Source organism: Giraffa tippelskirchi, chromosome 1, assembly GCF_054371585.1.
Source record: "Giraffa tippelskirchi isolate mGirTip1 chromosome 1, T2T-mGirTip1v1.2.pri, whole genome shotgun sequence".
Lineage (NCBI taxonomy): Eukaryota > Metazoa > Chordata > Mammalia > Artiodactyla > Giraffidae > Giraffa > Giraffa tippelskirchi.
Window position 1 is genome coordinate 201,215,815 of NC_137275.1, and position 121,896 is coordinate 201,337,710.

Here is a 121,896-nt window from a genome sequence, read left to right on the forward strand (position 1 = left end):
CTGTTGAAATGTGGATTGGACAGGGGGCCACAGCCTTGACTTTCTGGGAGTTTCCCAAGCCCTGAGCTTTTGCAGGCCTTTGCAGCTGCCAAGTGACAAATCCTGCAAGGAATAGGCAAAAGGAAAGAATATGACAGGAAAAAAAGCTATTATAAATGTGTTACTTGCTAAAAGTGTTTCCAGGAAATCTTGCCCAAGCGGAGGCCTCACCCTCTTCTTCTGCATCTTCAATGGCTTTTGCGCCCTCTGCTGGTCAGATTGAATCCTAACCAGGCTCCCTCGATCCATCTTTCCTCTTCAAAAGGAAAAGCAAACCCAGAACTTTATCTCCCTTTTATGTACCAGACGCTTGCTGGATGCTGAGCAGGAGTGAGGAGATATCCTCAGGGAATGTAGTTTATGGAGAGAGATGGACAAATGTGCTTACAAGTGACAACAAGGTGAGGGGGAGGTGGATGGCTTCCTGGAGCAGGTGACATGATGTAAACCCCTTGAGGGGTGCGGAGCTTCCAGATGCAGACACGGTAAGCTCATGCTTCTGGAGGGTGTTGGTGATCCAATCGGTGGCTGACAGCACGTGTCAGTATGTTTTTAAATGTTTGGATACTTTAGCGCCAGCCACAACTGGCCTTCAGAGACATAACTGCCCTCTGTGCTTCGGGCTTGGGGTGTCTCCATTCAGTTGTGGGTTCCACTGTGTACTTCCCGACATGAAGTAGCCCTCAGAACCATCTGAAGAGCATGTCTTCTGTGTGGGGCTTTGTCACCCTCTCCCTTACATCATCTCATTTAATCTCACTCTGGGAAGAGGGCATTTTTACCCTTGATTTACAGGTAAGTCAGTAGAGGTAACCAAGCAACTTCATTTGTCCAAGTGGTGAGCTGGTATTTGAACCAGCACCCTGTCCATAGCACTGCAGTGACCTCTTTGGTTGCATGGGGGGGGGCGGGGAGGGTGGGTCCCTCCACCTTCTGACTTAACCTCTGTTTTCTCTCCAAGCCCTGATTTCTGCTGAGGTTTATACCAGTAGCTCCACCTGCCAAAGGTCACTTCCAGTCAGGTGTCCACAGACACACTGCGCTCACTGGGCCCAAATCTGGACTCATCGTCTCTCGCCTCCCCCCAGGCTGCCGCTCCTGCTCCCCATGCCCAGGCTTGGTGGGGAGCATCCACTGGAGCAGCCATCAGTGTACACATGCTTTACTGCCCACCAACCAGGAGGGCCCAAGAGGCAGGCCCCACTCCTACCAGAGCACTCACAGCAAGCAGGGCATCCCCATTCAGCCGGCAGAGTAGCCAGTGTACTGGGCCCCTTCCATGGGCAAGCCCTGTACTGGCCCCAACCCAGGCCACCCCAGCTGTCTAGGAGGGCATATGGGTAGAGAGGACAGAGGGTAACCAAAGGTGGTGGCTTTGGGAAGGACGGGCTGCTTCGGGAAACTGAGAAGAAAGTAGAGAAGGCTGTGGAGGCGACAGCTGAGTAAGTATCTGGGTGTAGCAGGGCTGGAAAGCCCACCCACGTGCTGAGCTTGGAGTGGGAGTTTGAGCCTTTCTGTGATGTCTGGGAAGTCACCCATTTTGAAGCTGAAGGGCTTGTTCCAGAAACAAGCTTGTTCCCAAATGGTTTTGCATTTGGTGTTGCCCAAAGCAGCTTGTCCTCAGTCAGGGAGTTACAACTGTAGATGCTCCTAGTGCCCAAAGACAGCATGTAGACCCTGGGGCAGGTCTGAGGACCTCTGTTGTGGCCCCATAACCGAGGAACTGCCATTTACAGGCTACATAACCACTAGGAGTGTCATCAACTGAGCTGGAAATGGCACCTCCTGGTTGTGCAACGCACAACCTCTGTCCCCCCCCCAACTATGTCCAGCAGTCCTGCCAATTACTTGTTTCCTTCTGTTTTCATTGAACCAAATGGGGTTGAAGAGACTGCTGTCATTAAATTTTATGACATTATATATGCCCCTTTCCCAAATGATAAGCTACAATTTGAGATCACAAGACATATCCTATCTTCATACTCATGTTAAAAATCTAACTTAATTTAGAAATCTACTGCCTAGCCATGTTATATTTCTGTTACAGATTAGAGCAAATTTTCTCTTGAAGTTTTGAGTAAGGGACATATTGTAGACCAAATTCTAAGACTGCCCCTTGGTGTGTGTACACACCCTATGTAAGCCTTCCCCTTGAATGTGTGATAGACTGTCACTGCCCTGATTGTGTTACCTTATATGCCAAAAAGGGCTTCCCTGGTGGCTCAGATGGTAAAGAACCTGCCTGCAATGCAGGAGACCTGGGTTCGATCCCTGGGTTGGGAAGATACCCTGGAGAAAGGAATGGCTACCCACTCCAGTATTCTTGCCTGGAGAATTCCCATAGACAGAGGAGCCTGGCAGGTTACAGTCCCTGGGTTGTAAAGAGTTGGACACAACTGAACAACTAATGCCATATGGCAAAAGGGATTTTGCTAATGTGGTTGAGGTCCCTAACTTGTTGGTGTTGAAATGATCAAAAGGAAGATTATTCTGGACTTGACTTAAGTAGATGACTCCTTTTAGACCTCCCTTGGGTCTGAGCAGTTCTGCAGGCCTTGAAGTCAGCTGCCACATTGTGAGGGGGCACACAGGGGACCTGGGACCAGGACCCCGCAGTGGCCTCAAGGAACTAAGAGCAAGGGAATAGATTCTGCTCACAGCCTGAGTGAGCTTCACAATGGATCCATCCTCAGCTGGACCTCCAGATGAGACCACATCCCTGATTGCTACTCAGTGAGGCCCCAGGCAGAAGACCCAGCTAAGCCCTGCCTGGACTCCTGACCCACAGATACCCTGAGATAACATGTGTACATTGTATTAAGCAACTGCATTTGCAATAATGTGTTATTCAGGAATAGAAACCAATTCAGTAAGTTACTTGTGCATGGGCCAAACCTGACTTCTGCCTCAGGAGAGAGACTACACGAGAAGAGGATACCCCTTTGGGGACCTTTGCAGAGACCAAGTTGTGAGTCCACTCCAAGGTACACCTGCCAAGGGACTATCATGTGCCCCTAGTCCCCACATGCATACTGACTCCCAAGGAAGCCCCTTTGGCAGGGAGCCAGCCACAGTGTGGGCAGGATCTACACGGTGCTTCATCATCTAGGGTGGAGAACAAGGGAGGTGATTCTGATCACCAATGTCCTGGTATCCTGCAAACCACCCACTCACTGTGATTAAGAGTGACTCCAAGGAAGACTCCATCCAGAGAGGGAAAGCTGCTCTAAGCCTCTCCGAGGCTGCAGAGCTGGCCAGCGTTGCATGCAGATCCAGGGAAAACCAGGAGTGAGGTGGGGGAAGATGTGTGTCCAGTTCTTCTATCTCCCATCCTCTGGGCTCTGGGAGGCAGGATGAAGTAGCACATGGAATTTGACTCCATTCTCAGACATTTGGCCGGGTGCAACTGGGGCCAGTTCGCTCAGTCCCCACCCCCCAATTCGTTCTGTGGCTATGTCTCAGTCCCCCCAACCCAGCCCCACTCTCACAGCAAATGTATTGCCCACAGGAGGCCTCCCCTCCCTCCTGGTGACAGACTTCAGTCACCAGGTCCTACCCACTGCCTGCTGCACCTGGACTTGAGCTCCTGGTAGGAGCCAGTTGTGGCCCATGAGACCAGACCTTTCTGCTGGCCAGGCCCTGGTCAACGTGGTTTTGATACACCCCTGAATCCTGCCCCAGTTCTCTGTGTCCTCTTCTCACGTCCCCTAAGTTACAGGAAATCAGGGCTGTATGTCAGAGAGTGGCAGAGCTGGCTAGTTTCTAGCAGGGGACTTACACAGACTGTGTGCTGATTATACTGTATTGCATACTGGGAAAGTTCCTCCCTTTGCAGTTATTTCTTCATCTTCCTGATTTTGTTAAGTCCCACATCTCACCTTGCTGCTGGTATGGGGGCACTGTGCTCACAGACTGGCCACTCTTCTTTCAGCAGAATAGTCCAGCCTCAGCTGTGCAGCAATGGGCAGGTAGCAGTGCTACCTGCAGGGACAGAGGGGTGTTGTAATTGGATTTATCTTTATAGTTAACTACTTTTGACTTTTCCTAAGTGATGCTGAGTGGTTGTTTTTGTTTTTAAAATCTGTGAAAGTGAAAGTGTCGGTTAGTCGTATCTGACTCTTTGCAACCCTATGGACCGTAGCCCACCAGGCTTCTCTGCCCATGGGATTTTCCAAGCAAGAATACTGGAGTGGGTTGCCATTTCCTACTCTAGGGGATCTTCTCAACCCAGGGATCGAACCGGTGTCTCCTGCATTGCAGACATATTCTTATATTCTTTACCATCTGAACCACATCTAGGTAAATTTTAAATACTTTGAATTGGTTAGAGCAATGCCATTTAAAGGGGGAAAAAAATCGGATAAACAGTAGCATGGGTGATTCATGAGGAAATGACATGATCATGGAGGTGGTATGAGCAGGGCAGCATAGATTTAGATTCGAATTTCACTCAGTAACCTGGGGCACCAGCCTTTTTTGTGCTTCAGTTTTCTTTCACTGAGAAAGGACAATAACATTGTGAGGACCCACTATGTGCATATTCACAAAGCTCTCAACTATGCAGCACCTGCTAGGTGACTTACATAGAACTGACATGGGGTTAAGGAAGCCTGCATAGTGAGCCCTTTTAGACGCAGCTGATGACCATTCCTGTAGGGACTTTCTGACCCCACTCTGAGAGGTGCTGCCCCCTCACTGACACCTTTAGCTCCAGATTTCCTCTGCCACTTGCTTCTCTTGTCCCCTAGACAGGACCCTTACCTGTCCTGGCAGGAGGAAGTGACTGTCAACTGCAGTACCCAGCAGGGGGCCTCGCCCAGTCGGTGAATGTGAATGAATGAACAAAGTATCAGGAAGGTTCTGACTGCTCCACGGCTGTGCAGCTGTCTGGATGCTGGGTGAGCTTGCCGCAGAAAGAGCCCTAAGCCTTCGAGCAGGAAGCACCAGCCTCCCACAGAGGTTCACCCACATCTATCGTGGCTGAGCAGGACCCCTTGGCATGTGCACAGCAACAAGTGGAGACAGTGGCTCCTGAGCTATGTGTCAAACAGACGAGTCTTACAGTCAGGGCTCAACTCAACATGGTTCCCCTATAGGCAACAAAGTAGACTGTAGCCAGATGGGCAGTGGCCACCTGGAGCCCTGAGGCTGGTGCTGGTCATGGTGGGGTGGTGGTGGTGGTGAGGGATGTGCGGCTGGGCTGGGGAGAAGAGTAGGTGAGGCCGGGCTGGAGAATGGTTGTTCTTGGAAGTTTACTGTGCTGGTAGCCAAGAGAGCCATCTCCAGGGCTTGGAGACAACAAGCCTGATCTGATTTCCAGGCCCTGCTACCCTCCCAGCAAGGCCCTGGAGCTCCTGATGCCAGAACTCCCTTGAGTCAGGCAGGGGCTTTGTTCCAGTTAGACATTCCAGCAAAGCAGAGTCATGCTGGACTGTCCTTCATAAGGCCTTTGTCTTTGGGGTAGACCTCCAACATCTGGTAAGGTGGAAGAGTTGGGAGGGCTTCCAACCCCAGGGACTACTCATCCCCATCCCAGTGTCCATTCCCCTCCTTAAAGGCCTTGCCCAGCCCTGGGTCTGTCTCAGGGAGTCTATTCACTCATCCCACCTGAGAAAGGATAAGGCGACAGGGCCAGAACCTCTCCAGGCTGCTGCTCACCCCCAGCCTGGCCACCCTGTTTCCTCTGGGGCCCCTTCAATCTCACAGGCCAGAATCCCTTATAAATGTTGTGCAGTCCTGTGTCACCAGTGAGGAGGCTTGCATGCTAAGTTGTTTCAGTCATGTCCAACTCTTTGCAACCCCATGGACTGTAGCCCATCAGGCTCCTCTGTCCATGGAATTCTCCAGGCAAGAATACTGGAGTGGGTTGCCATGACCTCCTCCAGGGGATCTTCCTGATCCAGGAATCGAACCCATGTCTCTTATGTCTCCCTCACTGGCAGGCATGTTCTTTAACACTAGCGCCACCTGTGAAGCCCAGTGAGAAGGCTATGTCAATACATCGCTTCACCCCTGAGAGACTCAGTTTCCCATCATAAAATAAAAATCAGACAAACTTCCTCATCACAGGATTTCTCAGTGCCTGGTCCATAGCAGGTGTTTAATGAACAGAAGCTCCCACTCCCTGCATGCAAAGCTGAGGAGGGGAGAGGCTCACTCCAAGCCACATGGCTGGTGGTGGGATTGGAAGGACATGTATGGTCGCAACAGATTGTAATGAAAGCCTCCTCTCCTGGGAGGCTGGCGAGGCCAAGGTCTGTGTCCGCTCCTTCTGTGAGTCCATCACTCATCGGTCCACAGAGTGGCTCTGTGTGGGGACTGCTCGTGAGGAGCAGAGGGGAAGAGGGAATTCTGGAGAGTTTCACATTGGTGATTAAGTGGTCCAGCTTGGAGGAGATGCTGGTCGCTTTCCTTGACAACCCGACCAGAGCTAGGATAATCCTTCCACATGCACAGCAGTGCTGAGACGAGCACTCCAGGCAGCCAAAGCTCAGAGCAGGGGTCCTGCCTCCAGGCTGTCCCCCCCTGCTCTGTGGCATCCCCAATCTGTCTCTCCCTTAGTGAGGTAGGGTCACAGCGGTGAAAGAGATCTTCAAGCACCCTCCTGCCCAACACTGTGACAATCAATTCATGTGTGTCTTGACCAGTCATGTCTCCCTGACCATTCTGGCTCCACCCTTCAGCGGTTTGGGAGACAAACATTGAAAACTCTCTGAGCTTTATCTTTCTCATCTCTCCATGGGGGACAGTAGCAATCCCATGTTCCGGGATTAGTGTGAGAGTGAAATGAGATAATACGTTCAAGGTGCTTAGCAGAAGGCTAGGAACAGAGTAAGTGCTCATAACATTGGAACAATAAGATGCTTCTAAGTGCTCAGAAAATCCTTACCAATGATTACCCTTTGAAAAAGTATCTTCTACCATACACCTAAGCCCTTTGGCATAAGGCAGTGTTGTCTGTATCTTTCTGACCAGAAAACTGAGGCTAAAGGCATTACAGTAAATGCCCAAGGAAGCTAGTAAAAGCACAGTCAAGTTTGAATCCTATGCTAGGAAGTCTACGGTTGCCCAGTCCTGGGTGCAGGAAACTAGTGGCCAGGTGGTAGGGGTGAAACTCATACGTACCGATACCCAGAATAAGAGATGGAGAGTGAAGCACTGAGAGGAACAGTGCAGAGGTCACGATAGAAGATGCTGGCACTGCATGTGTGCATTTCAGGGCAGCCTTGGAGGCCTGAGTGCAAAGACGCAGCTGGGTGCTTCTAAGTAAAGATGCTAGCATGCAATGGGAGTTTGCCATATGACTCAGGGAACTCAAACCAGGACTCATAACAACCTAGAGGGGTGGGATAGGGAGGGAGGTGGGAGGGATGTTCAAGTGCGAGGGGACATGGGTAAACCTATGACTAATTCATGTTAATGTTTGGTAGAAACCAATGCAATACTGTAAAGCAATTATCCTTCAATTAAAAATAAATAAATTTTTAAAAAGAAAGAAGAATTTCCCAGATTAATAAGGAATAAAATAAAAATAAACTTTAAATTCTTGAAAAAAAAATATGCTGGCATGGTTTTCTCCCATTTCCAACACTCCGGTCCACCTAGGCATCTTCTTGCAGAAGCTCAAGTCGGGGTCCAGAGCTGAGAGCAGGGACGGAGGCCCAGGCTGTGGGACTCCTCTTTTGCTTCCTGGAGTCCCTGGCTGCCAAGGCACAGTCAAGTGCCCCCCAGCCCCCAATTCCCTTGCACAGGCCCAGCCTTCGGTTTCAGAACTTGGTATGAAGCCAGGCACCTTCTCAGGATGGGTGAGGAGAGAGAAGATGCAGATACCCCGACAGGACTGATGACTCAGGTGAGTCCTCCCTCCTTCCCTCCAGCCTCAGCTTTGTCTGCTGGGGACTTTGGACAGTTCCCCATCCCTGGGACGGTGAGGGTGAGTGGATTCCCAGAGGGTGTGAGAGACCAGGGGTGGACCCAGGAGAGCCAAGTTGGCATGTGGAAGTTCCGAGGAAAAGAAGAGAGAGCCGTGGAAGGTGCTCCAGGGCTGCACTCTCCTTCTAGAAGGCCTGTGAGGCTCCAGGCCCTAGCTGAGCGCGGGTGTGACCGACCTGCCTGCGTGCAGCCCGCGCGCCCTCTGCTGGCTTCTCCCGGAGCAACAACTTAGCTCCCATCTGTCTCTCTCTTGCCTGCCCTTCTGGAGGCAGGAGAAAACAGGTTTTTTTTTCCCCCAAAGAAACAAGTATTTATTTATTTATGTATCATGTGTTTTTGTTTTTTAAATCTCTGCCAAAGGCCTTTAAGGTCCTTGCCAACAACATTCACCAACCCCATCTTCACCACAGTGGGGAGAACTTTATGTTTTCTAGGGAGAAGGGGATAAGTTCTGATATTTTAAAATATTTAAAAGAGGATTCTAGAACAAGGCCATCACTACCTGTATGAGTTTCCTTTGGCTGTCATAAGAAAGCATCACAAACTGGCTGACTTAAAACAGCAGAAATCTGTTTTTTGTGTGCTGGAGGTTGGAAGTCTGAAATCAAAATGTCGGCAGGGCCATACTTCCTCTGAAGGCTCCAGAGAGGATCCTTCCTCTTCTCTTCCAACTTCTTGTGGCTGCCGATGATCCCTGACTTCTGGCTGCATCACTCCAGTCTCAGCCTCTGTAGTCGAATAACCTTTTCCTCTGTACGTCTGTGTCTCCATCTCCCTCCTTAGAAGACTTCCTGTCGTTGGTTTAGGGTTACCTTCATTCATCATAACTGATTACATCTACAGAGATCCTATTTTCAAATAAAGTGACATTCACAGGTCCTGGGAGTTTGGACTACAACATATCTCTTTGGGGAGCAGAGTTCACCCCACAACACTGCCCATATAGCACCTTTGTACAAATTACATAAAGACACCCCTTCCTGGAGGTAGGCATGGCTGCAGCAGTCAAGTGCAGGCTGGGTTTGTGCCCCTCGCTTACCCTTGAGCTGGGTACCTGTGTGCAGAGAACAACCTGCGCAACTGTAAGCAACAGCCCTATTCTGGAACCTCTCATTTAAACGCTTAACATCCATCCCAAGTAAAAGGTCCAGACAGAAATTTCAACTTCAGCCTGGGTCAATGGTGCTACGAAACCCAAAGGAAGAGGCTGAGTGGCTGCATCCCAAGGGTGGGGCTGAGGCAGAGTCTGCAGCAAACAAGGCCATAAGTGATACAGTTATCTACAGAGAATTTAAGAGCAGTAACAAAGCTGTCTAATAGTTGGTCTCCTTTTTTTTATTATCACCATGTATCCACCATTTTAAACAATGTCAATCATGAAACTCTCCTCCCTTACCCACATCTTATGCTGGTTTAAGTCCTAAACAACTGCTGCTGTTATCATTGTTTTTATAACATATGGAAACTTTAGGCTAGCATGCAATTATTATTTACCTTTTCGTGAAAACTGTGGTCTGTGTGGAGGTTATTTAGATAACTGGAAGTTACGCAGTGGAGCCTGACATACATCTTGAGTTTGTGAGCTTTGGGGACCATTGGTGAGCCCCGGTAGGATCACACACCCCTGAGACCAAAGGTAAAGTCCGTGTCTGTCCTGAAAGCAGGGTGACTGAGAAGACAAAGACAGACCTCAGGCTCCAAATCTACTGTTCTGCCAGAGCACTAGCAGTTTTATTTTTTACTAGTGTTTATACCTTACAACAGGGACTTCCCTGGTGGTTCAGTGGCTAAGACTCTGAGCTCCCAACGCAGCGGGTGTCTGGGTTCAATCCCTGGTCAGGGAACTAGATCCCACACGCCGCGGCTAAGAGTTTGCTTGCCGCAGCTAAGGCCTGGCCCAGCCTAATAAATAAATAATAATAATAATTTTTAAAAAACTTACAACAATGAAACAGAGAGCCAAGTGTAAAGTGTGGCAGTTCTGTATCCTGAATGGGGTGATGATTACTAGACAGGTGGTAAAATGGCAAAGAACAACACACATGTACCAACATCAACTTCCTGCTTTTGATTTTGATTAACTATAGTTAGTTAACCTAAAGTGTCACTGGGGAGAGCAAGGTGGAGAGCACACCAGACCTTTCTCTATTACCTGTGCAACTTAGTTTGAGTCTAAAATACAGTTTACAATAAAAAGTTAAAAAGGTAACCATGGGCAAGAATAATCTCAAAAGCCAAACAGAACAATGAAATAGTGCAAAATGCAAAGTGTACTAGTTTTGTGAATGCAGATTTATTTTGCACATGAAATATTTAACTTAAATTTATTATTCTTTTAAAATTACACTATGTGTTTTTAATTTGTTATTAAACCATAGCAGATTAATGCTTTGGTTGAATGTGCTCCATGTTACTTTGTCTTCCTATTTTATACTGTAATAATTTTTTTGGAATGAAGTTAAATTAAAAATTTGCTGAGGGACTTCCCTGGCAGTCCAGTGGTTAAGAATCTGCCGGCCAATACAGGGGACATTGGTTCAATCCCTGGTTGAGGAATATCCCCAAAATTGCACAACTCAGGTATTATGGCAAGCACATCTTTGGGGGTAACTCTTGGTCATCTGGGACCGCAACATGTGGAGATCTGGGGAGAAGCTGCAATAGGTCCAGAAACACCTCCTGGCCTGGGTCTTCCTGGGTCAGGCTGGTGAATGGGGTCTCAGGAGCAGCCCTGGACCTAGCTGGCTGGTGCCTGATGTGTGGTGTTCCCTTCATGGCTCTCATATGTAAAGGGATCCATGGACATCTGCCCCTGTGTTGCTGTAAACAGCTGGCACCTCATGCATAGACATGCCTGCATCCCTGCATCCTCACCACACACATTTCTTATTTCTGCTGCCTTCTACACAACTTTAGGGCACTGGCCTCGCAGACATGATCCATTTCACATCTGGACCTCCATCTCCCTGTCTATGAGCAGAAGGATGGATTGGATCATTCTCAAGGCTCCTACCACTTCTGACATCATCTCTGTCCCGGCTCTCTTTGTTTAGGATCTATTTCTTCACGTGTTTACTCAAGCCATGAGCCACTTACCACAACAATCCTAGGGTTTTGATACAATTATCTCTTTTTATGGATGAGGGAACTGAGGTTCAGCAAGGGTGGTAACTTTCCTGGTTTACCCTATAATAAGTGGCAGAGCTGAAACTGGAATCTGAGCACACTCTCAAAGCCCTCTAATCACTAGGCCACTCCTCTGGAGGCAGGAGGGAGCCCCCTGGGCCAACTGTCCACTGGTAAAAGTGAATGCCTGGTGTGGAGTGAATACTGGAAGTGTTCAAGCAGAGACAGGTTGATTGGTCAGGAAAGGTGCAGAAGGTGAGTAGAGGATTGGGTAAGACCTGCATGCTTCAGTGGCAGCATCATATTAATATAGTGTTTCCAGTTTTCAGAGGTGTCCCAAATAGTTTGTTCTTATTGATTTGTGAATAGTTTACATTTATATAAATTTAAAATACATCTTTTAATATAAAAAAAAAGAAAATTCAAGGTTACATTTGTAACAACACCATCCTCAATCTCTTGCCTTTTAATATGCTTTCCTGAGCAGGAAGAGGAACGAATGGAGTCACAGCCCTTGGGTCCACAGAGAAGGAGGTCCACCTTGAACCTTATGTGCGCCATGTACACAACAACCGCTACTCTAAGGCGCCTTAGGTATCCCTCCAATCTAGAGATACCAGAGCCCATGATTCCACTCTGAACTTTTCAACAGCACCACAGCCTGGGGTGGCAATTTCCAGGAGCACCAGCCATGTACCCAGTAAATTCTGAGCCCTGGAAAGTGCCCAGGAGAGGGTCCCTCAGTCTTTTTTGACTGGGATGTTTCATCATCCTGGCACTGATGTTCTCTGGCAAAGATCTTAACCCGGCCCACCACACCCTCCCTTACTCAGTCCGTTCTCATATTTATTGACCAGTGTCATTTTCCTCCTAGTTCTGATCCTACACCCCATGTTTTAGCTGTAGTTCTGAATATATGTCCTATTTCTAGTAGTTACAATATCACTATTTGCTTTGAAAAGTAAACCTCAAGAGCTCTGTGGCTTAACCCACTTACAATTTCTTTTGCATGCACATGTTTGATGTGGATGTTCCTGGTCTGTGGATGGTGTTTCTTTCTCCATGCAATGACTTAGGGATCCAGGCTCCTTCCTGGGAACAAGCTATGGGTTAGTTGTGTACCTTATGATATTTGATTTTTCTGCCCAGCATTTAGCCCATGTTGATGAATGTTGCATATGCACTTGAACACAATGTGTGTGATACTGTTGTTGGCTGGGTGTCTGATAAGTGTCAATTAAGTTGAGCTACTCCATATCCTTAATGATTTTGGGAGTCAAATTTTAAGAGACAAATGTTTAAATTGCCAACCACGCATAAGGATTTGTCTATTTCTCCTTTTTGTTCTATCAGTTTTGCTTCATGTATTTTGAAGTTCTGTTGTTAGATGCACACTCTTAAAGATTAAGTCCTTTTGAAGAATCAACTCCCTTATCATTATGACTTGCTCTTCATTATCTGTGTCAATATTCCTTGTTCTGAAACATACTTTGTCTAGTATCAGTATAGCCACACTAGGTTTCATTTGGTTTGATAGACTTTGCATTGTATACCTTTTTCAATTTTTGAATATGCAGCCTCTAGGCATTTTAAAATTTGAGATATAATTGACATATTATATTAATTTCAGGTATGCAATATAATGATTTTATATTGGTATATATTGTGAAATGATTACCACAAAATTCTAGTTAATGATCACCACCACACATAGCTATAAAAAGCTTTTTCCTGAGGGTTTTTAAGATCTAGTCTCCTACAAAATTTCAAATATATTATAGAGTATTAACTATAGTCACCATTCTGTATATTACATCCCCAGGACTTATTTATTTCATAATGGAAATTTGTACCATTTGACCACCATCACCCATTTTGCCCACTCAATACTCCCCACTTTTGCCACTCACCAATCTGTTCTCTGTATTTATAAGCTGGATTTTGTTTTTTGGTTTTTTAGATTCCACATATAAGTGAGATCCTAAAGTATGTGTTTTTCTTTTTGATGTCAAATGCAAAAAGTCATCACCAAGACCAATATCCAGGAACATACTGTCTGTTTTCTTCGAAGGTTTTATGATCTCAGGTCTTATATTCAAGTATTTAATCCATTGAGTTAATTTTGTGTATAGTGTGAGATTTAGTGGTCCAGTTTCATCGTTTTGCAGGTGGTTGTACTATTTTCCCAACACCACTGAAGAGACTGCCCTTTCCCTATAGTATATTCTTGAATCTTTTGTCATAAGTTGATTGACCATATTTACAGCATAAATTTACTCCTGTAATTGCTATTCTATTCTGTGTATCTATGTGTGTTTTTATGCCAATACTATACTATTTTGATTACTATAGCTTTGTAATACAGTTTGAAATCAGGAAGCATTATGACATCAGCTTTGTCTTCTTGGTCTTTTGTAGTTCCTTATACATTTTAGGATTGATAGTTCTATTTCTCTGAAAAATGCCATTGGAATTTTGATAGGGATTGCATTGAATCTGTAGGTTACCTTGGTAACGTGGCCATTTGAAAACTGTTAATTCTTTCAATCCTTGAGCACATCATATCTTTCCATTTATCTGTGTCTTCTTCAATTTTTTTCATTAATGCCTTTTGGTTTTTAGTATACAGGTTTTTCACCTCTTTGGTTAAATTTATTCCTGTGTATTTTATTCTTTTTCATGCAAATCATGAATGGGTTTTTTCCTTCATTTCTCTTTCCGTTAGTTCATTATTAGTGCATAAAAAGCAACAGATTTCTGCATGTTGATTTTGTATCTTGCAATCTTACTGAATTTATTTATTAGTTCTAATCATTTTTGGGTGGAGCCTTTAGGGTTTACTGTATATGTTATTTGCAAATGGTGACAGTTTTATTTCTTCATTTCCAATTAGATGTCTTCAATTTTCTTGCCTAGTTTCTGTGGCTAGGAGCCTATCTATGTTTTTATATTTAAGTGAATTTCTTATATACAATGCATAATTGAGTCTTGTTTTTGTATCTATCTCTGCCTTTTGACATGAGTGTTTAAACCATTCACATTTAATGTAATTATATATATGGCTGCATTTGCATCCACCATACTGATTGTTTTATTTGCTCTTTGTTGCTTTTTTGCTTCTTTCCATACCTTCATTTAAGATGAATACTTATGATTTCATTTTGTCTCCATGTCTTATTAGATAAATCACATTTATTTATTGATTTACTCTAGGGTTTACACTGATCACAGTCTATATTCAAATAACAACATTTTTCATATATAATATGTAAACCTTACAGCAGTAAACTTGTATTTCCTTCCTCCTACTCAATATTCTGTGCTATTGTTATCAGACATTTTAATGCTACATGTTATAAACTCCAAAATACATTGTCGCTTTTTGCTTTAAACAGCACTCATTTTAAAAAGCTTTTTAAATTGGAAAATGTGTTCCAAATTTATTCACATATTTGCCATTTTTGATACTCTTCATTTCTCTTGCGAAGAAACAGTTTTTGCCTGGCATCTGTTTCTTTATTCTTGAAACAATTCCTTTAACATTTCTTGTAGTACAAATCTGCTAGCAATAAATTATCTCAGCTTTTGTTTCTTTTTTGAAAGATATTTTCACTGAGTATGGAATTCTGGGTTGACATTTTGTTTCAGTACTTAAAAATGCTGTTTTATTATCTTCTGAACTGCGCAGTTTCTGAATAAAAATTTATTGTCATTCTTACTTTGCTCTTGTAATATGCCTTTTTTTCTCTAGCCACTTTATAAGATTCTCTTTTTATCACTAGCTTTTAACAATTTGATAATGATGTACCTTAGTGTGACTTTCTTTATGTTTCTTCTATTTGGAGTTTGTTAAGCTTCATGGATATTTGGGTTTCCTGTTTTTCTCAAATTTGGAAGTGTTCAAGTATCATTTTTCTAAATATTTTTCTTCCTTTTCTCTGCTTCAAGTACTCCAATTACAAATCTGTTAGACTACTCAGTACTGCAACACAACTCAGTAAAGTTCTGTTCTTTTTTTTGTCATTCTTGTTTTTTCTCTATGTGCTTTATTTTGAATAGTTTCTATTGCTACAGGTACAAGTTCACTGATTTGTTCTTCTGCAGAATCTAGTTTGCTTTTAATTCCATCTAGTTTATTTTTCATTTCAGTATCATATTTTTAATCTCTGTAACTTCTACTTGGATCTTTTTTTACTCTTCTAGTTTTACTGATATACATCACTATATACATTTAAGATATACAGAATAATGATTTGACTTACATACATCTTGAAATGTACTTGGGGCTGTTTTATATCTTTTATTTTTTCCTCATTATGTTACATTTTTCTTTATTGCCTTGAACATAGTTATAAGATTTATAGTTGTTTTACTATCTTTATCTATTAACTCCATTATCTCTGTCATTTCTCAGTCTGTTTCTTTTTCTTTTTTTGAGTTTTATTTTTTTATGGGAATATAATTGCTTTATATCCCATGGACGGAGGAGCCTGGTAGGCTGCAGTCCATGGGGTCGCGAAGAGTCGGACACGACTGAGTGACTTCACTTTCACTTTTCCCTTTCATGCATTGGAGAAGGAAATGGCAACCCACTCCAGTGTTCTTGCCTGGAGAATCCTAGGGAAGGCGGAGCCTGATGGGCTGCCATCTATGGGGTCGCACAGAGTCGGACACGACTGAAGCGATTTAGCAGCAGCAGCAGTTGTGTTAGTTTCTGCTGTACAGTGAAGTAAATCAGCCATATGCATACATATATCCCTTCCCTTTTGGACCTCTCTTCCACATCCCCAATCCCAACCATCTACGCCATCACAGAACATCAGATTGAGCTTCCTGTGCTTTATAGTGGGTTCCCATTAGTTATTTATTTTACACATGATAGTGTACATATGTCAGTCCTAATCTCCCAATTTGTCCCACCCCCTCCACTTTCCCTGCTGTGTCCACATGTCCATTCTCTATGGCTGCATCTCTATCCTTGCCTTGGAGATAGGTTCGTCTGTACCATTTTTCTATATCCTACATTTATTTGTTAATATGGAATGTTTGTTTTTCTCTTTCTGACTTCCTTCAGTCTGTATGACAGATTCTAGGTCCCCTCACATCTCTACAAATGACTCTATTTCATTCCTTTTAGTGGCTGAGTAATATTCCACTGTATGTATGTACCACATCTTCTTTATCCATTCATCTGTCATTGGACGTTTAGGTTGTTTCCACATCCTGGCTATTGCAAATAGTGCTGCAATGAACACTGGGGTATATGTGTCCTTTTGAATTATGGTTTTCTCAAGATATATGCCCAGTAGTGGGATTGCTGGGTCATATGGTAGTTACCTGTTCAGTTATTTAAGGAACTTCCATGCTGCTTTCCATAGTGGCTGTATCAGTTCACATTCCCACCAACAGTGTCTTTATCATGTTGAGGTAGTTTACCTCTATGCCTTACTTTCTGGATAGTTTTTATCATAAATGAGTGTTGAATTTTGTCAAAAGCTTTTTCTGCATCTGTTGAGATGATCATATGGTTTTCATTCTTTAATTTGTTAATATGTTATATCACATTGATTGATTTGCATATACTAAGAAATCCTTACATTCCTGTGATAAATCCCGCTTGATCATGGTATATGATCCTTTTAATGTGTTGTTGGATTCTGTTTGCTAGTATTTTGTTGAGGATTTTTGCCTCTGTATTCATCGTGATACTGGTGTGTAATTTTCTTTTTGTGTGTGATGTATTTGTCTGGTTTTGGTATTAGGGTGATTATGGCCTCATAGAACAAATTTGGGAGTATTCCTCCCTCTTTCATTTTTGGGAAGAGTTTGAGAGGGAAAGGTGTTAGCTAAAGGCCATATACTATAAATCCAGAGCAAACATCATTTTCAGTGGTGAAAAACTGACAGTGTTTCACCTAAAATCAGGAACAAGACTAGGATGTCCACTCTGGCAACTCTTATTCAACATAGTTTTAGAAGTTCTAGCCACAACAATCAGAGAAGAAAAAGAAATAAAGGAACACAAATTGGAAAAGAAGAAATAAAACTGTCACTGTTTGCAGATGACATGATACTATATATAGAAAATGCTAGAGATGCCACCAGAAAACTACTGTAGCTAATCAATGAATTCAGCAAAGTTGCAGGATACAAAATTAATGCATAGAAATCTCTTGCATACCTATACACTAACAATGAAAGAGCAGAAAGAAAAATTAAGGGAACAATTCCATTTACCATCACAACAAAAACAATAAAATACTTAGGAATAAACTGTCTAAGGAGCCAAACACCTTGTATTCAGTCTGTTTCTGTTGAGTAATTTTTCTCCTGGCCATGGGTCATGTTTTCTTGCTTCTCTGCCTGCCTGGTAACTTGTGTTTGAATAGTCCATATTGTGAATTTTACAGTGTTCTTTCATGCTAGATACTGTTCGTTGTTGATGTCATCTAATTGCTAAGTCGTGTCCAGTTCTTTGCCGCCCCATGGACTGTAGCCTGCCAGGGTCCTCTGTCCATGATATTTCCCAGACAAGAATACTGGGGTGGGTTGCCATTTCCTTCTCCAGGGAATCTTCCTGATCCAGGGATTGAATCTGTGTTTCCTACATTGGCAGGTGGATTCTTTGCCACTGAGCCACGAGGGAAGCCCTGCTGGATACTGTCACATTATTTTAAAGGGTATTGTTCTGGTAGCAGTTACTTTCAGATCAATTTGATCATTTTGAGGTTTAATTTTAAAACTTATAGGGGTCTCAGAGTAGCTCTTATTCTGGGGAAAATTTAGCCCTACTACTAGGCTTGGTCCTTGTGCACATGCTACTCAATCCCGCAGGCATTATTAGGAGGTCTGCGGGAACACAGACTATTCCCACTCTTACCTAAACACCTAGAATTGTTCTGTCTTGCTTTGGGGGATTTCTTTCCTTGGTGCAAATATGCACAAATGCTCTAATAAAGCTTCAACAGGATCCTTCTGCAGATGTCTGGAACTCTATAATACAATCTTTTTCTAAATTCTGTCTGTAAATTTCTAACCTTTCAACTTCCCCAGAACCCAATATCTGTTTCTTGAACTCAGCAATACTTCTGCATATTGTTGGGTTTTCCTGTCCTCTCTTGCATTGCTCTTTGGAAGGTGACTCCAGGCAGCAAGTTGGGACAATTATAGGGCTCATGTCATTTGCTTCCTTTCAGTTTCTCAGTCCTATGCTACCTGATTTCCAATGTCTGAAAACTATTGTTTCAGATATTATATCTAGTTTTCTAATTTTTATGGCCAGAGGGCAATTCCCGTAGCATTTAATCTTTCATGGACAGAAGTACAAGTCATCCATTGAGTTCTCAGTTTCAGTTATCATAGTTTTCAATTCTAGAATTTCCATTTGATTGTTTTTAATAGTTTCCAGTTCTCTGGAAACAAACAAAAAAAAACCCTCTGTATTCTTACTGGATGTACTACAGACATGAAATATGAAACAATTATTTTAAAGTCCATGTTTGATAATCCTAGTATCTGGGACATCTGCAGGACCATCTTCAGTCTTATTTTGCTTCTTTCAATTTTTGGTTAATTATTGTCCTTTTAAATGCCTGCCTATAGTTGGTTGAGTGCCAGTTATCTGTGGTTTAAAAATAAAGGAGATAATTTGAGACTTTGGATTCCTTCTCATGCAGAGAGGATTTACTCTTACTTTGGCAGGCAGTACGTAAGGGACAGACCACCTTATTTGAACAAAAGACTAAGGTAACTGAAAGCTGGCTTTTGTTCTTTTGAGAGCTGATTTGCTTCCTATTTTCCCTTTCTCCTGGGGTGTAAGCCATCAAGGACCAAGCTAAGATTCTGGGTGCTAGACAGGCCTCCCCTCCTTGACCAACTTTGAATGACAGTTGTTGCCCCCCCAGGCCCATGGAACCACCAACAGTCTCACTGAGTTTCTCAGCCTTTGCAGCAGCAGTATTTATTTCCAGCAAATATCTTGGGGAGAAAATGTGCCAGATGTTGGGTTCCCCTAACTGCACTTCCTTTTCTCTACAATGCTGTCAAAAGATGTGACTTTGGATTTTGTCCAGTTTTCTAGTTGTTCTTGGTTGTGAGGGTTAGTTTGAAACAAACTGGTTCACATTATAGAAAATCAAACTCAGCCTTGATTTCTTTTTAATAATGTTTTTGAGGCTAAGAGGGCAGAAATTATGCCCAGTGATGACATTTACTCAACTAAAATCTTTCTGGGAGTCAGAGCTAATTCCCTGCACACTGAGATCATAAAGATGACTACCCAAATAGCTAGGGTGGATAGCCCCCTTAACAAAGCCAGACAGTAGCATTCTTAAACTAAAACATTTCAAGCAGAAGAGATTTACTACCATGACATGTGCAAGTAAGTTACTGAAAAAGGAAGTGTTCACCCATGGTACTATTGGTGCTTGGAGAAAAAAAAAAGTGCTTATAATATTAATATCCAGGAAAAATCATTATAATGGTAGTTTCTAGCATGACCTGTGTCCAGAAAATGAATTTTCTAAGGCTATATTATGAGTCTTTTCTGTCCATACCTGTCTATTAAACTCTAGACCCCTTTTCTCCATTGCCTCCCGTATCCTCTCCCTGGATGTCCAACAGCACTTCAGACTCAAGAGTCCAAGCTAAACTTCCTCTCTTCTCTGCCCCCAAAATCTTTGTTTTTCAGAGAAAAATTTCTGAGATGAAACTATTTTAATAGAGGCTACATCTGGAGAGTTTAACTGTGGAACTGGAGAGAAACAGAAGGCAAGGACTTTTGCTTTTTGTCTTTTACTCCTCTATAACCTTGAAAAAAATTAACTAGGAATATCATCCTTAAAGTAAAAAGAACATGTTCTCTAGCATTCACTCTCATGGCCATTAAGGCAAGAACATTAGCATCCTTCCAGATGACTGTTCCCACCCCTCCCTGTCCACTTGACACCAGGCCCTCTTTCCAACCCCACCATCACACGTGTATGCAGAATGTAGCCACTGCCAGGGCCTTCCAGCCTTCCCATCCCACTCCAGTCTACTCCACTGATTTGGATTCTCTTTTTATTTCTCTCAAATGCATAGCCGAGCATTGGAGTAGCAATGACATCTCATTGCAGTGCCCAAAATGAAGTCCTAAGTCCTTGGCATGAAATAGAAACTCCTCATGACCCAGTCTCAGCCAACTAGATAGACCTGAACCCAGGCCCTCACCTTCCAGATCTGCTCATTTCTCAATATCCCTGAGCTTCTCATCCAGACCAGGGCCTGTGATGGTGCTCACCAATCAGATTTTCATGAGCACTGACAACAGGGCTTGTGACAGTGCTCTGCATGGCCCACAATATTGTTACTTTTTTCCCTTTTTCTCTTAATTCTCATATATGAGAATTAACCCATGTGTAAGACCAACACCACTTGCCACCTCAGTGCTATTTATTACTATGGTATTATAAAAAATAACACAAGTTTGTGAATCTCATGGGCCTAGATTCAATACTGGAAGGTGACTTACTTTTCTCTTCCAAAAAGAGAATCTCATGCAGGTGTCCGGAGGATGAAAAAAGAAAGGGGCATAACGCCCCAAGCATAGCTCCTGACATAGCAGTTCTACAACAGATACCATCTGTCCCTTGTCCTCCAGGGTCCCTGTTCTTACAATGTCCTCTTAAACCAGTCCAAAGGCAGCCTTCGGGCTTCCCATGTGGCTCAAGAGTAAAGAATCCACCTGCCTATGCAGGAGATGCGGGTTCAGTCCCTGGGTCAGGAAGATCCCCTGGAGAAGGACAGGGCAACCCACTCCAGTATTCTTGTCTGGAGAATCCCATGGAAAGAGGAGCCTGGCAGGCTACAGTCCATGGGGTCATAAAGGAGTTGGACATGATTTAGTGACTAAAATAACAACTCAGCCTTCAGCAGCCAGCTAGGGGCTGCCTGCTCTGTGGTCCGGCAGCACAATTGGGCAACATTCTTCCAGTGCATGGTATGCAGAATAATTACTTACAAAAATATCCTTGTCCTAATCTCCAGAACCTGTGATTACGTTAGCTTACATGGCAAAAGAGACTTTCCAGATATAGCGGAGTTGAGGCTCTTGAGGTGAAATTTTCCTGGATTATCCAAGTGGGCTCAGTGTAATTCCAAAGGTCTTTACAATATGGAGGCAAGCGAGTCAAAGAAGCAACGTGATGACAGAGGCAGAGATTGGAGTGTTTCTTTTGTCTAGAAGCTGGAAAGGGCAAGGAAATAGATTTCCCCCCAGAGTCCCCAGAATGAACCAGTCCTGCTGACCCCTTGATGTTTAGCCCTGAGAAACTGATTTCACACTTTCGAACTTCAGAGCTATAAGACAGTAAATGTGAGTCATTTAAGTCACTGAAAAAAAGTGAAAGTGTTAGTTGCTCAGTAGTGTCTGACTCTTGGCGACCCCATGGACTGTAGCCCGACAGTCTCCTCTGTCCATGGAATTCTCCAGGCAAGAATACTAGAGTGGGTAGTCATTTTATTCTCTACAGGATCTTCCTGACCCGGGGATTGAGCCCACATCTGCAATGGCAGGTGGATTCTTCACTGCTAAGTTACCAGAGCAGTCCCATTAAGTCACTAAGTTGGTGTTATTAGGTTGGTGTAAACATAACTGCAGTTTCAGACTGTGAATTTTAAATCATTATAACTAGTCTCAAACACTCATTAAGTGGAACCATTACAATCAACACATTTTTGCCAATGAAAAATAAGTTTGTTTATTCCTGCAGCATAAAAATCTGTGCTTCAGGATTCAACAAACTTTCAGAAAGCATTTTCTGCCTCCTGCTGGTTGTGGAAGCATTTTCCCTGCAAAAAGTTGTCAAGGTATTTGAAGAAGTGGTAATTGGTTGGCAAGAGGTCAGGTGAATATGGCAAAAATGCGTAGTGCAGTTCACTCAACTTTTGAACCATTGGTTTAGTGATGTGTGGTTGAGCATTGTGGTGCAGAAGCAGTGGGTCCCTTCTGTTGACCAATGGTGGCTGCAGGCATTGTGGTTTTCAGTGTGACTCACTGATTTGCTGAGCATACTTCTCACATGTAATGGTTTCACTGGGATTCAGAAAGCTTTAGTGGATCAGATGGGCAGCAGACCACCAAACAGTGACCATGACTTTTTTTGCGGCAAATTTGGCTTTGGGAAGTGCTTTGGAGCTTCTTTTTGGTCCAGTCATTGAGCTGGTCATCACCAGTTGTTGTAGAAAGTGCACTTTTCATTGTACATCACAATCCAATCGAGAAATGGTTCTTTGTTGTTGCATTGAATAAGAGAAGACAACACTTCAAAATGACAATTTTTTTTGATTTTCAGTCAGCTCATGAGGCACCCACTTACTGAGCTTTTTCACCTTTCCAGTTTGCTTCAGATGCTGAATGCCATAAGATGGTTGACATTGAGTTCTTTGGCAACTCCTTTGTAAGAGGATCAGCTTTGATGATCCTCTCAGTTTGTTGTTGTCAACGTCCCATGGCTGGCCACTGTGTTCCTCATCTTCAAGGCTCTTGTTTCCTTTGCAAAACTTCTTGAACCACCTCTGCACTATACATTCATTAGCAGTTCCTGGGCAGATGCATTGTTGATGTTGTATTATCTCCACTCCTTTACAATCCATTTTGAACTCGAATAAGAAAATTGCTCAACTTGCTTTTTGTCTGACATCATTTCCCTAATCTAAAACAAATACAAAATAAACAGCAAGTAATGTCATTAGCAAAAATATATAAAGTGAGAAATGGGCATTAAAAATGATGTATAACATAACCACATTTATTTAAAAATGCATTCTAATATCAAATGGCAATGTTCAACGGTGCAAAGCCACAATTACTTTTGCACCAACCTATTAATTTTGTTACCAGCAATAGGAGACAGTACAGGGTAACAGCTAGAGCTGAACTGTGCACCACACCATCTTCCCAGTGGTTTGCTGAAGGGACAACAGCCCATTTTTCTTAAGTCATAGCTCCATATTTGATTTATTTGAAAAGATCAATGCAAAGCCTGCTGAATTCAGTCAACAGCTGACATCTAAAAGGTCAAAATCTGTCCCACTCCACAGTTTCATGATGATCGTATGATATCATTTTTAATCCAGAAATACCTTTGAAAGTTGCTTTCATATCTATGATTGATCATGAGTCAGGCCTGGGACCTGAGACCCTTTGATGTGTGCTGCAATGCTTGCACCTGGACACTCCTATCCTTGAGCTAGAAAATACAAAGAAATTATATGAGAGTAAAAATAATGGTGCATGTGCAGTTGGGGCAAATTCTGGTCCAAAACACACAAAAAGACAAAAATCCCAATCGCCATTTCTGAACAGCCAGGAGCAAAAACTGGGTGTTGGGAGCAAAATAGGGTGCTGGGCATGCCCCCAGCACTCAACACCACAAAGGGGTGGGTAAATCACCTAAGCCACCCCTTCAGCCTGACCCCTGGACACACCTCCACCCTCACCCCATATAAGGAATTAGCTTGCCCACCCTGCCCTGCTCCTGCCGTGGGAAGCAAGTGAGAGAACCTATTTCTTGTTTTTACTCCCTCCTGTAGTTGGCACAGGAGCCCCAGTAAAGCCTTGCCTGAATTTCTTGCCACTTCCCTAAGAGGGCATAATTTCCCTGATCCTGGGTGAGAGGAAGCTCTACCACAAGTTACCCCAGAGGGACTAGTGTCTCTTCCTTGGAGTAAAGAGTATTAAGGGACATAGAGAGGTAGAGGCTGGGATTGGTCAGAGAGATGAGGAATAGTAGGTGACTGCAGAGAAGTGAGTGGCTCTGGAGAAGTAGAGATACTGTCAGGAGTCAGGGGAGCCTGGTGATCCCCTCTGAGAGATGGGAGAGCATAGAAGGGGATCATATGAAATGTCAGGAAAGCTTCTGGTTCCTCACGTTTTGAATTACTAGAGCTATATAGAACAGGATTTTGGTAAAGAACCTTGAAAGCCTGAATATAGGAAACCTCAGTCCACTTTCCCATCCTGCAGCAATAAAGATCCAATTGCAGAATAGTATTATAATTTAGAGACATTTTTTCAGACTATTTTTCTCCATTTCCCAACTTATACAAATTTTTCCTTTCTTAGCCCTTCTATTTAAAAAAATTTCCAGTTCTTAAGGATACACTTCAGAGGTGTTTCTTCTGGCTTGGAGAGGGATCCTCCCATGTCGGGTAACTTGTGACCGAGAACAAGAGAGTTTACAAATAGAATCTGGTGTCCCAGAAACATTTACCAGAAGGCTTTAACCTGAAGGGGTTCAGGGTGTCCCCCAAATTCCTTTCAAACCTAATGGGGTTTCAAGCATCCTCTACTCTGCTATCAATTCCTGACCAGATGTCTCTGGTCTTCCTTAGTGCCTTATCCAAGGTGTCCCCCCATGTGGCTGGGGAAGGGGGGGACATTTGAATCATTGCAGACTGGTTGCCAGGATTTTCCTTCGGAGGGATCCATTGTCTATACAGCTTATGACCTACGATAAGTCTTACTACACTGGGGTGTATTGCTCGTGACTGAGCATCTACAAAGTTTCTAATTTGGGCTTCTGGGTAGTGGCCAGCCAGATAGGCTGTTTATAGCAATGTGTAGGCTGTCAAATCCTGGAGTGAAGGAGCCCAATAGATACAAAGAGGAACCCTTGGAGAAATTGAAGTTGGGTGTTATGGAAGATGGCACTTGGTTCAAGGCTGGAGGCTGAGAGACAGAGAAATTCTCATAGTAAATTTTGGGACATTGAGTAAGGTAAGAAACTAAATAGCAGAAGAACCCAAAATGCTTTGCCCTATATGTCTGGCAGCTAAGACAGAATTGGGAATCGTCTGACAATTTTGTCTGACATAGACAGCACTGAGTTTGGCAGAGCAGGGACGCAGTTTAGGAATGAAGTTCAAGAAATCCTCCCCTAAAAGGGCATGGAGATATAAAGTGAGAAAGATATCTTGTTGTGAAAGTAAAGTGTGAAAGAAAAGTATAGTGGAGGATTCCACATTGGACAGTGAGAGAACGAGAGAAGCCTAATGGGCTCGTTCATGATGGGAAATCACATTTTCATCAGGTCCCAAAGCACAGCGTCAGCTGTCACCCAAGTGTTATTTGAATCTTTGTGACCTGGGGAATACCCTTGCCACCCCCAACTTTGGGGGAAGACTTAGCGCAGTGGGAGAACAGAGTTTATGCCCTGTGGGTTTTGAAAAGAGAGCAAAGCAGAGAGCAAGAGAAAGAGGGCAAGAGCAACAGTCAGGGACCTCAAGCTGCAGTTGGGCAAGGCCTGCAGTTTACCTTGAGTTCCTGGGTTTTGGCATCAAATATGATCTTGGGGTTTCCCTGGTAGCCAGACAGTAAAGAATCCACTTGCAATGTGGGAGACCTGAGTTCGATCCCTGGGTTGGGAAGATTCCCTGGAGGAAAGCATGGCAACCCACTCCAGTATTCTTTCTTGGAGAATGGACAGAAGAACCTGGCAGGCTACAGTGCATGGGGTCTCAAAGAGTCGGACACGTCTGATCAACTAAGCACAGCACTGTGTGATCTTGGGTGGCCTCAGCTGTAATGGCTTGAAGCAGGGTTTCGGTTGCCCACCAGAGACAGGTTGGGCTGCAGCAGTGAGAGTGCAGAATTCTAACTCCTAGAAGAGCGGCCAGTGACAAGGTCCTGCCCCTTTGGCTTTGCAGAAATGAATTCCCACAAAGACAGAAAATAGTGAAACAAGTAAAGTGTTTATTAAGAGGAAAAAGAGTACATGTGGATGACACACCGGCAGGCTCAGAGAGATTTGAGCCCTCGTGGTGGTTTAAATTATTTTTATGGGACATTTCTTCTGGGTTTCCTTTGACGAATCATCTTGCTTTACCTGGTTCTGAGTCTGTATTTGGTATATCTCAGGATCCTCCCATGAGCGCATGCACATCTCTTAGCAAAGATGGATTCTAGCAAAGAGGACTATGGGTATGTTGACATCACCTGCTACGGGGTGGTGTCCCCTCCCTTTTTGACCTTCAGGGAGCTGCATAGTCAGGAAGGTGTCCTTGAGTTCGGGAATGAGAAATACATAGTCCTTTGTCTTTTGTTCTGGGCAGGGCTCGGCCTCTCCTACCTTCATCTTAGAGTGCAAATTCTAGCTGCTCAGCCTGGGGCCCATCTATTTCCTGCCTCAATATCACCTTACAGATGAGGAAACTGAGGCACAGAGAAGGGCCATGTGCTGTGCTGTGCTTAGTTGCTCAGTCGTGTCTGACTCTTTGTGACCCCCGTGGACTGCAGCACACCAGGCTTCCCTGTCCTTCACCATCTCCTGGAGCTTGTTCAAACTCATGTCCATTGAGTCGGTGATGCCATCCAACCATCTCGTCCTCTGTCGTCCCCTCCTCCTTCTGCCTTCAATCTTTCCCAGCATCAGGATTTTTCTAATGAGTTGGCTTTTTGCAACAGGTGGCCAAAGTATTGGAGCTGCAGCTTCAGCATCTGTCCTTCCAAAGAATATTCAGGACTGATTTCCTTTAGGATTGACTAGTTTGATCTCCTTGCTGTCCAAGGGACTCTCAAGAGTCTTCTCCAACACCAGTTCAAAAGCATCAATTCTTTGGCACTCAGCCTTCTTGATGATCCAACTCTCACATTCGAACATGACTACTGGGAAAACTATAGCTTTGACTATAATGGACCTTTGTTGGCAAAGTGATGTCTCCGCTTTTTAATACACTGTCTATGTTTGTCATAGCTTTTCTTCCCAGGAGAAGTGTCTTTTAATTTCACGCTTGCAGTCACCATCTGCAGTGATTTTTGAGCCCAAGAAAATAAAGTCTGTCACTGTTTCCATTGTTTCCCCATCTATTTGCCATGAAGTGATGGGACCAGATGCCACGATCTTAGTTTTTTGAACGTTGAATTTCAAGCCAGCTTTTTCACCCTCCTCTTTCACCTTCATCAAAAGGCTCTTTAGTTCCTCTTTGTTTTCTACCATAAAGGCGGTGTCATCTGCATAGCTGAGGTTATTGATATAAAGAATCAAGAAGCTGGCAACTTGCAAATGCCAATGAGTACAGACAACAGAAGCCCCACACACCCTCACCCAGAGCCAATTCTCTCTAGCCAGAATTGGAAAAGGACAACCTAGCAAGACAGAAAACTTTTAGATCATAACATAAAGACCTTAAAGAACCAAATAGAAATCTTAAAACTAGAAAATGCAAATTAAAAACTCTAATCAAATATCACAGAAAATATTGCAGCTCTATTGCCATCCCCATCCTCAAAGAGTTACTAGGAAAACTAGATGCCCACCCTCACCCGCCTGACTGTAACAAGACAGTCCCTCCCACTCACCAGCATGGTGTTAGAGAAGGCTGAATGAGGAGCTAGGGCTTTTATCCCTATCTGATGGTAATGAATCCCTCCTCCACTATGTCAGTGGAGACTAAGTAGGGAATCTGAATTTCCAACCCAGCTGGGCAGTACCAAGGTGGTATACTCCTTTTCTCACCAGTGCAGTGACAGAGGAGTCTGTTGAAACAAAGAATTTAACTATGAAACAGTCTCATAGCATAATAATTATTATGTCCAGAATATAATAGAAAATCATCAGATAAACCAAGAAGCAGGAAAATCTCAACTTGATTGAGAAAAGGCAGCAGAAGCCAACACCAATAGGACACATGTTGGAATTACACAGCAAGGGTTTTAAAACACCCATAATGAAAATGCTTTGATGAGCAAATATGAGCATGTTTGAAACAAATGAAAAAAAATTAGAAAGTCTCAGAAAAGAAATAGAAAAAATAAAGAAAGTAAAATGAATATTTTAGAACTAAAAAATACAAATGAAAAACTCAAAGAATGGGCACAATGGAAAACAGAGAGGGTAGTACGGAGTGAAGAATCAATAAAGCTGAAGGTAGAATGATGGAAATTATCCAACTGAACAAGAGAAAGAAAACAGATTTTCTAAAAGTGAGCTCCCAATTCCTGTGTGTCAAGATTGTCCTGTAATACAAATCTTACATGTGTTATTGGAGCCTCAGAAGGAGAGGAGAAAGAAGGTGGGACTGAAAAGTTTTCAAAGAAATAATGGCTGAACATTTCCCAAACTTAGCAGATGACATAAACCTATAGATGCTAGAAGCTGAACAAACTCCAAATAGTATAAACCCAATGAAATCCATGTAAAACATCACAAAGTTCTGAAAATGAAAGACCAAGAAATTTTTTTAATTTAAGAAAAAATTTTAAGCGTTTTATTTTGTATTGGGGTATTACTGATTAACAATGTTATGATAGTTTCAGGTGAACAGCAAAGGGACTCTGCCATACATACACATATATACTTTCTCCCCCAGACTCCCCTCCCATCCAGGGTGCCACATAACATTGAGCAGAGTTCCGTGTGCTATACAGTAGGTCCTTGTTGGCTATCCATGTTAAATATAGCAGTGTCTGCAAGTCCATCCCAAACTCCCTAACTATCCCTCCCCCCATCTTCCCCCTGGCAACAATAGGTTCTTTCTCAAAATCTGTGAGTCTCTTTCTATTTTGTAAATAAGTTCATTTGTATCATTTTTTTTTAGATTCCACATCTAAGGGATGTCATACAATATTTCTCCTTCTCTATTTGACTTACTTCACTCAGTATGACAATCTCTAGGTTTATCCCTATTGCTGCAAATGGCATTGTTTCATTCTTTTAAGTGACTAAGTAATATTCCATTGTATATGTGTACCACATCATCTTTATCCTTTCCTCTGCTGATGGACATTCAGGTTGCTTCCATGTCTTTGCTGTTGTAAACAGTGCTGCGATGAAGATTGGTGTGCATGTACCCTTTTGGATCATGTTTTTCTCTGGATACGTGCCCAGGAGTGGGATGGTAGGGCCATATGGTAGCTCTATTTTTAGTTTCTTAAGAAACTTCCATACTGTTCTCTATAGTGGCTATACCAATTTACATTCCCACCAACGCTGTAGGAGGGTTCCCCTCTCTCCACACTCTCGCCAGCACTTATTGTTCATGGATTTTTTGATGATAGCCCTTCTGGCTGTAGTTTTGATTTGCATTTCTCTAATAACTAGTGATGTTAAACACATTTTAATGTGCCTCTTGGCCACTGTACGTCTTCTTAGGAGAAATGTCTATTTAGGTCTTCTGCTCATTTGTTGATTGGATTGTTTGTTTTGATGCTGTTAAGCAGCATGAGCCGTTTGTAAATTCTGAAGACTAATCCCTTGTTAGTCACATCATTGGCAAATATCTTCTTCCAATTTATGGGTTGTCTTTTCACTTTGTTTATTGTTTCCTTTGCTGTGCAAAAGTTTTTGAATTTAAGTAAGTTCCATGTGTTTATTTTTGTTTTTATTTTCATTATTCTAGGAGATGGATTGAAATGTGAGAGAAGGTTCTGCCTTTGTTTTCTTCTAGGTGTTTTAAAGCATCTGGTCTCATATTTAAGAAGGACCAAGAAATGACATTTTACCTATGGAGAAAACCATTCAAATGCCCGTATTTCTCATTAGAAATCATCCAGCCAGAAGTAAGTGGCACAGCATACTTCAAATACAGAAAGAAAAGAACTATGAATGCAGAATTCTATATCCAGTGAAAATATCCCTCAGGAATAAGGGGGAAATCAAGACACTCTTAGAGGAAGAAGAACTAAAATTTGTCATCAGCAGACATACCACAAAAGATGTTCTTGAGACAAAAATGATAAAAGAAGGAATTCTGGAATGTCGGTGAGGAAGACAGAAAAACAGTAGGAGTAAAAGTATGAATAAATCCAGCAGATTTTTCTTCTCTTCTCGAATACTCTAAATCATATTGACAGGGTTGGGGTGGGTGGCAAGCAGGAAGGAAGATTTCTCTTATGGCCCTCACTTTCTTGATGACAGTCTGTCACAGTTTGGATGGCACACCCTCTGCTTTTTCCTCTGATTTTATTCCACAGGGTACAGGAGAAAGAGCCCTGCACTATATGACCTGGTTATAGTCCCAGTTCTGTCACTGACTAGCTGTGTGATCTTGAACAAATCGACTCCCTGAGCCTTGTCTATAAAATGGGTATAAATCTACTTTATCTAGTTTTTGAAAAGAATTAAATAATTTTGTATTTAAAAGTACTTTGTAAACTGAAATGTACTGCATTAATAATTCCTTTTCAGAGGATAGGCCCCTAACTTGGTCTAGGGTATAGAGAGAAGAAATAATAACTGAGCTGAATCATGAAGGAGGAGAAAAGAAGAGGGGTGATAGGACAAGAGAGGAGCATGAACAAGGAAAAGGAAGGCTAGACAGATCTGGGAAAAAACCATCCTGATGGCTCAATTGGTAAAGAATCCGCCTGCAATGCAGGAGATCCCAGTTTAACTCCTGGGTCAGGTAGATCCACTGGAGAAGGGATAGGCTACCCACTCCAGTATTCTGCCCTAGAGAATTCCATGGACTTTATAGTCCATGGGGTGGCAAAGAGTCAGACATGACTGAGTGACTTTTTGGGCTTCCCTGGTGGCTCAGACGGTAAAGTGTCTGCCTGCAATGCAGGAGACCTGGGTTCAGTCCCTAGGTCGGGAAGATCCCCTGGAGAAGGGAATGGCAACCCACTCCAGTACTCTTGCCTGGAAGCCCCATGGACAGAGGAGCCTGGTGGGCTACAGTCCATGGGGTTGCAAAGACACGGCTAAGCGACTTCCCTTTCTTTCTTCTTTTCACTTATAGTATGCACAGTCAGATTAAAGATTAAAGGCAGGCAAGGTCATAAAGCACTTTGCATATCACCCTAAGGGGTGTGGACTTTTTAACGATGTGGTAAATGAGGTGTTTAAAGAGGAAGTGGAATGATCAGATTTGTGGTATGGAAATCTGCCGGGTGGGGGCAGTATAGAAGGAGGCATAGAGGCAGTCAGACTAGCCCAAGAGATCACTCAGGAAGCAGGAGCAGTAACCCAGGCCAGGAATGTCAAGAACCCAAGTTAGGGTAGCCATACCACAGGTGGAGAAGAGCATAGTAACCCAAGTAGTTCTGAGGAGGTGGAGTCCATAGGACAGAACGCCAGTGAGCAGGGAGGTAAAGGAAGAATGGAGGATGACTCCTGGTTTCTGATTTGAACTGAAAGATCCAAAGAGGTTCCTTCACTCAATTAGAAGGAGAAGCAATTTGAGGGAAAGAGAGAATCCAGTTTTAGAATGTTAAGTTAGAGGTACCTGTGGGACAAGCAAGTAGAAGGGTCTAATAAACTGCTAGAACATAGGAGGGAGATGTGGGATGTATGTAAACAGAAGACAGTCTTAGAGTGTTATTGGGATCACAATCTCATAGCTTGTATGGGGATGTGCTATATCGAGAGGCTTTCAAACTCTCCACCGTCATTCCTCAGAATTTGTTAAAAAGAAAATCAAACAGGGAACCCCTTTAAAAACACACATCTTAAAGGCCCTTTACATAGATTAAATCTTTATCATGCATGGTTAAGCTTGGAAACACTCAGATTCATAATGGTCTTTTCTTTTTTTTTTTTTTTTTTTTTTTCATAATGGTCTTTTCTAAGAATACTGCTTGCCTGGGTTCTTTTCCAGGATGGAAGATCCTCTGTAGCATGTGTAGTGTTGCAGTCAAGAATTTCCATCCACATTCAACCTACATCTCTTTTGTCTGGTTAAGCCCATTGCTTGTGGTTCTTATTCTCACTGGAAATAATTTCTTACTGTCAGCTTACACAGTAACACTTTATAACTTTAAACCTGTGATTGAACTATTCCAAACATATGGATGAAAATTTTTCAATGCATATGTCAAGATGTTTCCAAATCTCAACTACAATTAACATTCTACGTTAATTTCCCATGTCCCTCCTCTCCCTTGCCCACTCCTTGCCTGCCATAATGGACTTCTTTGCATTTCTGGAAGGCCCAAGGCCTTATTTTTACTAACTGCTTCTTTATAATGACTGGAAGTAAATTGACATGCAATTTAACACCAAAAGCAGAAATAGATCACTTCCTTTCTCTTGAGTCATAGTTTATTCATCTGTAAAATAAGAAGGTTAAATTTGATTGGAATTAGATGACAAGAATGGAACCCCTGGATTCCCAGGGGGCTCTCAGTGATGTAAACAAGAATAAGTAAGCTAATAAAATGGAATTTTTGCCCACAAAAAGGCTACACAAGGAATAAACATTTACTAAGTACACATGTACTTAGGTTTATGTTTCCTTGGAGTTGCATAATGAAGTAGGTATTTCCATTTTCAAATGAAGCACTAGCACACAGAGAGGGAGATAACTTTCCTAAGGCAGAATTGGCATTTTACAAAACTAAATAAAACAAAAAATCAGGTTTCTTTGCTTTTAAATGGAATTATATCAACTTAATAATTTAGCCAGGATTATCTAGTTAACTGGAGAAGGAAATGGCAACCCACTCCAGTATTCCCAGTGCTGGAAATCCTATGGACAGAAGAGCCTGGCAGACTCCTGGCATTCCATGGGGTGGCAAAGAGTCGGACATGACTCAGTGACCAAACAACAACAACCAGTTACAGAGGGAAAAAAGGAAAAAGAAGTGGACTTTTGTTTTATAGATACCATTCAAAACATGACTCATAGGGAGAGGCATATAATTATGTGTATCCTTCTCAATAAGGTTAGGAATCTATGGAATAGCTGTTTCCTAAAGCAAGGAACTTCCATCTCAAAAAAATCCTAGGATTCCAAGAAAACCTGTTGATAACAGTATGTGCATTGATAACTAGCTGCCACAAGGTGGCACAATTCTCAGTAAATGCAATGAGGTTGCGTATGTGCCTGCAAAGTCGCTTCAGTATTGTCCAACTCTACGAACTCATGGACTGTATAGGCCATCAGGCTCCTCTGTCCATGGCATTCTCCAGGCAAGAATAGTGTAGTGGGTTGCCTTTTCCTACTCCAGCAATGAGGTTGGTCTAAGTCTAAAATCTCAAATTTGGCTTCTCCACTCAGAGCATCCTTTCTCTGTTAGAAATTCAGTCTGATCTTTCTATTTAATAAGGGCAAGCTTACATGAATGTGGTTATTCCTTTAATCTGGAATCCCTCCCACTGTCTCTTATCTCCCTTCTCTCACTAACTCACATTCATTTTTAGCTTACACCTAAGATATCATTTCCTTAGAGACTCTCATCTCCCTGAACAAGGTTAGTTTCCTGAGAACATGCTCCTGGAGCATCTTTGCCCTTGGTCATATTTCACTTTTTAAATTTCTAACTTCTAGGTTTGAAGCTTCATATAAGGACAAACAGCCACATCGATCCCATTTGCAGATCAAATCTAGAGGCCAGCCCAGTGTCTGAGTCATAGTAGGCATACAATAATTAGCATTGCTCAATGAATAAAGTAATGGTAGACTAAACATTAGAGAAATAGATAACCTCTAAGATTTCTTCCTCCAGATTTCAGGGGAAACATTTTTTCTCACCAAAAAGAAACAAAAGATTGACCAAGTTTCCATCATTTCTGGTCTTTAACTCCATATAGTGGTGGGAGATGATTAGCAACACTTAGGAACTACTTTATATTTCCTCAGTTAATGTCACACTATTATCCACAATTGTGTGATTTAACTATCCACTTCGGAAGCTGTCATCTAGAGTAGTAATAAATGAGTCTCCTGTGACTGAGGAGAACAACTTGGATCTAGTGTGGAGAGGGATTTCTTCCAAGCTTGCCTCTGGCAGCTGAACAACTTTCTCCCAGGAACAGGGTGTGAAATATGATATTTTCCAAGAGAAATGTGCTCTAACCAATTGGGTCTGTGCTTTGAGGCTGCTCTAGTTGGTGTGTGCAAAAAGCCTAAGCATTATCCATTAGGGAGATTTTTATATGATCTTTGCTCCTTTTTTCTTTGCATGCTAAGAAAACTTAACTCAAGTTAAATTTAATTCAACAGTGAACATTTGCTATGTGCAAGAAACTGTGCTGAGTCCTATAGAGATGTGAAAAGCAAGACTCCTGTCCTCAAGAAGTTTACAGTCCAGTATTTCTTGCTGCTGTTGTTCAGTTGCTAAGTCATGCCTGACTCTTTGTGACCACATGAACTGCATCACTTCAGGCTTCCCTGTCCTTCACTATCTCCCGGCGTTTGCTCAAATTCACGTCCATTGAATTGGTGATGCTATCTAACCATCTCACCCTTTGCTGCTCCCTTCTTTTGCCTTCAATCTTACCTAGCATCAGGGTCTTTTCCAATGAGTCAGTTCTTTGCATCAGGTGGCCAAAGTGTTAGATTTCCAGCATTTCTTATTTCAGCACTATTAGTCATAGTTCACATTAAGTTCATATTTTGGACAAATGATTCCTACTCTTTAGGAGAGCCTAATGGAATCTTGAATTGGGTAACAGGAAGGGGTGATAGTGAGGTCACTGAAAAGGATAGATTCAATATGTGCATATTAATTTGATTATTATAACTACAGAAAGAGTGTGTGCTAAGTCACTTCAGTCATGTCTGACTCTGTGCAACCCTGTGAACTGCAGCCCACCAGGCTCCTCTGTCCATGGGATTTTCCAGGCAAGAATACTGAAGTGGGTTGCCATGCCCTCTTCCACGGGACCTTCCTGACCCAGGGATCAAAACCACATCTTTTACATCTACCTGCATTAAGTGGGTTATTTTACCACTAGCACCACCTGGAAAGCCCAACTACAGAAAGTAAAGCACAACAAAACTATCCTCCTGAGGGGAAGGATCAATAAGTACCAATTATGTGGATTTAATATTAGAGAGGTGACAACAGACTCAAATATTAGCACACAGGTACCCTAATCTCCCTCTGGCATGTTCACTTCAAGGCTCCAGCAATAATCAACTAACAGTTCCCACTGACTGAATACCCACCTGGGCTTTAGGATCAGCAGCTATTATCCACATCTTTGCATGTGCTGTTGCCTCTGTTTGTGCTGCTCCAACCTAGTGTGGCTGGGAAACCCTTTCCCTTCAAAACCCAATCCGAGCTCACAGATGCCTCTGACAAAGCCTCTCTTCCTCCTCTGGAGCTTCTAATCACTTTGTTGTCTCGGCTTATTCATGTGGACACCATCCTCTCACACTGCAAGGCTGGAGCTGCGCCTCATTCCTACAGCACCTCCAACCCTATAGGTTGGGTTCTTCAAGATGCTAGAGGGTGTCCTTCCCTCTGTGTGCTGCCTGAAGTCTGCCACAGTGGAGAGGAGTCCCTGGGGAGTCAGAAAGTCTCTTTTCCCTATATGTCCACAGCTGTAGCACTAAAATTACTTTTAGGACTTTTCATGGGATTACTTTTCATGGGAAACTGTCCTAGAAAATCCCAAGAGGGCATCAGATGACTAGAAACATCATTAGATTGATTACTATTCTCAATTCACATGTTTTCTCAAGATTAAAGTGCTTTCATATGTACTATTTTCTTTCCATCTTTATAAAAACACAGTTTTAAGGATCTTAGAATCATCTGAGCTGGAAGTACCTTAAAGAACATACCAATTCTCTTTCAAACAAAAATGAAGACCAGAAAATTTTAAAAACTTGCTCTGAGTCCTAAGATTTAGCAAGAAAAGCAAGCTGCAAAACAAATTACCACAAATTTAATGGCTTAAGACAACACCCGTTTATTAACTCACAGTTCTATGGGTAGAGGCCCTGCCTGGCTCAGCATGACTGGCTCCTTGCTTAGGGTCTCATGAGGCTGTAATTAAAGCATCAGTGGGCTGAGTTCCCATTTGGAGGCTCTGGGGAAGAATCTACTCTCAAGTTCCTCCTTACTGGCAGGACTCAGTTGCAGGATTGAAGGCCCAGTTTCCTTGTTGGCCATTGGCTCTCAAATCCTTTCTACCTGGCCCCTCCATCATCAAGCCAACCACAGGGCATCAAATCCTTCTAATACTTCCAATCTCTGATTTATGCTATGGCTACCAGCTACAGAAAATCCTCTGTTTTCAAAGGTCCCATGTGATTAGGTTAGGCCCATCAAGAAGATCCTCTCTCTTTTTCTTATCAACTGTGCCAGGTAACATAACCTAATCACAGCAGAAAACCCATCAGATTCAATCCCAAGGATGATTCAGGATGTGTATGTGGAAGGTAGGCAGGAACTCTTGGAAAACAAGTTAGAATCCTGCCTACACACAGGGAATGGACATCAGAGACATGGTTTTGATACCAGCTTCACTACTCACCATCTCTTTGGTTGGACATATCATTACATTTGATTGAGCTCATGTTTCTTCATTGGTACACTGAATTAATAAATACCCCACAAAGTTTTTGTAAGTGTTAATGACATGATGGATATGAGAATGACTTTAAGGTATAAGGTGTAACCTGGCAAGGTCTAGCTCAAGTTAATATGTACAAGTATGTGGCATCACTAGACTCAAAATTGCTAAAAGTTAGAGGAAAATTTGTCTCTTCAGATCTGCCAAAAACAGGGGCTTCCTCCTCTGCAGTGTCAGCCTTGCAGTCATAATGACATGGATGTTGAGGGCACCAAGAAATGGAGAGGAGCTACAGGGTTTCAAAAGGCAATTTCTTCCTACTCAGGACTAAACTGTATTTGGATGTATCTGGACTGCTCTAGCCCTTGGCTAAAGCTGGGATTTCTTCAAGTGACTAAACAGTCCTGGACCCCCAAGCTGACATGTTCATCTGATAAAGTTGGGGCCTAGCTCAGAAGGGGAAGGCACAGCAGAGATGACTGGGCACTTGTTTCAGCAAGGAAGACAGCTTGTCTATCTCTCCCCACTCTCCAATGTTCCTTAGGGCAAAAATTGTGAGTTGTGTTAACATCTAATCATAGCTCTCTTCATTTAGAACACCACCAAAGGGGCAAGTTTCTAAACGTACGAGTAAGCCAGCACACACATCTGTAGGAGCCTCATTTTCTCTTCCTTCAGTGTAGCTTACTTTCTGAGGAAGGAGCACATAAACCTGCATGTAAATTGCTTAAGAATGATGGTTTGTATATATTAACCGTGTTTGCCCCTTCAGCAGAAGAAACGATTATGTGGTGGTCTCCCTCAACCCTTTTTTGCTAAATACATAGAATAGGGCAGAGTCTGGCATATAACATATTTCAAAAAGCATTTGCCAAATGAAAAAATTTATAATAAAAGTAATGATAATAAAACAGTGAGCTGGACCCATATTTCCTATTTCCCACCCACCACTCTTTCTAGTAAACTGTTTCCCATTATATTGGTCTAGTGGCTGCCTTTTGAACAGATTTAATAAGCAGGTGTTAAAGCTCAGGCTAAACTTGAATGTGCCAGCTCCTACAGCCACTAGAAATTCCAACCAGTCTGTCAAGTTAAATGTCTCTATAAATAGTCATGCAGCTGAGGAAGTGAACAGCACGTTGACCATCTGTTGTCTTTCTTCCCTGGGGAGCTGAGTTGAAGGAATTTGAAAGGTTAATGAGCTCTCTCTGGCTCCTGTGATCTTGCATAATCTTTGGCTGTGGGTCTTGTCCATTTTGGAAGATAAACATCCATGAAATACCCTGGGAGTGTACATGCCTATACAATGATTAGAGGTGTCTCTCCATAGTGATCTGTGAAGTTTTTAGAGGCTCTAAAGGAATACTGGGAAATTACTGGCTTTGTAGTCAGCTCAGTGTTTTAAACCTTCATTCCTCCATTTAGTTGGATAACTTTGGTTCCTCTCTGATCTTCTGTTTCTTCACATGCAAAATTGGCAAAATAATATTAATAATATTTATATCATGGGGTTATTATGAAGGTTAAATGAACTAAGTACACAAAGCACTTAGTATAGAAATAGGCTCTTCATAAATTGTCTATATGATTGTCTGTATGTAACTAAATTTCCTCTTGAATACCTGTACATTTATTTCTTCAAACCATGCAAACATTTACTCCATAAACATTCACTAAGTGCTTAATAATGTACCAGTCCCTGTGCTAAATGATAGATGCTAAGTTAAGTGAGAGGATGGCTCAGGGAAAGGGAGAGGAAATTAACACTGAGAACCCACACTGAGCCAGACTCTGTGCTAAGTGTTGGGAATCGCAGGCAAACAAGTCACAGAATTTGAATCTCATATCTGCTTTTTCTTCTTCATTTCACACATTAATTCATTTCAGTCCAGTTCAGTCGCTCAGTCGTGTCCAACTCTTTGCAACCACATGAACTGCAGCACGCCAGGCCTCCCTGTCCATCACCAACTCCCGTAGTTTACCCAAACTCATGTCCATCGAGTTGGTGATGCCATCCAGCCATCTCATCCTCTGTCGTCCCCTTCTCCTCCTGCCCCCAATCCTTCCCAGCATTAGGGTCTTTTCCAATGAGTCAACTCTTCCCATGAGGTGGCCAAAGTATTGGAGTTTCAGCTTCAACATCAGTCCTTCCAATGAACACCCAGGACTGATCTCCTTTAGGATGGACTGGTTGGATCTTCTTGTAGTCCAAGGGACTCTCAAGAGTCTTCTCAAATACCACAGTTCAAAAGCATCAATTCTTCGGCGCTCAGCTTTCTTCACCATCCAACTCTCACATCCATACATGACTACTGGAAAAACCATAGCCTGACTAGATGGACTTTTGTTGGCAAAGTAATGTCTCTGCTCTTTAATATGCTGTCTAGGTTGGTCATAACTTTCCCTCCAAGGAGTAAGCGTCTTTTAATTTCACAGCTGCAATCAACATCTGCAGTGATTTTGGAGCCCAAAAATATAAAGTCTGACACTGTTTCCACTGTTTCCCCATCTATTTCCCATGAAGTGATGGGACCAGATGCCATGATCTTAGTTTTCTGAATGTGGAGCTTTAAGTCAACTTTTTCACTCTCCTCTTTCACTTTCATCAAAAGATTTTTTAGTTCCTCTTCACTTTCTTCCATAAAGGTGGTGTCATCTGCATATCTGAGGTTATTGATATTTCTCCTAGTAATCTTGATTCCATCTTGCGCTTCCTCCAGCCCAGCGTTTCTCATAATGTCCTCTGCATATAAGTTAAATAAGCAGGGTGACAATATACAGCCTTGACGTACTCCTTTTCCTATTTGGAACCAGTCTGTTGTTCCATGTCCAGTTCTAACAGTTGCTTCCTGACCTGCATACAGGTTTCTCAAGAGACAGGTCAGGTGGTCTTGTATTCCCATCTCTTTAAGAATTTTCCACAGTTTATAGTGATCCACACAGTCAAAGGCTTTGGCATAGTCAATAAAGCAGAAATAGATGTTTTTCTGAAACTCTCTTGCTTTTTCGATGATCCAGCAGATGTTGGCAATTTGATCTCTGGTTCCTCTGCCTTTTCTAAAACCAGCTTGAACATCTGGAAGTTCACGGTTCACATATTGCTGAAGCCTGGCTTGGAGAATTTTGAGCATTACTTTACTAGCGTGTGAGATAAGTGCAATTGTGCAGTAGACTGAGCATTCTTTGGCATTGCCTTTCTTTGGGATTGGAATGAACACTGACCTTTTCCAGTCCTGTGGCCACTGCTGAGTTTTCCAAATTTACTGACATATTGAGTGCAGCCCTTTCACAGCATCATCTTTTAGGATTTGAAATAGCTCAACTGGAATTCCATCACCTCTACTAGCTTTGTTTGTAGTGATGCTTTCTAAGGCCCACTTGACTTCACATTCCAGGATGTCTGGCTCTAGGAGAGTGTTCACACCATCGTGATTATCTGGGTCACGAAGATCTTTTTTGTACAGTTCTTCTGTGTATTCTTGCCACCTCTTCTTAATATCTTCTGTTTCTGTTAGGTCCATACCGTTTCTGTCCTTTATTGAGCCCATCTTTGCATGAAATGTTTCCTTGGTATTTCTGATTTTCTTGAAGAGATCTCTAGTATTTCCCATTCTATTGTTTTCCTCTATTTCTTTGCATTGATTGCTGAGGAAGGCTTTCTTATCTCTCCTTGCTATTCTTTGGAACTCTGCATTCAAATGGGAATATCTTTCCTTTTTTCCTTTGCGTTTTGCTTCTCTTCTTTTCCCAGCTATTTGTAAGGCCTCCTCAGACAGCCATTTTGCTTTTTTGCATTTCTTTTCCATGGGGATGGTCTTGATCCCTGTCTCCTGTACAATGTCATGAACCTCCATCTATAGTTCATCAGGCACTCTGTCTATCAGATCTAGTCCCTTAAATCTATTTCTCACTTCCACTGTATAATCATAAGGGATTCAATTTAGGTCATACCTGAATGGTCTAGTGGTTTTGCCTACTTTCTTCAATTTAAGTCTGAATTTGGCAATAAGGAGTTCTTAATTCATTTAAGAGACATCAAAGTTCAACAAGCCACTTTGGCGTTCTGGTCACCAAAATTTCTTTTTGACTCAGTCTTCTTTGAATTCCACTGGGGCAGGAAAATATACCTAAGAGACTTACTTTACACTCCAGCCAAGCCTGAGCTCAGTCTTGGCCTCCCACTGCTCCCCAACTATCTTTGATTTTCTACTTGTAGTGAAGAATAACTCCACTTTCTCAACAGAAGCTTCAGTGCCCTGGGCCTCAATATGATTGCTTTTGAAAGTAATTGTGTTTTGGCAAGATCATCCTGCTCTCTTAATTAAGGGCTTCTGTGGTTTGGGCCTTGTCCTAGATCCTTTTAATTTATTCCCTGTTGTCAATTTCATCACTAAGTATGTCCTCTTATGTAATGTTATTATAGCACAAGTGACATAGTTCCATAAAATTTCAGGAAAAAGTGGATTTTACTGGAAATAAAAGTACTCAGAAAACCGCATTATGAAGAAACATTCCACAGTGCTGATTTGTTCTCTATTTCCCACAAATCTACAGCAACAAGTGACTCATTTTAAAACTAGCTCTAGAATTGCCCATCTAAAATAACTCAAGAAACACACACTTGTCATGTTTGTCACAATTAATCAATCTTACAACACAATTTCAGAACAATTAAAAGTTAAATAAGATATAAAACTATAAGAATTTTAGAACCACAAATGTGTGGAAATATTTATACTTCTCAAGTGGGAAAGGTATTACTAAGCATTGTATCAAAGGCAGAAAGCATTAAGAAAATGACCAATAGAATTGATTTCTGAAAAAAATTTAAAACTTTTACAAGGCCAAGAATTCTGCCAAATATTAGCAAACATAAATTAGGGAAAATATTTGCAATCCATAAAGAGCAGTTAACATATGCTGCTGCTGCTGCTAAGTCGCGTCAGTCGTGTCCAACTCTGTGCGACCCCATAGACAGCAGCCCACCAGGCTCCCCCGTCCCTGGGATTCTCCAGGCAAGAGTACTGGAGTGGGTTGCCATTTCCTTCTCCAGGGCATGAAAGTGAAAAGTGAAAGTGGAGTCGCTCAGTCGTGTCCGACTCAGTGACCCCATGGACTGCAGCCCGCCAGGCTCCTCTGTTCATGGGATTTTCCAGGCAAGAGTACTGGAGTGGGGTGCCAGTTTTTCACAATTGCATGTTAGGCAAAAGCCATGAGAAGACAATTCACAAAACAAATGTCCAGTAAACATATAAACATGTTTGACTTTTCCAATAAAGCAATACAGATTAAAACTATGAAACATAGTTTTTCATCATTAGAATGGTAAAGCTTAAATTTACAGATAAGGCAAGTACGTGCGTGAACCAGCACTCTAATACATTCTTACTGGATGGGATTAATTTTCTGGATGGCTATTTTGTAACATGCAAATTGTTTTTAAAAGCGTTACCATTCGACTCAGCAATTTCACTTTTAGGCATTATCCTAAGGAAATAACTGGAGAAGTCACAAAAATGTATTGTAGCACTGTTTATAATAAAGAAGAAATTGAAAAAACCTTCTTTCTACAGAGGGTAGTTAAATTATATGACATTTATACAGTGGAATATTATGCTACCGTTATGGGCTTCCCAGGTGGCTCAGTGTCAATGACTCTGCCTGCCATGCAGGAGACCTGGGTTTGATCCCTGGGTTGGGAAGATCCCCTGGAGAAGGGCATGGGAACCCATTCCAGTTCCATGAATTTCATGAACAGAGAAGCCCGGTGGGCTACAGTCCATGGGGTCGCAATTCTTTCTCCTTTACTGGCTTCAAAGAAGCTCCCAGGTTGTAAGAGGGTCGATGGAGAGAACCACGTGGCAAGGAATTGAGGACAGCTTCTAGAAGCTGAGAGCAGCCCACTGCTGACAGTCAGCAAAAAAAATGGAACCACAGTCTAGAGCTGTAGGGAGATAAATCTTGCCAATAACAGCTTGGAAGCAGATATTTCCATGGTCAAACCTCTGATGGGACTGCTGTCCTGGCCAACAGCTGATAGCAGCCTGGCAACAAAAACTGTGAGATAACAAATAAGTGTTGTTTTAAGTCACTAAGTTTGTGGTAATTTGTTATTTAAAGCTGTCTATGTTGCGTTAGGTAAAAAATAATTTATGAAACAGTATGTCATATGATCTTATTTAAATTAAGCTTATGTTTGAATAAATTTGTAGAAAAATGTCTTGGACAGTACAAGCCACTTTTATATATTTTAAATTCATGTATTTTTATATATAAAATTTATATATTTTAAAAGTAGTCCTCATACTTTTCTACTTTCTTGAAATTTATTTTTTCAATGAATACTATTTTTATAATTAAAGATAGATATATTCTCATTTTCAAAAATAATATATTCAAAACCTTGGGAGAAGAGTTTATCCTTTTTGTGTCATAATGATGTAACATTTGGGGGAGGAACCTTGGAACATATTGAAATTCACTGATTTAAAGATAATGTAACATATTTCTGTTCATTAAGGTAATCTGTGAATATGATTAAACATGATTGCCCATCTTTTATTAATACTAAGGATAAAATGAAAAAATGCAATCAGAGCTTTTGCACTGCTAAAAACAGCTCACATTAAATTGAAACAATTACATTATGGCTTATTTCAAACACAATTGCAAATAATTGTCAGTTCAGTTCAGTCGCTCAGTCATGTCCGACTCTTTGTGACCCCATGGACCGCAGCACACCAGGCCTCCCTGTCCATCACCAACTCCTGGAGTCTACCCAAACTCATGCCCATTGAGTAGATGATGCCATCCATCTCATCCTCTGTTGTCCCCTTCTCCTCCTGCCTTCAATCTTTCCCAGCATCAGGGTCTTTTCAAATGAGTCAGCTTTTCGCATCGGGTGGCCAAAGTATTGGAGTTTCAGCTTCAACATCAGTCCTTCCAATGAACACCCAGGACTGATCTCCTTTAGGATGGACTGGTTGGATCTCCTTGCAGTCCAAGGGACTCTCAAGTCTTCTCCAACACCACAGTTCAAAAGCATCAATTCTTCGGCGCTCAGCTTTCTTTATAGTCCAACTCTCACACCCATACATGACTACTGGAAAAACCATAGCTTGACTAGATGGACCTTTGTTGGCAAAGTAATGTCTCTCCTTTTAAATATGCTGTCTAGGTTTACCATAACTTTCCTTTCAAGGAGTAAGCATATTTTAATTTCATGGCTGCAGTCACCATCTGCAGTGATTTTGGAGCCCCCCAAAATAAAGTCAGCCACTGTTTCCCCATTTATTTGCCATGAAGGGATGGGACCAGATGCCATGATCTTAGTTTTCTGAATGTTGAGCTTTAAGCCAACTTTTTCACTCTCCTCTTTCACTTTCATCAAGAGGCTCTTTAGTTCTTCTTCACTTTCTGCCATAGGGTGGTGTCATCTGCATATCTGAGGTTACTGATATTTCTCCCTGCAATCTTGATTCCAGCTTGTGCTTCATAAGGAAACAAAATTACGACTTGAAAAACAGCTAAACCAGAACATTCATTCAACTCAATAATGGAATATCTGAGATAAACTAACAGGGTAAGTCTTCAATAAATGCAACAACTTACCATTCGAGAATGACTGTCCATTTATCTTCCTTAACAGTAGATAGATTCAGAGGAGTGGCTAAGGTGTATTACTGAGGATATCATAATTGGAGATGGTGCCTGGAATAAACTGTTTTAATATTAACTAAAAAATTATTTCTACATAGTACAGATTTTCTGTAACAGGGATGATTAAATACAATTTAATTTTTGGCTAGAAAGTACAATCACAATAACTATAGAGTACATCTTTTCAGCAACTAAAATACAGTATTTATAGCTAGTCGTGCGATGTGAATATGAAGTAACTAAACTCTAGGTTATTGGGTTTGCTAAAGAAAATATTGTCAGTTGTGAGTACCATCCAATCTTGGAATCTTTTCATGGATCCAAGAGCCTCACCGGCTCTATAGCGCAGATGTTTAAACACTCAACTCCCTATCCCGCATCTTTTCCTCTCATCTGATTGGCTTTGCTTGTGTCAGGTGCCCATCCATTTGCTGAGGAAGCAGAAGATGTCTAAATTAAGAATGCCACCAAGAAAATGCACACAAGGTAAAGTAACTCCGCCCACTCCCACCCGCTGCCCAAAGCAAGGAGACAATGGATGCTACCAGCCATAGCAATTAAACTCCTTAGCATGAATATGTGACCCATCATGATAAGGCACTGCCTAACTGTTCCATGTACTCGCCTATCCCCTCTCTCTTCATACCCAGTAGTCAATATGCCTCACTCTCTTTGCCATCTATATACTTTTGTACTACCATTCCTTACACTTAGCTGGTGGTCTCCGGTTCAATTTTCAAGACCCCATTAGTCATCAGCTCTTTAAAAAAAATATATTATTTAGAGCCATCAGTTCTTTAGAAATTCTTCTGTGACAACTCCCTTCCCTCCTTTCCAGGTTGGATGCCTTCTCACCTGTTCCATACCACCCATAGAATCATGATGTGTTCAAACTGTCTGTACTCTTGTCTTTCTCCCCTTTAATTGTGGACTCCCTGAAGGCAGAGATTATCTGACTAACACTTATGCTTAATGGAGCAGCAGATATTCAATAAGCATTAAAGTCTATTGAATGCAAAAAATCAGTCTCATTACTTACTAATAAACTCTAATATGGGTACTCTTCTCCCCTGGACAGTGTTGAGAAGTACCAAGTTCAACTTTTTCAGTTCTCTTTTAGCTTTGACTGTTTATCAAAAGCATTTGTTTTTACAACATTACTATATTGGTGTTTTGACATAACTATAGTTTTACACTGGTATATTACCTGAAGCCTGCTTCCTGGGCTTATAGGGGAGTGGCCTTATTCTCATTTTGTTTGATTCTAGTCAGCTTTAGACAGAGCAGAGTGGTCCTTCTTGACTTAGTACACGAAATTATATTCTTTAGGCCCATGTGCCTGTAAAATACTGTGTAGCAACTCAGTGGTATATCTATATCATTTGGTATATCTATGGTTTGTCACTATTATCTTTCAGTGTTCATGTGCATGAGAGGGCTAGTAATGCCCGTCCACCTTGCAGGATTGTTGAGCATTTAAGAGGAAGATATATGTAAAGCATTTAGCACAGGGTCAGCCACAGAGTTTGTATTTGCCTAGTAAGTTGTTCCGGAGATGGCAATGGCACCCCACTCCAGTACTCTTGCCTGGAAAATCCCATGGACGGCAGAACCTGGTAGGCTGCAGTCCATGGGTCGCTGAGAGTCAGACACGACTGAGCGACTTCGCTTTCACTTTTCACTTTCATGCATTGGAGAAGGAAATGGCAACCCACTCCAGTGTTCTTGCCTGGAGAATCCCAGGGATGGCGGAGCCTGGTGGGCTTCCGTCTATGGGGTCACACAGAGTCGGCCATGACTGAAGCGACTTAGCAGCAGCAGCAGCAGCAGCAAGTTGTTCAGCACACCCAGGGGAAGGAATTATTTCTTCTGAGTTGTGTGGTACACAACCACTTGCAAGTGTTTATAAAAAGAAAGAGGTTGTAGTTGTTCATCCAAAGGCATTCTTCCTTCCTTTTTTGGAAGGGAATTTTATTGAGGGCAGAAATATGCTTAGAGTACCAGGCAAGGCCATGTTACTAAGTTCAAATCTGTAAGATGTAGATAGATGTTGTTGGGTGGCGCTTCTGGAAAGATCCTTTCTAAAAGAGATTTTTTAAGAATCTGACAAATACTCAAGTCTGAATACTAGTTTCTTAGTCAAGTAAAATCGGTGTTTCATTTTGCAAAACAGTGACTAGTTAAGCTCACAACTCAAACTGTATTTGATTCGAACAAATGGCAATGCCATGTCATATCATCCAACCTAATAGTCCAAATGCCTTTCCAGACAATCATCATAGAATTTTAAAGATACGTATATCTCAAGGGTCAACTTTTGATAGAGTTAATAATTGTTACTGTGAAACTGGCTTTTTTTTCCTTTTTCTTTTTCTGCAAAGAGTAGTGGTGAAGAATACAATGACTACTAGTTCAAACTAAAATAAACTAAGGTGATGTTTGAAGATACAACAACCATTTTGGCCCAAACTTGGGGATAGAAGCCAAGAGTAAGGATAGAGCAGAGTTTGCAATCCTGGGGTACCAACCTAACACCTTCTTAGAGAGGGAAAAAAAGCCTAAGGGCTTAAGATGTTGAAAGTTAGGCATGCAGGCGAACCCATCCTTCCATCTGTTAACGGAGGTAGTGTGAGGCAGACTGCTGGGCCTTGATCTAAGCCCAGTATTCCCGTCCTTGGGAACATCTGGGACTAGCTGGAGGCTAGGTAGCCAGTAAGACTGGGGCTGGACTAGGATAACAACAGAGGAAGAAAAGGTGGAAAACAGGCTCTCGGTCCAGGGCTGAGAGGCTGGCCAAACCTCATACTGTGTCAGCGCTCGTCCCAAGTACTCCTTTCCCTTTTTTCTCCTACTGGTGTGGTCCGGGGAAAGCAGCGGGAGTCAAAACTGGACTTCAGCTATCCGCAGTCCCGCAGAACTGACCTCGAATCCACCCAACAGCGCCAAGCGCCAGACGTCTCTCGCCGCTGAGCAGGCAGTTAGCGCCCCACTGGCCCCTCAGCCCGCCGCCCACTTTGAAAGCTCCCGGAGCCGCCAGTCGCGTCACGGGCCGTCTCAGGCTGCCATTGGCCAGCGCGCGTCACGTGCAGCAGCGCGCGGCAGCGATTGGTGCGGTGCGAGGCGGCGGGGACGCGCCTGGGACCGCAGAGGGAGCGTTGCCTCAGCCCCTAGCGCCCAGCGGCGGCGAGTGGACCGCTAGGTGGGCGGCCTGGTCAGGTAGGCAGGACTGTGAGGGGCGGTAGTATTGCCAGCCGGACACCTCGGCGAAGCACGGCCTGTGGGGTTCAGTTGAGGCTGGGGCGGAGGTCAGCCGGCGGACGAGGGGCAAGTGGGGCGAGGAAGGCAGTAAAGCCGACCCGCCCGCCCTTACGAGGACTATGGATGAGAAGCCGGGGGAGAGGCGCGCGATCTGCTGCTAACCTAGCTGCTCCGGCGATTCCAGCTGCGTGTTAAACGTCTGAATCCGCACGTGGTGAGTGCTGGCGGGCACCACAGTGAGGGGGACTGGCCTGGGTTTCGGGGCTGCAGGGCCCGGTTGCGAGGGGCCTCTCTCAGCCCCGCCCAGGATGTCCTACAGACATCCTTCTGTAGGAGCTCCTGACTTTTAAATGTCAGTAACTAATTAAAAGTAAATGAGTAAACGAAGGGGGAGGGCGGATGGACCTGTTCCAGACCATCGCTTTGTGGCCAATGTAGACCAGATCCTGCTCCTAATTTGTGGTGTGACCTTGACCAAGTCACCTCTCTCAAGGATGGACATTCTCGACGTGGATAATAGTGCTCATATTTTTGAGGGGAAAAAGATCTCAGACAATACAATGGCTTGTGGCTTTCCAAAGGGCCACAAAACTTAAGTACTGTCTATCTCAGACTGGGGGATTAGAAAAGAAAATGCTTAGAAAGGCTCCTGGGAGGAGAACGGGTAAATGAGAAAAAGGTGAGAAACCCTGGTTTAAGGGAAGAGATAAAGAGACGTTCTTGTGATAGTTATATACATTAGACGATTAAAACAAACGAGTTGGAAGAACTTGAAAGGTCGTCTATTAGAAAAGTTTTGTGATGCCGCACACGTACACACACCTAATTTTACTTGGTATCCAAAACAGACTGTCATTCCACCTTCTATAATGAGAAAATGGAGGATCCAAGGGTTTGGGTAACATGCTTCAGTCAGAGCTATTAAATGAAGAACTGGGATTTAAACCCAAGCCTCTGTGGCTCCAAACCCATTCATCATGTTGCCTCTCAGCCTCTGTTCTAGTTATGTCCCAACCAAGAATTCTACTTTGTGACTTAAAATATGAAAATTCCCAGCCCCCCACACCCAAGAAATGTGAATTCAGTATCTGCGACCTAGCCTGGTAATCTGCATTTTAACTGTTACTAGGTGATTCCATTTTCGTGATCCAGGGACCATTTGGAGAACAACTACTCTATAATCCCACCCAGCCCCCATGTCCTCATGGGTTTGTACCCTAGGGATTCAAGATTCACTTTCCAGAGCAGAGATTACATCTTCTCTTCCAAAGAGGTGGCCAGCCAAGCTTTGGGAAAAGCCAAGGTTTATGAGCTGCACCTTGCACAGCTCTCAGTTTGAGAAAGTGCTGGCAATTTTGGTTTTCTTTCTTCCTCCCTCCCTCTTCCTTCCTTCTTTCTCCTCCCCCCTTTCTCTCCCCTTGTTTTTTGTACAGCTTCCTTTGTTGCTACTCTGATCCTCCTGAGAAAATGGCTCAAGGCATTTATTTTAAAGTCCTTATTAAAATTTAAAACACCATGAAAAAAGTTTAAAAACCACAATTCATTCATAATGCTTCCAGTCTGTAAGTTTTCATGTTCTGTTGTATTGTTCTCTATTAATTAATAATCTCCCTCTTGTTAATCATATAGATTGTTCAAGTTCACACAATTTAGAAAATTCTTCTAGGAGATGAGCTTGAACCTCACAATTCCACTTGGAAATCAGAAAATTATGCTGAAGATAAACCTTAAATCACAGTTCTCTTAAGAGCCTACCTCATTTTCTTTCCAAATGCCTCAAAATCTGAAGATTTTTCTTTAGTTCTAAAAATAAATGATATCTTTGGTATGAATATGTATACACTGAAATGTTTCTTTTCCAGTGACTTCTGTTCTTTACCATATCACTTCATTCTTACCAAAAGATATATTTACTTATTAATACTTAATATGCTTTTATATTTCATGTTCTAAGAAATGTAAGTTGAATAATCAAAACATTTCTTTGCAGTTATCAACTGTCATTTAATGCACTTTGCGGCTAAAAAGGATTTATTTTTCTAGTTCTTGTGGAAGCAATATGGGATAGAGGAAATAAAGTGAGTTTTGGTTTAAGGAAGACCTGGTGCTCCAACCCCAATGCCAACACTTTCAAACAGTGATCAATCTGATCACAGTAAATTGAGCAAATTGGATTTTGAAAGAAGCTGTGAATTTTGCACTGTAACTAGTTACAGTGATGAAAATTTGAAACTCTCTATCTACTTACACTTGCATGAAAAAAATAACTATTGATTCTGCTTTAACATTTTCTCAGTTTGTTAAGGATCATATTTTCTTTTTTCTTGGTTTGGTCTTGTTTAAAACCTAACATTTGTTCTCTTGGGTAGTAAACCTTTATGACTTTAATCAATAACTTTTTGAGTGGCAGATTCTACTGCAAAACCATCACCTAGCCTCATTCTAGCTGCTATGAAAGAATACTTCCTTTCTTTGTTCTTTCTCTTGGATGTGAATAGGTATTAGTCTTTGGCTCATACTTTCCTGTCTGGATGCTACTGTGTTTATAGTGCAAGGAGTTGGCCATTGCAGGTGAAGAATGGTTTAGAGAAGGCCCACAAATAGTACTTGAGGGAACAAAGGCATGCCTTTTTTGATCTTGGAGTCGTGTTTATTCACTACAGTTCAAGCAGCGACATTTCTTCTGCACACTTGATCTAATAATTTGTGGCACTCTTCCCTTCAACAGGAAGGTTGTCTGGCCCTATAAATGAACTCAGGACTTTATTTCATAAAAAATGTTTGAATACTTGTGCTAGACATTATAATAGTTTAAATGGATCAGTTACTATAGATTCAGTAGATTCCTATATGTTTAAGAAGGGCCATATGATCTTAGCTACTCATGGAAACATTTTCTCATTTAGAATCATACTGTTTTCAAAGTGAATCCTAATATGTTACTTTTATAGCTTTGTAAAGACTAATTTAATTTAGCTCTAGGTGGAAAATGTTCTAAAGGATTTATATTTTCTCCATTTAAAAAAATCTGATTTAGGGTTTAAATTGCCCAGTAGTTTAATTAGTGTTGTTTCTATGTTTTTTATTTTATTCTAAACACAATAATGTTGCCCAGGAAGTTTGCATATAATATGTATTGACTTTTAAAAATAATGTTTTCTGGAAATAAATAAAGGTAGGCAATATGTATATAGTAAGTATCAAACTTAGAAAATACTGATAATCAGAAAATAAAATATACTGTTAGTATTTTGATATATGTTCTTCTGGTCTTTGTTTATGTACCTGTTTTATTTATGTATTTCTTAATAAAAATGAGATCATACTCTGCATTCTATTTTTTACCTTATATTTTTTATTCTAGTATCATATGACAATTAAATATGCTTTTTACTCGCATGATTTCAGTTCTTTGTGAGCAGATGTTTTGTTGCTAAAATAGGGACCGCAAGAATCTATTTATTAAATTAGACTACAGAAACCCAGTCTACCAACCCAGGAACAGAATTATTTCTCTGCTCCTTTTTGACCTTAATTCTGTACCTGTTACTCCCCACTGCCCATTTCCCCACCCCCAGGAGGGTTCTGTTGGGGGAGTCTCTGGAGGAAGTTTTATTTAGTCAGTTACACATTGTTAACACTTAAGTTCTCTTCTTTTCCAGTCTTTTCAGTAAATCCTTCAGAATTTCTGTTTTATTTCATTTCCAGGAGACAAACATCACGAGTGGAGTTGGGAGGATTTGAAGTAATACAGGAAAATAAAATCATATGCTGGAATTCTTTCTCAGACTTATAGGGAAAGGAGAGATAACTGAATAAAAATACTCCCTGGGTATATGCTTTCATTCTTGCTCCCAGACAGTGATGTTTTTAAAGGTCAGAGACTATTTATCCTTATATTCCTTATGCCTCTCATAGTTCTTGGCACCTAGTAGCAACTCAGATATTTATTATATTGACTCATTATGAGTCCCTAACTATCTGGGCTTCTTCCCCCCTTAACATATACTAGTTTATCTGTCTCTTTTCAGCTATGTTCCTGTATACTCTGTCTTCTTACTTTGAAAAAATATATATTTTCACAAAGACACAATTTTATATGATTGAAAACTGAAAAAATGTCAAAGATCTAATTTTATTATTATTGAGGATGTCAAAGTTTTCCATTATCATACAGTTATAACTAAAAACTGCATTATTTATTTTGTTGTTCAGATTTTTTTTTGTTCCAGCATTTGCCATTGTGAGCTGTTTTAGTTGGCTTCTGAATCGCTTTGACATAGCCCCAGCAGTTTGTGTTTTGACCACTTTCCTACTTTCTGGGCTAGGATCATCTTGTATATTCTCTATTCCACTTCTAAAATCAGCCGTTTCTGGTTTTGTTTATCTTTGTTGTTTTTTACTTTTTTATATTCCATATGGCTTTTTACAAGATATTGAATATAATTCCCTGTGCTGTACAGTAGGACCTTGATGTTTATCCATTCTATTAATATATATAATAGTTTGCATCTGTTAATCCCAAACTCCCAATCCATCCCTCCCCCATCCTGCTTCCCCTTGGCAACCACAAGTCTATTCTCTATGTCTGTGACTGTTTTGTAAATAAGTTCATTTGTGTCATATTTTAGATTCCACATATATCATATGATATCTGTCTTTTTCTTTCTGACTTAACTTCACTTAGTATGACAATCTCCATGTTCATCCGTGCTACTGCAAATGACATTATTTCATTCTTTTTTATGTAAAATCACCCATTTCCCTGGATCGTTTCATTGGAAAATGGTATTAGAAACCAGGACTTTCTCTAATCTGCTCATCATTGAAGCACACTTATTCACCCAAGCCAAGGAGGGGTACGGTGACCACAGCTGGGCTGTGTGTGAAGTGCCTGTGGCAGTGGAGACTGACAGGCAGTTATACTGGGGCAGGATCACTCTGGTGGGAGTCCCTCCCAGTGCCTGCAGAGGCTGAAGCAGATGGTTGAGGAAGAGGGTTGCAATGGTGGCCTTGCCCCTTCGGTGCCACTCAGCAATGATGCCTTGCTTCTATGATGTCCCAGGTTTTTTGTGTAAACTTTCCTGGTTGTGGGGCCCTTAGTCCTGTTACTTCAGGCTGTCTTTTCACAGCCAATCCTCCCTGAGTCCACTCTCTGAACCCCACTTTCCAGCACCCAATGCCCTCTACACCAGGAGACACACAACTCATACTGGAGTGCTCAGGGCTGAGGCACAGACCATGCATGCATTTCTTACTTTGTTCTGCCTTCCACAGAAAGGGCCATCTCCTTTGATCCCCCAAAGTAATAAGAGTTATTTGGTAGATTCTTTGGGGTTTTCTGCATACAATTATGTTGTCTATGGTTAAAGCAGTTTTACATATTTCTTTCTTTCTAGCCTGAATACCCTTCATTTCTCTTTTTTTTTTATTTAAATGTGCTAGCTAGGACTTTCAGGATGAGGTTGAATTAGAAGTGATGAGAGAGGACATCCTTGCCCTGTTACTGATCATAGGGGAAATACTTAACATCTTGCTCAAAATTATTCAAGCTAGGCTTCAGTAGTATGTGAACCGAGAACTTCCAGATGTACAAGCTGGGTTTCAAAGAGGTAGAGGAACCAGAGATCAAATTGCCAGCATTCACTGAATCATGGAGAAAGCAACAGAATTCCAGAAAAATATCCACTTATGCTTCATTGATTATGCTAAAGCCTTTGTGGACCACAACAGACTGGAAAATTCTTAAGAGATGGGAATACCAGACCACCTTACCTGTCTCCTGAGAAACCTGTATGCAGGTAAAGAAGCAAGTTAGAACCGAACATGAAACTACTGACTGGTTCAAAGCTGAGAAAGGAGTACGACAAGGCTGTTATTGTCACTCTGCCTATTTAATTTACATGCACAGTACATCATACAGAATGCGCGCTGGCTGAATCACAAGCTGGAATCAAGATTGCCAAGAGAAATATCAACAACCTCAGATATGCAGATGATACCACTCTAATGGCAGAAAATGAAGAGGAACTAAAGAGCTGCTTGATGAGGGTGAAAGGAGAGTGAAAAAACTGGGTTAAAACTGAATATTCAAAAAACTAAGATCCAGTCCCATCACTTCATGGCAAATAGAAGGGAAAAAAGTGGAAACATTGACAGATTTTATTTTCTTGGGCTCCAAAATCATTGTGGACAATGACTGCAGCCACGAAATTAAAGCTTGCTCCTTGGAAGAAAAGCTCTGACAAACCCAGACACCATATTCCAAAGCAGAGGAATACTTTGCTGACAGTATAGTCAAATAGAGAATGCTGGATAAAATGCCTTGAAGTTTGCAGGGGTCTTTTTTTTTTTCTTTTTAGTGAATATGATTTGCATTGGTTTTTCCAGTGCTCAGGTACAGTTGTGAAAGTTGGACCATGAAAAATGCTGAGCCCTGAGGAATTGATGCTTTTGAATTGTGGTGCTGGAGAAGACTCTTGAGAGTCCCTTCGACTTCAAGGAGATCAAACCAGTCAATCCTAAAGGAAATCAGCACTGAATATTCATTGGAAGGACTGATGTTGAAGCTGAAGCTTTGGCCAATACTTTGGCCACCTGATTCAAAGAGCTGACTCATTGGAAAAGAGCCTGATGCTGGGAATGATTGAAGGCAAAAGGGGAAGGGAGCGGCAGAGGATGAGATGATTAAATAGCTTCACTGACTCAGTGGACATGAATTTGAACAACTCCGGGAGATAAGTGGAGGACAGTGGAGCCTGGCGTGCTGAAGTCCTGGTGTGCTAAAGTCACAAAGAGTTGGACACAACTTAGGGGCTGAACAACAACAACAAAGAGAGGATATCTTTGCCTTGTTCCTGATCTTAGGGGGAAAGCTTAGCATCTTGCTGTTGAGGATGTTAGCTGTGATTTTAAAAAAATAATCTGTATTAGGTTAGTGACGTTCTCTTCTAATTTTTAAGAGCTTTTATCATTAATTGATATTGAACTGTTTCTGCTCATGTATTATATGATCACATGATTTTTCTTGTTCTGTGTGTTAATATGATGTCCCATGGACAGAGGAGCCTGGTGGGCTACAGTCCTTGGAGTCACAAAAGTGTCGGAGATGACTTAGCAACTAAACAACAACAACAACCTCTTTAAGTGTACAGTTCACTAAATATATTCATGTTGTGTAAGTTAAGTTGTACTTTTCATTTTTATTTAGTTCAAAACATTTTCAAATTTATCTTGAGACTTCTTAACCCATGTATAATTTAAAGTACATTGTTTAATTTCCAAATATTTTGAATTGTCTAGCTATCATCTATTATTGATTTCTAGTTTTATTTTGGTATGCTCTGAGAACATATTTTATAAGGTTTGTATTCTTTTATATTTATTAAATTGTGCTTTATGTAGCAGAATGTTGGTGAATGTTCCGTGTGTGCTTCTGTTGTTGGATGGAATGTTCTATAAATATTGGTTGGATCAAGTTGATTGATGGTACTGTTCAGGTCATGTATATTGTTACTGATTTTCTGCCTACCTCATCTATCAATTTCTTGGAAACAGGTGTTGAAACTTCCAACTGTAAATACAGTCATCCTGCTTATTCACAATGAATTGGTTCTAGGATCCCCCACCCCACCTTGGATTCCAAAATCCATGGATGCTCAAGTCCCTTATATGAATTGATGTAATGTCTGCATATAACCTATGCACATCCTCCCGTATACTTTAAAGCATCTCTAGATTGCTTATAAACCCTATAAAATTACTTATAGATACGATGTAAGTTCTGCTTTTTGGAGCTTTCTGGGGTTCTTCTCTCAAATATTTTCCACCCGTGGTTAGTTGAATCCATGAATAGGATTAAGCTTCGTGTGTGTGTGTGTGTGTGTGTGTGTGTGCGCGCACGCACGCGCACACGCGCATACTCAATCATATCTCTTCAGATTTTGTTTTTTAATTACCTTTTTGTTGAGGTAACATTGGCTACAACATTATATAAGCTTCATGTGTACAATGATACATTTTTACTATGTACGTTACAGTTCACCACCAAAAATTCCGTTTCCATCTGTCACCATATAGTTTATCCCTTTTACCTATTTCATTCTCCCCCTGATCATCCCTTCTTCTCTGGTGACTACTATGTTCTCTATATCTATCTATTTGGTTTCATTTATTCAAGTTTTTTATTTTTTATATTTCATATGAGTGAAATTACATGGTATTTATCTTTCTTCATCTGACTTATTTCATTTAGTATAATACTCTTAAGGTACATCCATGTTGAAAGATCATACTGAGCAGTATCATCTTTATACTGAGCAGTATTCTATCATTTTTGTGATTGAGTAGTGTGTATTCTTGTATATACATATCTATCTATCTATGTGATGTATCACAGTGATTGGTTTGAGGATGAATCAACTTGCTTTGATAGATCATGGTTTGGTTTGAGGATGTTGAACCATCCTTGCTTCTGTAGATCATGGTTGTGATCTTTGAATGTATTGTATTCAGTTTGCTAGTATTTTGTTGAGAATTTTTGCATCTTTGCTTATCAGAGATATTGGCTATAATTTTCTTTTTTGTGTGTGTGTTGTCTTCATTTGGTTTTGGTATCAGAGTGATGTTGGCTTTATGAAATTACTTAGCATTTCCTATTTTTCAGTTTTTTTGAAGGGTTTGATAAGGGTAGATATTAAATCATCTTTGAATGTTAGAATTTACATGTGAAGCGTCTGGTCCTGGGCTTTTGTTTTGGGGGAGGTTTTTATGTTTCCTTTTCACTGTCTGCATGATTCAGTTTTGGGAGGTTATAATGATTCTAAAAATTTGTCTATTTCTATGTTTCCAATTAGTCGTTACATAGCTGTTCATGATATTCTTTTATAATTCTTTGCATTTTTGTAGTATCTGGTCTGCTCTATTTCCAGTGCTTTCTAATACATTCTTTATGTCATATATTGAGTTCTTCAGCTCCAGAATTTGTTTGGTTCTTTTTTAGGGTTTCAACTTCCTTGGTAAACTATTATTTCGGTTCATTAATTTTTATCTTGAGCTAACTGAACTTGAGCCTTTCTGAATTTTCTTGTAGCTTGTTGAGTTTCTTCATGACAGCTCTTTTGAATTCTCTATTAGATCCTAATACTCCATAGTTTTAATTTTATTTTGGGTGAAATTTTCATTTTCTTTTTGTGATAGTGTTACTGTGGTTCTTCATGATGCTTCATGAGTTATTCCTCTGGTGGTGTATTTGAGATAGAGAATACTTTTCAACTGATTCTGATAACTCAAAAGTAATTAGAGGATTTTCTTTTCTCTTCCAATAGGTGGCGCTATAGCACAAATTTTTGTTTTCTCTTATCTGAGCTGCCTCTGGTTGTATTTAGGAAGTAGCACTTTCCACCCTCCACCAGATGGGCAGAAAGCAAAGATGAGCTAAAGAGCCTCTTGATGAAGGTGAAAGAGGACAGTGAAAAAGCTGGCTTAAAACTCAACATTCAAAAAACTAAGGTTATGGCATCCGATCCCATCACTTCATGGAAAACAGATGGGGAAAAAATGGAAACAGTGGGAGATTTTATTTTGTTGGGCTGCAAAATCACTGCAGATGGTGGGGCTTAATTGCTCTGTGACATGTGGGATCTTCCCAGACCAAGGATTTAACCCGTGTCACTTGTATAGCAGGTAGATTCTTGACCACTTGAGCCATCAGAGAAGCCCTGTCCTTTACTTTTCAGCCTGTTTGTGTCATTGAATCTAACATGTCTTTTGTAGATTGTGTATATTAGTAGTTTAGTTTTTTAGGGGGAGGACGAAATCTAATTTATGCTTTTTTGTTTTATGGTTTTGGGTCCGTATTTTTAAGACTAGTTTTTTAAGATCAGTTTTAAGTTCACAACAAAATTGAGAGGAAGTTACAGGGATTTCCCAAATACCCCCTGTTCCAACAGATACGTCACCTATTACCAACACTGCTTAACAGAATAATACATTTGTTATAATCTGTGAACCTATATTAATATATCATAGTCACCAAAGTATTATTTACCTTAGGGTTCATTCTTTTTTTTTAGTTTTAAATTATTTATTTTTTAATTGAAGGATAATTGCTTTACGGAATTGTGTTGGTTTCTGCCAAACATCAACATGAATCAGCCGTAGGTATACCTCTGTCCCCTCCCTCTTAAACCTCCCTCCATCTCTCTCCCCATCCCACCTCTCTTGGTTTTTACAGCACCCCAGTTTGAGTTCCTTGAGTCGTACAGCAAATTCCCATTGGCTATCTATTTTACATATGGTAATGTAAGTTTCCATGTTACTCTCTGTTGACATGTTGGTGTTGGCAATTTTATCTCTGGTTCCTCTGCCTTTTCTAAATCTAGCTTGTACATCTGGAAGTTCATGATTCACATACTGTTGAAGCCTAGCTTGAAATATTTTGAGCATTACTTTGCTAGCATGTGAAATGAGTGCAGTTGTGTGATAGTTTGAACATTCTTTGGCATTGCCCTTCTTTGGGACTGGAATGAAAACTGACCTTTTCCAGTCCTGTGGCCACTGCTGAGTTTTCCAAATTTGCTGGCATATTGAGTGCAGCACTTTAACAGCATCATCATTTAGGATTTGAAATCTTTATAGATGCCCTATGATGTCAGTCATTTCAGCCTGAAGGATTCCTTTAGTGTTTATCATAGGGCAGATTTGCTAGCAACAAATTCTCTTGTATCTGTTTTTTTGGTCTTTATTTTTAAATCTGGAGATGCCTTAATTTCTCCTTTATTTTTAAAGGAGAATTTAGCTGGATATATAATTCTTGATTGACCATGTATTTCTTTTAGCAATTTGAAGATGATCATCTCAGTGTCTTTCATCTTTTCTGATAAGACATAACTATCTGTTAACTCGCTTCATGGTCGTATTTTAAGCTACAGCTTCCTCCACTCAGTTTTAGTTGCCTCTACTTCTATCTGCTTTCTTTCTTCCCGAATCCATTGAAACCTTGCTTCTTGCTCCATGAGCTTATTCTTCTTAAAATTTCTTCTCACCAGGATCTTAGGAGGAAGGGGAAGCTAGTGTGTGAATTCAATCCACTACTTAAACCAGATGTTCTTTGTATCTTGCTATAGAAGGTCTAATCTAAGCCTGTGATTTCCCAGGAGCTACACACCTGCCCTTGTTTTAAATTATCCAAGCTTGTTACTCAAGTGTTTCAAATATGTTTCACAGAATAGTATTTTCTTTGAGAAATAGTTCAGGAATGTAAAAGATGTAAAATCTTGTTATCCTTCCCAGTCTATAAATAAATGGGGATAGAAAGGTGAATAGTAAACTCTGCTTCATCTACTATTTTAAGTTTTTCATGTTGAACTAGCTGCAATTTATTTTAAAAATTCTAAACAGTGTCATAGTATGTGTATTTAAAGGTGGATGTAATTATATGACTACAGTGTTTATGTACTTACTAAAAAGAATATTCAGATAATAAACATCATCTTTTGGTTAGGAATCCAAATTATGGTCTGCAAAATGATGTGGTATGCTATTTTTTACTAAAAATGACTGATGAGGAGAATCTTTCTTGCAGATACCATCTGCATAGCCATGCCCTGATTCCAGGTAATGTGTTTGGTTTAAAATAGAATTTTGATAGGAATATTAATGCCCAGGTCTCACCCAGGAACGTGAGGCTTTTTCTAGATCTGGTTATGATGTAGAACTTTTTAACATATTTGAGGAGGTTGTGGAGATTGGGTCAGAAAAAAAGAAAGTTTTATTTTTCTGGCAGCTAAATAGAACCCAGGAGACACACTTTCACAGTAATCTATAGAATATGTGCTGCTAGATAAATGCAGATTGCCTGCCTAATGCATTGGTTCTGAAAGCATCAGTATCACTGAAAACTAGTTAACAAGGCAGATTCTCAGCCCCACCCAGACCTACTGAGTGGAAATTCTCAAGGTGGGGCTGACCAGTCTGGATTTTTAGGAAAGACCTCCAACTGATTCTGATGAGTGTTGAATTAGGATTTGTTGACCTTTTTTTTTTTTAATGAATTTAGAAGTATCTGTGGTAGTGGCACTCATGTGAAGATGGTTGAAACCTGTAGGAATAACCAGTCAGATGTGGTTGTTTGTGGGAAAAGAGTATGAAAACCTTGCTTATGAAAACCAGTTTCACTTATTGTTAACATCTTACCTGTTTTATCATAATATGTTTTGTGAACAATCTGAACCAAACAGCATATTTCTTCAAATGATGAAATACCTAGAATAATACTGTAGTGCTGTTTTTCTCTGATCTGTGGTTAGTCTCCTGAGAGCTGGGGACCTTCCCTAAGGTGTATTTAAGGTGTGAGATCACAGAAGCCAGTGTGATTCATAGCAAACTGCCAGACATAACGTATATTCAAAGCAGTTATAAGTTATTTCCCTGAGGACTTACCCAGTTAGAAAGGCTGGAGGGATTTGAAAAAAAGAAAAGGTGTGTTTTAAGTGTTGTCGGCCTGTTCTCCAGAGGTGATTTGAGGAGAAAGGGGATTTTACATAGTTCTAGGGTTTTTTGTTGTTGTTTTGTTGAGGATGCAAATTCAGAGGTGGGATTCACAGTTGAGGACTTAGAGTTTAAAAGAAACTTGGTTTTATTTTGTTTTACTACATAAGGAGTCATAAGGAGTGCATTAATTCTTTTAAGGACAAAATACTACATACTGTGGTATTAAGAATCTATTTTTTATAATCTGAGCCACTAGATAAATCTTGTCAGCCCTTCATGATGAGGGGATGTGAATAGAATGTGTAATTAGCATTAGGGAAAGCATCCTAAAGGAGAGAAAATTTGGGCTGAGGTTTGAATTTATTGTCATCGTGCATATTTGGCTGAAAAAAAAAAAACTAACTACACTCCTTAGGGAATTAGGAGAAACACAAATTTTTCAGGTTGAAAATTGAAAAGATGTTGGAGATGTCACTGTGATCAGGGAAGTTAAGATAGAGAGAATACCATTTCTTGGATTTGTGTAGTGGTGCTGTTGTTTATTTGTTAGGCTCTTAGCAACAATCTTAAGATAAGTAAAGCATGATTACTCTTCCTCCTTTACAGATGAAAAAGCTGAGGTTCAGAGAGATGAAATGATGGTGATGTGGTATATGTTGGGTTGACCACAAAGTTCATTCGGGCTTTTCTGTAAGATATTGTGAACAATATAGTTTGATATATATAGAATGATATAAAAGGTCCATATAATCAAAGCCATGGTTTTTCTAGTAGTCATGTACAGATGTGAGAGTTGGACCATAATGAAGACTGTCAAAGAATTGATGTTTTTGAACTGTGGTGTTGGAGAAGACTCTTGAGAATCCGTTGGACTGCAAGGAGATCAAACCAGTCAATCCTAAAAAGGAAATCAGTCCTGAATATTCGTTGGAAGGATTGATGTTGAAGCTGAAGCTCCAATACTTTGACCACCTGCTGCAAAGAGCCGACTCATTGGAAAAGACCCTGATGGAAAGATTGAAGGCAAGAGGAGTGGGCGGCGGCAGAGGATGAGATGGTTAGATAGTATCACCGACTCAGTGAACATGAATTTGAACAAGCTGTGGGAGATAGTGAAGGACAGGGGTGCTACATTCCATGGGGTCTCAAAGAGTTGGGCATGACTTAGCAACTGAATAGCAAACAACACTGCAAATGACTGAACTCTTTGGCCAACCCAATATTTATTCAACAAATTTTTGAGCACCTACTACATAACAGGCCCTTTTCTGGGCTTTTAAGACACAATAGTTGACAAAGCAGACAAAACTCTATGACTTCATTGGGTAGAGAAAGGCAGATGGTAAATGGGATAAATAAGTAAATTATGTAATGTGCTTAGATATATTTTCTTTACAAGTCCTGAGGAGAAAAATGGAACAGGGAAAGAGAGCTGGTTTAAAATGTGAATAGGGTGACTAGAAGGGTTTTGAAGAGAATGGTGACATGATCCATCTGAAGTTAACAAGATCGTTCTGGCTTCTGTGTTGAAAACAAACTGTATTATCAATCAGATATGGAATTAGATCTGTGTACTGGCTCTCAGGTAATCTTTATAACTTCTACAGAGCAGATAGCCTCAGAGCTGTTAGTAAGTGTGTTTAAGATCACAAAGCCAGTAAGTGCCACCAACTCTATTGAAAATATGTTTGGATTTTGTAACGTTATGTTTAGACTAGCTGCATTTCTGTTTCTGTTGGGAGGGGGGAACCTAAAGTATGTAAAAGGGCTATGTTGTTGATACTTGTCTTTGGTATAGCAGTGAATGAAGATTTGGAAGGAAGAATTGACAGATTGTCTGCACAGAGCAAGACAAATTTGAAAATACTACTGTGGAAAGGCGCTCTGAAGAGTTTCTTGAAAGGGAAGCAATTATAAATGGTGCAGAATCCAGTGTAGCTAAGTTTCAATGCATAGTGTAGCAGACTAAGGTCTGACTTTATTGTTGAAAAGCTGTATGTATAGTGGTTAAGAGCACAAACTCTGGAGCTGAACTGTGTAAATTCAAATCCAAGCTCAAATCCCAGTTCAGATAATAGCTATGACTTCAGACAAATTGTTTGACTTCTTTTTGCCTTAGTTTCCTAATCTGTAAAATAGAAATAATGTACAGACTAAACATATTCTTGTCATATAATCTAGCAATCATGCTCCTTGATGTTTACCCAAAGGAGCTGAAAAACCTTTGTCCACACAAAAACCTGTACACAGATGTTTATAGCCACTATATTCATAAGTACCAAAACTTGGAAACAACCAAGTTGTTCTTCAGTAGTTGAGTGAATAAACTATGGTACATTTAGAGAATGGAATATTATTCAGCACTGAAAAGAAATGCACTTTCAAGCCATGAAGACATGGAAGATGTTAATTGCATATTAGTAAGTGAAAGCCATGGAGAAGGCAATGGCACCCCACTCCAGTACTCTTGCCTGGAAAATCCCATGGACGGAGGAGCCTGGTAGGCTGCAGTCCATGGGGTTGCGAAGAGTCAGACACGACTGAGCGACTTCACTTTCACTTTTCACTTAAATGTATTGGAGAAGGAAATGGCAACCCACTCCAGTGTTCTTGCCTGAAGAATCCCAGGGACGGCAGAGCCTGGTGGGCTGCCGTCTATGGGGTCGCACAGAGTCGGACACGACTGAAGCGACTTAGCAGCAGCAAGTGAAAGCCAATCTGAAAAGGCTACATAATGTATGATTTCAACTATATTGCATTCTGGAAAAGCCAAAGTATGGAGACAGTGAACAGATCAATTATTACTGGAATGGGGTATAGAGCATAACTAAGTGGAACATAGAGGATTTTGGGGGCAGTGACAGTACTGTGTATGATACTATAATGGTGGATACATATCATGATTCTTTGCGACCCCTTAGACTGTAGCCCAGCAGGCTCCTCTGTCCATAGCATTCTCCAGGCAAGAATGCTGAAATGGGTTGCCGTTTCTTACTCCGGGGGCTCTTCCAGACCTAAGGATCGAACCCAGGTTCCTGGTGTCTCCTACATTGGCATGTGGGTTCTTTACCACTGGCACCACCTGGGAAACCTATGCATGTCATACATTTGTCTAGTTCCATGGAGTGTCCAATGCCAAGAGTGAATCCTAGGTAAACTATTGACTATGGGTGATTATGACATATCAGTGTAGGTTCTTCTATTATAACAAATGTACCACTTTGGTGGGGTGGTGTTGATAATGATAGAGGCTGGGCATGTGGGAAATAGGGCGGGGATTTAGGGGGAAATCTCTGTACCTTCTGCTCAATTTTGCTATGGATCTAAAACTTCTCTAAAAATAAACTAATTTTTTAAAATAGAAATAATGGTTGTACTCATCTAATAATATTGTCATGGATATTATGAGTTGAGATATATAAAGCATTTGGAACAGGGCTTGGCATTAAGTAAGCATATGTGTTATTATATTACTCATGAACATAAAAATATATAGGTTGCATAGGTTCACTCATAGACTTAGGCTTGCATCTGTTTTTCCCCATACAAACTTAAATTTTTCAGCCACAGAAGCTTTTATCATGATTTCTGTATAAAATCTAATCATTTTGATTGTATTTCTTTAAGTGTGGCAGAAAGCCTCTTAGCAGAATGAGCTGGAGTGTAAGTTGATGATAGAAATTGTTAAACCAAATTTAACAAATCATTTTGAGGATGAGCCAAAGAATCTGCATTTTTCACAAGCACTCAAGGTGATTCTGATGCACGTTGGAGTGCTAGTGCTTTGAGAGTCTAGGAAGAATATACCATACTTCTAATATCTCAGGCACTTATTAATACAATCCTCGTAAATTCTCTCCCAAAAATACATGTATAAATTTTGGCAGATCACTATGTATCTGGAAGATGGAAGAGAAAGTAGTGACGTAAGAACTATTTAGTCCACCTCAGAACCCAGTCTCTTGTGTGAAAGGACTTTTTTATGAAGTAGAACATTTTTTGTATCAAAAATCATCTCACTTTGTGATGATTCTTAATAGTATGAGTTACAGTTCATTGCTGTTCTGACTTTCAAGTATTAGGTACTAATTAGTGAACGTGTGATTAACCCTAAGCAGTTAAATCATTTTGAGGGACATTTTGGGATAAAAGCAAACTGTATGATAGAGTAAGCAAGATATTTGTTATAAGAAACAAGAAGTGAAATTCAGGTATGATTTGCAGTGAAATGATAGGATTACTACTTTTTCTACTGAATCTACAACCAAGCATATGAAATAAATTCAGTTGTGAATGGAGATAATGTTTTTATAATCTTGAGAAATTCAACCATTACTAACTGTTGGCAGGACTGTTTTGCAGATAATGAAGGGAATACTTTACAAATTCTTATAAATAATAGCAAAAAAATGAAGTGAATACAGACTTAGAAGGTAAAGAAAAAGATTACAGGTACTGGCTTGCAAATAAAAATAAACAAGTGTTTATCGAATATCTATATACCAGACATTGTGCTGGTAATACACCCACACACACAAACACACAACCTCTCTTTATCTTCACAACATCTTAAGACAGTAGGTATAATAACCCTCATTTTACAGAAGGTAAAATTGAAGCTCAAAATGGTTCATATAGCAGACAAGGTACAGAGTCAGGATTTAAACACACAGAACATTGGACTGTACCATATAGTTTAACTAACCTAGTTAAGCTGTGTATAATTGGACTGTAAATTAATGTTTTTATGGAGAGTCAGTGCACAAATGAGCACTTTTGCAGAGTTCTCCTGGATTTGAGTTATTTGAAGAGGGCCAAGGGGGATTTCTGCTTCCAACCAAGATGAAATAACAGAGACCAGAATCACCTTCCTGCCTGAAATAACTATATAAAACCAGACAAAATATGTAAAAATGGTTTTGGACATTGAAAAGCAGGCAGCTTGGAATCATGATCTTTGAGAGAGGACAAGCAAATGTGGTAAGCTTCGGGTTGCACCAGCTGCCTCCCTGGAAGCAGTTTGCATGCTGCGGTGTGGGGAGTACCTAAACAGAGCCTTCTTGGAGACGTGTAGAGAGCCAGGATGGCTAGAATTTGCAATGTAGTATGTTGGAGAGAAGGGAGTAGCATGAAGAGAGACTATAGAAACATGTGGAGGACCCTCAAGTTTTTGCTGGCCTAGAGTATTTGGCTGAGTACTGATCTGCACAGACTACCCAAGACCAGGGAAAGATACAGGAAGAAGTAGACATGTTCGTTCCAGGGCATTCAGGGGGCTGTAAATAGTTCATGTTCCCACCAGTCAGAGAAGAAAAGCGTCATGATACCCAGAGCAGCAGGTGGAAGCCTTGCAAAGTTGTGGCCTTAAGCAATGGGCTAAATTAGCCTAAAATGAAGGCAGCTATGGAGCTGCTATACTAATTTCAGATAACTAGTCTAATGAGTCAGGGAAAAAGTCAGTAATTGAGACCTATTGAATAAGTAATAAGGATTTCCTTGAGGAGAAAGAAGGACTAAGTAAAACAGGATAAAAGTATGACTGGTTGTTCAGGCAAACAGGAAAGCTGTTTAATTTGTAAACCAGTGAAACTGAGACTACTAGAGTTTAGATGAAGGCACGCAACAACTGCAAGAAGAAGGAAAGGGAATCTGCACTGAGTACTTTTGATAGCCCTACAGATACAAATAGGCTTCCTAGGTGGTACTGGTGGTAAAGAACCCGCCTGCCTGTACAGGAGACATAAGAGATGCAGGTTCAATCCCTGGGTGGGGACAATCCCCTGGAGAATGAAATGGCAAGCCACTCCAGTATTCTTGCCTGGAGAATAGGGTTGCAAAGACTTGAAACTAAAGTGACTTACCATGCATGCATGCATACACAATACATATATATAATATCTAACACACACAACAATTATATTGTATTTTGTCTTGCATATTAGAATAAGCCTATAGACAAGGCATGAAAAACTTGATTACAGGTATTTTTTGTTGTTGTTTAGTTGCTAAATCATGTCTGACTCTTTTGCAATCCCATGGACTATAGCCTGCCAGGCTCCTCTGACCATGGAATTTTCCATGCAAGAATACTGGAATGAGTTGCCATTTCCTTCTCCAGGGGTTCTTTCCCACTCAGGAATCAAAGGTACATCTCCTACATTGGCAGGTGAATTCTTTACTGCTGAGCCCCCAGGAATGCCCAATTGCAGATATAGCTAAAGTGTAAAAATTAAAAATCATTTAAAAAATGATATAGGTCCCCTCCACTTCCAAGTTCTTCTACCTATATCATTTTTTCAATTACTTTTAATTTTTAAGCTTTAGGTAGATCTTACTTAGCTAAAGCTTAAAATTAAAAATTGTTTTAAAAAAAAAGGAAATGAAATAGGTAGCAGAACTTGGAAGTGGAGAGGAAAGGTGAAATGGAATAGTACAGATAAAACTACTTTTCTTATTTTACAAGGTAAGGAATCAAGATACTGTTTAAAGTTGATAGAATAAAATATGGTTAAAGGATGTTACTTAAAATTACAAAGATAATCAGAAGAATTAAAAATATTTTGGTGTGTTTAATGGAGAAAGATTTGGCATGGTGGGAGGTAGGTAGAGTAAATGAGCCAGTTTCCTAATTTTTTATACCAGGAATTCAATAATATGGTGAATCATTTTAAAGATGATAAAAGAATAACCAGAAGTATACATGTAGTCATTTCTCCTGGAAGAACTAAACCCAGTGTTTACATTTTTTACCTCTGGGGAGTAAAAATTGGGCTGGGAGATAGGAATGGAGACTTTTCATTCTGTACCATTTATTTCCTTGTAAACTTTTATATATACTTATAATTATCTGTGTTTGAATGTCCATTTTTTAACCTCAAAATGTATTGCAAATCATTTTTAGCCTTTTTTAAAAAAACTATTGTATGTTGATGTGTCTTGGGACTTCTGAAAACACTAATGTGATGGTAAACCACATACACTGTGCAGACAGGGGAGCTGATTGTTTTTGTTTTAATTTTTGATGATCACAGCCCATCTGAGGGTTAGATCTCAGCTCTGGGTACTAGGATATGAATAACTATAGAATTTAAATAGAAAGGGCATCCATGTCTATGATGTCTAGAACCATTACATATGAAAAATGTGGAGAAGATCTGCTGGTGCATAGTCTGGGAAGATGTAATGCGAGAGTACATGATCGCCAGCCAGCTTTAGATATGTGGAACAAAGGGTTTATTATTCTGTGTGGTCTCAGAGCAGATATTTACAGAGTAGCCACATAAAAAGAGTTTTTTACTAGAATTGTGTGATGATGTCACTGTTACTTTTCAAGGACATTGTGGAGAGAATGCTCATGTGGGTTAGGATTCTAATAGAGGACTTCTGAGGTTCCTCACAAATTTGAGTTTCTGAGGACCTAGTTGAAAAGAAAGTTTTAATACAGTCCAAAATCTTATTTGTACTTTTTACTACCCAAAGGGATAAGGTTAATTCAACACTATTTAAAGCCATTTTGGGGCTTGTTTCTTTGGCCATGCTGTGCAGCATATGGGATCTTAATTCCCAGACCAGGGATCAAATCCCTTTCCCTGCGTTGAAAGTGTGGAGTCTTAACCACTGGACCACCAAGGAAGTTCCTAAAGCCATGTTTTCAGTGGGTTTTAGGTGTTAATCCATGAAGCTCAGTCTAATATGCCATTTCACCTCAAGAGATACGTATGCAGTGAGTGTGTCCCTAACACCAGACTCTTCCCTTTTCAAGAGACAGAGAAAAGCAAGTCATGGCTTCTCCTCTTGAGACCCCATGGTGTGCAGGGGAGCCAGTCCAGTAGTCGCATTTTATTACATCACAGCTGAAGAGCTTAGGGTTGCTTCAGAAAAGACTTATCAGAAAAAGTGACATCTAGGTCTGTCTTGTCACCACATGCTGGATCACCTGGGACATGCTTCATAACTCCTTATCTACTGAACAGCAATTCTGACTGCTCTAAAAATCCCATGGTTCTAAAATAGTGATAATTGGTTTTTTTGGGTCAAAATATGTTTTAAAGGTCCAGAATTTTGAAAAGTAATATGGTAAAAATATTTAGTGTAAATCTGATCTTGGTGGGTATTCTTTTAAATTAAATTTTTGCTAGTGAGTTTCCTGGAACAACTTGTTCCATTAGTCCATTGACTTCTTGTCTTTATGTAATATTTGTTTGAAATATTATATACATTATAAAGTTTTATATTAATTAGTATGATACCAGATTTGTGATATGAATATTGCAGGAATTTCTTTTATTTTTCATGGTAGAATACATCTATGATTTTAATTTCTGTATTTCTTTTGCAGGGAGACAGTTTCATCAAGTAGGACTTGAAAATTTTATACCTATTGAGCATATAAAACTTGATTTTAGAAATAAAATTTTAGTGAATTTGAAATTCTCAGAGGGCACTGAAATTTGTGAGGCGATTTTTTTTTTTCCACAAAAATAAATGCTCCAAGGAAAATATTAATTAAGACTGTATTTAATTACCACTTAGTTTATTGGTGCCAAAATTTTCAACAGATTTTTTAAGCATTTTTTAAAAATTAATAATCATATAAAAATTAGTCTTTGATCCCCTAGTCATTGATGCCCAAACAATAAACATGCCTTTTCAAAGAAAAATATTAAGATCATTATTTAGGAAAAAACTTTAATACTGTATGTGACTTTCTGTTGTATCGCAGTTAACTCTCCCCTTCTAGAAAATTCCAAGCTTCTAATCTTGGCTTCCTGGTGGCCAGCCCTCATCCAGGAGCCATCCAGTAGCCCACCTAGAGTTAACAGTTACCTCATTAGAACTAGAACAAAGAGCCTCCTAGGTCACTTAGGAATTTATGGGGGTCTGAAGGCAATGGCACCCCACTCCAGTACTCTTGCCTGGAAAATCCCATGGATGGAGGAGCCTGGTAGGCTGTGGTCCATGGGGTCGCTAAGAGTCAGACACGACTGAGCGTCTTCACTTTCAATTTTCACTTTCATGCACTGGAGAAGGAAATGGCAACCCACTCCAGTGTTCTTGCCTGGAGAATCCCAGGGACGGGGGAGCCTGGTGGGCTGCTGTCTCTGGGGTCGCAGAGTCGGATACGACTGAAGCGACTTAGCAGCAGCAGCAGTTGCTCTGTGTCAGGAACTAGGGAGCAGAAATCAATATGTGTTTTGTTTATTTCACAATCTGACACATACATAATAGGGGCTTCAAAAAAGTGACGATTTTTGCTTTTGGAACACATTAAAAGATTTACTTAACTTTCCTCAGTGGAAACCATAGCAACACAATGGTTACTTAGCCATATAATTTACCATGAGATAGATGAAGACTATTAACTGTAAAGTTATAAATTCAGTAACCCTCACTGAATTGAATTAGTAAAGAAGGAGGGATTCTGTTTAATTGGCTAGTGTACCACCGTGTCCACAATAAATGTTACTCCTTGAGCCTAGTTTAAGTACAGATTCCTTTTTCAGACATTGCACCTGCCCTCCAATTGGGCAGCCCTCTTGCTTGTCCAAGACTGCCTTGTGACACTTAGCACATATTAGCATTATTTGTGTCTACATCTTATCTTCCCAACAGTCTATAAATGTACAGGAAGAGTAGGTCTTATTTTTTTCTATCATTTCCTTACAGTCTAGCACAGCACTGTCCAGTAGAATATTATATGAGCCACATATTCAAATTTGGATTCTCCAGTAACAACAAAAAGAATCAGAAAAAAATTTTAATAATTTATTTAACCTAACTTATTTCAAAATATTTAAATGTAAAATCAGTGTAAAAGATTAAATATTTTACATTCTTTTTTTGTACCGTTCTCCAAAATCTTGTAGTTTATATCTATAGCATATCTCAGATCTATACTAGCCACATTTTAAATTCTCAGTAACCGCTTAGCTAATGACTGCTGTATTAGACAGTAGAAGACTAGCACATTATAGGTGATTAGCAAATAAATATTCCATAGGCAAAACTTCAAAAAGTAATCTTTTCCCCCCAACAGACTACCATGGCTGCAGGAACCTTGCCTCAAAATGAACAACCATATTCTACATTGGTGAATAACAGTGGATATGCTGCAAACATGAAAGGTAATAGTTCTTTTTTTTTTTTATTAATTTATACTTTATTTTATTTTACTTTATTTTTTGTTAAATTTATTTTTTAGTTGGAGGAAAATTGCTTTACAATCTTATGTTGGTTTCGGCCATACAGCAACTTGAATAAGCTATAATTATACATATATTGCCTCCCTCTTGAGCCTCCCTCTCCTCCCCCATCCCACTCTACTAGGTCATCACAGAGCAACAGGCTGGGCTCTTTGTGTTCTATAGCAACTTCCACCGGCTGTCTGTTTTACCCATGATAGTGTATATATGTCAGTGCTACTGTCTCCATTCTTCCCACCCTCTTCTTCCCCACTATCTCCACAAGTCCATTCTCTACATCTATGTCTCCATTACTCCCATGCAAATAGGTTCATCAGTATCATTTTTCTAAATTCTGTATATATACATTTAATATATGATATGTATTGACTTACTTCACTCTGTATAACAAGCTCTAATTTCATCCACCTCACTACCACTAACTCAAATTCGTGACCCTATGGACTATATAGTCCATGGAATTCTCCAGGCCAGAATACTGGAATGGGTAGCCGTTCCCATCTCCAGGGGATCTTCCCAAACCAGGGATTGAACCCAGATCTCACGCATTGCAGGAGGATTCTTTACCAGCTGAGCCACCAAGGAAGCCCTTTTATTTTTATGGCTTAATAATCCATTGTATATATGTACATCTTCTTTATCCATTCATCTCTCGATGGACATCTAGGTTCCTTCTGTGTCCTGGATATTGTAAATAGTGTCGCAATGAACATTGGGTTACGTGTGTCTTTTTGAATTGTGGTTTTATCAGGGTATATCCCCAGTAGTGGGAGTGCTGGGTCATATGGTAGATTTATTCCTAGCTTTTTAAGAAATCTCTATAATGGCTGTATCAGTTTACATTTCTACCAGCTGTGCAGGAGGGTTCTCTTTTCTGCATATCCTCTCTAACATTTATTGTTTGTAGACTTTTTGATAATGACCATTCTGATTGGTTTTTGCCAAGAGAATGCACTGGTCATAGCAAACACTCTTCCAACAACACAAGAGAAGACTACACATGGACATCACCAGGTGGACAATAACAAAATCAGATTGATTATATTATTTGCAGCCAAAGATGGAGAAGCTCTATACAGTCAGCAAAAACAAGACAGAGAGCTGACTGTGGCTCAGATCATGAACTCCTTATTGCCAGATTCAGACCTAAACTGAAGAAAGTAGGGAAAACCACTAGACCATTCACATATGACCTAAATCAAATTCCTTACGATTATACAGTAGAAGTAACAAATAGATTCAAGGGATTAGATCTGTTAGAGTACCTGAAGAACTATGGACGGAGGTTCGTGACATTGTACAGGAGGCAGTGATCAAGATCATCCCTAAGAAAAAGAAATGCAAAATGGTTGTCTGAGGAGGCCTTACAAATAGCTGAGAAAAGAAGAGAAGCAAAAGGCAAAGGAGCAAAGGAAAGATATACCCATTTGCATTACTTTGTCAACAAAGGTCCATCTAGTCAAGGCTATGGTTTTTCCAGTGGTCATGTATGGATATGAGAGTTGGACTATAAAGAAAGCTGAGTGCTGAAGAATTGATGCTTTAAACTGTGGTGTTGGAGAAGACTCTTGAGAGTCCCTTGGAATGCAAGGAGATCCAACCAGTCCATCCTAAAGGAGATCAGTCCTGGGTGTCCATTGGAAGGACTGATGTTGAAGCTGAAACTCCAATACTTTGGCCACCTGATGCAAAGAGCTGACCCATTTGAAAAGACCCTGATGCTAGGAAAGATTGAGGGCAGGAGGAGAAGGGGACGACAGAGGATGAGATGGTTGGATGGCATCACCGACTCGATGGACATGGGTTTGGGTAGACTCAGGGAGTTGGTGATGGACAGGGATGCCTGGCGTGCTGAGGTTCACGGGGCCGCAAAGAGTCAGACACGACTGAGCGACTGAACTGAACTGAACTGAATGCAGAGAATAACAAGGAGATATAAGAAAGCCTTCTTCAGTGATCAATGCAAAGAAATAGAGGAAAAAAACAGAATGGGAAAGACTAGAGATCTCTTCAAGAAATTAGCGATACCAAGGGAACATTTCATGCAAAGATGGGCACAATAAAGGACAGAAATGGTATGGACATAACAGAAGCAGAAGATACTAAGAAGAGGTGGCAGAAATACACAGAACTGTACAAAAAAGTTCTTCACGACCCAGATAATCACGATGGTGTGAACACTCACCTAGAGCCAACATGCTGGAATGCGAAGTCAAGTGGGCCTTAGGCAGCATCACTATGAACAAAGCTAGTGGAGGTGTTGGAATTCCAGTTGAACTATTTCAAATCCTAAAAGATGATTCTGTGAAAGTGCTGCATTCAATATGCCAGCAAATCTGGAAAACTCAGCAGTGACCATAGGACTGGAAAAGGTCAGTTTTCTTTCCAATCCTTAAGAAAGGCAAGGCCAAAGAATGCTCAAACTACCACACAATTGCACCCATCTCACATGCTAGCAAAGTAATGCTCAAAATTCTCCAAGCCAGGCTTCAGCAATGCATGAACCGCGAACTTCCAGATTTTCAAACTGGATTTAGAAAAGGCAGAGGAACCAGAAATCAAATCGCTAACATCCGTTGGATCATTGAAAAAGCAAGCGAGTTCCAGAAAAACATCTATTTCTGCTTTATTGACTATGCCAAAGCCTTTGGCTGTGTGGATCACAATAAACTGTGGAAAATTCTGAAAGAGATGGGAATACCAGACCACCTGACCTGCCTCCTGAGAAATCTGTATGCAGGTCAGGAAGCAACAGTTAGAACTGGACATGGAACAACAGCCTGGTTCCAAATAGGAAAAGGAGTACGTCAAGGCTGTTACCCTGCTTATTTAACTTATATGCAGAGTACATCAAAAAAGCAAGAGAGTTCCAGAAAAACATCTACCTCTGCTTTATTGACTATGCCAAAGCCTTTGACTGTGTGGATCACAATAAGCTGTGGAAAATTCTGAAAGAGATGGGCATACCAGACCACCTGACCTACCTCTTGAGAAACCTGTATGCAGGTCAGGAAGCAACAGTTAGAACTGGACATGGAACAACAGACTGGTTCCAAATAGGAAAAGGAGTACGTCAAGGCTGTATATTGTCACCCTGCTTATTTAACTTATATGCAGAGTACATCATGAGAAATGCTGCGCTGGAGGAAGCACAAGCTGGAATCAAGATTGCTGGGAGAAATATCAATAACCTCAGATATGCAGATGACACCACCCTTATGGCAGAAAGTGAAGAAGAACTATAGAGCCTGTTGATGAAAGTGAAAGAGGAGAGTGAAAAAGTTGGCTTAAAGCTCAACATTCAGAAAACTAAGATCATGGCATACGGTCCCATCACTTCATGGCAGGTAGGTGGGAAAATAGTGGAAACAGTGGCTGACTTTATTTTTCTGGTCTCCAAAATCACTGCAGATGGTGATTGCAGCCATGAAATTAAAAGATGCTTGCTCCTTGGAAGGAAAGTTATGACCAACCTAGACAGCATATTAAAAAGCAGAGACATAACTTTGCCTACAAAGGTCCGTCTAGTCAAGGCTATGGTTTTTCCAGTAGTCATGTATGGATGTGAGAGTTGGACTATAAAGAAAGCTGAGCGCCGAAGAATTGATGCTTTTGAACTGTGGTGTTGGAGAAGACTCTTGAGAGTCCCTTCAACTGCAAGGAGATCCAACCAGTCCATCCTAAAGGAGATCAATCCTGGGTGTTCATTGGAAGGATTGATGTTGAAGCTAAAACTCCAATATTTTGGCCACCTGATGAGAAGAACTGACTCATTGGAAAAGACCCTGATGCTGGGAAAGATTGAAGGCAGGAGCAGAAGGGGATGACAGAGGATGAGATGGTTGGATGGCATCACCGACTCTTAGACATGAGTTTAGCTAAGCTCCGGAAGTTGGTGATGGACAGGGAGGCCTTGTGTGCTGCCATCCATGGGGTTGCAAAGAGTTGGACGTGACTGAGCAGCTGAACTGATTGTGATTGGTGTTAGATGATACCTCATTATAGTTTTGCTTTACATTTCTCTACTCATAAGCCATTTTGAGCATTTTTCATGTGTTTATTGGCCATCTGTATGTCTTCTTTGGAGAAATACCTGTTTAGGTCTTCTGCCCATTTTTTGGGGGGGTTGTTTATTTTTCTGGTATTGGGCTGTCATGAGCTGCTTATATGTTTTAGAAATTAATCCTTTATCAGTTGCTTCATTTGCAGTTATTTCTCCCATTCTACATGCTGTCTTTTCATCTTTGTAGTTTCACTTGCTGAGTGAGCACTTGATTATTTAGAAGTGTTTTGTTTACCCTCCATTTGTTTGTGTTTTTACAGCTTTTTTTCTTGTAATTGATATCTAATCTTATAGCCTTATGTAAGTGTTGTTACCATTGATGTATGATTTTAAAGTCCCCTACTATTTCTGTGATACTGTAAATTTCTTCCTTTATGTGTACTCATATTGCTTTAGGTATTTAGGTGCTCCTATGTTGAGTACATATATTTACAATTTGTAAATCTTCTTCTTGGTTTGTTCCCTGGATCATTGTGTTCTTTGTGTGTTGCAATAGTATAAGTATTGCCACTCCACCTTTCTTTTGATTTCCATTTTCCTGAAATAACTTTTCCTGCCCCCTTTTTAGTCTGTATCTGTCTCTAGATCTCAAGTGAGTCTCTTGTAGGCATCATATTTATGGAACTTGTTTTGTTTCCACTCAGGGACTCTGTGTCTTTTGCTTGGAGCATTCAGTCAGTTTACATTAAACTTTTAAAAGTTAACTTTTAGCTTTTGCTTGTCTGTAAAGCTCTTGATTTCTCCATCAAATCTGAACAAGAGCCTTGCTGAGCATTCTTGGTTGTAGGTTTTTCCCTTTCATCACATTAAGTATTTCCTGCTACTCCCTTTTGGCCTGCAGAATTTCAGACTAAAAGATCAGCTGATAAACTTATGAGAGTTCCTTTGTATATAACTTGTTGCTTTTTCCTTGCTACTTTTAATAGTCTCTCTTTAACTTTTGTCATTTTGATTGTAATATGTCTTGCTTGGTGTTTTCCTCTGGAATAATAATCCTAGTGGGGCTCTGCACTTCCTAGACTTGAGTGAGTGTTTTCCTTTCCCAGGTTAGAAAAGTTTTCAGCTATTATATCTTCAGGTATCGTCTCAGGCCTTTTCTCTCTCTCTCTTCTTCTGGGACCTCTATAATGCAAATATTGCACTTGGTGTTATCCCAGAGATCTCTTTAACTGCCCTCTTTTCTTTTTATTCTTTTTTCTGTTCAGAGTCAGTGATTTCCACCATTTGTCTTCTAGCTTGCTGATCCATTCCCCTGTATCATGTAGTCTGCTATTAAGTTCTTTTAGTGTACATTTCAACTACTACATTCTTTAACTGTATTTCGTCACTCTTTATATTTTTTTAAGACTTTGTTTAAAAAATTCTGACATCTCACTCTGTGCATACACTGTTCTTCCAAGTTCTTCCATCATCTTTAGGATTGAGTAGATTGACTGTCTTCACTGTACTTAGTTTTTCTTCTGGAGTTTTATCTTGTTCCTTCATCTGGAACATTTTCCTTTGCCATCTCACTTTGTGTAAGTTGTTATTTGTATTTTCATGTATGTGATAAGTTACATGTGATGTGTGATGTTTCTTGACCTGTGAGAAGTGGCCTGTGGGAGACGTCCTATGTGTCTCAGCAGTGCATTTGTCTCTTGTCATCTAAGCTGGATGCTCTAGGGTTTCTCCCTGAGATGGGTGTGTGGATTCTTCTGTTATGGGGGCTATATATACAGTCAGGTAGGCTTGATTGGCCCCTAGCCTGTTCAGCTTTCAGACCCTGCATTGTGCAAATGCTGCTGGTTGCTGTTTAGCGAGACAGCATAAGGTCTGGTCACAAGGCAGCTGGCTACAGGACCCTAGAGAGCCTCAGGGCTAGTGCTGGCTCACTGGTGGGCAGAAACCAGGTCCCAAAGACTCCAGGGCTGTTGCTTGGCCACTGGTTGTTAAAGCCAAATCCTGGGGTTAGTGCTGGTCTACTGGTAGGCCTAACCCTGGTGGCTCAGATGGTAAAGCATCTGCCTACAGTGCGAGCGGAGAAGGCAATGGCAACCCACTGCAGTACTCTTGCCTGGAAAATCCCATGGACAGAAGAGCCTGGTAGGCTACAGTCCATGGGGTCGCAAAGAGTCGGACATGACTGAGCATCTTCACTCCACTCACTTCACTCACTTCACACTTTATCACTGGAGAAAGAACTGGCAACCCACTCCAGTATTCTTGCCTGGAGAATCCCGTGGACTGAGGAGCCTGGCAGGCTATGGTCCATAGGGTCGCAGAGAATCGGACATGACTGAAGTGACTGAGCTACAGCGCGGGAGACCCGGGTTCAATCCTTGGGTCGGGAAGATCTCCTGGAGAAGGAAATGGCAACCCACTCTAGTATTCTTGCCTGGAAAATCCCATAGACGGTGGAACCTGGTAGGCTACAGTCCATGGGGTTGCAAAGAGTCGGACACCACTGAGCAACTTCACTGATAGGCAGAGCCAGTTCCTGGAGTCCGATTACAGGACCAGGGATCCCAGAACTCATTTCAGGTAGTTGGTGGTAGGGGTGGGCAGGTTGGTTCCTGGACTTGGTTATGGAGTCTGAGATGTCCTGAAGCTTGTGTTGGCCTGGTAGTGGACACAGCCAGAGCCCAGCTGCTCCCAAGGTACAGTCTGGCCTTCTGTGAGTGTCCTGGATCTGCAAGCTGCAGGATTATTGTTTCCTTTGATCTGGTGTCTGTTCCTTGTGGTAAGTGAAGCTGTTCTAGAGACTCGTGCAGGCTTCCAAGGGGGAAGGCCTGATGCCTACCTACTGGTGGATGAAGCTGGGTCCTGGCCCTATGGTGGGTTAGGGCCATGTCAGGGACATATCTTAGAGGTGGCTGTGGGCTCAGGAAGTCTTTGGAAAGCCTGTCTGCTTATGAGTGCTGTGTCCATCCATAGTTAGTTATTTGGCCTGAGGTAGCCCAGCTCTAGTCCCTACAGGCTGTTGGATGAAGCCCATCTTACCACTAGTCAGCCAATATGGCAGCTACCAACAGCAGTATTCACCTGGCAGAATGTTGCCAAGTATGACTGCCAAAGTGTTTATATCCCCAGGGTAAACCACAGCTGCCCTGACCTCTACAGGAGATTCACCATGACCAGCAGATGGATCTGGCTCAGGCTCTTGTCAAATGACTGGTTTTACCCTGGATCTTGGTGTGTGTGATTTTATGTGTTTGCTTTAAGAGTGAAGTCTCTTTTCCGACAGTTCTTTGGGGCTCCTGAAATGCCCCACTGGTGTTCAAAACCAAATGCTCTGGAGGCTCATCTTCCAGGGCTGGGGAGCCCCATGTAGGATTTAGAACACTCACTCACTCTGCAGTATAGTTACTCTCTAGTTGGTGGGTCATCCACCTGTGCTCAGTTGGCTTCAGTCGTGTCCAACTCTTTGCAACCCCATGGACCATAGCCTTCCAGGCTCCTCTGTCCATGGGATTTCCCCTGCAAGAATGCTGGAGTGGGTTGCTATGCCCTCCTCCAGGGTCATCCTCCTGTGGGTATGCAATTTGATTATATTTTGAGTCCGCCCATCCTACCTATCTCTTGGTTATGTCTCTGTCTTTAGTTGTAGGACTAAAGACATTTCTGGTAGGTTCCAGTCTTTTTCATCCATGTTTTTTTCTGCATATAGTTATGATTTTGGTGTGTTCATGAGAGGAGATAGTCTCAGGGTCTTTCTACTCTGCCATCTTGGCCACTCTTTCCTTAGTCTTTTAAGAAGCAATGTTGAAAACAATGTTTATCTCCTTCATTTTCCTCTTAGACTTATATTATCTGGCTGTTCCTCTCATCAAGCACCTGCTTGCAATTCGATCTTTCATTTCATTCTTCTTTTGTTACTTGCCAGTGTCACATATAAAGCCCATTCAGAAGCATGCTAGCCCTTCTTCTCTGTCTTTTTCTCTCTGTCGTGGCCTTACAGTTCTGATTCTTACAATGTATCCCAGGAAAGGAAGGGTGCTGTTACTCAGACTCTTACTGCCACACTCACCCTCTCTTTCCTACTGTTGAAAGCTCTGAGCTGGAAGTACAAACTGATTTCCTGCCACTTTGGCATCACTGGTCTTGCTGCTACCACTAGCAGTTAGCCAAGAAACATGTTGAATAATTTTTCTTGGCAGTAACCCTTGCATGATTTTCTTACTGCCTACTTTGGATTTTGCTCAAGTTCATTTTGGTGCTCCTTTGTAGGGAACTTGGAACGGTTTTCCCCCTCTGAGTACAGATTTGATAATACAGGGAGAAGTTAAGAAATAAAGGTCTAAAGGTATTGGAGTTAAATGCTTGCTGGGAATAATTGGTTTGCGAAGTTGGTTATGCTTCTTATTAGAATCGATCCACTCCACCAGAGAGAGCTCTCTTTCATCAAGAAAACCAATGTTTTGCTCTTCTACCCTTGTCTACCTGAAACTGTCACAACATTGTTAATTGGCTATACTCCAATATAAAATAAAAAGCTTTAAAAGTAAATTCCAAATCTTTATAGATCCTCCATCTGTCTGTGCTGTGTCTGACTCTAAAGGGACTAATACTTCTGATAACTACCATCTGTGGACGACTTCTATGTGCCAGACTTACTACATATTCATTTCCCTGATTTTAGAAAGAAGCGGTATCTAAAACAAATGCTTTCGTAATGGTGTCAGTTTGTTGCTTCTCTGGTAGAGGGGTTTTCCCCTATGTACTTTCCAGTTAATGAATGTAAGAATTCAATTAGCCTTTTTCCCTTACTTTCTTCTGTTGAAATGTTACGTCTTAGTTGGTGTTTCTCACCTGGGATTCTCTTGGCTTTTGAGGCGAAGCAACTCTTGGTTGTACAGAAGAGCCCTTAACTTTGAAAACATTTACTATCTCTGCCCTCCTCATCTAGTAATGTCCCTAGGTCACAGTGACTATCAAAAAATCATATACATTTCCAAATGTCCCCAGGAAGGTTGTAACCCCTATTGTCATCCACTTGGTAAGCTGATTTTTACCTTTCCAAAAACATTTTTTTAAATAAAATTTTCCTTATAGTATAAGTGTAGCTAATTTTTAATTAGGAAAAATTAGAAAATTTTTTTAAAACTTTATATATAACTTCCTTAAAGTGCATCTCATTTATGAAGACAGTCAGTTATACTTTATTAAGTTAACATTGGGATGAGGCTAGTATATTTTTTAAATGTTGACTAGTAGGTGATGAGAAATTTTAACTAAGGGATATATAAATAAATACTTAAATGATTTTTAAAGGAAAATTGAAAATTCAGTAAATATTGAATTAGCTTTGAAATTAAACAGACCTCAATTTAAATCTTGGTTCTACTACTTCTGGAGGGGAAAACTTATTTTGGGAAATTTCAAATATTCACAGAAGTATACAGAATACAATAAAGATTTCCAGGTGGGTACCACCTACCTGCCAAGGAGGTACCATCCCCTAAGTAAGTACCATCACCTGACTTTAACAGTATCAGGTCACTAGCTTCCTCCACTCATTTCCCCTACCTCCATATTACTTCATTTGATTCATTAACCATATATCATCATTGCAATAACTAAAAAAGTTAACAATAGTTTCTTAGATATCTAAACATTGCTAAGATTTCTACTTGTCTCATAGATGTATCTTTGAACTGATATCCAGCAGTATATATGATTTCATACATCATACATGATTGATATGTATTTTACATCTCTTTTAAATTTGAGTTTCCCACAATCTCTTTTTCCTTGCACTTTATTTGTTGAGGAAATCAGATTTTTTACTCTGTAGATTTTGCCATAATCTATATTTTGCTGATTATATCCTAATACTATTTACTATAAATTGAATTGATAGAAGGATGAAGAGTCCATAGTCAGGTTTTTTTATTGGCATGATATTTTGTAGAAGGTGCTGTATTCTTTTTTTTGTTGTTGTTGTTGTTTTTTGTTTTTTTTAAATAAATTTATTTATTTTAGTTGGGGGCTAATTACTTTACAATATTGTAATAGTTTTTGCCATACATTGACATGAATCAGCCATGGGTTTACATGTGTTCCCCCTCCTGGACCCCCCACCCACCTCCCTCCCCATCTCATCCCTCTGGGTCATCCCATTGCCCCGGCCCTGAGCCCTTGTCTCATGCATCGAACATGGAATGGTGTTCTGTTTCACATATGATAATATACATGTTTCAATGCTATTCTCCCAGAACGTCCCACCCTCACCTTCTCCCTCAGAGTCCATAAAATTGTTCTATGCATCTGTGTCTCTTATTCTGTCTCACATATAGGGTTATCGTTACCATCTTTCAAATTCCATATATATGCATTAGTATACTGTATTGTTGTTTTTCTTTCTGGCTTACTTCACTCTGTATAATGGGCTCCAGTTTCATCCATCTCAGTAGAACCGATTCAAATGTATTTTTTTTAATGGCTGAGTAATATTCCATTGTGTATATGTACCACAGCTTCCTTATCCATTCGTCTGCTGATGGACATCTAGGTTGCTTCCATGTCCTGGCTATTGTAAACAGTGCTGCGATGAACATTGGGGTACACGCGTCTCTTTCAATTCTGGTTTCTTCGGTGTGTATGCCCAGCAGTGGGATTGCTGGGTCATATGGCAGTTGTATTCCCAGTTTTTTAAGGAATCTCCACACTGTTCTCCATAGTGGCTGTACTAGTTTGCATTCCCACCAACAGTGTAAGAGGGTTCCCTTTTCTCCACACAGAAGGTGCTGTATTCTTCCATCAGGATTCTCATGTTGTCTGATTGTCCCTCTTCTTGTAATGTTATTTCTTTTATTTTGAAGTTATTTCCAACATACAGAAAAGCACAAAAAACTTTCTATGTATTTTTCAACCAGAGACCCTCATTCAAATTTTATTAGCTGTCTCCATAATATCTTTTAGTACCAAAAGGTTACTTGTCATGTTTTTTCAACTTCTTTTAGTGACCATAATTAGTCCTTTCTTGGCCTTTATGAAGATTACAGGCTAGTTATTTTGCAGTGTGTTTTTCAGTTTGAGTTTGTCTACTATTTCATCATAAGATTGAAATTTTTGGCAGAAATATCACAGAAGTGATTCTGTGCTTTTTGTATTCTCCATCCTGTCAAGCAATGCAAAATACCATTTTGCCATAAAACTGGAAATGTTAAGTTTGATTGCATCAGTAAAGTTCTATCTGCCAAAGATTTACCTATTAATAGATTATTCTTTCTCCCTTCTAACATTTTGTGGAGAGAACCACTGAGACCTTGTATATATCCTGGTCCTCATCCAGCTTTTACTCAGTAGTTTCAGCTTTTAATTACTACTCTGACAGATAACTGAATGGAGGTTTTCTAATTCCTTCTTTCCTTTGGCATTTCTTAGTTAGCATTCTGCTGTGAGGAAGAATTTCCCTTAGCTTTTATTTGTTCAGTTATTTCAGTGTAGATTACTACTTTGTTCAGTGGAATATCATCCTTTACTATCATTTGTTTGGTGCTCAAATATGATACTGTAATCTTTGGCAATATATGTTAGTGTATATATATATGTATGTGTGTGTATACACGTGTAGTTACTTTTGTTTTCGTCTATGCGTATTGACGGAGAAGGCAATGGCACCCCACTCCAGTACTCTTGCCTGGAAAATCCCATGGACAGAGGAGCCTGGTAGGCTACAGTCCATGGGGTCGCTAAGAGTCGGACACGACTGAGCGACTTCACTTTCACTTTTCCCTTTCATGCACTGGAGAAAGAAATGGCAACCCACTCCAGTATTCTTGCCTGGAGAATCCTAGGGACGGCGGAGCCTGGTGAACTGCCGTCTATGGGGTCGCACAGAGTCGGACACGACTGAAGCAACTTAGCATAGCATAGCATAGCATGCGTATTGAAAACCATGAATTCGTATTAGTACTTCATGTTCTAATCCAACACTATACCATCATTCTAGCTTTTGCCTGTTTTTATGTTTACAATTCCCTTCGCCAAGAGTGAGAAACCTGGCTCTTATTATCCCCAATATGTTTGTTTATTTATTCAGCCCTCATTTTCATAACCAGTCTCCCAGCCCTGCTCAGCCATCATCCAGGTTAGCTCTTTTTTTCACATGGGGCCCACATCCTGCCAGATCATGTATCATATACTATTAGATATCTTCCTGTGTTAGCTCTGACCTCTGCTAAATCACCCTCATTTAGCCTGCCTTGTAACTTTTTTCTTTGATTGTATATACATTTTTAATTAAAATATTGAGATAATTAAGTACTAGCATGAAGTTGTAAGAAATAGTACAAAAACATCTCATTTACCCTTTACTCAGTTTCCACCAACAGTAACCATCTTACAAAATATAGTACTATTTCACAGCCAGTATACTGACATTGTTATAGTCAAGATACAGGACAGTTCCATCAATACAAGGATTCCTTCTGTTGCCCATTTATAGCCAAACCCATTGCACCCATGACTTTTGGCATAGATTTCTTTGGGTGTGTCCTCTTTAAGCTTCATTTGACCAAGGCCAATCTTTGAGGTTTGTTCTTATCCTTTTTTGAGGGCTTGCCTTTCTCAGCATGGAACCTCTGGAACAAAGGAGATGGGCTTAGGGCAGTCAGGGCTCCAGTATTTTCAGTGTGCCTTGTTGAAAACTATAGAATATTGCTGAAAAAAATTAGAGATTTAAATAAATGAAAAGACATCCTGTGTTCATGATTTGGAAGAATTGCTAAGATGTCGGTACAACCCAACAGAATCTACAGATTCAATGCAATCACTGTCAGAAATCCCAATGATTTCTTTGCATAAATAGAAAAATTCACCCCCCAAATTTGCATGGACTATTGAAAGACCCCCAAATTACCAAAATAATCTTGAAAAACAAGAACAAAGTTGAAGGACTTGCATCTTGATTTCAAAACTTACTACAAAGGTACAGTAGTTAAAACGGTGTGATACTGGCATACACAGATACAAACAAATGGAATAGAAAAGAGATCCCAGGAGAAAAATCCTTGCAAATGTGGCCAGTGATTTTTGACAGGGGTGCCAAGGCTATTCAGTGGGAAAAAAATAATCTTTTTATCAGTTAGTAGTGAGAAAACTGTGTGCACATGCAAAAAAAAAAAAAATGGTGTTGGATTCTTACCTTCTACCATATATGAAAATTAATTCAAAAAACCTGAGAGAAAACAAGATGGCAGAATAGAAGGACATGGAGCTTACCTCTTCCCACAAATACATCAAAAATATATCTACATTTGGAGTAATTCTCACTGAATACCTACTGAATGCAGGCAGAAGATCTCATACAACCCCAACTGCAAGAAAGATCACCATATAAAATGAGAGGAAAAAATGGTAATTGAGATGGGACCTGTCCCCCTTGGAGAGAACTATGAAAAAGGAATGGTTCCCTCATCCTGGGAACCTCCTTCATCATCTGGGAGGTCAGCTGAGACAGATAGGGAGCTTCAGAGGCTCAGAGGAGAGTGCACCAGCAGGCTTGTGGCAGACAGGGCAGAGAAAGACCAGCACAGATGGTCCTTGCCAACTTGCTACACTTCCAAGCCCAAGTCATGCCCCTGCTGATGTGAGCAGTGGTGAGTGCTGCAACTTGAGCTTCAGCAGACAGACCCAGGGACAGGACTTGGTTTGGCTATGTGGAGACAGCCCAAAGGGCCTGAAATATGATCTGGGGATGTGTGTTCAAGATGGAACCTAGGTCTGCCATAGGAGCACCATTGTCAGTGAGCTTGCAAAGGGAGGGGCATGGCCTTCCAATAGTAGCTTTGTTCTCAGTGTGCTAACAGCAGTGATTTTACTGCTACAAGGTTTAGGAGCATGCAAGTGCCAGCAGGTTGCCCACATGTGGAAGCGGCTGAAATCTGAGCCAGTTACCAGCACTCCCAAAGTGGATGCAAGGCATAGCTTTGACAGGTTTTCAAGCCTGCAACTATGTGGGGGCAATGACTTGAGGGACATCCAAGCTGACTACTGGCAGTCCCACTGCTGAGGTGGGTCAAATATGAGCAGCAGCAGACTTTGTGGCCACACACATGTGGAAGTGGCACTGAAATCTGAGCCAGTTGCCAGCTTTCCCACAGTGGAAGTGGGGCCAAAGACAGTGCCTCCAATAGTGTACTTTGTGGGTGCACACACTGGGTGGCAGTTAACATCACTGAGCACAGTGGACAAGTCCTGGAGAGGAATATGCAGCAGCTTCTTTCCCACAAGGAGTAGTCCAATCCCAACTACCTCACACTGCAGCCTAGAGCTGGATCTGGAGGCTTCTATTCCTACAACTGAGGAGCAAACCCTGCCCCCAACAGGGCTGTGACTATCAAAAGAACAAGGAGAAGGCTCTGCCCAACATTGACACCAAAACACCAATCACACACACACACACACACACACACACACACACACACACCCTCCTCTCTCTCACACACACACACACACACACACACACACCCTCCTCTCTCACACACACACACACACACACACACACACACACACACACACACACCCTCCTCTCCCAAGAGGATAATGGCCAGGACACCCTGAGGAAAGACGTGGCAGGCATCCATACCAAATATAGCCCATGCACCAAAATTACTGAACACATGCATGCTGAACAGGGACACTCCCACATAAAAACAGATAAAGGCCCAATATCACTGATGAACATAGATGCAAAAATCCTCAACAAAATTCTAGCAAACAGAATCCAACAACATATTAAAAAGATCATAACATCATGACGAATTGGGCTTTATTCCAGGGATGCAAGGATTCTTCAGTATTTGCAAATTAATCAATGTGATACACCATATTAACAAATTGAAAGATGAAAACTATATGATTACCTCAATAGATGCAGAGAAAGCCTTTGACAAAATTCAACACCCATTTATGATAAAAACTCTCCAGAAAGCAGGCATAGAAGGAACATGCCTCAACAGAATAAAAGCCATAAACGACAAACCCACAGCAAACATTATCCTCGATGGTGAAAAATTGAAAGAATTTCTTCTAAAATCAGGAACAAGACAAGGGTGCTCACTCTCACCACTACAATTCAGCATAGTTTTGGAAGTCCTAGCTACAGCAATCAGAGAAGAAAAAGAAATAAAAGGAATCCAGATTGGAAAAGAAGTAAAACCCTCACTGTTTGCAGATGACATGATCCTCTACTTAGAAAACCCTAAAGACACCACCAGAAAATTACTAGAGCTAATCAATGAATATAGTAAAGTTGCAGGATATAAAATTAATACACAGAAATCCCTTGCATTCCTATACACTAACAGTAAGAAAATAGAGAAAGTAAGGAAACAATCCCATTCACCATTGCAACAAAAAGAATAAAATACTTAGGAATAAATTTACCTAAAGAAACAAAAGACCTATATATAGAAAACTATGAAAGAAATAGAAAATGACACAAATATATGGAGAAATGTACGATGTTTGTGGATTGGAAGAATCAATATAGCGAAAATGAGTATACTACCCAAAGCCATCTATAGATTTGACACAATCCCTATCAAGCTACCAACAGTATTTTTCACAAAAGTAGAACAAATAATTTCACAATTTGTATGGAAACACAAAAAAACCTTGAATAGCCAAAGCAATCTTGAGAAAGAAGAATGGAACTGGAGGAATCAACCTGTCTGACTTCAGACTATACTACAAAGCTATAGTCATCAAGACAGTATAGTACTGGCACAAAGACAGAAATATAGATCAGTGGAACAAAATAGAAAGCCCAGAGATAAATCCATGTACCTATGGACACCTTAGGTGCTGGAGCAGGGAGCAGCAGCTGTGCAGCGCTGGAGCCACAAGTGGCAGCTGCACAGCACTGGAGCAGCAGAGAGGAGATACCCCACGTCCAAGGTCAGGAGCGGTGGCTGTGAAGGGATACCCCACATCCAAGGACAAAGGAGAAGCCCCAGCAAGATGGTAGGAGGGGCGAATTTGTGTTTAGAATCAAACCCCATTCCCGCCAGAGACTCTGAGAGGGTGCAAACAAACCCTGTGCACACAAGGACCCAGGGACCCCACAGAGACTGAGACAGAACTGTGTTTGAGCATCTCCTGTGGAGGTATGGGTAAGCAGTGGACTGCCACAGGGACAGGGGCTCTGGGTGCAGCAGACTTGGGTGTGGCATAAGCTCTCTTGGAGGAGATTGCCATTAACCCCACCATAGAGCCACCAGAACTTACATAGGACTGGGAAATAGACACTTGGACGGCACAAACAGAACATTGTGCACCAGGACCCAGGAGAAAGGAGCAGTAACCCCACAAGATTCTGACCCAGACTTGCCTGTGAGTTTCCAGGAGTCTCCAGTGGAGGTGTGGGTTGGTGGTGGCCTGCTGCGGGCTTGGGGGCACTGAGTTTAGCAGTACATGCATGGGGTCTTTTGAAGGAGGTCACCATTATCTTCATTACCTCCACCATAGTTTGGCCCCAGGTAAATAGCAGTGAGGGAACACAGCTCCACCCATCAACAGAAAATTGGATTAAAGATTTACTGATCATGGCCCTGCCCATCAGAACAAGACCCACTTTCCCGCTCAGTCAGTCTCTCCCATCAGGAAGCTTCCATAAGCCTCTTATCCTTCTCCATCATAGGGCAGACAAACTGAAAACCACAATCACAGAAAACTAACCAATCTAATCACATGGACCACAGCCTTGTCTAATTCAATGAAACTATGAGCCATGCCATGTAGGGTCACCCAAGACAGACGGGTCATGGTGGAGAGTTCTGACAAAATGTGGTCCACTGGAGAAGGGGATGGCAAACCACTTCAGTATTCTTGCCTTGAGAACCCCATGAACAGTATGAAAAGGCAAAAAGATAGGACACTGAAAGATGAACTCCCCAGGTGGGTAGGTGCCCAATTTGCAACTGGAGATCAGTGGAGAAATAAATCCAGAAAGAATGAACAGACGGAGCCAAAGCAAAAACAACACCCAGCTGTGGAATGTGACTGGTGATGGAAGCAAGGTCAAGTACTGTAAAGAGCACAATATTGCATATGAACCTGGTATAGTAGGTCCATGAATCAAGGCAAATTGGAAGTGGTCAGACAGGAGATGACAAGAGTGAACATCAACGTTTTAGGAATCAGCGAACTAAAATGGACTGGAATGGGTGAATTTAACTCAGATAACCATTATATCTACTACTGTGGGCAAGAATCCCTTAGAAGAAATGGAATAGCCATCATATTCAACAAGAGTCCGATATGCAGTACTTGGATGGAATCTCAAAAACGACAGAATGATCTCTGTTGGTTTCTAAGGCAAACCATGCAATATTGGTAATCCAAGTCTATGCCCTGACCAGTAATGCTGAAGAAGCTGAAGTTGAACGGTTCTATGAAGACCTACAAGACGTTTTAGAACTAACATCCCCAAAAAAATGTCCTCTGCATTATAGGGGACTGGAATGCAAAAGTAGGAAGTCAAGAAACACCTGGAGTAACAGGCAAATTTGGCCTTGGAGTACAGAATGAAGCAGGGCAAAGGCTAGTAGAGTTCTGGCAAGAGAACACACTGGTCATAGCAAACACCCTCTTCCAACAACACAAGAGAAGACTCTACACATGGACATCACCACATGGTCAACACCGAAATCAGATTGATTATTTTCTTTGCATTCAAAGATGGAGAAGCTCTATACAGTTAGCAAAAACAAGACAGGGAGCTGACTGTGGCTCAGATCATGAACTCCTTATTGCCAAATTCAGACTTAAATTGAAGAAAGTAGGGAAAACCACTAGACCATTCAGGTATGACCTGAATCAAATCCCTTATGATTATACAGTGGAAGTGAGAAATAGATTTAAGGGACTAGATTTGATAAACAGAGGGCCTGATGAACTGTGGACAGAGGTTCGTGACATTGTACAGGAGACAGGGATCAAGACCATCCCCAAGGAAAAGAAATGCAAAAAAGCAACATGGCTGACTGAGGAGGCCTTACATATAGCTGTGAAAAGAAGAGAAGCCAAAAGCAAAGGAGAAAAGGAAAGATATACTCATTTGAATGCAGAGTTCCAAAGAATAGCAAGAAGACATAAGAAAGCCTTTTTCAGTGATCAGTGCAAAGAAATAGAAGAAAACAATAGAATGTGAAAGATTAGAGATCTCTTCAAGACAATTAGAGATACCAAGGGAACATTTCATGCAAAGATGGGCTCAATAAAGGACAGAAATGGTATGAACCTAACAGAAGCAGAAAATATTAAGAAGTGGCAAGAGTACACAGAAGAACTGTACAAAAAAGATCTTCACAACCCAGATCATCACGATGGTGTGATCACTCACCTAGAGCCAGACATCCTGGAATGTGAAGTCAAGTGGGCCTTAGAAATGCTTCACAATGAACAAAGCTAGTGGAAGTGATGGAATTCCAGTTGAGCTTTTTCAAATCCTAAAAGATGATGCTGTGAAAGTGCTGCACTCAATATGCCAGCAAATTTGGAAAACTCAGCAGTGGCCACAGGACTGGAAAAGATCAGTTTTCATTCCAATCCCAAAGAAAGGCAATGCCAAAGAATGCTCAAACTATAGCACAGTTGCACTCATCTCACACACTAGCAAAGTAATGCTCAAAATCCTCCAAGCCAGGCTTCAACAGTATGTGAACCGTGAACTTCCAGATGTTCAAGCTGGATTAGAAAAGGCAGAAGAACCAGAGATCAAATTGCCAACATCTGATAGATCATTGAAAAGAGAGTTCCAGAAAAACATCTATTTCTGCTTTATTGACTATACCAAAGCCTTTGACTGTGTGGATCACATTAACTGTGGAAAATTCTTAAAGAGATGGAAATACCAGACCACCTGAGCTGCCTCCTGAGAAATCTGTATGCAGGTCAAGAAGCAATAGTTAGAACTGGACATGGAACAACAGACTGGTTCCAAATCAGGAAAAGAGTATGTCAAGGCTGCATATTGTCACCCTGCTTATTTTACTTATATGCAGAGTACATCATGAGAAACGCTGGGCTGGATGAAGCACAAGCTGGAATCAAGATTACTGGGAGAAATATCAATAACCTCAGATATGCAGATGACACCACCTTTATGGCAGAAAGTGAAGAACTAAAGAGCCTGTTGATGAAAATGAATGAGGAAAGTGAAAAAGTTGGCTTAAAGCTCAACATGCAGAAAACTAAGATCATGGCATCTGGTCCCATCACTTCATGGCAAATAGATGGGCAAACAGTGGAAACAGTGGCAGACTTTATTTTTTAAGGAGCTCCAAAACCACTGCAGATGGTGACTGCAGTCATGAAATTAAAAGACTTCCCTTGGCAGGAAAGTAATGACCAACCTAGACAGCATATTAAAAAGCAGAGACATTACTTTGCCATCAAAGGTCTGCCTAGTCAAGGCTATGATTTTTCCAGTAGTCATGTGTGGATGTGAGAGTTGGACTATAAAGAAAGCTGAGCGCCGAAGAATGGATGCTTTTGAACTGTGCTGTTGGAGAAGACTCTTGAGAGTCCCTTGGACTACAAGGAGATCCAGCCAGTCCATTCTAAAGGAGATCAGTCCTGAGTGTTCATTAGAAGGACTGATGCTGAAGCTGAAACTCCAATACTTTGGCCACCTGATGTGAAGAGGTGACTCATTTGAAAAGACCCTGATGCTGGGAAAGATTGAAGGCAGGAGGAAAAGGGGACGACAGAGGATTAAGTGGTTGGATGGCATCACCAACTCAATGTGCATGAGTTTGAGGAAACTCTGGGAGTTGGTGATGGACAGGGAGGCCTGGTGTGCTGCAGTCCATGAGATCCCAAAGAGCCGGACACGACTGAGCGATTGAACAGAAATGATGGACACCTTATCTTTGACAAAGGAGGCAAAAATATACAATGGAGTAAAGACAATCTCTTTAACAAGTGCAGGCAAAACTGGTCAACCACCTGTAAAAGAATGAAATTAGAACACTTTCTAACACCATACCCAAAAATAAACTCAAAATGGGTTCAAGATCTACATGTAAGACCAGAAAGTATAAAACTCTTAGAGGAAAACATAGGCAGAACACTCTCTGACAAATCACAGCAAGATCCTCTATGACCCACTTCCCAGAGTAATGGAAATAAAAATAAACAATTGGGATCTAATTAAACTTAAAAGCTTTTGCACAATGAAGGAAACTATAAGCAAGGTGAAAAGGCAGCCTTCAGAATGGGAGAAATAATAGCAAATGAAACAGCGTACAAAGAATTAATCTCCGAAGCATACAAGCAGCTTGTGCAGCTCAATGCGACCCAATCAAAAAATGGGCCAAAGAACTAAACAGATATTTCTCTAAAGAAGACATACAAATGACTAACAAACACATCACTCATTATCAGCGAAATGCAATACAGAACCATGGTGAGGTACCATCTCATGCCAGACAGAATGGCAGCTGTCAAAATGTCTACAAAGAATTAAGTGCTGGATAGGGTGTGGAGAAAAGAGAACCCTCTTACACTATTGGTGAGAATGCAAACTAGTACAGCCACCATGGAGAACAGTGTGGCGATTCCTTAAAAAACTAGAAATAGAACTGCCATATGACCCAGCAATCCCACTGCTGGGCATACACACCAAGGAAACAAGAATTGAAAGAGACACATGTACCCCAGTGTTCATTGCAGCACTGTTTACAATAGCTGGGACATGGAAGCAACCTAGATGTACATCAGCAGACAAATGGATAAGGACGTTGTGGTACATACACTCAATGAAATATTACTCAACTATAAAAAAGAATGCATTTGAGTCAGTTCTAATGAGGTGGATTAAACTGGAGCCTATTATACAGAATGAAGTAAGAAAGAGAAACAGAAAGAGAAACACCAATACAGTATATTAACGCATATATATGGAATTTAGTAAGACAGTGATGACGACCCTATATGCAAGACAGCAAAAGAGACAGATGTAAGGAACAGACTTTTGGACATGTGGGAGAAGGCAAGGGTGAGACAATTTGAGACAATAACATTGAAACATGTATATTACCATATGTAAAACAGGTGACCAGTGCAAGTCCAATGCATGAAGCAGGGCACTCAAAGCTGGTGCTTTGGGACAACCCAGAGGGATGGGGTGGGGAGGGATGTGGGTGGGGGGTTCAGGATGGGGAGACACATGTACACCTGTGGCTGATTCATGTTGATGTATGGCAAAACCCACCACAATATTGTAAAGTAATTAGCCTCCAATTAAAATAAATAATTTTTTTTAAAACAGCAAATTAATTCTGAAGAATGAATTAGTGAGCTGGAAGATAGAATAATGGAAATCACCCAGTCACAATTAGCAGACAAAAGGACAAATGAAGAGAAAAAATGAAAGCAACATATTTGATCTATGGGATGCCAATTTACACATAATAGAGATTCCTGAGGGAGAAGAAAGAGATAAGGGGATTGAAAATTCATTTGAAAAAATTATTGCTGAAAACTTGCTAAATTCAAAGGAGGAAAATATCTAGATACAGGAAGTAAAGAGGGTCCCAAACAAGAGGAACCCAAATAGACCTATATCAAGACACATCATAATTAAAATGACAAAAGTAAGAGAGGATTCTAAAGACAGCAAGAGAAAAACAGTCAGTTATAAAGGAATCCCAGTAAGGCTATCAGCTGATTTCTCTACAGAAACTTTGCACATCAGAAGGAAGTAGCACAATACATTCAGTCCTGAGAGTAAAAAGCCTGCAACCTAGGATACTCTACCCAGCAAGATTATCATTTAGAAGGGGAGATAAAAAATTTCTCAGATAAGCAAAGAACTAGAAGAATTAAGCAATTAAGCAATACTAAACCTATTCTAAAGTAAATACTGGAAGGTCTTCTCTAAATAGAAAAAAGCAAGTATCTATAGGGAAGGAAAAAAAATCACAGTAGGAAAGGCAAATATATAAAAGGATTGAAGATCACTTAAGATAGTACATATGTTTTGAAAAGCAATAAAAAATTTTTGTGAAAATGATTATAATAAATAGCAAAAGGATAAACAGTGTAAAAATAGGATATAAAAATCATAAAATGGAGAGGAGTAAGAAAATGTAGATCTTTTAGAATGTGTTTGAGCCAATATGACTACCAGTGTAAAACAAGTAGATATAGTAATCAGTTAACATACTTGAAAACTAGGGTAACCACAGGTCAAAAGCATAGATAGATTCACAAAAACCAAAAAGAAAACCCTAATACAGTAGGGAACCACAAAAGAAAAAACAAGGAATTCCCTGGCATTCCAGTGGTTAGGACTCTGTTCTTTCACTGCCAGGCACCGGGTTCATTCCTTGGTCAGGGAACTAAGATCCCACAAGCCATGCAGTGGTCCCCCCCCCCCCCCGCAAAAAATTGCTTTCAATGTTAGTGGACTAAATGCTCCAATCAAATGACACAGAGTGGCAGACTAGGATAGTAAAACAAGATGCTGCCTATAGGAGACCAACTTTAGGGTGAAGGACACACATAGATTGAAAGTGAGGGAATGGAAAAAGGTATTTCATACAAATAGAAATGACAAGAAAGCAGGGGTGGCAATACTTATATCAACAAAATAGACTTTAAAACAAAACCCATAAAGGTAAAGAAGGACACTGTATATTGATAAAAGGGTCACTACAAGAAGATACTACACTCAATAACATATATGCACCCAATATAGGAGTACCTAAAACAAATGCTAGCAAGAAAAAAGAAAAATTGATGGGAATATATTAATAGTAAGAGACTTTAACATCCCACTAACACCAATGGACAGACCTTCCAGACAGAAAAATCAAGGTAACAGAGATCCTAAATGACACAATACAACAGTTATACTTAACTAATATACTCAGGACATTACATTCCACCACCACCACCACCCCCAAAAAACACATTCTTTTCAAGAGCACATGGAACATTCTCTAGGATAGACTACATATTAGGACACAAAACAAGCCCTAACAAATTTTAAAGAGCATACACAATTTCAAGCATCTTTTCTGACCACAGGAGCATGAAACTAGAAATTAACCACAGAAAGAGAAGTGAAAACAACAAGGTTACATGGAAACTAAACTATATGTTACTAAAAAAAACCCAGTGGGTCCATGATGAAATGAAGAGATTTTTTAAAAAATTACCTCAAAATAAATGACAATGAAAAGACAACTATACAAAGAGAAGATGTGGTACATGTGTACAATGGACTATTACTTGGCCATAAAAAAGAATGAAATAATGCCATTTGCAGCAACATGGAGGGACTTAGAGATTGCCATACTGAATGAAATAAGTCAGATAAAGAAAGACAGGTGTTATATGAAGTCATATAGAAAAAGATATCATTGCTTATATGTAGAATCTTTAAAAATGGTACAAATGAACTTATTTACAGAACAGGGGATCTTCCTGGCTCAGAGATGGAGCCTGCGTCTCTTACATCTCCTGCATTGTCAGTCAGGTTCTTTACCACCAGCGCCACCTGGGAAGCCCCTGTGTATTTATGAAAGGGGGGCTGTTAGGAGGGGCCCTATGTTGTTGTTTTAGAATTGCTAACATCAGTGTGAACTCTCAGTTTTCAATGCAAATGCATGCATATATAAATATGGATGTAAATGTGTGTGGGGTGTGTGTGTGTACATGTGTATATATTGTATGCATTCTTTAGTTCTATACACTGAGAATGCCTGCAGGCAACAACTTTTTAATAGTAGTGACCACACCTAGCATCTGGACTTGGTTTCTAAATATCATTTTTCACCATAAACACCAGAACTTATTAGATCTAATTATGAGGAAGCAGACACACCCAAATTGAGGAAATGTTCTACAAAATAACTGGTCTGTACTCTTCAAAAGCCAAAGGCATCGATATCAAGGAAGAACTGAGGAACTTGTTCTAAAATGAAATAAATGAGAAGACAACTAAAACAAAATGTGTGATTCTGAACATTGTATAGTATGATTTTACCATAAGGAACATTGAGATAATCAGTGGAACTTGTGTGAGGTCTGAGGAATAGTGGGCAACTAATCATACATCAATTATAATTTTCTGATTTGGGGGAATTTTGGAGAATTTTTTATGGGAAATATACACTAACTTATTTAGAGTAATGGAGCAGCATATCTGCAGCTTATTCTCAAATGGTTCAAGAAAAAAAATATTCTTTGTATTATACTTAAAACTTTTCTGTAAGTTTGAGATTGCATCAAAAAACAAAATCGTCTCCAAATATTTTCATGTCAATGTATGGCAAAACCAATACAATATTGTAAAGTAAATAAATAAATAAATAAAAATATATTAAAAAATATTTTTAAAATTAAAACTAAATTGTTCAACTGTGTTGAATGTGTGCTAAGTAGTAAATATAAGACAAAAACTATAAAAAAGACCATCAGAGACCGTAGCAAGAATGAAACACTTCACAATGAAAATAGCAAATGAAGTCAAATTTTCTTTTTAGAAATTTATCTGTAAAGGGGAGGCAGAAGATGGGGGGCTCTCTGAAGAAAGTGAATTATAGTGAAAGATCTGGAAACAATGACTATTAATGTTTGTAAAAATTAAGATTTGACCCCAACTGGGAGAGTCTTGGAGAAGTTCTGTCTTCAGATATTTGAAAACCTTGCAAGTCAGAGAGATGCTTTATTTTTCATTTTTAAAGAGAGGAACCAGGGCCAGTGTTTACAGAGAAATGGATTTTGACTCAACAAAACATCTAGAAGTAGATGTAGATCTACTTCTCTCTACTTCTCAAGTAGAAAGCATCTTGAGCTGTCAAACAGTTGAATAGTTAATTGCCTTGTGAGAAGTCAGCCTCCTGTCACAAAAGGTGGAAAAAAAGAAACTGAAAAGTCAGCATTCTAGTCTACTTCCTGGAAATGACTCCTTTATTGACTTAGGACTGAGACTAAATAGACATGTGACTAAATGGACATGAGACTAAATGGATATGAGACTCTATGGACATGTGTTTGAGCAAGCTCCAGGAGATGGCGAAGGACGGGGAAGCTTGGCGTGCTGCAGTCCATGGGGTCCAAAGAGTTGGACACGATTGAGTGGCTGAACAAGAACAAAAACAGCCTTTCTCTGTGGCTGTCAGAAAAAGTTTCTTTAGCTTTAGGTGTCTATTGAAAATATGGCCCTTCATAAAATTACTCTTGCTGTAAAACACTTCCATTTTATATAAAACATGAAATATATTAGCAATTAAGTAGTCTTGTTGCTCCTTTTATTTAAAGAAAAGGCTTCATTTTTCCCTATTGGTAATTCAAATAAATATTAAAATGTTAGTCTGAACAATTCATCAGTAGCAATCTATATGATTCATCCCAATTTAAAATTTTTAATTGATTTTTAGAATGTAATACAAAGTCTTACAGCAGTGTGGAACAAAACGGGTGAATATTAGTAACTAAATTGATCCACAAAATGAATATAATAACTATTTTTAAAAATAATACAAAAAAGAGAGACCAATTTGTACTAATTTGGTACAAGTTCTAATATCTTTTATTGCATGAATTAGAAGATAATCCCTTTAAAGTCATGGCGTGATTGTTTTTTGGCAACATTCTATGAACAAAAACATGGTTATGTGGAGATATGGATTTCTGAGGTCACAGAGGTTGGCAAAATAGCTTATCAGAGACAGCATCTCTTGATCTTTATTTTAATGCTGTATTCCTCTCTGACCTCAGGAAAAACCTGTGATTTGCTAAAAATATTACTCCTTTCTGCTTCTATAAAGTTAGTTGTTCAAACATGTAAAGACACAAGTACATAAAAATATAAGCCTTGCACACCAGTCATATCATCTCTAGTTTAATGAAGGAAAAAGTAGAAATAAAAAATTTTAATCCTGAAAATATATAATACCTTATTTTTAAACAATGTAATTGATAATAGCCTAAATATTCAACAGCTGAAGAATGACTAGGTAAACTATAATGCATCAAATTCTTGTGCATCCACTAAATGAAAATGAGAAGACTAAAACAAAATGGGAAGCTGTTGGCTATGCTGCTTAGAAAAAGCAGGGGAAATTATTTGCAATTATGACTACAAATATGTAGAAATACGTGTCTGTGGACAGATACCAAAAGGAAGATGAGTTTAGGGGTGGAATGAAAGGTACTCTTCCCCATTGTAATGTCATTTGGCATAAATAAAAACTGATTTTTAAAGGTAGGTTTGGCTATGAATGGGGCATTTTTTCAAGGAATAGTTTGGAGCATGCAACAGTGAGGTTGACGGTTCTGACATGTCTTGGGGAAGTGGAGGCCTCTGCCCTGTCTGTCGTGCCCACAGGTGGGCAGCACTCCAGTTCAGCACCAGTGCCAGTGTATCCCAGCACCTCCGGGCGCCCCAGGTGAGTGACAAGGCAAGACTATGCTGAGAGGGAGGGCTGCAGTCACCTTTTGGATTCCTGTTTGCCTTCAGCTCCACTTTTCTGAAAGCCCAAACTCAGTGTCCCTTTCTGGTAACTGAGTCCACTAAGTGGTTGCATATTTATTTGAGGCCAGCCCAGTTCTTAAGATTTCACAGCAGAAATTATTTCTGAGATGATACATAAATCTTCCCTTCCTTAGCTTGGTCCAGACAAGTCCTATCCTCATCAAATTCATTCTCATTTTCAGAACTGTTGAGAGCAGAGTCACTTGGACTCCCATGTCCTTAGAGCTGCACAGATCAGGCATTTCCTACTGACTGGTTGAGGCCTCCTAGTTGCTGCCTCACATGCATTTTCATCTCAGGTGGAGATTGCCTGCTTAGTTTTCTCTGGCACCTTCTTACGGACTCCATATTTACTGACTTAAGTGTGTTGTTGCTGCTCGCTTAGACTTGAAGTCTTGGCATGCAGCGCAGTTGTCCGCCCCTGTACTGTCTTGCTCCCACACTTACTGTCACTGTCCCAGCAGGCCCTCAGTCCTTGACTCCAATCCCTGTCTTTGCAGGGAATGTTAACCCTGAGAAACTTGAGTCAGACTCCTCATTTTGAGCATTTAGGTAGGGCCTCTTGACATCAGGTTCCAACTTGCCTTCCACACCACATCCTCTGTACTTTCCTTTCCTTTAAAACTGTGTGGAAGCTGTGCCTTCTAAACAGACTACATTAAAAGAAATTCTTTTTCATTGCTGTTTACAAAATGACAGGGGCAGAGTGCTCTACTCGAATTTAGACGCCAAATTGAGCTGCTATATCTTATTTGACAAAACACATCCATTTGGAGAAGTGGGGGTGTGTTTTAAAAGGAGCAAGTTTTAAAGCATGATTAATTATTAAAATAGAACAGAACAAAGCAAAGAGCCCTATCTGTGACAATAGGTTGTTTCTATCTGCACATGGCCAGAATACCATTTGGAGAAACAGAAAGAGAAAATGACACAGGGGTGGGGTGAGGGTGTTGCAGTTTGACATTAACGAGAGAGGAGGCGGACAATTGGTGGTTGTTAGAGTTTCTGTGTTCTTTATATCCTTTATCCTCAAGTTACAACCTCCCCCTCATCCAGTTCCTTTAAAAAATGTGATACTTTGTGAATTTTTCCTATGTGCCAAGACATTATTGAAGCTTCTCTTTTCCCCTTAGTCAGCAACAAAAGACACAGAAGCATGTCTTTTGAGTTTTTGAGGGCTATAGTTATGACTAGTATAACTAGCCAATAACCAAAAATTGGATTTTCACATTCTGAAAATAGGAATATGAAAATAAGTGTCTTTTGGTTAGTATATCAGCCCTAAAGATGTCTTTATTTCTTCTATCCAAGCATTTCTTAAATTGCTTAAATTCATTACCAGTATCCCATATGAAGATTTTATAAAATAATAGAGGGTTTTGGGCTTCCAAGGTGGCCCAGTGATAAAGAGTCCACCTTCAGTGCAGGAGATGCGAGTTCAATCCCTGGGTCGGGAAGATCCCCTGAAGAAGGAAATGGCAATGCACTCCAGTATTCTTGCCTGGGAAATCCCATGGACAGAGGAGCCTGGCGGGCTATAATGAGATTGTGAAAGAGTCAGATATGACTTAGCAACTAAACAAAAAATAGAGGGATTTTTGTTTTTGAAAAATGATGTTTTGATAATGTTGTGATTGTGATAGTCACTCAGTCGTGTCCGACTCTTTGCGCCCCCACGAACTGTAGCCTGCCAGGCTTCTCTGTGGAATTCTCCAGGCAAGAATACTGGAGTGGATTGCCATTCCCTTCTCCAGAGAACTTCCCAACCCAAGGATCAAACCCTGGTCTCCTGCCTTGCAAGCAGATTATTTACCATTTGAGCTACAGGGAAGTTAGAGGTATCTAATATATCCCACTTTATTACAATTAACTTTTTATCTGCCCTGTTCCAGAGAGGAGTACAAAGAGAATATTTTTCAAAATGTTCAGAGAATAGATATGAAAGGAAGAACAAAATTTAGGTATTTTAATAACGTGTGCGTTTGCATCATAAAGACATTTTTCTAAATTCATTACAATATTTTAGATATAATTCTCTGAGCAGTCAGATCTTTTTGAAGGTATTTGAGAAACAGTAGAAGTCACATTTTAGGTATAATCTATTTAAAATACATGTTATTCTTCCCTGTATCCGAACAATCTGTTCAAAACACAGTCCATTCATAAGGGATTTTGCTTGTACAGATCTGAGTGGGAATCAGTACTTTCTTTGTTTGTCACTATGGAAACAAGTCAGCCTATCCTGAACGGCGGTTAGATCACGCAGAGTGATGCTCACGTCTCAGTGTAACTTCATCATGGAGCAGGCTGGTGCTGACATCTCGCCTCCAGCTCTTCCCTCCTGGAAGCCCAGCACCATGCAGGATCCACCCCGGAGGCTCTCTGCCGTGCCATTCCTCAGCTCCTTTTTCGAGGGCCGTCGCCACTCTGCCTCCGACCCTCTCCTTCGGCTGCATCAGGGGCGGCGCAGCTCTGCTGCCAAGGTGCTCTCCTCGTCTTCTCTCCAGGTGATGGTGGCCATGTCCTCTGTCAGCTGTGCTGAGAGAAACCCAACTTTCCCCGAGAGAAAAAGTAAAGTTCCTTTTCTTCTTAAAGATTGACACACCTTTGAGTTTAAATATAATGATTGTGAAGAAGCTATGCTGTGTTTATACCTTTTAAAATTTTGAGAATTCTGCATTATACTTTTTATTGTCTGTTATGCTAAGAGATTCAGTAGACATGTAATAGGAGATAAAAATACTGGAATGTTTTACGTTTTTTTCATTAAAAATGTAGTTCTTGTGTAAAACTCATTACTTTGTAGAAGATGTGCTACAACTGTTTCTTCCTTTTCATTACCAGTATCCCATATGGAGATTCTTGTGTGCAAAAGCCTTTTCTGAAGTAAAGGATAGTGCACTTATATGAAAGGGAAACAGTTTTATTCCTGACAAAATGAAGGGGATTTAGCACCAGCTTGTCATATACAATCCTGAGAGAAATTGAAAGCTCTTTCCCTTGTTACTCTTCCATTTGGAGAGTAGGATTTTAAATCTTCCCTTCTTTGTATGTTCTAGGAAATTCAGGACGTCCAACGCCAAAATATACAAAAGTTGGAGAGCGTTTGCGGCATGTCATCCCTGGACACGTGGCCTGTTCTATGGCATGTGGTGGCAAAGCTTGCAAGTATGAAAATGCAGCCCGCTGGAGTGAACAGGAACAAGCTATTAAAGGGGTCTACTCATCCTGGTAAGTGATTCTGTCAGTCTTTGATAGCTCCCACCTACTGCTAAGTAGGAAAAGGAAATGGAGGTATAGGTGATGGCCAGAGGTAGTAGCCTATAGAAGAAGGAATGTGGGGTTTTGAAGTCAGAGGACCTCACCTTCCATCCCTGGCTTTCCCTCTTGACAATCTGGCCTACTCACAGGCACTCTGAACCACAGTTTCCTCATCTGTAAAATGGAAATAATAAAACCAACCCTATAGGATTATTTTTCTTAATAAAGTAGAATGTTGTAGGTAAAGTATCTTAAAGAATCGGTAACTAGATAGATTTTAAATTTCAGAGATTGCTAGAAACAATTAAAATATTCAGCTATAAATTTGAGAAATTATGAGGTATATAGGTAGTTTTTCACTTTCATGCAGGTGAACTTTAGCCTCATTTTTATTTTGTTCCTGTATTCTGTATAAAAAGATACATTTTCATACAAATACATACACTTCCAGTCTGCCTCAGTAGAGGATGGTATAAGTTGTCAGCTCAGTAGATGATGTAAAATGCTTTCATTGTTTATGGTATGTAAATGTAATTCATTCATTACTGAATCATGCTGTTTTTATTATTATTAGCAAGTTGTCAAGTATACTTTTTTTTATATATAGTGATATCTCTGAAAAATTCTGATATTTAAAACCATATTTGGAATGCACTAAGAGGAATTCACTGTTTAAAGAACTCTGCTGGTGAATCATTTTATAGAGTAAGAATCCATTTACAAATTAGATATTTGTCAGCCAGCTTACTAACCTCCAACCCTGTGCTTTTTCATATTGGACATGTTGGGTACATGTGTAGTGTTATAGTCTGGAATCCACTGTCACTGTTGTTCTCCACTGATCATGTTCATCACTACCTTTCTTAAAGAGTGTCATGAAAAAGCAAACACTATTCCTGAGATGTGATCAGACACATAAATTTATAATAATGCAGCTTAAGGTCACATTAATATTTCTGGTTTATTGTTGACTAAACTATCTGAATTGTTTTCACCTCTGCTGCTTTCACATTACATCTCTCCTAATCTTACACTTAGTGCTATTAAATTTGGGGGATCCCAAACCTTCGTGGTTCCCTGTGTTTAGATATTGCCCCAGGCACAAGAGATGGTATCTTTCTGAATCCTGACCTGCTCGTCTGATGTCTCTGTTACTCCTCTCAGGTTCTTGTAACCCATAACTTGTGACAATCTGTCTTAGGTATCTTTCACCAGACCACTGGTGAGAAATTCAATCAGAACAGAGGGAAGTTAGAGCCCTAGTGAGAGTGGCAGCCATTTACTGGGCCTCTATGCATTTGGACACTCAGTAAACATCCATTTGGTTACAGGCCAGTTACAGTGCTAGACATTTTCAAATTATTATGGTCATAAAACCCTTTTAAGTAGGCATTGTTAGTGTCATTTTAATGGTAAGGAATTGAAATCCAGAGAGTCTTAAGTAATTTGCTGCACAGCTGGAAAATAGAAAAGCCAGCATTTGAAACCAGGCCTGACTGACTCCAATGTGATATTTTTCTTCTAAATTACAATAACTCAGCATTTATTCATAACCACATGCCAGGATTTATGCTAAAAGACTTTACAGTCACATCATATTGAATTCTCACACCAACTCTATGAGGCAGGCATTATTACCGCGACTCAACACACTAGATAACTGAGGTACAGATAACTAAGTAACTAAAAATGCCTCCCAGCTGGCCCTCCTCATTTAGTCAGTAACCTCTGGATAACTCATCCAGGATGTTACTTTTGCTGCCAGTTGAGGTTTCTCCATCATTCTATCATGTCCACTAGAATCTCATGAAAGTCCTTGAAGATACTTTGCTGGAGTCCATAAATACATTGTGTTCTGGAATTGTTTCCAGGGATTTAAGAAGCAAGGGTTTCTTAGAGCCCTAATCATAATACAGAATTGAAACCAGATTGGTATAAGGAGATTCTTATCTAACAGTATTGTTGAAATCATAGAAAAAGTAAGGACTTGAAATCTTCCTTTCTCAGTTCTGTGCATTTCATCAGTCCCTCCTCCCATCTGTAGGGTGACTGATAATATCCTGGCCATGGCACGCCCATCCACTGAGGTCCTGGAGAAGTTCTGTATCATTGAGCAGTTCCGAAGGTAAATGTTGCATGTTTGCACACTATAATAAGCCAGCTCATGTTGTCTTTTCCACTGCTTTTGACTTCAAATAGAAAAGTGCTTTCATTTTACCAACAGAAATGTGAAGAACTTATTTCAAGTAAGATAAAAATTTAAGAGTAGTTAATGTTTATTAATACCAAAAATGGTTATTTTTTGTTAACACTACCTCCTCAATATAATTAATTTTTTTCTTTTTCCTTTAAGCCATGGCATAAAAAGTATCATTAACCTGCAGCGTCCTGGTGAGCATGCCAGCTGTGGGAACCCTCTGGAACAAGAAAGTGGCTTCACATACCTTCCTGAAGCTTTCATGGAGGCTGGCAGTAAGTCCTTCCAACCTCCTCTCCCTACGTTACCAAGGACAGAACTCAGAGACTTTTGTCTCCTCAGTTCTTGGGTTAAAAAGGTGATGGAAATAAAGTTCGTGCATAGTAGGGCTTCTGAAAAGTGAAGATGAGATAACTTTGTCTTTAAATATCTTATTTAGTATTGATGTTGAAAGTACAGAATTTCTTTTTTCCTGTGAGAGAGATCTTGAGAGGAGACTTTGTAGAAATAATGCCTGCATAATTAACATAAACAGTATGCCAGACCTGTCATCTCATTTAATCCTTAAAGCATTCGTGTAATATAGTTGTTCTGAGACTTCCCTGATGGTCCAGGGACCATCAGGGAAAAACTGTGCTCCCAAAGCAGGGGGCCCGGGTTCCATCCCTGGTCAGGGAAGTAGATCCCACAAGCTGCAACCAAGACCCAGCACAGCCAAATAAATAAATGAACGTTTAACTATATATATATACATATATAGTTGTTCTGCTTCACGTATGAGGTCACACAGACTGAGGAAGTTCTGATTTGCCCAGGATTACACAACTTAAACACAGGAACAAGATTAGAACCCAGGACTTATTTGTGCTTTTACCTACTGCATAGCTCTACCCTGTGGGTAGGATGCGGGGATTCTGTATGTGACAACTCCAGAAGCTCTCAGTCACAGGAGCTTTAGCATAGAATCCACTGAACATGTGTCATTCACGCCAAGCTGGAAAGGATCAACCTGTGCCAATTCTACAACTTGAAGTTCGTGTTAGCTTTTTTATCCCACTAGTTAGAAAAATCTGTATGTACCACCTCATGTCATTTATCAGTCAGCTAGACAGGTTTCCATGCTTAAGCAAGGTTGCATGCTTTCCCTCCATGGTAAAGTAATTTTGGCATAGGTCATCAACTTTAATTTATAATCCTGCTTTTCATTAATTATTTCTGAGTTTCAGCAGGACATGTGTTAAATAATACAGAATATGCTTTTTAAGAAATGCTAACAGTAAATTTAATGGAAATGGGAAAAGCCTGTTATTTTAGGTCTACACATCCAGTGAGATATGCGTGTTTTACAGCTGTATACTTTTCATGCCTTCACTCAGTTTTTTCAAATGTCTTTGCAAGTATTTCTCCTATATGTTGATTTCTTCTTGTTCTTTCTCATTGTTCAGTTTATTTCTACAACTTTGGATGGAAGGATTATGGTATAGCGTCCCTTACCACCATCTTAGATATGGTGAAGGTGATGACATTTGCCTTACAAGAAGGAAAAGTAGCTATCCATTGTCATGCAGGGCTTGGTCGAACAGGTAAATTCTAGGGGGTGGTTTTATTGCCTTTCTGTGTATTTAAATATATAAGGAAAAATATTTCCTAGTTCTTAAGGATAGTTTTCAGATTCCTATCAAAGATTTGGAGTCAAATGGAACGTCAATAAAAGATACTTGAAATATCTTAAATAGATAGTTTCAGTGACTATGTATTCATGAGAGTATTTTTTTGAGTGATTTAGAGTTAAAACTGCATCATATTGAGAAATAGGTGGGTTTCCATAGCTAGCTGAATGACCTTCCTGATTTTCTTCTTTCAAGGAAAAAAGTCAATACTTTTGTTTTTAATACATAAGTCCTTTTAAAATTTTATCTTCCTTAACCAAAATGATAATGGAAATAGCAAGCATTGTTTCATCCAATAATCTTTTAAGTTGTTAGCAACACTGTAAGTTTTGAAGGAGGTTAATTTGCTGCATCTAGTAAGTGACAGGACCATGATTTAAAGCCACGGCTATAAGGATTTTGTTTGTAGAGCCTTAACTGTGCCTACAATTCTGTATAAAAATCAATGGTTTTGCTTTAAAATGCAGCAGAATATCAGTGCAATGCTGATTTTAGGGCACAAAAAGGATGGAATCTTCATTGGTCATCTAATCCAGCCAGACACCAGAGTTTGACTCTGTTTACAATGTACCCATGTACTTACCACTGGCCTTCCCACTTAATGGGGAGCATCTTCAGATGGGGACTTAGTTCTGCTCCAGATTGTCAGCTCTCATGGTTGAGCCAAGATTTCACTGTTCTAGGGATTCCATGTGATAGTTCTGCAGATATATCATATAAAGAACTGCCTTATCCTAGTGAGAAAGATATGTTGGACCTTACCACATACTAGGAAAACAGGCACTTGTCAGAGGTTCGGATTTTCACATGTAATGAGATTCAGAAACTTGGTGAATCACACCAGATGTCTTTTGATTTGCCTTTTACTTGATGTTAATTAACTATTGTATTTTAATTTATCACCTTTTTATTATTCATTTCAATTTAGTATTAATGATACTACATAATTTTTACACTGTTAATGTGGTCTTCCTTAATATTAAGTACTTATAGAAAAGTATCTATGGTCTGGAGGAAAATATATATTAGTTTAGGCATTAGTTTAGTCTTAAAGAAGAAACTTCAAGAGAGAAAATAGATTGTGAAAATGAATAGTGCCAGAGATAAAAATACCCAAGTGGGAAAAATGCAGGTCAGGAATGTGCCACCAATTGATGTCAAAGATGAAAGGGGTGGGAAGTTCCAAGCAGAATGTATGGAGTGATTGAATAGAAATTTTTAAGAACTGTTCAGAGTGGAAAGCAGTATTGGCTTTCTTCCATGTTGGAGTTGGGCATAATGAGGGTAAATGAACCGGGTCATCAGTTCATTCAGTCATTGCCCTCCGCACTCAGCCATCCTCCCTTACTCCGCACCTAATCAGGTTCACTGTGACAGTGCTTGTGCTTACCTTGGGGTACAGAGGTGACCAACGGTTCTCAGTCAAGGGGAGGGTTACCACAGAGACAAGTAAATAGATGAACACCTATACAAAAAGTTAAAAAGTTACCATTGTTCTTAAAATGTTCCTGTATATATATGGTTTCCTAATACATATTCAAATTTTAAAATAATCAAAGAGTATAAATAAAAATATAAATTTTTCTCATACCAATCTTCATTTCTTCATTGTTTAGGTGTTTTAATAGCGTGTTACTTAGTTTTTGCAACAAGAATGACTGCTGACCAAGCAATTATATTTGTTCGGGCAAAGCGACCTAATTCCATACAAACTCGAGGACAGCTACTCTGTGTAAGGGAATTTACTCAGTTTCTTATTCCTCTTCGCAATATATTCTCTTGCTGTGACCCCAAGGCACATGCTGTCACCTTAGCACAGTATCTCATTCGTCAGCGGCATCTGCTTCATGGATATGAGGCACGACTTCTGAAACACATACCAAAAATTATCCACCTCGTTTGCAAATTGCTGCTGGACTTAGCTGAGAACAGGCCAGTGGTGACAGAAGAAGTGGCAGACATACCTGGCCTCTCAGCTGAAATTGAAAAGACTGTTTCTGAGATGATTACAAGGCAGCTGGATAAGGAGTTACTGAGACACGACAGTGATGCATCAGACTCTTTCACCCCCAGTGCAGTGGTGATGGATTTTGAGAATCAGGATGTGGTTCTTTCCAGTGAACAAGAGTTGGACCCTCTTTGGAAGAGGCGGAATGTCGAGTGTCTTCAGCCCCTGGCTCATCTGAAAAGGCAGCTCAGCTACAGTGACTCAGATTTAAAAAGGGCTGAGTTGCTTCTGGAGCAAGGGAGGACTCCGTGGACAGTGCCTGCCCAGACCTTGCTTTGCCATAATCCCAGGCAGCAGAAGCACATAAGCCATTGTTACTCCCCACAGTCTCCACAGCTAGATTTAAATAAGGAAATGCTGGTCCGCAATACGTTTTCTTTCTGGAATCACACTAAATTTGGAGTCCCAGAGGGACTCAAAGATGATGGGTCATCAATTTTCCATAGGAAGAGCATTCCAAAGGAAGTACAGCGAAGTAGAACCTTCTCTTCAGGAATTTCAGGTTCATACAACCCTGGGGAACCAGTCACACCGAACTTTGCAAATATTCCTAAGGAACCAAACTGTTCTCAACAGAAAGTGTACCACTGTGAGTGTAAAAGTCCTGGTGGTTGTGGCCCAAGCTCTGCTGCAGAGGATGGTGAGACTTGCCACCGCCCAGTGGACTGTGGGTCCAGTCCCAAAGCACAGTTCTTGGGGAATGAAACTCAGAACAGCAAATACCTGTCTGAAGTTGCTGCACATATGGCTTTACAGTCTGAGTTGAGTGTTGAAGCAAGGAGGATACTGGCAGCCAAAGCCCTGGCAAATTTAAATGAGGTTGCAGAAAAGGAGGAAGTGAAAAAGAAGGTAGAAATGTGGCAGGTATTTGTATATCATTTAATTATTTATGAATAGGAAATATTTTTGTCAGAGCAAAAGTAATACATTTTCCCAAGTTCATTTGTTTTCAGGAATTTGAAGACATGTTTGTATAATACATAACTTTTGAACGTCAAGTCACTCAACTGTAATACCAGCTTGCTGTCATAGAAACAACAGACACAGGTCTCTTGTATAGGTTCATTTCAGTCTCTGTGAAAGAAAGCGCTTAGTGCTTAGCACTCATCAGGGTGCTTGTCTGAACATGGCAATGATATTGATTGATGGCAATAGTTTCCTTCTTCCTTGCTGGGCCTATGGGACTGATGGCCAGATGGATAGACAACTGTAGGAACTGACCTGAAGCATCTCTAACCTGAGCCCTAGCAGGGAACCACACTTTGAGAACCCCTAACTGAGAAATAAAATTGAATAGAGACAATTCTTTCCCAAAGCTCAGTAACCCAAGTATCAAGTAAGGACAGAAGGATGAGTGACGAATGCTGACGGCTCAGCAATCCCTCCCAGTCCACCTGAACGAGGCAGGTGTTGGATTCCAGAAAGCAAATGGGAGTGGCCACAAAGCCCCTTTGTCCACTAGTTTTATCTGAGATTGAGTCCCTGAGTTCTATTTCTTGGCTTTTACTTAAATTAGAATGTGACATTTTAAGCTTTAACATTGTTTTGTGTTGTACTTTCATGAGGGAGACAGTCTTAAATTAACCATGTTCTCTGCCTAGAATGAGCAGCTGATTAGAGAAAAGACAGGCCTTATAAACCTAGTTTCGTAAACTGCCCAAATGTGGGGCTGACCTGGGGAGGCCTGGCTCAGTGATATTTTGGCTTGTTTGCCGATGATGTACCATGAATTATTTGTAGCTGCTTTTCCATCTCCTACCACTAATCAGGCAAGGTGTGTACACTTGCTAGGAGGTCAGGCCTTCCAGATGCAGAGGCAAGAAGAGGAGGCATGGAGCCTGCCTCCACTTGCAACGGGGTGACAGGAGGAGAGCACTTCCACACACGATTTTTTCATCAGAATTGTAGTCTTTTGCTTAATCAGTAGTTAAATGTATTGCGGTCTTCCAACATGAAATATTTTCTTTATTTCGTACTCCAACCTGAACAAGCATTCTACTCAGTGGGCGGGTCTCCTCCGCATAACTGAGCCACAGTAGCTAGCGACAGGACCTCCAGTGTCAGGCTCAACAGCTCACCACCCCATCGTGGGTCTGCCCCACATGACCAAACTGTTTGAACACATAGTATATACAAAAGCATTTTCTAGATGTAGATACTGCTCTATCCTTTGGATAGGTTTCCTTTTTTTCCTTTCTGGCTTTTATTGTGGGTCTTTCAGTAATAAAGAAAATCAGTTGAATTCTGTGCACCCCTTAGGCCCTTTTATATTGTTTCATGTGATTTTCACAGTAATCCTGTGAGACAGATGATACCATTTACAAATTCTTTGTTAATCTTTCAGTACTTACAAACTAAGTGTCACAGGTGGGAAAACTCACAGGGGTCAACTGATGTGCTTGAGGTCACGTGGTCTGAATGTAGCAGAACCAGGATACAGTTCATGTGTTTAATGCTTTCCATCATCCCTGATGTTTTTCCTAGCCCCATTGGAAATTTTCAGAAAAAGCAATGATGTAATGATCATTTTACTAAGATGGTCTTTGAGTCATGTCATTTCTGCATAGCATGAAATTGAATAAAAGCTACTCTGCTGTGTACATGATCTATGAGATATGAAGAACTATGCATAACTAAAAGTTTGGGATTATTTGTGAGAAAATAAAGAGAAACCACTGCTGGAGGACCTTGATAACATGAGAAAAACATCACAGACTGGGGTAGAGTAGATCTGGGTTGGGAATGTGCTCTCTTAGTTTGGGTTCCTGGGCAAGTTACTTCTTCTTTCATGAGCCTCCCAGTACATTCATCAGTAAAGGGGACCTCCTTGCTGGGTTGCTATAAGAAGCAGAGAAAAGTCTTGTGTCATCATTCCTGTCATACTACAAGTATTCTATGAATATTAGGTTGGGTGAATGAATGAATAGTGGTAATTATTCTGCTTATTACTATTGCAAACATGTATTTTATTTATTAAAACATAAATGTGAACCCTCTCAGAATTAAAAACAGTTACCTTACTTTCCCCCCTACTCTCTGTGAGGTAAAGTTTTAAAATCTTAAAATTGGAGAAGGAAATGGCAACCTGCTCCAGTATTCTTGCCTGGAAAATCCCATGGATGGAGGAGCCTGGCAGGCTACAGTCCATGGGGTCGATGTAAAAAAATAAAATAAAATCTCCTTAAATTATTTCCAGGCATTTGGAGTATTGGCAAAACTTCCTAGTTGTTTTACCCTGTCAAATTCAGAATGCAGAACTTGTTAAATTTTACATGGAATTCTAAAAAGAAATTTGAAAGAAAATATATACCACATTTATTAACTTTTTGGCACTTTTACATTTTTCATTTACCATTCAACTTCCTTGCAGTAAATATTTGTTTTGTTCTAAGGAGCCTGAAAAGAAAGTTTCCTTCTTGAATTGTTTCTGTGGTTTCTGAACAAAATGGAGAACTTGGGTTAACTAAGCCTTCTCAGTATCAGGAGCTTTAACAGCCCTCTCAGTTTAGTCAGCCCACCAGTGGGGTGGGGATGAACTTCACAAAGGGAAATTGAGGCTTAGAGAAATTAAATGTCTTAACCCAGGGTACTGAGTGAAAGTGGGAGCACTGGGAGGAGTTCCAGTCCCCACCTCAGAGCTGAGACTTTACTCTCCTGGAGAGCCTAAGGCTCATCAGATGTCAAACCATGCCTCCCTGCCCTCCTCTCTCCTTCATTTTGTCTCTCTCTCTGTTCCTTTGCCTCCTCTTCTGTCCTGTCCTCTCTCCTTTCTCTTTCTTTTTCTTTCTCCTTTCCTTTTTAGAAAGAACTAAATTCCCGAGATGGAGCTTGGGAAAGAATATGTGGCGAAAAGGATCCTTTCATCCTGTGCAGTTTGATGTGGTCTTGGGTGGAGCAGCTAAAGGAGCCTGTGATAACCAAAGAGGACGTGGACATGTTGGTTGACAGATGTGCAGATGCCTCGGAAGCACTGTTCTTATTAGAAAAGGTAAAGTAGCTGTTGAACAGTTGATGAAGTTAACTGAGGCCCTCAGTACAAGTTTTACACACTAAAAATAACCATTTAAAAAAAAAAGGACTCACACAGAATTCCATATTGAGGTCTAATTTAAAATTTTCCAAGGTAAGGGAAGAAATGCATCTCCAATATAAACATTTAGAAGATACAAAAATAAAAAGGGAAAATACCCATAACCCCAAGAGAGCTACTTTAAACATTTTCATTGAAACATTTTCAAGTTTTTTCTTTCAGTCTTATCAATACATATGTTAACTTGGTAAAAAATTATTTCACATAAAATGTTATACTTCATTTTTGCTCAAAATTATAACATAGATGTTTTTCCATGTGTTTTTCATAAGTGTAAACTTTAGTGGGTAGATAATGCTCTAACATGAGATACGTTATAACTAATCACTTTCTCATTTTCAGGTATTTGTTTCTACTTATTTACTGTGAGCATATAATGTGACTAACTGAAGTGGGTTGGAATATACATTCATTTGTATTTCTTTAAAAAGGGTGTGTGTCACATATACATTTCTGTGTATAATTTGTGTATGTATAAAATATAGAAGGAAAAATAAGAAACTGATAATGATGGTTGCCTTTTAGAGAATAGTAATAGGAGACAGTGGATCTAGAAAGCAAGAGAGACTTTTCATTGTAGATTCTTTTATACAATTAATATTTTTAACTATGTAGAGATATTAAGTTTTCATCTATAAATAGGATTTGTTTTGTTTTAGGAAACAATGTTACCTCATAATCAGCCTTGAGTAATCTGCTATGCTGTGGTATAAACATTTCATTGCTTCCAAATCTTCTGCTACTAACTACTGCTTAATATAGACACACAGAGATACACACAGGCATTTGTGCACAGTTGTGTGATGCCCGTGAGCATTTGAATGACAGAGATGAATCCGGAGCAGAGATAAGGAAGGCAGTTAACTTTCACTGATTGGGTGGCAGTGTGTCAGGCCCTTGCTAGATCGTAATTTATGTTTTCACCTTTGTTCATCTCCATTGCTCAGAGAGGTAGAGGCCCCACTTCTCAGAACAGGGAATGTGAAGCAGTCTGCCCACAGCATGCAGCATGTGTCAGAGCAGGATACAAACTCTGGCACCGAAGTCCTGTACTTTTCTGTCTCATTGTGCTATTTCCACATTATTCACTCCAGTCCTCACATGCAGGGTGTTTACATTATTTAGAGTTTTGATACAGATCACTGTAATGATAATTTGTGATTGCATGTTTTTCTGCATTTCAGATTATGTGCTTGGAGTAGATTTTCAGAAGTAAAATTAGTGACTCAGTGGACAGGGTGTGTTGGATGCAAATTGCTCCAGTGATGGAGTTTCTCCTTTGCTTCTCCAAAGGAAACAACCCTTAGGAGTTAAGCTGGGGACACATTCTTCAGGGACCTTTCCCCTTATGCTCTAGCATGTTCCTGGAGGGCTGTGGTGGTCTTTCTTCTTCTGTCCTTCCCCATCAAGTATTGTCTGCAACTGGCAGGACATGATGAAGGCACTGAGTGCTGAGTACTCAGCTATCTAGTACACATATTGCTGTGAGGTGCCAGTATCTACTAGGTGTAGTGAAGTGACTGTGTCTAGAAACAGCGAGAATGAATCATCTTCAGTACACTGCATGGAAGGCATTTGATTAAAAATTGCACTTATCTTCAGATTCAACCATATTTTTTGTAATAAATAACCAGCTTTGATATTATCTCCTGAAAGCTGTTCAAATTAACATATAACAGTAAACATTGGTAGAGCCCTTGGTAGATAGTTTAGTATTTGAGGTAGTGAATACTTGATTGCAAACCAGTTCTTGGCTCAGCAGTTGTTTTATTTCTTGAGGCATTTTTCAAACAACTTGTTTGATTTTTATTTCTGCAAAACAGGGCCAGCAACAAACTATTCTTTGCGTGTTGCATTGCATAGTGAGCCTGCAGACGATTCCTGCAGATGTGGAGGAAGCTGTTCTTGCCCGTGCCATTAAAGCTTTCACTAAGGTGGGTTGCATTCCTCTTTCCCACTGCAGACCACAGTCAGCATAATCTCAGTAAATCAGAATCCAAAGGTCATCAGCCTTCTCTAAAATAAAACTTTTGGCCATGTTTCCCTTTAATGGAAATATGTTTGACATTTCATTAAAGTTACAGACTTTTGGCTAAAAATACCAGTTTCCTAACAACGGTATAAGAAAAGGCTGAACCATGGGTTTTTTGAAGGAAAACTTTGGAACAAAGAACTTTTATGTAGAGAGAAACAATTGAGTGTTGAGGAAATATTTTTAAATCATGTGCCTAGTAGAATTCTAACCCTAGTAGAGAATCTTCTCTTCTTGAGCCATTTCTACCTTGCGTCTGAACAAGAAACCGCCTATTGAGAATTTAACATCCCGCTTTGGCAGTTCAGTACCGTGTCTGGTTGGCAAATCCTAAGCAAAGTTTCCTTTCCATGCACATCCTTTTGTCCTGCAGCAGTCTTTCCTGACTGAAGAAAGATGCCAGATTTCATGCCAAGAGAAAAGGTTCCCCTCAGCTAATTTGTTTTGTGTCTCTTGTATGTGATACCAAAATATCATTAAACAAAGAACCCTGTTTTTATGACAGCATCTTTGGCAAACATTTATAATAATATCCACTCTTTCCAAAGTGATGTCCTTCTTACAGATTTCTTTGTTTCTCATCAGGAGCTTTTTTCTTCATCTAGAGCTTTACAGCACTAACCACTTTGCATCCTCTCAGTCAGTCTCTTTGTGACTATTTCCAGAGTTAGCACATCAAAATCAAATTATGTGATCTTTCACAACTGTGTTTGTGTTTTCATAGACCCAGAGATTACCTGCTCTGTGGGGAGGGTTGTGGTTTGGTGTATAAAAAAGTATGCAGTTCAGGCCGTTACTAATATTACTAAGTTTTTGCAGATAGGATAGACAAAACAATGATTAAGATAAAGTTAAATTTCTGAATTTAATTAAAAATAAGCCCTTAATACTGGTCTCCCTGAAAGCAGTAGGAATTCTTTACAACTTCTATTGACCTTTCACAGCGATACTAACGAAAAGTTAAATATATTGGTTGTTCCAAATCTGTCTGTAAAAATGTTAGAAGACTGTTCTTGGGTCTCTCCCCTCGTGTACAATCTTAAGAATAGAGGCCCTGACAGCTTTTATTACAGACTAGCTCGTCAAGGAAATCTGTGTAATAGATCTGTTTACAGTATAATAGATCAGATTTCCTTCAGGCCACAGCTTAGCAGCCTTGGCACAGCTCCCTCATCAGTCATTGGGGAGTTCCTCAGCGGTGAGGCAGACTCCTTGCTTGTGTGGCCTCCACCTGTGCCCCTCTGCATCATCCCCAGGGGGCTTGGAAGGTAAGGGAACCCATGTGATTATGGAGCGTGTGCTGCCTTCAGTCATAAAGTTGTTTGACCCAACACTGTCATGTCTTCTGCCAGTGTCCACAAGTTGTGTGAGACCCTTCCCAGCCCCTCTGGAGGGAACGGCCTTCCCTGTCTCCCTCCAGAAGGTAAGGGATCACTGGCCAAGGAGTCCTGATCTTTTCCTAAGGAGTTGCGCATTTGGCAGTGGGAGTAGGGTGGAGGTGTGGTGATTGCTCTGGTTCTCTGTCCTAACGTCACTGCAACTCTGCAATACAGTGAACTTGGATAAACAATCCAAGTATGTGTACATGGTGCCTTCCCACCAATGGGAAAGGAAATTAACTTTTACGAAGAGGTTTTTGCATGTGTGCCATGCCCGTGTTAGATCTTCGTATTTTGTACTCACAGAAATCCTAAGGAGATGGATGTTGTGATCTCCATTTTACAGAAAGGTTAGATATGACCTGAGGCTACAATTGCTTACAGAGAGCTAGGCTTCCTATTCAGGTCACCTCAGTACAACACTTAAGCTGGTGTGCACTGTTTTAATAAGGAGACTTTTCCCTTAGGCCAGCCATGATTAGTCTCTGGATTCAAAACCCCCATCACACTCACTGTTAGCTTGCTTCATGAGTACAGTACCTATCCAGGCACTAGATTTAATTGTTTTAATTTTCATTTGTAAGTTTAGTATTGACATAATTGGCAGTTCTAATACAGTACTATAATTTAAACTAATATGCGAACTGTATTGTGTGTGCTTTTTAATTATATGTAATTTTGTTTGTAAGGCTTTGTTTTTCTCCACCCTCTTTCTTTTCTCCCAGAATAAAGACTGGTTATAGTATCCTGAATTCTTGTTATAGTATACTGAATATAAATTTTCTTTTATCACTAGGTTAATTTTGATTCTGAAAATGGACCAGTAGTCTACAACACCCTGAAGAAAATATTTAAGCACACACTGGAAGAAAAAAGAAAAATGACAAAAGATAGCCCTGAGCCTGGCATTTTGTGACACTGACTGTCCCTTCATGACTCTTTCAGACTTGAAGATCTGGGTGGCATTTCTGCTCATAGCTGAACAAATTGAAGTGTGGAACTGCTTCGTTTCATAGCACTTTATTTCAGATGCTCTCGATTTGTGCTCAGAAATGCTTTTTTCTGTTTGGAGCAATTATTTATTTTAAAATATCCTTCAGTTACATTTTTATGTTAAAAAATTGCCATATAGTTGGTGCCACTCCTTTTATTTATGTATTTATTTAACTGAATTAATATTGTTGTATTAATATTTTAAGAATGTGGTGTTCACATCCTTGTTCTTTTTTGACATTTTGGAAAAAGTTGTAACACTTCTTTCCAAAACAATTATTTTATTGATGGAGCTCTTCTCTTTATTGATGGAATTATCTGTTTACCAAATAGATAATTTTAATAGTAAAACTTTACTGTGTATGCCCTGATAACATGACCTTAAGGAAGTCACCAAGTGTCTTAAACTGAATGGTATTTGTTATAAGAAGGCTATTGTTACAACATTTTAAAGGACTTTTTTACATTTGTTTGAATTTTTTGTTTTTTCTTTTTATAAATGTGACAACGAGTCTCAAATGTATTATTTTTGTGAGTGTTTTAGTTTTCCGTTAAAGGATTGACAGTACAGTGTTTGGGACTTTTAATTGTAGGAAATAGGCTTACTCTTTGTCAGGCTTCCTGACAACCCCACTGACCTCTGCTATCACAGGTGGAAGGAACAGTTCTTAACACATCAAGCCTTATTCCCACTCTCCTGGGCTGTTGCTGAGCTGAGCAGTGTCTTGACAGACAAAGTAGGATCGGTGACAAGCAGTGTAGGAAGCTGCAGGACTCTGGCAGAACTGTCTTACAGGGGCGGGCGCCATAGCCACAGCCACTCCGCAGAGGCAGTTCTGTTCATGCTGATGTTGTGATAGCATGAGCACCAGCCCACACATCCTAAATCTACTGTTTCATAGACTCAGTTGCTTCAGGGCTTTATCTTTGGTTGCTTTTCTGTGAGAATTTAGATGTTTAAATTGAATTTGACTCATTGTAGGTTGCATTCACCCTACTGGTTTTAAATAAGAGGAAGTAATTGCCTAAATTATTTAGTTCCTTATAAACCAAACTATCAGTAATTGAAGCCATTAAATAATATTTAAGTGAATATGTGGGGCACAAGAGGCCAAGCCCCTCTTTTTTTCCCAATAAAAGTGATAATAAACCAGTTTCAAACTAAAGATACTACTTAAAGACAGAATTTCAGAGAGAGTAACTAATTTACAAGAAATGAAATTTCTCCAACTTGTACATTTCTGAATCAACTCTAGCACATCAAAAATGTTTCTCATTATTGGTCTTACTAACTCTAGTGGCAAATGCCATACGGTTTGAATTTTTAGGAAATCAAGTCCAGTGAATTTTAGTGAACTGGTTTGCCCATTCCTGAAATTTCTTATTTTCAAGTGCCTGATCTGGGAAAGACGGGGAGAAAACAATTACATTTATCCAAAGGTACATTATAAAGATACGTACTTTATACCTAAAAAGATATTTATCCTCATCTTTGTCGGTCTCAAATGGACAGGTGCCACCATGGCTCATTTGACAAGTGGCTCTTGGCCTGTGCATCTGAAATGATCATTTCGGATTAGAGGATAGATCCTGCACAGCCATGCTGTGACTACGGCATTGCATGTCTAAAATCTAAGTGCACCAGTCTAAGAAAGAGAAATGGCGTGATTAATCAAGCTGTATACAGGTTTTGTATTTATTTGAATAAAAGTGGGGGAAAAAAGCACATGATCTTTGTCTTGTAATTCTTTAGCTTAGTGCTCTTGAGATCCTGATGATAAAGATGTGGCTTTGTGATTAGGATTTCCTAATGAGCAGTCTGAGTTGCAGACTGAGTAGTCAGCTGGCCAGACTCTAGTCAGCCCTGACTCGGTTGGTTCAGAATGACCAAGGGAGGGAGGCAGGCAGATAGGAGGATTCTAAGAGGAATATGGGAAGAAAATCTCAAGGTCAGCAGGATTCCTGCCTTCCAGTATTTGAACTGGTGAAGAGTTCTCTGTAGCCCAGAGGATAGAAGTCTACCTACTAGAAGAAGTTGCAGGCCTACAAAAATTCAGCTCAGCAGAGTGGAAAGGGCCCAAACTGCACACATTCAGAACTTAACTACCATGGCTGAGCACAGGCATTGTCTTGATTACTTCTCTTACCAGACCAGGAGTGAAGTACTTTTCATACTTGGCTGATGAGAGAATTCCTCTCTGACTGACTCTAAAGTATGTTCTCCCTCTTGAGGCCCTTTCAGCTCTAGATTCCATGATGGCATCACAGAGCATTGCATTATCCGTAACTTCAGTGAAATATCCTACAATTTTTGTCCTCTGAAGAAGACTGAGTTCACTCTACTGCTATTATATATATGTATGTGATACACACACACACACACACACACACACACACACACACATATAGAAAGTGCATGATTTCTTGCCACTTCTGTTTTTTTCCTGTTTCAGAGAACTTGATGCTCTTTGAGATGAAGTGCTGCTCTTTTAGAGGTTGCTGCATCTGTTTCAGAAACACTATGCTGATCTGCTTTCTCATAGCTTCAACCAGCTTCCCAGTTCTATCTGAGAAAGTATGTGCTTTCATCACTCTGGATTCCATGAAAATAAACATATATCATACTTCAACAGAATGGAAGTTTCTATATTTTTCTCTTAAATGGAGGACACTTGCTTACATGCTTGGGTGCTATTTCTGGCTGCTCTCTAGAGGTCTGAAAAAGTTTCCAAAGATAGTGTAGACAGAGTGTGCGCCCCAAGTTCTTGGTATCTGAAGGCCTCAAAATAATTTGAAGATAATTTGAGGAATTGTTTAAAAGTGACAGCTTACTCATAGGATCTTTGTTGTTCAAAATTATTAAGCATTGATACATTTTCAGTAAATTAAGAACCACATTTCCTTTGATGCTTTTTATGAATGTGACCCAAGAGTAACACCTTACCCAAGGAGCCCTTTTCAGTGTTGAAGTGAAAGTTGCTCAGTCGGTATCTGACTCTGTGACCCCCTGGACCATACAGTCCATGAAATTCTCCAGGCCAGAATACTGAAGTGGGTAGCCTATCCCTTCTCCAGCGGATTTTCCCAACCCAAGAATTGAACTGGGGTCTTCTGCATTGCAGGTGGATTCTTTACCAGCTGAGCCACAAGGGAAGCCCAGATATTAGGGCTTCCCTGATAGCTCAGCTGGTAAAGAATCTGCCTGCAATGTGTGAGACCTGGGTCGATCCCTGGGTTGGGAAGATCCCCTGCAGAAGGGAAAAGCTACCCACTCCAGTATTCTGGCCTAGAGAATTCCATGGACTGTGTACTCCATGGGGTCACAGAGTCAGACACGACTGAGCGACTTTCACTTTTCAGTGTTAGGTGGTTGAAAATTATTTACAGGTAAAATGGCAGGAGAAAGATTCAACAAATCCTGTTACACAGCGGTGGATTATTTTTTAGTTATGCTTTTAAACATGAGCTGATCTCTGATTAGCCCAACACTGGCTGGCAATAAAACAGATTTACAAGTAATCACAATGGAGCCATTCAACAGTAGAGCTGTGGTGAACCTTCATTCTAAACCGTCAATTAAAATAGCTAGTCACTAAAATAATGTCCCAATAAGATTTTAATATCATAAAATCTTTTGCCCTGAAAAATAAAAGTTTCATACATCCACTGCAATTTACATCACAATAGAAGGCTATTATGCTGTTGCCTCCTAGCTTTCTTGATTAAAATGAAAAGATGTTTTATTCTTCAGATTGCCTCTTTGGGAGAAAAGTTATATTTTTAGAATACATTCCTACTTACCTGACCATTTGATTCCAGTCTGCAAATACTATTTGGTTTTGATTTAGTGAATTGCCTTTTCATTTCTTTCTCCTCTTAAAAATAAAACAGACTACTCAGACATTGAATTATGTTGAACTATATTGAATGGCCATTTCTGCAGGTCAAAAATGATCAGATATGGGCCATTTTATACAGTTCAACCGAATACTAAATTTAATTTTCCTGGGGCCAGTAGGTGACATTTTCTGAATTATTTTAGCAAAGTTTAGATGATCAGTTACGAGAATATCCTTTATGCTCAGAGTTCCAAAACAAATGAAAGAGATTAATATAAAACTATTCTTTCAGCAACTGATTTGTGCTCTTCTGAGCTTCCACTCTGCTGATGCTGGGGACACCCAGGAATCATTCAGTCATTCATCCCTCCATCAGGAGCCAAGTCTAGTGCACGTGTGTATGTCACTTGTTCATGCCATCTCCTCCCATCAGCACCCAAAATGAGTTCTGCATTGTCTGCCACTTAGCTACCCACTTCAGTCCACACCTTCATTCTTTCTATACAGTGGTGGAAAAATAGTTCTCAACACTTTATTGTTAATTCTGAATGTCCTTCAAAACTCAGCTCTGATCCCTTCAAACTATGTATTAATTAACACTTTGTTAAATGTAATTAAATTCAACTACCCGATGACCACAGAGGTAGGGAGGTGTTATGAGCTGCATTATGTCCTCCTAAAATTCATATGTTGAAATCCTAACCTCTAATACCTCAGAATGTGACTGTGTTTGGAGACAGGCCTTTTAAGAGGTGATAAAGTTTAAAAACAAAGTCCATATGTGTGTCTCACGTGACTTAAATGTAAGATGCTGGATTTGTTGGTATTTCTTTTCATCCATGAAACTGCTACTCCTGGTGTAACACTGGTGCATAGCGAGGACTTAACAAAGGTAATGTGGGTAAAAGGGAAGAGGGGAGAGGAAAGGAAGGTAGAGCCCTGGTGTCAGTGTATATAGAAAAAAAAAAACCTAGGTCAATTATATTTAAAAACTGGGTTACTTGCAAAGCAGAGATAGAGACACAGATGTAGAGAACAAATGTTTGGACACCAAGAGGGGAAGGTGGGATGAACTGGGAAATTGGAATTAACATGTACACTGTTGACACTATGTATGAAATAGGTAACTAATGAAAACCTACTGTGTAGCTCAGGAAATTATGCAGTGCTCTGTGGTGACCTAAAAGGAAAGAAAACCCAAAAAAGAGGAGATATATGTATATGTATAGCTTCACTTTGCTATACAGTAGAAACTTAACATTGTAAAGCAACTATACTCCAGTAAAAATTAATTTAAATAAATAAAAACAAGGAAGTGGAGTGTATAGGGGTATAATGGAAGTAATGGTTCTCCACATCATTCAACGGGCTTCCCTGATAGCTCAGTTGGTAAAGAATCCACCTATAATGCAGGAGACCCCAGTTCAATCCCTGGGTCAGGAAGATCTGCTGGAAAAGGGATAGGCTATACACTCCAGTATTCTTGGGTTTCCCTTGTGGCTCAGCTGGTAAAGAATCTGCCTGCATTGCGGGAGACTTGGGTTTGATCCCTGGGTTGGGAAGATTCCCTGGAGAAGGGAAAGGCTACCCGCTCCGGTATTCTGGCCTGGAGAATAAAACATCCCATGCCAGTAGACTATGCCAAGTTACGTATATCTAGAGTAAGCACTAGGAAAACTGTAGTGATATACTCACTATAATCAAGATGGAATTTTTTTTAATGTTCAAATAACTACAACAGGAAAGAGAAGAATGAGGAATACAGAAAACAAACAAACACAAATAATAAAATGGCTGACAAATTCTAACAATTACCTAAATTCAGATGGTCTAAATGCACCAAAGACAGATTGGCTTAGTAGATAAAAATGATTAATAAATCCTACCTTCCAGAAATATTAAAATACAATGTTATAGATAGGTAATATCATGCATTATTTTTAAAAAACAGAATGGTTTTATTAGATAAAGTAGACTTTAGAGCAAAGAAAATTGCAGAAACATTCATTTCTGTTGTTTAGTCACTAAATTGTGTCTGACTCTTTTGCAACCCCATGGGCCATTGCCTGCCAGGCTTCTCTGTCCATGGGGTTTTCCAGGCAAGAATACTAAAGTGGGTTGCCATTTCCTTCCCCACAGAAACATTACACAGTGATAAAAGGATCAGCCCACCAGGGATACATAATTCTGAGTAAGTCCACACCAACCATCAGAGCTTCCAAATACATGAAGCAAAACCTGGTAGAGCTGAAAGGAGAAATAGACAAAACAACAGTTAGGCTTATAACTTCACCATCCCACTCTCAGCAGCTTAGAGACTGTGCAACAGAAAGCAAAGCTGTAGAGTCACTGAAACATGCACACGCATACAACAGTGGCTTCCACGTACACAAATGCACATAACAAACGCTGGCTCCTATGCAGCAGTTCTGACTGGTTTATCTCAGGACCACTTTGCTCTCCTAAGAATAAGTTCCTCAAAGAGTTTTGCTGATTTCTATTATATAATATTTATTGATTTATATATATATATTGGGCTTCTCCAGTGGTGCTAGTGGTAAAGAACCTGCCCGCCAATGCAGGAGACAATAAGGGTTTGATCCGTGGGTCGGGAAGATCCCCTGGAGAAGGGCATGGCAACCCACTCGAGTATTCTTGCCTGGAGAATCTCATGGGCAGAGGAGCCTGGTGGCCTGTAGTCCATGGGGTCACAAAGGGTCAGACACAACTGAAGTGATTTAACATGCCCCCCCTACACATATATATATTAGTAATTGACACCTTTCTAAAATAATTCACTTAAAGAACGTAAACTCATTCAGTACTTCTTAATATAAATCTTTGTGAAAAATAACTACTTTTTTTAAGTTAGTGGCATTGTTTTTAATTTTTGCAAATCTCTTTAAGTTCTGACAAGAGAAAACAACTGGATTCTCATATCTGCCTTGCATTCATTTTGTTATACTATCACATATCTTGTAACCACTGGAAAACTCCACCATACATTCATGAGAGTGAGAAATGCACATAACATCTTAATACTCTAATGAAAAAGTAAAGGTTGCAGATATCTGAGTCTCAGGACCCCTACACGTATCCCTGACAGCGTATGGCCTCTATGAAGTCAAAACTAACAACCCAAAGCTCCTTTCCAAGAAAGCCTCCCACAAAAGTGATGCTGCTGGAAGTGGATTCAATTTGACAAGGAGAGAGAAATGGAGTGCAAAGAAAGAGGGAAAGGAAAGTTGGGAGAGGAACGGAAAGTAAGAGGTTTTTTGTTTGGGCTATTTTTTTTCATCACATTTCAAAAACCACAGAGAAAGATATCCTGAAACCATGAAGCTAGGGAAACAGTTCTGCCCCATCTCATATAACATGAACAATCCCATATAAAATTATTAAAAGAAAAAAAGATTAATGGGTTAAATTTGGAATAACATTCCTATAAATAATGAAAGAATGCAGAGATATATGCTTGCAAAATAAAGACATGTCTAATAGTTAAATGAGCTTTAAAAATTAAGATAGAAGCTATGATAGAATAGCAAAAAAATAGAATATGGAAAATTCAGAAATGAGATGATTGGTTAAACACAAAGTCTGAAAAAAAAAAAGCAGATGAACTCAAGAAAGAATTAGAAATAAAGAGGAAAATTTTGAGAAACTGAATATCAAACTAGATGGATGTGCTATGCGCTATGCTGCTTCCATTGTATACAAATCTTTGTGACCCTCTGCACTGTAGCCCACTAGGCTTCTCTCCATGGGATTCTCCTGGAGTGGGTTGCCATGCCCTCCTCCAGCAGATCTTCCTGATCCAGGGATTGAACCCGTGTCTCTTATGTCTCCTGCATTGGCAGGTGGGCACTTTACCACTAGTGCCACCTGGGAAGCAAAAAAGCAAATAAGTCCAAGAGAAACAAAGGAGGGAAGGAGGAAAACAAACTTACAAA

The 121,896-nt window shown here is 40.3% G+C and overlaps 1 protein-coding gene and 1 long non-coding RNA gene across 19 annotated transcripts; one reads left to right on the forward strand and one right to left on the reverse strand.

Moving 5' to 3' along the window:
* Window positions 1–21,282: 21,282 nt before the first annotated feature.
* Window positions 21,283–47,063, reverse strand: LOC145519620 (uncharacterized). 3 transcript variants are annotated; one of them, XR_014063830.1, is made up of 6 exons: window positions 46,905–46,993; window positions 44,838–44,917; window positions 44,275–44,413; window positions 31,973–32,125; window positions 23,221–23,327; window positions 21,283–22,790 (listed from the first exon to the last, which is right to left on the reverse strand). It is a non-coding gene; the product is annotated as an uncharacterized LOC145519620 (long non-coding RNA). The 3 variants fall into 3 exon arrangements; XR_014063832.1 differs by lacking the exons at window positions 44,275–44,413; window positions 44,838–44,917 and having other exon boundaries at window positions 46,905–47,063; XR_014063831.1 differs by lacking the exons at window positions 21,283–22,790; window positions 23,221–23,327; window positions 31,973–32,125; window positions 44,275–44,413; window positions 44,838–44,917 and adding exons at window positions 42,863–43,813; window positions 43,935–44,043 and having other exon boundaries at window positions 46,905–47,014.
* A 64-nt stretch (window positions 47,064–47,127) lies between these two features.
* On the forward strand, window positions 47,128–115,830 carry PTPDC1 (protein tyrosine phosphatase domain containing 1). Of its 16 annotated transcripts, none has more exons than XM_081524038.1 (11): window positions 47,128–47,454; window positions 69,769–69,856; window positions 98,659–99,045; window positions 99,534–99,705; window positions 101,780–101,860; window positions 102,089–102,207; window positions 103,378–103,515; window positions 105,219–106,474; window positions 109,413–109,598; window positions 111,524–111,634; window positions 113,908–115,830. In XM_081524038.1, exons 3-11 carry the CDS (start codon window positions 98,745–98,747, stop codon window positions 114,025–114,027), a joined length of 2,484 nt encoding a protein of 827 aa, XP_081380164.1. In that variant the 5' UTR covers window positions 47,128–47,454; window positions 69,769–69,856; window positions 98,659–98,744; the 3' UTR covers window positions 114,028–115,830. The 16 variants fall into 16 exon arrangements, with proteins under 16 accessions (XP_081380164.1, XP_081380174.1, XP_081380198.1 ...); XM_081524048.1 differs by having other exon boundaries at window positions 105,219–106,459; XM_081524058.1 differs by lacking the exon at window positions 47,128–47,454 and adding an exon at window positions 67,644–67,838.
* Window positions 115,831–121,896: the final 6,066 nt, after the last annotated feature.

Bases quoted from the DNA above. Each gene is read 5' to 3' on its own strand.
- PTPDC1 (XM_081524068.1), top strand. From the start codon at position 98,745: ATGCTCACGTCTCAGTGTAACTTCATCATGGAGCAGGCTGGTGCTGAC. The intron at 103,516-105,218 runs GTAAATTCTAGG...TTCATTGTTTAG, and splicing joins TGCAGGGCTTGGTCGAACAG to GTGTTTTAATAGCGTGTTAC. The intron at 106,475-109,412 runs GTATTTGTATAT...TTTCCTTTTTAG, and splicing joins AGAAGGTAGAAATGTGGCAG to AAAGAACTAAATTCCCGAGA.